The sequence below is a fragment of the Lontra canadensis genome, unplaced genomic scaffold, assembly GCF_010015895.1.
Source record: "Lontra canadensis isolate GAN:19392208 unplaced genomic scaffold, GSC_riverotter_1.0 scaffold67, whole genome shotgun sequence".
Lineage (NCBI taxonomy): Eukaryota > Metazoa > Chordata > Mammalia > Carnivora > Mustelidae > Lontra > Lontra canadensis.
In genome coordinates, this window is record NW_022631061.1 from 10358130 (window position 1) to 10489876 (window position 131747).

General features: G+C 41.0%; 1 pseudogene; it reads left to right on the forward strand.

Annotated features, from left to right (window-relative positions):
* Positions 1-13999: 13999 nt before the first annotated feature.
* On the forward strand, positions 14000-91556 carry LOC116880678 (annotated as a pseudogene).
* Positions 91557-131747: the final 40191 nt, after the last annotated feature.

Here is a 131747-nt window from a genome sequence, read left to right on the forward strand (position 1 = left end):
CAGGTGTGCAGACCTTAGGTCAGAGGTGCCTTCTTATCCCATCTGACAACACTTCTTCACTCTGGCTCCATGAGACCGGAAGTTGAACATCAGAGTCTGAGTTGGTCATGCAGCTTGTCACAGGACGTCAGCGTTCAGAGAAATCAGCAGGTATGTTGAACACAATGTCACATTCATGTCAGGATGGGAGGTAAAACTTCTCTTTAACCCCAAACCTCCTGGGCTTTTCTCTCGTCTCTAGTGGACCCACAAAGTCACACTGAAGCAGCTGTCAGCAATCTAGAGTGGGTGCCAGAGTTCCTGAGTTTCCCTGCAGGAAGAACATGGCAGGGGATTCCATTTTCTCTGTTCATTTCTGGTCTATGAAGGTATGTGGAACATCTCTTTCCTAGGCAATCACTTTGATTGGGAAGGGAAGATGCTATTTACTCTGCGTGTGTTTTTAACATAGAATTTGTTCCTTTACCTAGCAGTGTTTATTCCATTGGACCTAGGCTGTGGTGGAGTAGCCAGCATCTAGAGTTAGGTGACATTTTTGCAGTCAGAGACTTAGACGATGTCTTGTCATTTGTCAAAGGTGATGCTTCCTAATTGATTAGTTTTTTCATCCAAAGACTTACAATGAGGGCAGAAGGAAAATTCAAAATGATTCCAAGGAGACTTTGATGATTTAAAAGTGAAGCGTGACTTTCTAGTTTCATAAATGGATTATCTAGATAGTTGGATACACCGTATTATCTCTGTAGTTTCATCAGTGGTGAAGTCAGAAGGAAAGTCTTTGGGAATTCCCCTGGATAGAGGCATGTTGGTGGTTTCAACGGATTTGGAGTCAGGAACCCTGGGGTGAATTTCTGTAGCCGCTTGCCTGATCCTGGTTAAGTTATCCCACAGGTTTTCTGTTTCCTCCTCAGGAAATTGCCGGCAGGTAATGCTCTGCCTAAAGCGGAACACTCCTGCACTGTTGGTGGGCATGTGGGCTGCTGCAGCCACTCTGGAACAGAGTATGGTGGTTCTTCCAAAAGCTAAGAATTGAACAACCCTAGGATCCAGCAATTGCACTCCTAGGTATTTACCCAAAGGACACAAAAATGCACATCAGTGGGGTCCAAGCACCGTGATGTTTATAACAGCATTATCAACAATAGTGAAACTATGGAGGGAGTCCCAGTGTCCACTCACTGATGAATGGAGAAAGAAGATGTGGGAGATAGATATACAATGGAATAGGACCAGCTTCACAAAGAATGAAATCTTACCATCTGCAAGGATGTGGATGGATCTAGAGTGGATTAAGCTAAGCAAAACCTGTAAGGAAAGACAAATACCCACTAATTTCACTCCTGCGGAATTTCAGAAAGAACATGGATGAACATAGTGGGGGAGGAAGATAGATCGATGAGGAAACAGACTCAACCTTAGAGCACAAACTGAGGGTTGCTGGAGGACAGGTGTGTGTGGGGATGGGTTAATGGGTGATGGCTGTTTGGGGGGTGCTTGTTGTGATGAGCTCTGGCTATTCTATGCAGGTGAGGAATCACGAAATCCTACCCTTGAAGCAAAGGAATTAACACTGCACGGAAACTAACTGGAATTTAAGTCAATGAAGAAAAGAAAAAGACCACGTTCTGCTTCATGAAGAGTGAGGCTAAAATGGAAGGATTTTTGCTCTCCTATTCTGTAGATGATAGTTTTCAAACATGCTGTAGTAGGGTATGCTAGTTTCTAATTGCATAAGGAGTCCTCGGAAAGCTGCAATGAAAGATTCAGATCCCAGAGCATGTTCATGTTCCATTGATATGTTACTTACTGTTTGCTCAGGTAGAAAGGTAAGTGGAGAGAAATATGACAGAAGAGGAAAGGAGGTGTTAACCATTCATGAAGTAGCCTTCTCCCTCTCTTATGAAAGCCTTGGGCCAGTGTCATTTTGGAAGGAGACGGGGGGGGGCGGATCTTGGAGCTTTGAGGCAGACAGGGGAGTTCCAGGGCTGGGTGGAGCTGACAGGGGTCCCAGAGGAGAGCCTAGTGCATTCTGCAAGAGGCTGTGAGCAGAGCTGGCACCACATGTGGCTGTGTGTCCCCTGTGTGACAATTGTGACAAGTCAGGTTGGCGAGCAGATTCCTGGCTGAGGACAGGTGGGGCACAGGTGGAGAGATGGCAAAGCACCTTCTTCTGTGCCACCAGCCAGCCTCAGCCAACACACACGAGCTCTTCATCTGTCCCTGTCACTCCAGTGCAGACTTCTCCGCATTACCAGGCCAAGACATTGGTTTGTGCTTCTTCCCTTGCGTGTGGGTGAAGTTTTGAAAGTTAGATGGTGGAAATGATGGGTCACCAGAACATCTGTTCCCCTTCTGTTTCCTGCTCTCCTTTCAATCACTGAAGTGGATCAGATCTGCTGGTGGAAGGGGCAATCTGTGTGTTTTTCTTTCCTGTTTTAAACAAACAATGGGAAAACAGGCTTCTGAAACAGTCAAAGAATCCTTTGTGGGGCGTTCATGTTTTTCTCGTCTGTGAACCACTTTCTGATATTCAGAATTATTTTTGAGGGGTGCCTGGGTGGTTCAGTCATTCAGCATCTGCCTTCAGCTCAGGTCATGATCCAAGGATCCCTGGATCGAGCCATGTGTCAGGCTTCCTGCTCAGCAGGAAGCCTGCTTCTCCCTCTCCTACCCACCCCTACTTGTGTTCGCTCCTTTGCTGTGCCTCCCTCTGTCAAATAAATAAAATCTTTTAAAAACAGATTAATTTTTAAATTAAAGCCTCAGAGCTGTAACAGGGTGCGGTGCCCTCTGTGATGGGGAGAAATGGAGGAGGAGTGTGGGTTGTTTAGGAGCCTGGGGAGTGGCTCACTGTACTCACTGTGCTCCAATGGAACACAAGCCCCCCCTGTTAGCCTTCCCTGGAAGCAGGCGGGGTGGGTAGGGTGGGGGGGGGGGTGGGGATGGGGGGTGGCGGACAGGTGGCTTCTCACCTGGTGGTTCATCCTGGCCTCTGAAACCTGACCTGGTGAATGACTTGCAACTTGAACTGGGGAATTTATGAAGAAAACAGAATGAACCCTGGAGGGTGCCTGTATCCTTTGCACTCGGACAACTCCATGGAGCAAAGGAGCTCATCACCTGTGAGGTATGTCAGGATCCCTGAGGGTGTGGGCTTTGCTTCATGGGAAGGTGTTGTGTCTTCATCTTTATCTGAACCAGAGCCATGTTGTCTGGTTATGGAGATCCAGACCTTTATGTGACCATGTTATTATTATTCTTGTTATTTTGAGAAACCAGTTGAGACATTGACTTTGAGATCCAAATACCAAAAGGAAAAACACAAGGTCAACTATATATATGAGGATCGAACTTGTGGTGCCTCTCATTAGTATGGGCAATGTTGGGCTGCCCATATGAGAAAGAACAAGGAATTCTATTTGGATAGAAATATACTGTGCACACGTAGTGTTTGATTCTATCCTTTTCCTTACTTCTCTGAAGCGAAAATAGAGGGTGACTGGAGCTTGGTTTCTGGCTTGAAGGAATGGGAGATAAGAGATTTGAAAGAGCAGTGTTCATGCTGACATGGTGCTGCATGCCCAGTGAGTGAGGGTTTGAAGCTTGGACTTGGAAGCGTTGGTGTTCAGGGAGGATGTGGTCTGAGTTTCCCGCACACAGAGTGACATGGCTGGTCTGCCTCATGGGACCAGTTCCTGCTTTTTGGAGGGCACCTTGAAGGTGGCTCAAAAACCCTAGGGCTCTGGAGGAATGATCTGGAAGGAACCCCTGGGTGGACCAGTGTAGACAAACCCAGGGAATTCCAGAGCTAACGATGAACATGTTTCTGAGACTGGAGTTTGCTTCTCTGTGAGCAGCAGTGAGCTGGGGTGGAAAGCAGTCTCTGGGTCTTAGGAGTCATCATGTCAGCAGGTGTGAGCCTGGCAGGGGAGTCCAATCAGATAGCTGGGAGATTGTAAGCCATGGCGGTAGGCCTTCACTCTTGATGGACAGGCCAGCTTGCTCCAGGGACAGGGCTCTGCTCCCCGGCCAGCCCTCCTGCTGCAGATGTGATAGGGAACTTACTTCCTGTTTGGTTCTCCAGCCCTCGTCTCAGCAGGGGGCTTGGTGGGAAGCAGCCCACAGGATGCGTTATGGATTCTTGCCCAGTGTGCCCCTTGCTTCCTTGAATGAGGCTCTGCTGGTGTCCTCTGCCTGGTGTCTGTGAATTCAGCCAACAGAAGCACTTCTTCCAGAGCCACAGCCCTGAGAAATCCTCCACTTTCCTGTGCTGTGTGGAAGAAGCCAGTTTTCGTTTGGAACTGAAATCCCACCTCCTGCCATTAAGTTCCAAGTCCACACAGCACACCAGTCTCCTTGAAGCTCTGGTTCCACATGGGGCCTGACGTGCAAGACTGAGACCAGACCTGGGCGACCTGTTGCTTCTGCTGCTGCAGGTTCCTTCCTGAAAAGTGTGCAGCAAAGCCTGGTTTGTGATGACATCCCAGGAAAGGGGGACAGGTGCACCATTCTTCCCCAGCACAGGAGGTTGTGAGATGTCAATCACAGCTGGCTGGTGCAGGGAGGAGAGATGTCTGTTTCCCAGGACCTTGGCCAGAGGGAGATTTGGAGCCTGGGATGCTTCTCTGCTCAGCTTTCTCAGACGAGCACATCAGGCAATGGGAGGAAGTGTGTATGCTCACATGGGATCAAGGAAGTTGTCTGGTTTCAGATTTCATGTGCAAGTGGACTCCTCTTATGGCTCATTCCTGATGGTCTTCAGGGTGCCGTAGGGGGACCCATTGTCCCAGGCACCCTAGCTGTGCAAGAGCTCTGGTCACCTTTTCCCCTAGGGGTCTGGACTAGGAAATCAAAGGGAGTCAGTGGTGAAACCATCTGAGTAGGTCTCCATTTCTCCCTTTCCAAGAGGGACTGGTGGCTGTGATAACTCCTCTGAAAATAGAAAGCAGGAGACAGGGCTGAGATGCTGAAGGGGAGGTGGCGGTGGTGCTTGCTATTCACATAGGGGCCAGGTGGGACTTCACTAAGTAGGTGATGCTTAAGTCAAGTTTGAAAGAAGATGAGTGATCTCACATCAAGAGCCTTCTAAAGGAAAGGAAAGCATATGCAAAGGCCCTGGGGCAGAAGCATACCAGGTATGTCCAGGAGTAGCAAGAAGTCCCTGTGGCCACAGGAGACAGCTTAGAACATGATCTTAGGGAGGTGACAGTAGAGTGACAGAAAGCCATTACAGGGCCATGACCCCATGGAAGCCTGTTTCACTGCGTCATCCTGGCTACAATGTTGAGGACAGATGACACAGGGTTGAGGATGGACAAGGGAGGTCAATGATGAAGCTTTTCCAGGAACTCAGGCAAAATATGGGCTCTAATGTGAACCAGACAGGTGGCCTTGGAAGGAGGGGTCAGTGCTATTCTGGGTACCTATTGAAGATGGAGCTCACGGATTTGCCAATGGGTTCGATATTGGGAATGGGAGAAAGGAGGAACTGAGGTAACTCCTAGCTCTTGTGGGTTGTCCCAAGCAAGGCGAAGGAGGAGGTTTCTGGGTGTAGGAGGCAGTCCATGTTCCACCTGCTGAGGAAGGTGCCTTTCACAGTGGATCTACTGATATTTGTGTCTGGAAGAACTCTGAACATCTACCCCCTCAGCAACTTTCAAATACAAGTCTTCCCCACTTTTCTTGAAGTTCATGGTAAGATTCGACTTTTTGGAAAGATCTGTGTTGTGACCTAGCCATAGTAGCAGGAAGAAACCTGAAGAGGATTTCTCTCTTATGAAAAAAGTCAAGAAGTTCACATCATGTTCAGCATCTCTTTTGTGGGGAACCACTACAGAGGCAGCGTGCGCCACAACCAGCTCCTTCCTGAACACTGCTTTCTGTGTCCAGCCACCAGTACTTTGAATTGCATCTGTGAGTATCTGCTGTGCTTTATCTCCATTTATTTTGGGCATCTGTTAGGATGTTGTGCCCTGAGGCCTAAGAAGAGCCAAAGAGAGGGAACTTTTGGTGCCTGAGCATGCTCACTCACTTTTCTGTAGAAATGAGTGATAATTCCTTTTTCTGTTTACACCATTTCTGCTGTGAAAGGTTTCCTAGGAACACTGTACTTTCAAGTAGCGAGGGAGCCTATACCCCATCCTGCAGGGTTATCTTTTGTCTCCATACTGCACAGAACATTCCATGACTTGAGGATTTTATCACGCAAACTTGGCACCTTTGACGACATTTACCCTTTTACCCCCACCATCACTGGATCTGGCAACCACCAATCTGTTCTTATTATTTATGTGTTCGGTATTTTTTTCTGTGTGGAATGTCCATGAGAGCCTCTGGTGTTTGTCTTTCTGTGTCTGAGTTACTTAGCATAGGGCTCTGAAGGTCTAGGTTTCCATGTCTGATCATTGTGAATAATGCTGCAGTGAACATGGGAGTGCATCTCTCTTTTGAAGGGAGTATTTTTGTGTTCTCCAAAGAAATACTCAGTAGAGCACTGGCTGGGTCATGTGGTAGTTGTATTCATTTTTTTCCAGAACCTTCATAGCATTTGTCACAGTGGCTGCACCAATTTCCATTCCCACCAACAGTGTACAGGGTCCCCTTGTCTACACACCCTTGACCACACTTGGTGTCTGTCTCTGGAACGATTGCCGTTCCAACCGTTGTGAGATACTAGATGATGGTGGTTTTGACTTCTGTTTCCCTGACAACAATTAATGATGTTGAACAACTTTTTCTGTGTCTGTTGGCCACCTGTATGCCATCTTTGGAAAGTATCTATTCACGTATTCTCCCAGTTTTTATTCAGTTTTTGTTTGGATTTGAAGGAGTGTTTGTGTATTTTGGATATTAGCCTCTTCTCACAGATACAATGTGCAGATATTTTTTTCTCATTGAGACGATTGGTTTTTAAGGATTTGATGGTTTCTTTTGACATGCAGAAATTTCAATTTGATGTCCTTCCACTTGTTTATTTTTGCTTTTGTTGCCTTTTTTTTTTTTTTTTTTTTTTTTGGTGTCTGATGTAAAAGACTCTTCACCAAAACCAATATCGAGAAACTTACTGCCTGTGTTTTCTTCTTGGAGATTTATGGATTCAGTTCTTATGTTCAAATCATTCATCCATTCATAATAAGTGATCCATAAGAAAGTGATCCAGTCACATTCTTCTGCATTTAGTGTCCAGTTTTCTGAGTACTGTCCACTGAAGAGAAAGTCCTTTCTCCATTGTATATTTTCTGCTGCTGTGTCATAAGTTAAGACCATACATGTGTGGGTTGATTTCTGAGCTTTCTCCTTTCTTTTCTTTTCTTTCTTTCTTTCTTTGCTTCCTTCCTTCCTTTATTTCTTTCTGGTCTTACCATTTATTTGTTGGGAAAATATTTTTCCTGTCAGAATATATGCAGTGTGGACTTCATTGATGATGTTTTCATACTCTTTGTTAGGACTTTTCTCTGACATCTGTGGTTTTTTAAATGAGTAGCTGGATCTATAGCTTTCAACAGGTTGAACATCTGGGCAGAAGTACTTAAATAGTATTCTATTCTTCCATCAGATACCAGATTGTGTCTGATTGTCTTCTTTTGTGATGTTCTCAGTTGTGATGATGGATATCTATATTTCCTTTTCTGTGGTAGGTTTATTAAAGTGAACTTAATTTTTCTTAAAGGTGTGGATTCTAAATCATCCTTGTTTTATAATATATATTTATCTAAAAGAGCGTATTTAAAGAAATGTATTTATTGAAAGCAACTGTTGGAACAGGACATCAATATTATTAATTCCCATTCAGAGTTAATAATTCTGTCAGAGCTAAGTTTAAATATACCTTTAATATGTGAATGGATAAACTTTGACAGAAGTACTATGATTATCATTTTCCAAGCTTTCCATTGTGTTCCATTGACCTGTGTGTCTGTTTTTATGGCAGTACCATACTGTTTTGATGACAACAGCTTTGTAATCTAGCTTGACATTGGAGTGTGGTGACTCCAGGTCCATTAGTTGCTTGTTTCCTTGCTTGCTTGCTTTCTTATCAGTGAGATTATTTATTTCTATATTTTTACTTACTTTACGTTTGCATTCTAAATGTTTTTCTTTCACTTCCTTTTTATTATGATCATGTAATGTGTTATTTGTTTCAGGGGTACAGGATTGTGATCCTCCTGTTTTACACAACACACAGTGCTCACTACAGCACATATCCCCCCATACCCATCACCCAGCCACACCATTCTCGAACCCCCTCCCCTTTAGAAACCCTCAGTTTGTTTCCTGAGTTTAAGTATCTCTTATGCTTTGTCACCCTCTCTGGTTTTATCTTGCTTCCTTTTTTCCTCTCTTCCCCTCTGATCCTCTGTCTTGTTTCTTAAATTCCACATATCATCCATGAAATAAGTCAATCAGGGAAGGACAATGCTAGTTATCCTTCTCTGATTGACTTATACTTCTTAGCATAATACACTCTCGTTCCATCCACGTCATTGCAAATGGCAAGATTTCATTTTTGGATGGCTGCATCATATTCAATTCATTGTCCTCTCCATTCATCTGTCGATGGACATCTGAGCTTTTTGCATACTTTAGCTCTTGTGGACATTGCTACTATAGACATTGGTGAGCAGGTGCCCCTTCAGATCACTACATTTGTATCTTTGGGGTAAATACCTAGTAGTGCAATAGCAGGGATGTAGGATAGCTCTATTTTCAACTTCTTGAAGAACCTCCACACTGTTTTCCAGAGTGGCTTCACCAGCTTGCATTCCCACCAACAGCATAAAAGGGTTCTCCTTTCTCACGTCCTCTCCAATACCTGTCATTTCCTGACTTCTTCATTTTAGCCATTCTAACTGGTGTAAGGTGGTATCTCATTATGGTTTTGATTTATATTTCCCTAATGTCGAGGGATGTTGAGCACTTTTTTATGTGTCTGTTGGCCATTTGGATGTCTTCTTTGGAGAAATATCTGTTCATGTCTTTGGCCTATCTCTTGATTGGAATATTTGTTCTGTGGGTGTTGAGTTTGGTAAGTTCTTTCTAGATTTTGGATACTAGCCCTTTATCTGATATGTCATTTGAAAGTATCTTCTCTCATTCATGTTCCTTTGTTGTGCAAAATTTTCTATCTTGATGAAATCCCAATGGTTCATTTTTGCCTTTTGCCATTTTGCCCAATGGTGCATTTGTTTCCCTCACCTTTGGAGAAGAGTCTAGCAAGAAGTTGCTCTGGCTGAGATCAAAGAAGTTGCTGCCTCTGTTCTCCTCAAGGATTTGGATGAATTCCTGTCTCCCATTGAGGTCTTTCATCCATTTGGAGTCTATTTTTTGTGTATGATATAAGGAAATGGTTCAGTTTTATTCTTCTGCATGTGGCTGTCCCATGTTCCCAGCATGATTTGTCAAAGGGACTTTTTTCCCCATTGGATATTCTTTCCTGCTTTGAGGAAGATTATTTGACCCTAGAGTTGAGGGTCCATTTCTGGTTTTTCTATTCTGTTCCATTGATCTATGGGTCTGTTTTTGTGAAAGTACAATAGTGTCTTGATGATTCCAGCTTTGTCATAGAGCTTGAAGTCTGCATTTGGGTTGCTACTAGCTTTGGTTTTCTTTTCTTTCTTCTCTTTGGCTATTTCTTTCTTCTCTTTGGCTTCTTCCATGCAAATTTGGGGATTATTTATTCTAGTTCTGTGAAAAATGTGCATGGCATTTTGATAGGGATTATATTGAATCTGTGGATTGTTCTAGGTAACATATACATTTGCACAATATTTGTTCTTCCAATGCATGAGCATGGAACATTTTTCCATTTCCTTGAGTCTTCCTCCATTTCTTTCATGATGACTCTATAGTTTTCTGAGGACAGATCCTTTGCCGCTTTGGTTAGATGGAATCCTAAGTATCTTATGGTTTTGGGTGCAATTATACATGGGATGGACTCCTTAATTTCTCTTTCTTCTTCGCATTGTTGCTGTAGAAAAATGCAACTGATTTCTGTGCATTGATTTTATATCCTGCCACTTCACAAAATTCCTGGATGAGTTCTAGCAATTTTGAGGTGGAATCTTTTGGATTTTCCACAGGAAGTATTTTATTGTCTGTAAAGGGTGAAAGTTTGACTTCTTTGCTGATTTGGACGCTTTTTTGTTGTTGTCGTTATCTGATGGCTGATGCTAGGAATTCTAGTAGTATATTGAACAATAGTGATGAGAATGGCATCACTGTTGTGTTCCTGACCTGAAGGGAAAAACTCTGTTTTTCCCCATTGAGAATGATATTCTCTGTGGGTTTCTCCTAGATGGCCTTTATGATGTGAAGGTATCTAAGGTATCTCTATCCTTCCATGGTGAAGAGTTTTGATCAAGAAAGGATGCTTTCATTTGTCAAATGCTCTTTCTGCATCTATTGAGACAATCTTATGGTTCTTGTTCTTTCTTCTATTAAGGTAGTGTAGTCCTTGGATTTATTTGTTGTTGTCTAGCCAGCCTTGCAGCCCAGGAATAAATTTGATTTGGTCGTGGTGAATCACCCTTTCAATGCACTGTTAGGTCCTATTGGCAAGTATGTTGGTGAGAATTTTTGCATCCATATTCATTAGGGATAATGGTCCGTAATTCTCCTTTTGGGTAGGGTCTTTGTCTGATTTTAGGATCAAGATAATGCTGGCCTCTACCAAAGGGCTTGGAGGCTTTCCTTCCAGTTCTATTTTTTGGAAACATTTCAGAATAAGAGGGCTTGGGTGCCAGGCCTATGGCACAGAAGCCAGGAAACCCAAACTAGTGTTACCGGGTAGGCCCTAGGGACATTGGGACCTGATCTACTGCCATTGAGGTGAGCTCCTGAGAGGGCAGAGTTGACAGTGTGGGTCAGGCTGAGGGTCAGGCTCCTGGTTTGAGTCCATGGGGCCAATGAAGGTGGGGGTGGCCACAGGTGGGCATGCAGATGTCTCCTGCTCTGAATCCTTTGCAGAGTTCCAAATGGGACAGTTTCCTTCTGGGCAGAAGGCAGAGTTTTGGGGGATGGCTCAGGTGTCCCCAATATGAAGGGCATGGGGGGTCATGTCTCAGGGGACTGAAGCCAGAAAACCAAGCCTAGGGTTAGAGTTAAGGTCTGCAAGCATGGCAGGCCCATTTTGCAGATGCTGATGGGAGGACCACAGGGCTGAGTTGAGGGCGTGAGTCAGGCTGAGTTTCAGGCTCCAGGATTATTTCCAGGGGGGCTCAGAAAGTGGGGGGTGGCCTCAGGTGGGCATGAAGATTTCTCCAGGTCTGAATCCCTTGTGGATTTCTAAATGGCACGGTTTCCTTCTGGGAGGCAGGCAGAGTCCTGTGTGTCCCAGGGGTCACCAGTCCAGAGCTCTGGGGCACCAGGCCTCAGGGGAAGGAAGACTGAAAACCCACCTTAGGGTTAGGTTTATGGCTGAGGGGTGTGGCAGGCCTGATCTGCCGAGCTGAGGTGAGCTTCCTGGGGGACTGAGTTGAGGGTGGGTGTCAGGCTGAGTGACAGGATCTGGGTTTGTGGCCAGGGGAGGTGCCAACAGTGGGGGTGGCCTCAAGGGGTCATGTGAGTTTCTCCTGTTCTGAGGGTTTTGCCCAGCTCCAAATGGCACAGTTTCCTTCGTGGCAGGACCTATCTGGGGAGCTGAATTGAGGGTGGTGGTCAGGTGGCTGGTCAGCCTCCAGGTTGGTAGCCAGGGGAGGCGCCGAATGTGGGGATTGCCTCAGGGGTGCATGCAGGTTTCTCCCACTCTGGGGGTTCTGTGCAGCTCCAAACATCATGGTTTCCTCCTAGGTGTCAGGCAGAGTCCTGGGGTGTGGCTCAGGGGTCCCTGATCCGGAGGATGCTTGGGAACCAGACTTCTGGTGACAGAAGCCTGAAAACCCAACCTAGGGTTAGGTTTAGGGCCTAGGGGCATGGCAGTTCCAATCTGCTAGCGCTGACATGGGCTCCCTATGTGGCTTAGAAGAGGCCACGGGTTGTTGGTGTTCTGGGGTGATTTGTGTCTCGTGTGTGCCTGGTATTTTGAGTGCTTTGTCATGAGGTTCAGGCCATGACTGCTCAGGACCAGGGGCCAGGCCCAGGAGACTTCCCTGAGGGCAATTGCCAGAAGCGAGTTCAACGGGGGTTTCCAGAAAATTCTCATGAGCTTTCTGCCGAAATTGATATTGATTTGGGCAGAAAGCTCGTCGGAATTGGCTGACATTGTGCAGCGATTTGGGGTGCATACTAGCCTGGTGTTTGGATTGTTTTCTCACTAGGTGCGTTTTGTGACCATCTGGGCCCATGGGCTGGACCCATACGCTCCCCTGAGCCCTGCTAAGGTGAGCTCCCAGGGGCCAGAACTGAGGCTGGGGGTCAAGCTGAGCTTCAGGTTCCTGGTTTGTGGCCCCAGTGAGCGCCAAAGGTGGGGGTGGCCTCATGGGTGCATACAGGTTTCTCCCCTTCTGAAGGTTTTGCAGAGCTCCAAATGGCACAGTTTCCTCCTGGTTGGCAGGCGGAGTCCTGGGGTGTCACTCAGGGGTCCCTTTTCTGGAGGGCTTCGGTGCCAGGCCTTTGGGGACAAAAGCCTGAAAACACACACTAGGGTTAGGCTTAGGGCCTAGGAGCATGGCAGGCCCAATCTGCCAGCACTGAGGTGGGTTCCTCAGTAGGCTGAGTAGGGTGCATGAGTTGCTGGTGTTCCAGGGCAATACAGGCCATGTGCGCACCTGGAGTATAGAGCGCCTGCCTCCTCCCGAGGTTCAGACCATGAACACTTGGGACCACAGCTCAGGCCCAGGCGGCTCCCTTGAGGGTCCCCGCTGCCGGAAGCGAGGTCGCCAGTGGTTTACAGCCTATTCTCATGAGCTTTCTGCCCAAATCGATGTTGATTTGGGCAAAAAGCTCATGAGAATTGGCTGGCATTGTGTGGCAATTTGGGCCGGCATTGTGTGGCAATTCAGGCCACAAGTGTTTGGAGCGCTTTCTCACCAGGTGCGTGTTATGACCATGCAGTTCCATGCACCAGGCCCACGTGGCTCACATGAGGGCCCCGCTGAGGTGAGCTCCCCGGGGGCAGATTTGTGGGTCTGGGTCAGGCTGAGTGTCAGGCTCCAGGTTTGTGGCCGGGGGGCCACCAAATGTGGGAGGTGGCCTCAGTGAGGCATGCTGGTTTCTCCCACTCTGAGGATTTTGTGCAGCTCCAAATGGCAGTTTCCTCCTGGGTGGCAGGCAGAGTCCTGGGGTGTGGCTCAGGGGTCTCCAGTGTGAAGGGCTTGGGGGCCAGGCCTCTAGGGACAGAAGCCTAAAAACCCAACCTAGGGTTAGGTTGCCTAGGAGCATTGCAGGCCCAATCTGCCAGTGCTGAGGCTGGCTCCCCAGGGAGCTGAGTAGAGGGCGTGGGTTGCCAGCGATCTGCAGTGATTCGGGCTGCGTGCACACCTTGCGTTTGGAATGTGTTCTTGCACTGCAGCTCACTTCCTCCAGTGGCATGAGCCTGCACTGCCAAGACTTTCTGTTTCTCACAATGCAGAACACAACCGCCTCCACTGTTCTCAAGCCACACTGGCACATCTTCCACCTGCCCTCAGACTGTAACTCAGCACTGCCTCCAGTGGAGGGTATCCTCGCTGCCTTGCCTTCCCACACCTTGCACTCTGTCTATGCACTGTATCCATTGTTGGGAAGCTCCAGTGGCACGGTTTCCAGAGTCTTGCCCACTGCAGCTCAACACTGCTTCCCTTGGCGGCAAGCTGAACTGCCTCATCTTTCAGCATCTGTTGCACTGGAGCTCAACACCGCCTCCAGTGGTGGAAAGATGAATGATGACAGCTGCTTGATGGCATGGCAGTGCAGAAGTCTGTTACTAGAGACAGTGCTGATCTGCATTGGGAGAGCTGCTGGGAGACATGCCAGTGCAGCTTGCAGGCACTGAAGGCAGTGGTGATTCGCATTGCGAGACCCTGGAAGAAATGGAAATGTTGGTTCATGCCCCTGCTGGCAGTGGTCAGCTGCAGGGCAAGGGATGCCAGAAGGATTTGCAGTGCTTCTGATGGCCACCAGAGACAGTATTGAGATGCAGTATGAGACCATGGATGGCGTGGATGTGCAGCTTGTTGCCACTGAAGGCAGCACTAAGCTGCCATGGGAGATGCTGGGAGGAAGTGACAGTGAAGTATCCCACCACTGCAGGCACTGGTGAGCTGCAGTTTAGGATGCTGCAAGGAGTGACAGTGCAGTTTCCTACCACTGGAGGGAGTGTTGAGCTCCACTGTGAGATGCTGGAAAATGCTGCAATGCCCTTTCATGCCAGTGGATTTAGGGGTGAGCTGCAGTGTAAGACCCTGGAAGAAGGGGCAGTGTTGGTTCCCACCACTGGAGGCAGAGGTCAGCTGCAGTGCAAGAGACAATGGAAGGCTTTGCAGTGATTCTTATGGCCACTAGAGGCAGTGTTGAGATGCAGTGCGGGACGAGTAATTGCGAGACTGTACAGCTTGTTGCCACTGTAGGCAGTGGTGAGTTGTAGTGCGTGACTCTGGACAGAGTGGCAGTGTCGTTCTCACCACCGAAGGTATGAGATTTCAGTCTAAATCTCATGAGAACTCAGGCAGTACTTATGATATTTTTACCCAAATATTGTGAGAACTCATTCCAAATATGAGATGAGAACTTATTCCAAGCTGGAGAGATCTTATTTAAAATCTTCAGAGGAAAAAAATCTCTTGAGAACCCATTTCAAATATCATAAGAACTCAGGGACATCACGTGATACCAGTCCAAATCTCGTGAGAACTTATTCCAAAGCTCGAGAGATCTCAGTCCAAATCTCCTGAGACCTCGGGCAATTCTCATAAGAATTCTACCCAAATCTACCAATTTGGGTAGATTTCTCATAAAACTTGGGTAGAAACCTTGTGAGAAGTCATTTCAAATATGGTGAGTACTCAGACATAGCATGACCTCAGTCCAAGTCCTGTGAGACCTAGTTCAAATCTCGTGAGAACTTATTCCAGAGCTCGAGAGATATTAGCTCAAAGCGATTTGGGCAGAAAGCTCATGGGAATTTGCCAGAAACCCCTGAAAACTTGCTCCAGTGGTGGAGGCCCTCGGAGGAGCCAAATAGGCCTGGCTGGTGGTCCAGGGGGTCACAACATGAAGATAGAGAGTGTTCCAAATGCAGTGCATGCGTGCAGCCCAAATTGGCCCAGAACACCAGCCAATTCTCAGGAGCTTTGTGTCCAAATCAATACCCATTTGGGCAGAAAGCTCATGAGAGTTGGCTGGACACCCCTGGAGAACTCGATTCTGGCGGTGGGGGCCCTTATGGGGGGTCACCTGGGCCTGGCATGAGGTCTGCATGCTCGGGGCCAGCACCAAGTGAGAAAGCACTCTAAATGCAGTTGCCCACATGGCTGGAATCACTGCAAAATGCCAGCAAGCCCTGACCTCTACTCAGCCCCCTGGGGAGCCTGCCTCAGTGCTGGCAGGTTGGACCAGACATGCCCCTAGGCCCTAACCCTAACCCTAGGTTGGGTTTCTAGGCTTCTGACCCCAGAGACCTGCCCCCAAACCCTCCAGATTGGGGACTCCTGAGCCACACTGCAGGACTCCACCTGCCACCCAGGAGAAAACCATGACATTTGGAGCTGTGCAGAACCCTCAGAGCGGGAGAAACCTGCATACCCTCCTGAGGCCACCCCCAGCCTGGTGCCCGCCCCCCCAAACCCGGAGCCTCACACTCAGCCTGACTCCTGCCCTCAACTCTGCCCCCAGGGAGCTCGCCTCAGTGGGAACCCTCAGGGGAGCTTGCCCTGCCTGTGATTCAGCTCCGTCAGCCCAGACCTTGCAGGAATGCATCCTTCACCACATTCTATTCATTAGAAGAAAAGGGAAGGGAATTAGCCCCCATCTTTTGGGGGGACAACTAAGAATAAATTCATAGACATATGTTAAGACCATTATACCTCCTGAAAAATCTTTCAGTGCTTTTTATGACATTCATACCACTTTCTTCATACCATAATTCCTCAGCTCTGCTAAACTAGTGGCAGCTGAATGAACTCATGGTGACTTCTCTATGTGCATGCCTTTGTACATGTCATTTCTTTTCATCTGTAATACCCATCCTACTTGCTTACCTCTCTCATATCAATTTATCCTTCAAAATCCTCATTAGATGCCAACATTATCAAACTCTTCTTCCTGTTGCTGTACCCCCTACCACTTGCCTTTTACCAGGTAGATTTAATACAGGTACATTATTTGCCCCTCCCCAACCCCCACCTTTGTTTAACTCTTTCTCCATATCTGTAAGTTCAGGCTAGTATCTTTTACCTCTGAATCTTCATTGCTTAGCACAATTCCTGCCATCCTTGTTGCAATACCTGCTAACTAAAAGTTTATAAAATTAAGGTGTGAACCCATTGTTAGTAGTGCCTGACCCCCATAAAAGCTCATTAAAAAACAAAAACACCCAAGGGAACAAAATAAATTGGTAAGGAATTTAACGATGTCATTGGCAGTAGGTAAGTGGCAGGGGAAAGGTCTGAGAAAAATGCAGTGACTGTATATAAGAAAGAGAGGAGGAAGAGTGAGGACGATTTAGGAGTGTCTAATTAAGCTGTTGGGTAAAAAGAAAATAAGAGTGAATGAGCAGGGAGGGAGGAGAATGAGCTTAGTTCTGAAAGTGCAGGTTTTAGGATGTCTGAGTTCTTCTGCAGACTTGTCTCATAGGGCTTAGGAAAAAAGTTCTGAACGTCAGTAGAGGGGTTATACCAGAGATGGATGGGAGAGATGTTATCTGTACCACAAGTTACTTCATTCATAAACAGTGGGAAAAAATATTGTCAAGTAGGAAGAGAGCCAGAAGAGTTGTTACTTTCACTAAGGTCATGAGGGTAGAGACAAAGCTGCCATGGTTTCCTGCCCATCATTTCCTAGGTGTCGCTCACACTCTATATTCTGCCAACTCTGGGCTCTATCCTCTTGGCCATGATTCATAAAGTACTGTGGGTGAAGCATTGGCCACTCCCTGTGCTAATAACAGTGGTTTAGAGACTTTTACAATGTCTCTAAACATTCGTACACCAAGTGTACCAAGGCTCAGTTGAACTTAATTCAGAACTGTAAAGCCTCACTTAGAACTGTTGTTGATAAGTCAATCAGTAGGACTCTAAGTGCCTCTTATTGGTTACTATGGATCTAAAAATTAAAATGTCATTTCTCTTCTTGGAACATAAAAAATAAAACTATTCACCAGAAGTGATTGAAGTTAGTTTGTAAGTGATACCTTCATCAATTGGCATAAGGATAATTATGAGACAAAATTGGGCATTGTTGAAAACTTGGCTAATTTGGCCACCATCTCATGGAAACTTTGAGTCATGTATAAACCAGTTTGGGGAGAAAATTGGATTTTAGGACAACTCTTTTTTTCCTATACTTTATTTATTTATTTGACAGAGAAAGAGAGAGTGAGAAAGGGAACACAGGCAGGGGGAGTAAGAGAGGGAGAAGCAGGAAGCAGCTTCTCTGCTCAGCAGGCTTGATCCCAGTACCCTGGGATCATGACCTGAGCCAAAGGCAATCGCTAAACAACTGAGCCACCCAGGTGCTCCAACTCTATTTTTTTTTTCCCAGTCAATATATATATTTTTCCAAACCTTGTTTATTTTTTTTAAAGATTTTATTTATTTATTTGACAGAGATAGATCACAAGTAGGCAGAGAGGCAGGCAGAGAGAGGAGGAGGAAGCAGGCTCCCTACTGAGCAGAGAACCTGATGTGGGGCTCGATCCCAGGACCCCGGGATCATGACCAGAGCCGAAAGCAGAGGCTTTAACCCACTGAGCCACCCAGGCACCCCAAACCTTGTTTATTCCTAAAGCTTGGGATAATTTTAGAAAGTTTTCAGAGTCTATTTCCCTTTGGAGAACCTCTCTCTAAAAGAGATCTGGCTTCTAATCATCTTGACAACTGTAAAAGAAGTCATCCGTGTAAGCCCAAATGAGATATATCAAAGCCCCCTTGATCATTTTATGAGCCCGCTTCACTCTTTCAAAACATGGGACAAGAGGTTACTTGATCGTGTTACTTTCAGCGTGTCTTCCTCTTACCTCGTTCCAGCTCAGCAGATGGCCAGGAGGAGCAAAGTTCTCTTCTTACTTTTTGAGTGTTTCGAGTGCACACACATGGGATTTAGGCAAATAGGGTGTTTATGTTTCAGGAAGTCTCCATCTGACCTCAGGCAGCTCTGCGGTGCACATTCCTGTGAGTTACGTGTGCTGGTAAAAACATCCTGCAATTCACAAAGCCATCGCCTCTTAGTCATGAAGCCAACACACCTGTCAAGAGAGTTTTATTTTAACTTGTTAATGACACCACAAATAGAGGACAATGCTGTCATTCCAGGGGACAGTTTTGCACAGCGGGCTTCTTCCAAGGCCTGCAGAATACTGCAGCCTGGCTCTGATTCCTAATTAGAGAAGCCCCTCCACGGACCCCATAAATCAATTGTCATCTGAGAACTGTCCTCCTGTGTGAGCTGGGAAGCTCTGCATCTGTCAGCACCGAGGCCAAACCCCATGGCAATTACCGCTGCCCAAGAGTTCCTGGATACAGCTCATTACTCAGCAGATAACTATATTTTTCTCGTCGCTCTGAGATGACAAAATGGCTTAGTAGGCACTGTTCTGCCTATTGTGTTCGTAGACGTGACCTCTGGGGCTCAGGACTCTCAGTGAAGTTGGGAGAACAGCTCACAGAAGAACATGATTCGTCACTGCCCTGAATTCCCGAATTCCTTTTGAGAGGCACAGAACTGGATTTGGAGGTTTCATCTAAATGTCATCTCACTTAGCAAGGTTTGGCCAGTCTGACAGCAGGATGCTTGGTGCCCCAGGAGCAGTGTTGGGCCTGGCCTGCTGGGTGGAGACATTTAGCCCTCTTTAGAGCTCCTCCAGAAAGACCGTCAGCAAGGGACATGATATAAAGTCCACTATGTGCTGAACTGTGTCTCTTGCAAAATCCATCTGTTGAAGTCCTTAAACACCCATATGTCAGAGCATAACCATGTTTGGAGACAGGGATTTTGCAGAAGGGATTAAGTAGTGTAAATGAGATCATTAGGATGGTCCCTAGTCCAATATGATTCATGTTCTTATAAGAAGAGGAAATTAGGGGCGCCTGGATGGCTCAGTCTATTATGTGTCCGACTCTTGATTTTGGCTCAGGTCATGATCTCAGGATTATGACCAGGAGTCCTGTATCTGGCTCCCCACTGAGTGCGGAGTCTGCTTGAGATTCTGTCTGCCCCTCTCCCACCTCACCTCCGTCCCCTGAAACTGTCCCTCCCCACTCACTCGTACTCTCTTTCTGTCTCTCAAATAAATAAATAAATCTTAAAAAAAAAGAGGAAATTAGGACACAGACCTAATTAGGATACAGATGGAAAAGCATATGAAGACAGAGGTAGAAGACCGCTATCGACAAGCCAAGGAGAGAGGTCGCAGGAGACACCAACCTTGCCAGCACCTTGATCTTGGACTCCAGCCTCCAGAACTCTCAGAAAGTAAGTTTCAGTTGTTTAAGGCACCAGTTTGTGGTCCTTTGTGATGGTCACCCTAACAAATGAATACAAGCATTTTCTAAAATCTCTCATAAAAACATGTTATTTAAATAGATTGTGACTGGGGCGCCTGGGTGGCTCAGTGGATTAAGCCTCTGCCTTTGGCTCAGGTCATGATCTCAGGGTCCTGGGATCAAGTTCCGCATTGGGCTCTCTGCTTGGCAGGGAGCCTGCTTCCTCCTCTCTCTCTGCCTGCCTCTGACAACTTGTGATCTCTCTCTATCAAATAAATAAATAAAATCTTCAAAAAAAATAAAATAAATAGATTGTGACCAAGCAATGATCAGCATATTTCACTAGAGGATTTGAAAGAGACAAGAATAGAGGTTTAGGGGGGCGCCTGGGTGGCTCAGTGGGTCAAAGCCTCTGCCTTCGGCTCAGGTCATGATCTCAGGGTCCTGGGATGGAGGCCCACATTGGGCTCTCTGCTCAGCAGGGAGCCTGCTTCCCCTCCTCTCTCTGCCTGCCTCTCTGCCTACTTGTGATCTCTCTCCCTCTGTCAAATGAATAAATAAAATCTTAAAAAAAAAAAAAGAATAGAGGTTTAGGCCATGAACAAAGTTCAGCAATTTTAATTGAACTAGCTGCCCAGAAGGTTAGTAACAATTCAATATAACAGATGAGTAGATTTACTTAAGTTTACATAAAGTAGTAAAAGTAACTTTAAAAAAGAGGAATACAGTTTTAAGAATTTAGGAAAAAGTGTTTTCTAGCATTTTTTTAAAGTTAAATGACCCAAACTAATTCTTTGGGGTACTATAGGCAGGATTTTTGAAGTAAAGAGTAGGTTATGTCCTCAGGGTTCTGGTAGCTGTTTCTTAGTTCTTTCATTCTCACTCTAGATATTCGTGTTTATCTACTCTTTGCTCAGCACTGAACATGGAGAATGAACGAGACCATTCCTACCCTCTAAGAGCTCACACCCTCAGTGGGAAGGAACTTAATCCCCTCTACAACGCTATACAAAGCATTCGGGGATGTAGAGAAAGGAGCCATCAAGAAATCCACCTGAAAAAGTTAAGGAATACTTTACCAAAATGGAAAAGAAAAGAGTATCACTGCGGAGAACATTGTATGACCCAGTGAGAATTATTAAACTTTCAGCTTCTGGTGCCTCTTCTGTAAAATTGGTGGGGGGAGGGAATCATTCTGTATCAAGGTGTTAGGAAGAGTTGTTATCTTAAGAGTATCTACCAACATAATTTACACCCAATAGATTTTCATCCTTCTCTGTAATTTTGCTTCTCCTCTTTCTCCTTCTTTCTTCCCCACCCCCTCCTCCTTCTTTGCCTGATCTCATAGTCTTCCTCCTGTTTTATCCTGTATCAGGCATCATTCCAGCAAAAAGCAACCTAAGTACCTGCCAGTGCACCAGGGAATCAAGCCATTTAGGTACTTGCCCAAACTAGAGTCATGCCTTCTGTTGATTACCTAAAGTGACTTGTACCTATCGGAAAAAAAAAAAAAGGTAAAAAAAAGTAAATGATGCAGGTTCTGAACACCAATAGACCCAGCCACCAGTCAGAGGGCTATTGTTCACATCATTCAGTTTTTACTCCAAACACAGTTCCATGGTCTTGGACCCAGCATGTGCATGGTACCACATCGGTTTCAGCCCTTCACTGGTGGGATTTCCTTTTGGTTTCCAATGTCCAAGGAAGAATGTACCTCTGAATGTTTAGGATGCATATGCAAATGATCTTAGGATAAAACATTTGTTCCTGGGTGGAGAAGATACTTGGGCCCATCCTAGAACTTCTCTTGGAGTAGAAGTGGTGGGACAGGCAAAGTCTGATGAACACTTCATTACCTCTTTTAAGGCCAGAACAGCCCAGAGATCCCTCTCTGGACTTTTTTCTTTTTCAAAGCATTATTAAACAGCAAGCCAGCCTGATTTTTTGCAGTGCTTTCTCACAGGAACTTTGCGAGCATGGTCTAATCCATTGTTGCAATAAGAACTTTATCTTTTGTAAGGAAATTATTGTGTGATTTATTTCAGTACATCAGGCACTGGGCTCCACTTCCTAATCTCTCTTATTTCCCTTAAGAAGAGAAAATTTATTGCCAGTCTGGTAAATGTTAAAGGGCTTTAGGTCTGTAAAGGGAAATTTGGCTAAGGATTTCCCAGAAGATATGTGTATCAAAAATGAGACAATTTATGTTTGAAAATCTTGCTACATGATATTTCAGAATACCACCAAAATGCTCATGATGCAGAAAAAAAAAAAGAATCTTTTGGACTTTGTTATACGAGTTTTATGTTGTAATATGCTTTTCATTTTGAATGATTGCAGGGGAGGGTCCCACAATCAGAGATTGGTAAAGGTCTTAACCTGACCATGACTTGAGTCATTATCAAATAGGTAACCTCAAAGCTACCTAAAATAATAGTTTTACTTATAGAAGAAAGGGATATGCTTAAAATACACAGGGAATATGGGAAGAGCAAAGTGGCACCTTGAGACTGGCTATCTCAGGCTGGAGTTGGGTGTGAGAGAGAAAAACACAAAACAGTGGGCACGTTAGAACAGACACTTCAGAGAAAAAGATGAGAAGCTTAGCTTTAACTACCATGTGCTTTAGTGGAAGACTGCCCCAAGACTGCCCCATGGCCGCACAAAAAAAATAAATAAATCAAAAAGAACTGAATTTAGATATAAATGAATTTTTCAAGATAAGGATAGAATCATGAGCGGAAAAGATCAACAGGGGAGCACAAATATTTCCAAAATAGAGACCATCCGTGGAGAGCCCTGTCACTGGGCTCTGCTTGTATGGCCGACGCCTTGAAAGTTCTTTCACCAGCATGCAGCTCTTGACTGCTTTAAGACTGAAAACTGGAGTCCATTAATATCACCATCAGGGCTTGAAACATAAAGAAGGCTATTATTTTATAGTGCTTATCATGTATAGGCCCCCTTCCAAATACTTTATGTTAATTCATTTAATGTTACCCATGGGAGGTTATTATCAAATTGTATTATCCTATTATACAAATGTGGGTATTATGGTACAAAAAACAAAAGTCATGTCTTCCAAGACACAAGGCCAGTAAGAAACAGAATTTGTAATGAGACCCACGCAGTCTGAATTCAGAGTCCGATTGCTTAACTCCTTAGGTATCCCACCTCAGTCGGTGAAGGACATGTGTGGTCTTTGGTGATCCTGGTGGTACACCCTAGATCTTCCAGGCCAGCCTGTTTTCAAGCATTCTGCTCATCGCACCCAAATAAATTCCCGTATTCCAGATATTTTCTGTCACAGACAATAAATGTTTGTATATGTGTGTATATGAATGTGGAAGTTCCAGTCACCAAATATTTCAATTTTAAAGTCCTAGTAAAAGCTATTCTATACTTTAGATTATCTAGCTTTATGCAACTAAAGGACTTATAATTCATTGGCATGAAAAAACCCAACCTCTGTGGACCTCAGTCTCTTCATCTTTAAATTGAGAGTGTTGGACCGGATGAACACCCATTGGTCAAGATTTTATATTTTATATCTGTCACTCACATCCAGGTTCAGTCCCATTTCTGCTGAAATAGCATGTTGTAATCAGCCTTCCAGGAAAGGATTGTGAAAATTCATTCATATGCTCTATCGTCCAATGGAGCACATTCCTAGAGGTAATTGAGTCTGCTCAAATCAATGAGTCATTAACCATCTGTAACTCTCCACAGATTAATTACCAATACTATTGTTAGGACCGTAACCTGTTTTGTTTGTACCTAGAGAAATGTTTTCGTACTTTCACTCTTAATTAGGCAGCAGCTGATAGTAATTCAGGCCATACATCATACTCATTGGTCCTTCATGACTGCCATTTCCCACAGGCAACCTGATTATCCGACTCACAAAAATAGCAGAGAGCACCTAGCTTGTAACATAGCAGATGAACAATACTCAGCGAATGAGCTTTCTGTACTAAATGGGGCATGAGGTTCATTGCGCTCCCTATCACAGTCCAGAGGACTTGCAACAGAGAGGAAATAACTCATTTAAATGAACTGGAAGAGATCAAAGAAGAGCTCCAAGCCAGTCAGCCAGTTAAAACCCATTTAACACCTCCATAGAATTTAGCACCTTTCTGCTTAAAGTCCTTTGGGGGATTAAATATCCAGAGGACTGGTAGAGAGAAAGGAACCAACATTTCTGGACATTTGATACATGCCAGTCACTGTGTCCAGGCTAACGATGGTACCAATAGCAACAAACCTTTGTTACATGGGCACAGTTCCAACTGCTCTCTGCCTATCCATCCTTCTCATCCTCACATTAACCCCCAAAAGCAAGCACAGTTTTTAGCCATATGTTCTTGCTTTCAAAATTACAACCAATTTAAGAAAGAGCCAATATTACACCTGTTGTTCAGATGAGACACCGTGTTTCAGATGACTGTATAATTTGGTTGGGTTCCCACAGCAAACGGATGACTTAGTCAGAATTCACACTCCTGTCCGTCTCACTCCAAAGTTGTGTTTTTTCTTGCTTCACCATGAATCCCAATACTTTTTGAAAAGCTCTGCATTCTATCTTGTATCTGACAGTTTCTAAGTTGGAAGGGACCTTAATGATTTCAAGCTCATGCTTTCATTTTGTAGAAAAACACTGCTTCCTTCAAAGGGTTAGTTGGTCTGAAACCCAAGCCTTTGCCTTCTTGGTCTGAGTCGTCTCTACTTGTGTCACTGCTCCTCAGTAGGGCTCACACAATTCTATCACAATGATCCTTAAGTCTGAGAGCTCACCTGTGGAGTTAAAAAAAAAAAAAAAAGAAAAAAAAGAAAAAAAAAAAGAAGAAACAGACTGGTCAGCATGATCATAGACCTACTGAATCCAGGTTATCTAGTTAGCAAATGTGTGACACTGATGTTACTCTAACTTTATGCTATATTAGTATAAACTCCTAGAAAAAATGTTGGGTCACCTTATTGCTGTCAGAATTACAATGGACTTCAAGACATACCAGGACTTCAGCAGACTCAGCAAGTAGAGAACCAGGATCAAAGACTATGGCTTCTGATTTAGCAGTAGATTTGGCTATAGATTTGGCCCTTGAAAGAAGGGAAAGGAAGTTTACAGGTGCATGGTGAACTAAGGAGGTCATCTCCGGCTGTCCCAGAGGTCTTTAGGCAGTGGAGATGCTTGAAGTCAGGCAGGAGGTAACCCTGTAGCTTTGCATGACCTGGGTTAGAATGGGTCCATTACCAGAGTGGTGATCAAAGGAGGAGTCTACACTCTGGGAAGCGAGGCTGGCAAGGTAGAGAGTAGTTGGCAAGGCTTCAGTCACATAACTTAGGCTTTGGAAAAGACTCTCAGCCCCACAAAGAATTTTTAGTACTAAAAAGGAACCAAACCAGAGGCTCATTGTTGGTTTCTTCAGTAAGCATCCATTTCTTTATTTAAGTATTGATTGCCTCTTAGACCAGGCACTAGGGTAGGGAGCTTACATGTTTTAACATGGCAGTGCAGATTATTTGTTCTTTCTTGGCCATCCAGCACATTTGAACATGCTTCCCATTTTTAAAAATTCCTCCCTTATGATTCTGAGGACTCACAGAAGCTAGAGATTCTATTTTTTAGCTTCCCTGGCTAACCCAGCTGCCAGGTTACAGGTTGTGATCTACCGCCTGTCCATCAAAGACCAACCAGGGCCCCAGGCACTAGAGCTTCAAAGTGCAAGAAGACCTCATATATTGGACTTAGTCCACACCCACCTCCGAGGAATGGTGCCTGCGGATACATGGACCACCTTGATCAGAAGTGGCTGGGAGGCTATGCAAGGTTGAGTCTGTGCATGTTTAGGGCTGGTGTCTACAGCTGCCCAGGGAAGGGAGGCCTTGACCATAGTGAAGAACCCTAGATGTGGCCTATCTCATGTATCCACCCCCAATGTAGTCGTCACCATCAGTAAAATACACCCAATGACTGGAAGATGGAAAAAGGGAGAGTGAAGGGAGGCACCTTTTAATACACAAACTAGAAGCTCCACATACCACTTCCAGGCACAACCCGCTGAGCTGAACACAGTCACACCTCACTGTGAGGGTGCCCGTAAGCTTAGCCTTTAGCTGGGCAGCTATCTGTGTGTTCGTTGTGACATTGTGCTACTTAGTGAAAAATAAAATTCCAAAATTGATAAGGAACTGAGGCGTTAAAGCTGGTTTTCCAAAAACAATTTAGTTTGACAAAATTTATGGCACGCTTCTAACAAAAGTCTATAGGTTCTTACGTTTTATATCTTGTATGTTAATTATACCAGACACTGACTATTTTTTTGGTGATCAGCATCTGAACCTCATTATATTTTAGGAATCCCTTACCTCTTTTCTGATTGGATCTAAGTGAGCAAGAGGCAGCAATTTTTCTTGACATGTTAGTAAGACATTTGCATGTCCAATAGTGGGAAATAAATCTGACAAGAATTCAGGGGACTGCCACCCCAGTGAAATTTCTAGGGGACCCAGTGATGTAGAGCATGTCCAGATATCCCTTCTAAGGTAAAGGATAATTTGTTGCATCTGGCTCTTAAAAGATATTAGACCCGAATACCTGGAATCTGTGAATTTTACCTTATAAGTTCATGTTTTTGCAGTGGTAACACAATTAAGAATCCCCAGGTAAAGTCATTACCCTGAATCATTGAGGTGGGCCTTATCTGCCATTGCATGTTATTGGGGGGAGGTGGAGGGGTGTTTGACAACACACACAGAGAAGGCAGTGTGAAGACAGGGGCAGAGAGGTTGGAGTTACGTAGCTGCAAGGCAAAGAATGTCAGTAGCCACCAGATGCTGATGGCGAAGATGGGACCTAACCCCAAGAGAGGAGAGCGCGGAGCCCTGCTGACGCCTTGATTTTGGACTTTGGCCTCCATCACAGTGAAATAATAAAATCCTGTTGCTTTAGGTCACCAAGTCTGTAGTTATTAAACCACCACAGAAAACGAATACAGATTTTTATATTAGTATCTGGAAGGAACAGACACCAGCGGCTCCCTTTCCCAGTCTCCCTTATCTGGAGGGGCACAAGCACGTGCCAGTCAGACGCATTCTGGAACTTGAGTTAGGAATTTCTGATACAAAATGCTGGGACTATGGCACCTGGGTGGCTCAGTCGGTTAAGCGTCTGCCTTCGGTTCAGGTTATTGCCCTGTGGTCCTGGGATGGAGTCCCTCATTGGGCTCCCTGCTCATCGGGGAGCCGCCTTCTCCCTCTCCCTCTGCTCCTTGTCCCTGCTCATGCTCCTTCTCTCTCTCACACACAAAAATAAATAAATAAAAATACAAAAAAATTTAAAAAATCCCCCAAACCCAAAATGCTGGGACTGTAGAAAACTCTCTCCAGCAGCAATGCGAGGTACAGGAAGGTGGCTTTTCTGGAGCAGGAGTGCTTGGCCAGTGCAGTGAGGGAGATCTTGGCATCACTTTGGGCTATATTGCTTCTGTCCAGCCCGGTTCACCTGACTGTCCAGTGATTCTGTAGGCTGTTGATTTTCTTTCAATATGTCATCTTTCTGTTTATAATGAACCGAGTTGGTTCGCACAAACTAAAACCCTGACTCATACATGGCTTTGCCATTCGTGTGGGTGGTTTCCTAAAACTCTCTCTTTCTTCCTCCCTTGCTGGAGGGCTCAGTAGAGAGAAAGCAGTATGAGATAGAGCTGTCCGTATACGTATACATTTGAGTCTCTCACCTTTGAAGAAGACTTGTGAACGACATACCAAGTATGTCTTGTTGTGAGTAAGTGCATGAAAGACTGTGTTTTGGGGCACTCCAAGAAACTGTTTGTAAGTTTTTTTGATGTTTATCAAAGACGGTAGATTTGAGGCAAAAGCATAGCCATGGCTTCTCAGAAAGAGGTAGAGCCTCAGGAGGACACAGCCAATGAGGAAGAGGTATCCCATATCATTAGCCAGCCTCGGGGTTCAGATGCAGTGGCTGTGGCTGGTCCTGGCTAGATGGCCAACCCCAGGGAAGGATGGAGTGCTGTCTACAAGCTGAGCCCCAGGCTCAAGGGGAAGCTGTTCGAGGATGTGTCTATCCTGAATGTAAAAGGGAGACCCAGAGTCTCAATTTATCCTGTGGCTTTCCCTTGGCTGGCACCTTCTCAGGGACACAGCACAGTGAAGTCACAAGACAGGAGAGGTCGCAAAACAGAATCTAGAGAAAGGGAACTCATTTGTATTAGATGTTTGCCATAGGCTGGGCTTTTCATTTACAACCTAGCTTAATTCTTAAAATGGCCTAATGATGCAGGTATTGTCATTAATTTTCTGAAGCTGAGATAATATTCTGGGTGCACAAACACCTTCCTGGAGGTAAAAGGGAAAAAGGGGTTTCCATACCCAGGACTGCCCTTCTCCAAACCCACGTTCTCCTCTCTATGCCAAGCTCATCTTCTGTCTTGCGACTAAGGGACACAATGGGAGCCAGGTAACCTCACAGTTTTTAATCTAGAAAGAACCTTAGGATAAAGATTTTTTTAATCTTTAAAAATATGACCAAAAAGTTCTCTTTATTTGTCCAAGATAACATCCACCCCCGCAAGTAGAGAAAAAAATTAAGGCATGATTTCTTTGTTAAAATTTCAGTTAGTAAATAAGAATATCTAGAACATACCTGTAACCTAATAAATTAATTTAAATATCAATTGATCTATCTGTTCTAACATAGTTGGCAAAAATAACCTCCGAATATCCATAAGCATGTATCTCCAGAACAGATTCTTCTAGGTGGTAGACAAAACTATAAAGGTGGTCCCCAGGGTCTCGGTCTCCTGGTTATTTAATCAAACAATAAGGTAGTGTTGCTGTGAAGGCATTGTGCATATGTAATCAAAACACCAAGTCAGTTGATCTTAAATACGTGATTATCCACTGGCCTTGACTCAACCAAGTCAGCCCTTAAAATGCCCAGAGTTTCCTTCAGCCAGTGAGAGAAAGAAAGTCCCAGAGAGTCAAAGCATTAGAAGGACTCCCTCTGCCCTTGCTGGTTTGAAGGAACACAGCTTCTAGGAGCTGAGAGAAGCTCTGTCTAAGGTGACCACCAGCCAGGAGACGGTGACCTCAGAACCTCACCCACAAGGAACAAGATTCTCCTAACAACCTACATGAGCTTGGAAACAAATTCTTCCCAGCACTTCTAGGTTAGAGCCCAGCCTGGCCAGCACCCAGCATTGTGGGACCCCACACAGAGAACCCTGCAGAGCCCACCTGGTCTTTGCACCTGTAGGACCGTGAGCCAATAATTGGGTGTTCTTTAAGCTACTCAGTTTATGGTAATTTGTGAACCAGCAGTAGAAAACTAACACATTCTCTTAACCTCTAGATTTACACACAGGACTTCTTATCCTTCCTACAAATATTTATTGAACCCAGGCTCGTGTTTTGCCACTTAGGATAAATCCTTAAACAAAGAAGACACATCCCTGCCCTGTGGACCTTCTATTCTGTTAGAAAAGATAGCGTGACTTCCAACTCAACCCTATCTCCCTTTCCTCTTCTTTCTGTGCGCCCTTTCTCCATGGACACCATGGTGGCTTCTATTCAGATGTCAAGTCAGAAACCTTAGTGTCATCTTTTGTCTTCGTCCACCACCATGTCCAATCAGCCAACCGGTCCTATTTATTTTATTTACCTAATATCTTTCAAATATGCTCTCTTAGTTCCAAACACAGGTCCTCCCTTAGTTGAAGCCACACTTGAATCACTCAGGTTACTGCAGCACCATCTTCAGTGGCCCCCTCCAACGCTGACTTCATTCCTGACCCATGGTTTGTTCACACTGAAGCCAGAGTAATACCCTTTTAGCACAGATCTAGCCATGCTGCTCCCCAAATCCCTCTGCCTTCAACTACAACCTCGCCTTAGCCCCATGAGTTACAGGACACTAATTGAACAATCACCTTATAGTTCCTTTTCTCCTTATCTTTCCAATACCTTGTGACTTATACACACCTTCCCCTTGCAGCTACTGTACTCTCCAGCCATACTGAACCACCTGGACACCATGTCCTCTCGCCTTCCAGTGCTTTTCCCTCCACATGAGACAGATCTCCACCTCCCACCTCCAATTTTTTTTTTACCTTACTCCTTGTCCTTATTTTCACTTCTGGGAAGACTTAATGCTCTTCCACGGGCTGCCTTGTATGGTATACCTGACCCTTTTTAGTACTTACCACTCAGCGTCTGTTGAATGGATAGTTGATTGTAGTAAGCAACATTCTGAATGGTAAAATGGATTAACTCAAGCATTGCTGACAGTTGCTTTAAATCATGAGCAAAAGTGATTCGATTTGTCTCAAAACCACCCCATTTTTGAGTGTATTTGTTGTATCCATTAAATTGATCACAAGAGGCTTTCTGCGAAAAATCCTTTCTTTCCATGCTATATTCTGTATGCCTGTTCATTATAAGGCTTAGATTGAAATAAAGCTGTACTGAAGTGCTTTAAAAATATCAGTGTATGAATAATCTGTCTGAGAGAGAATTTCTGAGTCTGTTTGCAAAGCTGCCATCAATCTGTCACCTTAAAATATTTTCACTAGCTGTTCCCACATTTACCAATGTTATTGCCATAAAACACACGCAGAGATTTTGTTGAATGAATGAATGTTGATAAGCATATGAGTATGCTTATCGGAAACCTGAAGATCCACTGGGAAGAAGGGAGAACTAAAGGAATCAACGTGAAGGTGAATGGGTCTCATTAAGACTTCCAAATTGGGACCCATTGACAATACACTACAGGCAGGGATGTGGCAGAATAAGGAGATTGCAAGGAGGTGGGGTAGGGAAACACTGAGAAATGAAGAAGAAAACCAAATTTCTGCACAAGATGGGTAGATAGCAAGGACGAGAATGGCAAATTTTACTTGTCATTTTTCTGGTTATTTTACCTCCCTCACTGAAGTCATTACACTTGAGCTTTTGCAGAGAATAGGGCAAGGGAACATCAAGCAGAAGGATGGCTTACAATGTAAAACAGTCTTCTATTGACCATGTTGGCCAGAGTTCTTTGTTACAAGCAAACGATATCTACTCTGATTGATTCACAGGTAAATGAAATTTATTCAAAAGACACTGAATAGTTCAGAGAATAGCAACAAGGCTAGAGAGTGTGGCTTGGAGTTTACTTGGCCATGTATACACAACCCCCAAAACATACATCTAAGCTTGTTGCTAGCTCTGATGCAGCTTAAACACCCAATGTTGTTGGCTCTGAAACTCGGCCAGTGGCCAAAGGACACCATTATTGAGTACTTCTCCCCTGCCACCCTGCAAACTTCATGCTAATTGTTACTACTGTGTGAGACAGAACTCTTTGCTTCTCTGAATTTTTCCTTCCCAAGTTAAAGTCAAGGGCAGTTGTGTTAGATGCTAACAGCCAAAAATACTGACCAGTAACAGCCAAAACCAAACACATGAATTGATGGAATATATCAGATACATTCAACCTCGTCATAATTAGGGATTCTGTTCATCAAAAGACATCACCAAGAGATTTCAAAACAAGTCAGAAACGAAAAGAAGATGTTTACTTCATGTATATTCAACAGAGGGCCATTATTTGGAATACATAATAAATTCCTATGAATCAGTAAGAAAAAAATAGAAAAATGAGCAAACATATGAGCAAGAATTTCACAGAAACATAAAAAGCTTATAAATATGACAATATCTTTAATGTTAAATGCATTCAGTAACATGGAAATTTTAAAAAATTAGATATGATTTAGTAAAAATTAGCAAATTAGCAAAAATTAGAGTCTGACATGAGCAAGTGTTCATAAGAATATAGAAACAAAGATTTCTCACACATGTTGGTGTCAGTCTTAGTGAAAATAAATCTTTTGGAAAACAGGTTGGCATTGGCTGGTAAAATTCAACAAATACATATATTCTGAGCTAGACATTTTATTCCTAGGACTATAACACAAGGAAACTCTTCTTTATGAGGATAAAACCTAGTAAGTACATAGTCACCTTGTGATATAAATTGGACATATCCAAATGTTTATCAATAGTAGAAGAGAAAAATACTTTTGTTTATATTTATTTATTGGAATATTCTACATTAGTGAAAAAAATCAGTGAATGACCATTACACATACCATCATTCATGGCCCTCAAAAGCATGACGTTGGATAAAAGTAGTAATTCTAGAAGAAAACTTACAATATACTTCATTTATATAAAGTTAAAAAACGCAGCAATATATTGTTGAAGGATAATTAGAGTAATTAAACTGCAAAGAACAAGAGCACAGTAATTAACTAAACATCAGAACACTGATGGGAGGGTTGGTGAGGGAGGGAACTCATGAGGGCCACAGCAATGGCCGCCAAAGTACTGGCTATGTTTTCTTTTTTAAGTTGGCTAGAGATTACTTGGATATTCATTTTACTATTACTCTTTAACATATACCTACACATTTATTCATTCTTTGGAATATATCCTAAGTTTCACAATTAAAAAACATTAAGTTTTATTTAGACAATGGGAGTGGTGGTGGTGGTGGTATTGGAAAGGAGGGCTGTGGTTTTGAGCCAGTTGGTAGCTCCTCCTTATCTGAGTCCCACAGGGAGTATTTGCAGATGCCCTTGTGGAGTTGATGTGTTGGGAACAGCTTAGCTTCTCACATGCCTTTCCCTGAGAGAATACCAGTGACCTTCACAAGGGTTTACTGGCTCTTTATTGGAAGGGTTGGAGGAGGGGTAAATGAGTGGTGGGTCCACGTAGAGAGAATATGGGTTTTGTGTCCCTGGTGTGGTTTACCAGTTGTCTTGTGACACAGCTACAGTATTTATTTTCTAGGCTTTTGCCAAGAGTCCCATGAAAATGCTCCCAGATCTCCTGCCTGCCCTTTCACCCATGGATTTCTCTCATTTCCTACTCCCTGATCCTTTACTCTCTTGATCCTTACTCTCTGATTCCTTACCTTCTCCTGACTTTCATTCTCATCTTGTAAAACTCCCTTTAACTCTGTTTCCCACCTATGTCGCTATTTTGTCCACCTCTGCATTCCCACCCTCTAAAGGCAGGGTCTCTCTGATTCAACTGTCACTTCTATATTTAACACAATTTGCCACCTACGGTGTTAGATTACAGTTATATTTCTCTTCCATACAATGGCTGTTTCTCCAGGAAGAGGTGTGGGTAGTTTCTGGCTGGATGTGCCTTCTCACACCTGGGAAAAATAGGAAAATGAGTTTTAGTCTTCTGGGGGGTAGGGAGCCTAGGGGTTCCAAGAAGAAGGCTTTCCCTCAGGCTGCAGCTGTTCCTTTCCCACAGTATTCAACTCAAATGCATCTCACCACAGTGCAAATTGATTTCCTCCTAAAATTTTAATCCAGTGTGCAAAAAAAATGCATATTCTATCTGTAACATAAATTTGACACCCCCTCTTTTTTTTGCTAACCAATACTGAATACTCTGGACTTTGTACACTAATAAATGTCTGCCCTGTTTTTGCAGCGAGTTGCATCAAAAAATGCTCCCTATGAATTGACACTGGATGGTAAGAAGCAGGATAGTAAGGGGTGACTGTCATTTCAGAATTAGGTTGTCTGGGTTTGAAGGCCAGCTTTACCCTTTCCTGGTTGGCTAACCTTGGACACGTGACCTAACCACCCTGGATCAACTTTCTTCATCATATGGAAATAGCAACAGTTCTACCCCCATCAGTTAAATAAAATAGTCTATGTAAAGTACGTGGAAGACAGCCAACGTTCAATGTTAGTTATTATTATGTCAAATACAAACCACATCTGTCTAATAATAGGGTTTTCCCTTGTGAATAATGAGGTGGGTGGGTGGGGGTAGGGCATAGCAAGGCAAGGGAGAGAAAAGTCCTTGCATTAGCACTGGGTGTTTTTATCCCAAGTGGTACGTACTTTAGAAACAGCATTCATTTCTCTGGTGGGACAGATTGGTGGATGTAAAAACAGCACGGGACAATGACCAGTATAAAAATAAGAATATATCTTGGACTTCAACAGAATACTTTTTTTTTTCTTTTGAGAGAGAGAGTGTGTGCATGTCAGGGTGAGGGGGACAGTGCAAAATGGAGCAGAGAGAGAATCTTAAGCAGCTCCACACCCAGAGTGGAGTCTGAGGCGGGGCTCGAACTCACAACCCTGAGATCATGATCTGAGCCAAAGTCAAGATTCAGTCGCCCAACTAACTGAGCCAGCCAGGTACCCCCCTAAACAGAACACTTTAAAAAAAAATCAAACCTTTTACTTGCTTTTTTAAAATGTATGCCAGAAAGCCATCTGAACATGCCCGCTTTTAGAAACAAGCCTATAAATCTGTCTTCATTCTAAATTTTCCTCTGAGGAGGAGAAACATGGCAAATACATATAAATAGTTAAGGGTTTCTTTCTTTCTTTCTTTTTTTTTTTTTCCCTGTCAGATTACAAGGCTGACACTTGCTAAATTTCCAACTGGATTTGGAACACAGACTTCGGAAGAAATGTACTTTGGATTCTGTCAGCTCTCGGGACTTTAAGAGAACACTGAAAGAAAAATGTGTGTTAGATGAAAGGGCATGCCAGTGCTGGCCAGGCCAACCAACGGCTGCAGATTTGACTTTCCTCTGCCCTGCCAACATTTGGGGAAAAGGAGCTGGCTGTTCTTTCAAGCAGAAATAAACTCTAGAAGCTGACAGGAAGCTAGAGAAAGGCAAAACCTGTGTGTCTAATGAGGGAGCAGTGGGATATAATGCTCCATTCTAGAATTAGAAGACTAGACCTCCCAGCTCCTTCTAGAGCTTCAAATCTTAAAAAGATATTTTAATATATTGTTTGGAAAATAATTCTCAAGTCAGTGCTCATATGCTACAGCTCAGCAGTGATTTTATCTATCAGTAGTAGTTTGAGAATTGCAGGGTGATTTTAAGCCTATTTTATTAATAAGCAGGGATCAGTAAGGCATGACGGACACGGGTGAACACAGCTCCCAGAAAAGAATATCCACACCTTCTAGGTTTAGGAAAAGATGCACACCTTCTTCAGTATGCAGGGGAATGCAGAGTGATCTCTGCACAAACATCGGAATGGCAACAATTTAAAAGTCAAACAGTTCCAAGTATGAGCAGGAATGTGAGGCAACGGGAACTCTCATATACTGTCAGCTAGAATGTCCAAAACACAGGCACTGTGGAAAACTGACAATTCCTGCTAATGCCGACAAGGCCCAGCCTATGGCCCAACGGTTCACACCATGAGCAAGGAATATGTATGTCCACAGAAAATATGTGCATAACAATATTTGGGGCAGTTTTATACATAATAGCCTCAAACATTTGGACACAGCAAACATCCTATATGATTCCAGTGATGATAAAGTTCAGAAGAGTGGTTCTCTGTGGATGTGGGTGATGGATATAGATTGGGAAGGACACAAGGGGCACTTATGAGGTGCCGGAAAGGATCTATATCTTGATCTGCTTGGTGATTAGGGGAATATATGCATGGGTAAAAAATCATCAAATTGTATACTTTTTATTAGTTCACCAAATGTACTGTTTATCCTTCAGTAAAAAAATGCATAGATGTGAGCAAAACAAACCAAAAAGATATGGAATGGGAAGACCAGGTTGGGTATGGAAATGAAGATGGGGAGGGCCATGTGCCTTGGAACAGGCAAGGAACTGTGGGGGGGGGAGGGGAGGCTGCAGATAGTACATTGAACTAAACAAAACCACCCTGCAGTCTGCAAACAACACAGTAAACTCATTTATTTCTCTCTAGCATTTCATTCCGATTGAGGGGCAAAGTTTAGAGTTATCATCATGCAACGTTCCTTGGAAAACAGGCTCTGAGTTAGAGATTTCTGTGTAGGAGTTTTATTAGGGACTGTGCTTATAGGAACATCACTGGTAAGAAAGTGAGGGAAGCAGGACTGCACAGACAGAGGAGTTCAAGGTGATGCTATGTTACCAGACTGGGCCAGTTCTACGGGGAGCTCCTGCACTCAGAGGGTCCTTCAGCATTGTTATACATTGTGACAACGAGGCCAAGACTTTGCACCCTGCAGCAATCACTCATTAGTGTGGCTCCCCTGGCGAGGGGGCATAACCTTGGGTAAGGTACTCCCTTTGGTGGATAACAACCCCCAGAGATGGATGCAACTATGAAGCATTAGCACTCCTGGCAGCTGGAAGGACAATTGTGTTGGTCTGAAGGGTGCAAGCTGGACAATGCACCACCTTATCTATCCCTTGTGCCATTTGCCTCTTACGGTAAGATCACTCCTGCCTGGGACCAGCTTCCCTAGGATTCTGACTGGTCTCATTTCGTAGGTGAAGACTCAAGAGGAGGGTAAGTGGGATGAGCTACAAACCCCATCAGTCTAAGTGGCTTTGAGGTCACAACTGATTCTCCTCATCTCTTTTTCTACTACCCCTTCTGTAGTCTTTTCACCCACGATGAGCAGCCCTGTTGGTCTGGGTGGCTTTTTGTATGGTGTGATATTTATCTTCATCTCTGAGGAATTTGGACTCCTATTCACTGTACCTTTCTCATACTGTGATGGCTGAACTTGCCCATTTACTGTTAAAATTGGGAGGACTATTTAAAGACATGCCCTTGAGAGCAAAACTATCCTTCCTTGATGGTCTGGAACATTGGAAATACCCAGTCCCAGAGTAGGCATGTTGGTAAGCAAGGCCACTACTACGTCAATCCCCTTGGATCGTGTACCTGTGTATTATACCTTTTGAAGTACCAGCACCATATAATGGTCTTTTAACTTTATGTATAATCATCTTCCTGAAGGCTGATGCCCTATTCTTGTAGGGTTTTGGTTTCAAGTTGGTGTTTTAACTTTATCTTTAAAAGGGCATTCCATCCTTCTCATCCACTTGGCAGATCCAGGATGGTGTGGTATGCGTTGGGATCAGTGGATCTCATGTGCCCATAAACTAGGTGTCTTGGTCTGAAATGCAGATATGCATTGAGAGCGCATACTACTAGAACCATATATAGCCTTCTTCTCTGACATCATGGCTATGTTGGGCCAGAACTGGGAATGCTGATGATAGGCACTGACTGAAACCAACCAACTAAGCCATTCCATCTACTTGGTTGTCTGGTTCTTTCTTCCATGGTGGATCCTCTCACTTGGATGTTAAAACTTGGGATGCACAGTGTTGGTTCACGACCCTTTGGGGAGCTTCCTGGGTATAATCTGAAGTTGGGCCCCCACACGTGAAGGGTAGGGAGAGACCAAAGAAAGAGACAGGTCACTCCCAGTTGGGAGGTGGCAGTTTGAATAAGCAAAGGGAACTTACATACGAGGCTGTCTTGGGCAGCAAGACAAGTGGATCCCCACAACCACCCTCCAAATCTTGAAAGCTTATAAAAAATCCCTAACTGGGCTAGGTCACTTATACCACTTACCTGTTCTCAACACCACATCACTGTGGCTGAAGGCTATGTCTTTGGAGCAGCCTTTGAGAGTGGGAAAGGTAAGTGGAATCCACATTCCTAAAGTAGGGGAGGGGGTGAGGTATCTCAGAGTGCCTTGGTCCAGCTTCCAAGTCTTTGGATGACCTTCCCCAACACACAGTTCTTCACACTTCGTGCCTGCTTCCACAGGTACATCCACATGCTTTTCCCCAGGCTTCTTTCTATCTGTCTGTCTCTATCTGCTTGGCCCCTTCCAGACTCCTGAACAAAAGCCAAACCATTCACTATTTTTTAGGATTTTATTTATTTGACAGAGAGAGAAAGAGAGAGAGAGAGAGAAGGAGTGAGTGGATAAGCAAGGCGAGCAGCAGGCAGAAGGAGAGGGAGAAGCAGGTTCCCTCCTGAGCAGAGAGCCTGACGCAGGACTCAATCCCAGCACCCTGGGATCATGACCTGAGCCAAAGGCAGACACTGAACAGACTGAGCCACCCAGGCCCCCAAATCATTACACTATTGTATATATTCTTCTGTTTATATTTATGGCAGGCTACTTCTCTTTCTTCAGAAAGTAAGTGATCAGGGATACTCCCCATATATCTGGTAATTGGAAGGATTTTCCTTCACCTGTGTCTTTCAATGCGACCCAGGAGTGGCATTGTAGGAGAACAACAGTTTATTTCTTGCTTGTACTTGCACACCAAGACAACTCATTCTTAAACCAAGCTTGGCCTTTTCCTTCTCTGTCAGCTGGAGACCCACATACGCAGCAAGAGATATGAGTTGAAAGAGAGGCGCTGATATAGTAATCAGAGCCACAGGGGTCGGGGATACCTTACTTCTCTCTGGCTATGGCTCAAGTCCAGAAACTAAGCAAGGGATCAGGACGTTTTACGAGGCAGCTGCCTGCACCTCCTGATCTTTCTCCTTGGTTTCTCTTGGTCTTTTGGCTTGACCTGTATGACTGTTGGTTGGTTGTCTCTCTATCTTGTCCTTAGGGATTCCGTAATGCTTTAATCATCTCCATAGCGCTTCAGGGGTCAGTCCCCAGCTAGTTACCATTTGACCTTGACACTTACTATGACAATTCTACGCACTTATTTTTGGTTGTTAACACTATCAGCTAGTTTCCATTGTTTCAATATCTTATCATCCTCCTTACTATGAGAGATGCAACTCTGTAACCACATCTCTTACCATTAGCCTGGCCTACGAAAGACAGACACCACGGAGTTTCTCAGTGAGGCCAGTTTCCTAGGATCCTCCCACTGTACAGAGTTAGTGGGTTTTGTTTTTATATGGTATATTCTCTCTAGCTTATTACTGCTTCTCTGAGCCTTTTGAGCTTACTCCTTGCATATGAGCGTTGTCTTCTGAGGTCTCTGCCAGCGTCTTACATTCTGTCTCAGGAGAGTAGTCTTACACTGATCAACTCTCTCTTCCATAGTTTGTTATTCAGCATTCCTTGGTTCAGCACTGTCTGGATTCAGTCCCACAATCCTCTTTGAGCTTCTGTGGTCTGTGTTTGCTAACTCTTACAGCTTCTTCAGGCTATAGTCTGTTTCCTCCCTTATGAGAGTCATTACTTACCTAGCTGGGTGCACTCTACGAGACAGATGTCTCTGCATTGTCTTCAAAGGGTGCAGAGGAGTGCTTGCCTTTAATAAGAGAGAGTGGGCCACTTTTGCAGACCTGGAGAGTTCAGAATGACCTGAGGTTTCAAGGTTCTTGAGTGCATTGACCCTGATGTCCCCATTCCAAATCTCGACTTCTTCGTCCTTCCTAATCAAGGCTCTGACCTTGGCACCTCAGGCTTGCTGATGTTGAGGATTTAATAATCTCTGGAGTCCTAAAACTGATCCTTAGTTTTTTCTGTATTCTAGCAGTGGAGGATGAGCGTCTTTTTATATGCAATAAATGAGGACTTCTGACTTCTACAATTCACCTCATATTAGTGATTAATCACTCTGGTGGTTTTAAACATATCAGCAAATTTTGACATACCTACTAGACAGCCTTTGTGACTCACATCTAACACATAGAATGCTGTCAAATTGACACTGCATGACCTCTGGGGCCAAGCCATAAAAAGCAATCTGGTTTTGGGGTGCCAGGTTGTCTCAGCTGGTCAAGCATCTGATTCTTGGTTTTGGATCAGGTTGTGATCTCAGGGTTAAGCCCTGCATCAGCTCTGCACTCAGTGTGGAGTCTGCTTGGGATTCTCTCTCCCTTTGCCCACTATCCCCCCAAAAATAAATCTTTAAGAAAAAGAAAAGCAATATGGCTTTCACTTGACTCTTTTCCCCTTCTTGGAGCTTTTGTCTTGAGAATCCAGCTACCTTGCTATGAAAAAGACAAGCAGCTGCATGGAAAGGTCATGTGTAAGTGTTTTAGTCGGTAGGTAGTATCAACCACCTGAACTATGATTGAATAAGCCACTGGATAATTCCAGCCTCTAGTGTTTCAGCCACTCCATCTGATGCTAAGGGGAGGAGAGATGAGATATTTTCCCTGGGCCCTACCCAATTACAGATTTGTGAAGGAAATAGGTGTTTTCTTTGTTGCCACCAAGTTTTAGATTGGTTTGTTACAGAGCAGTAGATACAAGGACAATGACTCTCAAACTTCCATTATCTTTCTGTAGGGCACAGTGGCACTTAGTAACGGGGTCCAGCTTCCTAGTCTTTTATAATTACTTCTTCCCTTATACCTTTCAAACACTTGAGATAGGGACGCCTGGGTGGTTCAGTTAGTTAAGTGTCTGCCTTTGGCTTGGGTCATGATCCCAGGTCCTGGGATCAAGTCCCACATTGGACTCCTTGCTCAGCAGGGATCCTGCTTTTCCCTCTGCCTCTGCTGTTCCCCCTGCCTGTGCTCTCTCTCACACAAATAAGTACAATCTTAAAACAAACTAACCAACACTTGAGATAGTATACGAGCTGGCATCTTTACTTCTACTGGTATTTCTTTCCACTTCTGCATGGATGAAAGCCATAACAAACTGCACAGCTGTAACACGTAGCAAGCCAAGGGCTGCGAGGACTCCTCCACCAGTAAAGGGGTCCTCGTTGTCATCTCACCAGGGGTGAGGTAGCTCTAAAACTTTACTTTAAATTCTGCTTTCTAGGACCACTTCACTGCCTTTTGTCACAAGTTCTTGGAAATGGGTTCTGTCTGAGAAGAAAATCTGTGTACATCAAGTTGGCTGGGGATTGAACGCAGAAATAACACATAAAAATGAGGGAATCAAAATTGGGTGGAGGTAGAAGCTGAACTGTAATACAGATTCGAATTAGACTGGGCACTCAGCTGAGATCTCCATGTTTAACTGTTCCAAATTCAGGGTGCGGAGCTAGGCCTTTGACTTCGGCATTAGCACAAGCAGAGGGCATAACTTTGGGTGAAGAATCTCCCCGAAGGTAATCCCCAGAGGGATGCAGAAGTCAACCCTCTTTGAAGCTGGGGAAATGCATCCCAGAACGACTGACTCTATTTCTAGAGGAATAGGGAAGATCTGGGTGGCGCACCACAATTTCTATTACAAAGTCTGGGTAGCTCTGGGTCGAAGAAGGTAATGGGGACTGACATCACGACAATGGGAAGCTAAGGAATTTTCAGGATAGGGTGAAAGGAGGCAGTGAGGTCATGTATTCTTACATGATCAGGTCATTGCAGATCATGAGAACTCATGTAATAAATCAAAAAGAGATCAGGCAAATGTGCTTTATTTTCTGCCAGCCAGTGAATGCTCTCACACACATTTATATATAATCATTGCTTTAAATTACTCAGTCTCATTCCCTGGTAGCATATTGTTGCTCTCTGAGCATGCTCCATCATTTATTGCATCACTTTTAGAATCAGCTCTGTAAGAATCTTTCTTTTAATATCTTTACTGACTTTCCCTTAGTTCATCAACAGTCCATTAATTCCTTTTTATCCTATCACAAATGTCCTAAATATTTTCATGTTGCCTTAAAATATTTATCTTGGACCAGTTTCCAATCTTGCTTGATTCATCTCATCTTGCTTCAAGGAGAAATTTTCTTTGATGTTAATAGTAAACTGCTTTCTTGAAAGGCTACATGTGGTTATTTAAGAGGATGAGAAAGAAACTTGGTCAGATCACTCAGTCAGGCTGTCATCTTTCATTCCTTAAAACTTACCTCCAGAGAATTCTTTTAGATCTTCTAATATGGATATGTTTTCCATTTTGGAGGGGGGGCAGTTTTCTGTTTTTTTGGTTCTTTAAAAAAAAAAATGTTCTCATCATGGAATGGCACCATGGTCCCAAATAGCTGCACTAAAAATATTTATCCAAGAGAATCTTCTGCATTGTTTCTTTTTCAGTGAAAAAGCAAGTAGTAGATTCTGACTTTTGGCTATATTTGAAAAGTCTTTTTTGTTTTGTTTTGTTTTTAACACATTTCTACTCCTGCTTCAATAGCTTCTGCAAATATCACCTTCTCTTGTAAAACCTTTCTTTCTCCACGCAGAGTTAGTCATATATCTTCTGTATACTTACACTAGCTTGCTCTTTTCTTTCTTTCTTTTTTTTTTTTAAAGATTTTACTTACTTATTAGAAAGAGAGAGAGATCACAAGTAAGCAGAGAGGCAGGCAGAGAGAAAGGGGGAAGCAGGCTGCCCGCTGAGCAAAGAGCCCAATGCGGGGCTTGATCCCAGGACCCTGAGACATGACCTGAGCTGAAGGCAGAGGCTTAAGCCACTGAGCCACCAAGGCACCCTTGTTTTCTTCCTTCCTTCCTTCCTTCTTCCCTCTTTCTTTCTTTTTTCTTTCTGCAATTGCTTGTTGAAGTCTACTATATGTCATGCACTGTAGATATAAGAACATGTCCTGCTTTCTTAGACCGGTGGAAAAGAGAAAGAAATAAGCAGTGATTATAATACAGTGCTGTAACTTCTCTACTTCAAAGGAAGCAGAGGATGCTGTAGAAAGAGAATGGCACATTCAATTTGAACCAAGTCTAAAGAATGAATGAGGGTTTCCCAGCTTGGGGGATCGGCGAACTTTTTTTTTGGCAGAGAGCACTCAGTTTGATTGGAGGCAAACCACTTTAAGAGAATTACACATAGTTAGGAGAGGCTAAATCACCACACATAGAGAAGGAAGGGCTATGGAGAGGACTGGAAAGGAAGACACCATCATACTGAGTAACTTGGGAAGACTCTGAAGATTTATCTCTAAGGGAGTAATTATTTTTGTATGAAAGAGTTAAATTTAAAATTAATAACAAAGTACCTAAAGGAAAAGATTAAAATATTGGATAAGCAAGTAAAAACCAAGACAAATACTTGCAACAAATAAAATACATGAATTAATATTCTTAATATATAAGTAATGCCTACAATCAGTTCAGAAAAGCACTAGCAGAGGACACATATTAACAATTAACAAAAGAAAACCTTAATGATCTTTTGTCTATATGATGTGATAAATGGTTTACTTTTAATTTCTCTGTATCTATATTTGCTCTGATCAAATTACATCATTATATGATATAATGAAAGGTTTACTTTTAATTTTTCTGTATCTATAATTTGCTCTGATCAAATTACCTAAAATGATTAAAAATTTTTAATGTTAAAGAAGGTAATATAAGAGATCATTTTATTAAAAACTGCGGATAAATTTGGGGAGAGCTAGATGAAGGAAAGTCTGAGTCAATCCAGGCTGCTCTAACAGACACTAGGTGGCTTAACTAACAGAAATTTGTTTCTTACAACTCTTGTGCCTAGAGGTCTGAGTTCAGAATTCTAGCATGGTTGGGTTCTAGGTAAGGGCCCCCTTCCCAGTTTGCAGATGGCCACCTTCTTGCTGCATCCTCACTTGGTGGAAAGAGAGAGATTATATCTGTAGTGTCTTCCCTTATAAGGGCAGTAACCCCATTCACCATGAGGCCCCCATCCTCATGACTTAATTGCCTCCGAAAGGCCCCACCCCCTAATAACACTGGGGATTAAGGCATTAACATATAAGTCCTGGGGGGACATATAAGAATAAGCCTTTATTCCACAGCATAGAATGGGTTATGTTGTGGAGTAATGAGAGTGTAAAACAAGGCAGTAGCTATGGAGTGAAGAAGAACCAAACTCAAGAAATATTTAGAAAAAAAAAAAAGACATGGTGATTAATAATATTCAGAATAATAATATTCTGAAATTGGGCATATGGATTTGGAGTTTGGAAGAAATGTTACAGATTTTTCAGGTCTGTTGCTTCCTAATTTATTCTATAATGATCTATGTATATACAGACACATCAAAATTCTAGAATATCATTTCTAGAACTCAGACTGGGAGTTAAGTGATTAGGGAAATCACAACAGATATGATTAGTGTTTCCTGTGAGATATTCATTGATGCTACAAGACAAAAGATTTCCCTGGACAGGAAGTTTGGGTAACACTAGGTTAACAAACTTATATGGGTGTACTTATGGGATAGAGTTTGTCAGAGCCTGCACTATGTTGAAGTGCACTAATCATAGCACAGAGTACACATGATTTCCCAAGCCTCATTGACAGTGGGACCGCTTTTTTCAGAGTATTTCTGGGACAGATGTTCTGTGATAGCAACTGGAAACCACAGATTAAACATTTGCAGAAGCATTTTAAGTACAAAATATACATTGGGACTAAAAACCAGGAAAACAGACAGAAAGAAAAAGACTTGTACAGCCACTCTGGAGAACAGCATGGAGGTTCCTCAAGAAGGTAAAAATAGAGCTACCCTATGACCCAGCAATTGCACTACTAGATATTTATCCCAAGGATACAAATGTAGTAATCAGAAGGGGCACCTGTACCCCAATGTTTATAGCAGCAGTGTCTGCTATAGCCAAACTGTGGAAAGAGCTGACACGTCCATTGACGGATGAGCAGATAAAGAAGATGTGGTATGTATATACAATGGAATACTACTCAGCCATCAGAAAGGATGAAAACTTACCATTTACATCAACATGGATGAAACTGGAGGGTATTATGCTGAGTGAAATAAGTCAATCAGAGAAAGATAATTATCATATGGTTTCACTCATACGTGGAATATAAAAAACAGCCAGAGGATCATAGGGGAAGGGAGGGAAAAATGGAATGGGAACAAATCAGAGAGGGAGAAAAACCACGAGAGGCTCTTAACTATAGGAAAAAACTGAGGATTGCTAGAGGGGAGTTGGGTGAGGGGATGGGGTAACTGGGTAATGGGCATTAAGGAGGGCACATGATGTGATGGGCACTGGGTGTTACATATAACTGATGAATTACAGAACTGTACATCTGAAACTAATGATGTTCTATATGTTGTCTAATTGAATTTAAATAAAAAAATTGAAAAAAAGAAAGAAAAAGACTCAAGGAACATCTACCCTGTGTACATGGCAATAAAAAATATAAAGAAGATTTATATCAAGAAAAGCAAATTGACCAGCAATAAAACATACAAGCTTGAAAGAAGAAAAATGGTTAATAATCCTATTAGGAAAAAAGAACAGAGTGCTCTCCCCCATGGACTTGCCCTATCTGATCTCTAGAAGAAATATCCCTGTGGTAGGAGGGAATGCATCATTAGGCTATCCCATTAAACTTTGGAGTCAGCCTTTAGCAGTATTTTCTTTGTAAATTAAAATATTAGCATTCTGCTTATATTGCAGCATGAAGTATCCTACATGATTAAGTCAACCTGAGCCTGATGAACTCTGGGGAACTGAAAATTGAGTTTCTGGATTTACACAACTGAAGGTCAAGTCATAGAGCATGGTCAATACCCCAAGGTAATTCAGCTCGCTTTTTATGCCAGCACCCTCTACTCCCCACAGACTTTATTTAAGCTTCAACACTTCGGCGGCGGTGAGGTCAAGCATTTTCATTTTGATATCACCAATTTATAGAAAAGTGACAGACTCATAATTAGTGCCAGAAGAACATAGCACTTCATTTTTCATGGAAAGTTGTAACAAGAATAATTGTACTTTTGTTTTTTGAACGTTGTGATAAAGAGCCCAGTGATAGAGAAATTAAACTGTGAAGTAGATGGGTCAACAATTCCTTTCAGTCATGGTATTTCTTGGCTAGCTCCACGAAAGCTCTTATTCCTGGCTCATACCTGAGTCACGGCATGGGTTCTATATAAATAATAAAGCTTTGTTGTTGAATTTGTCTTTGACTTCCCTTCTGATATTTTGCACTTTGTCCACAGACATATGCGCCAACTGCAGGAAGAAGGAAGTTGCTTTGGCTCTCGGGTTAACCATTGCCTCAAGAATAGATGATAAATGTATCAGTTTCTGTTCATGTTGTGTTCCCTGTAATAAGAGCTGATTCATGTTTTCTAGTTTGCATTCTCCTTGTTTTCTCTGTCATGAGGGGAAATTGTGATTTGTTCTTTTCAAAATAGAACATGAATGTCTATACACTTTTAATAGGCTTATAAACAGGTGTATTCCACTTGGTAAATGTTTCTTTCTTTGACCGACTACCATTCTACCTCATCCACACTCAAGTAGCATGAGGGAAGGAGGCAGCAAGGTGGGGTAGGGAATGGGCAATGCATCAAATATTAAGAAGCTGAGGTCAAAGCATTACAGTTTATTACCGTCATGTTTCACAGAATATATGAGCCATTAAAATTCCAATACTGCACCATATTATTGTGATAAATGTTGTAATGGGAATGAGGAATGACACCACATGAATCTGTTCTAATAGCACTGGTGATAACACGAGCAAGAAAAAGGCACAAACAAAGCCCATTCCTATTACAACATTCAAATAAGAATCTGGTGCTTCTGCTCTGAAACCCAAGACTCAAGCCATATATCAAGATGGGTAAAAGTAACAACAGGATGATTAATAATGGCGCATTATAGTGGTCAGCTTGGGGGATGGGTGATGAATCATTCCAAAACCTACAACGTGATAACCATACTGAACCTGTTGTTGCTAAATTTTAAAAGTGCTTCTGACATTTCCTGTCCTCATGATCAGCAGTAGTAAGAACTATGTTTATGCTATAGCTGTTAGATTACAAGCCCAGTTCTACACGCATTAGTAGTGAAAGCTTTGTATTGCTTACCCTTCTTGCATCTCACTTTCCTGATGCGTAGAACAAGACAGAATATACCTACCTCAAAGGGTTGCTGTAAGACCAGATGAAATTTAGGTCTCCTACACCTCCACCATCTTTCTCCTCCCCAAAAGGGTTGCTGTGAAATTAAATATAGAAGATGAGGCATATCACTCAAAAAAATCAGCAGTTACCATTAGTAATAGCAGTCACGATGTGAAATAGGGCATGTTTTTACCACCTTTCCTGCTCTGTAAACAATTTCAAGACAGTTTTATATAGTTACACCTAACTCAAAGGCAAGGTTTATCCTTCACACCAACATCATCCAATGAGATGTCTTGTTTTCCTAACCTCATTTGAGAAGATGGAGTCTAAAAGTTTTCCGACATGTCTGCCAAAGATTGTCCATGTGGGATGGGTCACAGGGGTTACTGGGAAAGATTGCAGACCTCAGTTAAGGATAATTCCCAAAAGGTGACAGATAGGCAGTCTATGCTCATCCTTGGAGTTTGGTGGTCTTAAGTGGACAATAAGACCATCGTACTGCTCCACCTGCCCTTGTAATGCTGCTGGTAAGGGGGCTTCCAGCCCCGGCTTGCCCTCCTGAACACACGGTGTCTCCTTCATTTATACTTCTTTCTTCAAGCCACTGTGAAAGTCATTTAGCTTCTTGGTATGAGAAAACATCACTATTCAAGTAAACAACCACATATTTCTTTCCTTTAGATCAGAAAGTTGTTTAGTTGTGTTTTTTTCCTATCTTTTTCTTCTGTTTGTAGCCTATTTTTAGTTTTTCTCTACTGACTTGAACAGATTAGGAGGAATGGAACATTTTTAGTGGTCTCAGAGATGTGGAAACAATATCCATATTCATACTTTCAAATATGATCCCACTTTAGGAGATAAAGATTTATACCTTTAGTTCAAATCAAAAAACAAATAACAATATCCTCTTAGGAGATATTTGGTATTTTTGAAAAATTGACAACTCCTTGTAACAAGATTTTAAAAGAATGTTCTGCCCTAATTACAAGAGTAATGCATATCCATTGTTTTCTCAATTTGAATGCTTCCAAAAGTTGAACTTGATGCAAGATTGGGATGCAGTTATTAATTTGGGAAGTAGGAATGACCCCATGAGAGTAGGTGATGTAAGCCAAGGAAGGGAGGGAAGCCAAAAAAAGAATGTGTTAATCAAGCTGAAACCTCTCTAAGCGTTTTATATGGAAAGGGATCTGAACATGGGAAATAGGTGCTTACAAAATTATTAGAAGCAAGCAAAGAGTAGGCTCTAAGCGGGGCCTCCAGGAACAACTCCTAGAAAATCATCACTGAACTGGTCCACAGGTGCAGTTGCGACTTCCACGCCAATCAAGAAGATGGGAAATTTGGAAGGTACCACTAGAACTTCAGAAATACACCTTGCTAGCAGCAATCCAGGGATCATCCATTAGTAGAAGTGCAAAGTGGAACAATCCATATAGGGGAACTTGGCATATAACAACTAGGCATGCATTTCACTCATTTGGCAATGCCACTTCCAGGAATTTATTCTACAAATGCGCAGATATGAAAAGATGTATGTGTCAGGTTTTGCACCATGATGTTGTTTGGAAATAACTGAATGTCCAGCAAGAGGACTGATTTAGTAAACAGTCCACAGAATAAAAGACAATGCAGACAATGCACAAGTTTTTTTGTTTTGTTTTGTTTTGTTTTGTTGTTTTTTTAAATGAGGACATTCTCAGTACACTGATTTGGAAATCTCCAGGATACATATTTTTTTAAAAATTTTATTTTATTTTTTCAGTGTTCCAAGATTTATTGTTTATGCACCAGACCCAGTGTTCCATGCAATACATGCCCTCCTTAACGCCCACCACCAGGCTCACCCCACCCCCACTAAAACCCTCAGTTTGACTCTCAAGAGTCCACAGTCTCTCATGGTTTGTCTCCCCTCCGATTTCCCCCAACTCACTTCTCCTCTCCATCTCCCAATGTCCTCTGTGTTATTCCTTATGCTCTGCAAGTAAGTGAAACCATATGATAATTGACTCTCTCTGCTTGACTCACTTCACTCAGCATAATCTCTTCCAGTCTTGTCCAGGTTGATACAAAAGTTGGGTATTCATCCTTTCTGATGGAGACATAATACTCCATGGTGTACATGAACCATATCTTCTTTATCCATTCATCTGTTGAAGGGCATCTTGGCTCTTTCCACAGTGTGGCAACTCTGGTCATTGCTGCTATGAACATTGGGGTGCATATGGCCCTTCTTTTCACTACATCTGTATCTTTGGGGTAAATACCCAGTAGTGTAATTGCAGGGTTATAGAGTAGCTCTATTTTTAATTCCTTAAGAAATCTCCACACTGTTTTCCAAAGTGGCTGCACCAACTTGCATTCCCACCAACAGTGTAAAAGTGTTCCCCTTTCTCCACATCCTCTCCAACACTTGTTGTTTACTGTTTTGTTAATTTTGGCCATTCTAACTGGTCCAGGATATATTTTAAAAGAAAAAGTATTGCATTTAAGCAAAGTACCAGCTATGATATGTACATTTAGCTGTGCCTGAAAGCAAGACAGTACTCGAAGACTTAGGAAACAGGTGAAATGAAAATAGGATCAGGTCAACATTGAAACATCAAAGTTTTGAGCATCAAAAAGGGTAATGATAGTAATGGTAAGGATAAAAAAATCCATTAAGATGAGAATGATACTAAATTTAAAAGTGTGTATCAGGGCTTACCTGGGTGGCTCAGTCGTTAAGCATCTGCCTTTAACTCAGGTCATGATCCCAGGGTTCTGGGATCGAGCCCCGCCTCAGGCTCCCTGCTCTGCGGGAAGCCTGCTTCTCCCTCTCCCACTCCCCCTGCTTGTGCTCCCTCTCTCGCTGTCTGTCAAATAAATAAATAAAATATTTTTTTAAAAGTTTGTATACGAGAGTAAGTCCTTACTTAGAATTTCAGTTAATAAATGGAGAAGGAACGGTAGAATTAGAACACTATCATTTTGCAATCCTAATGGCAATGTGATTCAGACACAGATTATCAGTGGATAGTAAGAATTACCGGTGACAGATTGTGGGAAACAGGGTATTCACAGAGCACCAAGAGAAAAGTTTTTGGTCACAAAGGAAAGCTTTGGTGAACAAACCTCAACCAAGTTATAAAAGGTAACATTGTCAATAAAAGAAAATCTGAAATTCAGCACCCCCTGATGTGATGCAGTGGCAAGAACATAACATCACCCACGTAGTGGCCTTATTAGAAGAGTTTGTCTGAAATATACAAGAACACATGCAGACAAATCCCAAGTGTGAGATGGTTTAAAAAACTGGCATGGCTTCAAGAATGTTAATATCATGAAAGATAAATAAACAAACAAAAAAGTTGTGGGAAACTTTTCTAGATAAAAGGACATTAAAGAGGCATGAAACTTAAGTGTAATTTATAATTTCCTGAGTCAGAAAAAAGTAAACAGTTATAAAGAACATTATTAGTACAATTAAGGAAACCTGAATCTGGATTGTATATTAGATGTTATTAAATCAATATTACTTTTGCAAGGTGTAAGGATGGTATTTTGGATACTTGGAAGTTACACACTGCAGTATATAGGGGTGATGTATCATGATACATCATCTTACTTTCAAATGATTCAGCAAAACAACAACAAACAGTTCAGTAGAGAAGAAAAAGTAAAGTGGCAAAATGTTAAAATTGGGAAAATCTAGGTAAAGCGCACATTAGTGTTCATGTTGTTCATGTTGTGTTCATGTTGTGATATTCCTTTTGATTTTTTCCATTGGTTTGAAATTCTCCAACATAATGACTGAACAATACATATTTAAAATCATGACTTTTTCCCCAATAAAACAGTGGATCTGGGATGTTATCTTCATGGCAAAAATGAAGAGAAACAAAAATATTCATTTGTATAAGGAAACAATGAAAAGGTAAATTTTAAAATCTAATAAAGTGTTTTTAATAGGAAGGAGAGAAGAGGGTGGAAATAAGATTCCCAGTATATAAACTTTTTATGTTGTTTTGCTTCTTCATGTAAATGTAGTATCTATTAAAAAAGCATAACATTAAATAAAATTCAATAAAACATAGAAGAAATAACCTGGACTCCTGAGTCAGACTTTTGGGCTCAGTCCTGTTTTATTACTTCCTGGCTTGCCGTTGCTTTAGGCAGATTTTGGAGCTCCCAATGCCTGTTTTCCTATCTGTAGAGTGAAACCAATAATGATACCTGCCCATTGGAACATCAAGATTCTCAGATCATGCCTAGTATTCATCAAAGTAAGTTTCCCAAAGGAAGCAGACCCTCAAACCAGTAGGAAAAAAAATAGAAATTTTCTCCATTTGGTTTCAGTTTTTCTTTTTTAGAAAAGCTAAATTTGTTTGCCTAAAAGAAAAAAATCTAATATTTTCAGAGACCCACACTGGCTGGAGCTGCCTTATGGTATGAATTTCCTATGATCGAGGTGTGACGGAACTGGAACAGTCCTTAACAGCACAAACTCAACCCATTTGTTCCGTAGCTGGAGGCAGAGAAAGGCAGAGAATACAGGACACGTGGCTCTTTTTCCAGTACAGTGTGTTACTTGTCAAAACAGCCACTCAGGCTGAGATGAAATTCATTCACCTCGATACATATTTTTTGAATGGTTACACAGTGGGTGCCTGGACATGGTAATAAAAGAAGTCATCCTATAGAGGGAGCAGAGAATAAATAAAGACAGAAGCATAATCTAGGTACACAGTAAAGTTTTGGGTAGTGGTTAAGTGTTTTGGGGAAAGCAAAGCTAAGAAAGGAAATCGACTTCGATGGGCGGGTTGGGATTTGCCATTTTGGGTAGGATGGAAGTCTCTCTGAAGGGGTGATTTTTAAGCAAAAACCCAAATGAAAGAGGGAAGATGCCACGGGAAGGAAGTCTGTGCTACTGAGGCTCCTGGAAAAAATGATTACTGAATTTGCTTCCAATGTTGAATTATTTGAACTCTTTAGGATACAGGGCTTTAAAATGATGATGATATGATTTACTTCTCAGCAATACCAATGTTCAGTAAATCATATAAACTTTCAATTATGATCATAGCTTGGGCCCCATCTCCTCTCTAAGATGAATAAAATCCCGGGAACTCATTCATCTCCAAATATTAGGACCACTCTGGGAATGGAATATATGACTGAAAGAATTCTCAGAGAATTTCTTATCATCTCTTAAGGCATTGAAAGTGACTTTCTGGGGGTAAAGTAAATAAGAAAAGCAGAAAATTCTCTATGGGAACCATAAATATTCTGTGTGGTATTTGCTATAAGTTTAACAATTGGTCCAAACACAAATGTATGTTAAAAACAAATAAAAAATTTGATTTCACCAAAACTAAAAGCTGCTCTTCTAAGGCTCTGTTAAGAGATTGAAAAGACAAGCCACAGGCTGGGAGAAACTTTGCAAATCATGCATCTGATAAAGGCCTTAAAACACAAGAGATTAAGAAACTTCAAAACTCAGTAATAAGAAAACAAACAACCCAATAAAAAATGGGCAAACGATTTGAACAGATACTTCACCGAAAAAGTATAATGATGGCAAAGAAGCACATGAAGGATATCTTACTGTCGTTGGTCATTAGGGGAATGCAAACCAAAGCCACAGTGAGATACAACTATGCACCTATTAGAATGGCTAAAATTAGAAAGGCTAACCATTTCAAGTGTTGGCAAGATTGTGAAAGAACTAGAATTCTCATACTCTGTTGGTGAGAATGCAAAATGGTGCAACCACTTTGAAAACGTGTTTGACAATTCTGTAAAAAGCTAAACACCCACTGACCATATGATCCAGCCTTTCCATATTTAAGTATTTACCCAAGAGAATAAAAACCAATCAACTGTATATCAACAGGTGAATGGGTGAGAAAAAAACCTATGGTACATCCATACAATGGAGTCCTACTCAGCAATAAACTATTCATACATGTTAAACAGGGATAAACTTCAAAATAATCATGCTTCATAGAGGAAGCCAGACAAAAAAAAAAGAACACATAACAGTATGATCCTATTTATTTAACATTTTAGTAAATGCAAACAAATCTGTAATGTAATGCAACAGAACACAGATTTGGCTAGGGTAAGGGCTGGGTGAGTGGAAAGAGGAGCAGGAGAAAAGATCATGAGGGGCATGAGGAAAAGTTGGGGGTTAATGGGTATGTTCATTACTTTGGGGTAGTCTCACAGGTGTATACATAAATCAAAATTCATCAAATTGTATACCTTAAATATATTTAGTTTATTTATATCAATTGTACTGCAATAAGGCATATTAAAAATAAAAATACATTTTAAAAATTACTGAACAAACTAACAAAAAAATGCCACTGTCCAAAATTCGGAGTCAACAAGGATTTTTTAAATGCCCAAATGTGTTTAGTTTGCTCAAGGTGGAAGTCCTCTGGGCATTTCAGATTATGTGTTAACTGGTTAACCCAGTTGGTTAAGCCTAGTACTCAAGAGATCACTCTAACAGAGTATAAGCTTTGATAAAAGGTTAATGGTAAAAAGTGCTGTTGGGCTCCAGTGAAGAAAGGTCTGGGTCCAGATCCTGACTTTCATTTACTAGGTAGCTGCCCTTGGTCAAGTTGTTTAACTGCTCAAAGTGTCAGCTTGTCTATCTGTCATGGAAAAAAATAATAACTCGTGAGATCATTGGGAGAATAATTGAGACAAAGTGAGAGAAAAATCACTTTTTGTTGTCAGAACTCTGTTGTTACCCAGAAGCAAATCACTCCAAGGATAGTCAATAGGAACCACAACTCCCCCCTGGTCAAACTGGCCATCTGCACCCACTCAGATGCGGATTCATTCATTCAGCAGAAATGCACATGTGGCTGAACCCCTGAAGATGTGAAAGAAGGAAATCTGGTCCGAGCATCTTTAAATTCTATTTGCTCAAGAACACTTCCTTGATGTTAAGTTCCACTCCCTGCCTACCCTCCTTCTTTAACTTCTGGGATTCTTTTAGATGGCACTCTGCATCTCAGCTTCCAGACTTTGGACTGGCTCACCCATGTCTTTGGATACCTAATACAAAAATGCTTTGTGATCTTAAGATCTTTGTTCTCCCCAGGGGTTAGCCATCTTACTCACCTTTCGTCCCTCCAACAGATGGTTAATTTAGCTCCAGACCCTGCCGTCTTGGTAACACAGTTATTTGCAAACACAGGCATGCACCTTAAGACCACTGCAACATGTTAGACTGATTTATTTTTTTTAATTTTTAAATTGTTTTATTAACATATAATGTATTACTAGCCCCAGGGGTACAGGTCTGGGAATCGCCAGGTTTACACACTTCACAGCACTCACCATAGCACATGCCCTCCCCAATGTCCATAACCCCACTTGAGTTTGTTTTGGAGTAGACTGATTTATTTTTAAAGCCACTATGGAGGCAAATGATAAAATGCAAGGCAAATCTGTGACTACTATAGGAAAACTAGTATAAGTGGACGAATATTTGTGGACAAACAGTATCATAATAATATTTCAGTTATATCCAGGAATACATGCTCCCTTCTTGAGGGGAGTGCTCTTCCCTCAAACTTCCCTCAAACTCCCCTCTTCCTTTTCTTAAATTCCCAGTCTTAGGATAATTTAGTATAGAGGTTGGCAAATTTCTTCAGCAAAGAACCAAATAGGAAATTTTTAGGCTTTGCCAGCCAAGAAATAAAATCAAAGACATTAAGAAAGTATTTAGGTAACCATTTTAAATGAAACCATTTAGAAATGTAAAAGCCATTCTTAGACTGTGGGCCAGGAAGAGAGAAAGAAAGAAAATAAGAAAGTTCAAAGGAAAGCAAGAAAAGAAAAAAGGACATGCAGTGGGTTGAAATTGGCCCAGGGGCAACAGTTGGCCCATTTCTGTTTTAGTTGCATGTGAGTTTAGCTTCAGTGATTTAACACTTACGGAATCCAGTTTTAGAGTTCTTTTTCCAAATTAATTAGAACGTGACGACCTTTTGTTATATTCTGGTGAATTATTCTAGGACATGAAGGGGTTAAACCTCATAAAGATCTCACTGAATTTATTCCAGCGAAATTACTGGGAATTTGGACTCCCTCCACTGTTTCTCTTTGAAATGTTTACTACTTCAGTATTTTTGGGCTTCTTCCATAACCTACTTAACAGAAAACACATTTTCATCAGTGCCTTTCGTCTTTTCCATACTGGCATCCTTTGGATCTTAAAAAGAACTCTGCCGGGCTAAGTAATTATTTCTCGAGCAGTCAGAAATCAGCACTCCTTGTTTGTCATTACTCTGGGTGGATGTGGACCCAAATTATTAGAATTCTCTTAACATAATATTTTTACAAGAGCAAATATTTCCTTTGAGAAATGCCTTCTTGGAATCCAAACTTTTCTAGGGGAGAGACACGTTCACAGGGCAACTTAGACTTTTTACCCCTCTTTATTTTAAAGTGAGCGAGATTTCACTTGAGATCGTTTTGTGTCCATTCTTTTTCCACATTTGCATCTGGACTTCAGCAGAAATGGCAGTAGCCTGCTGAAGCCTGGGTCTGGGTAGGAGGCTACCTCAACAAACGTATCACTTTGTTTCCTTCCTTTGAATCTGCAGCCTCAGCTCCCGTTCCTCATGTTCAGTAGATGACCTCCCCTCATTTGGGAGAACTGAGGACCAATGTGGTCCGCTGAGCGTTTTCACATCTCTGACTCAAAATGTTTTGGCATCTTCACTTGTCTTTTCTTGCTTTGTTCTTCCTTCTGAAGAACGCACCTAAATCTTAGCTGCTTCTTGATCTCCTACACTGCTACTCACTTCGGGATACTACACTATTCGTGATCTATTTATTGCATTTTCCTTTTCTTCCTTTGCACCACACTTCACTCACCTTCAGTATACTCATGTCTCCCATCATTAAAAATAATAACTCTTCCAGTCCAAATACTGCCTCAAGCCACCACTCTTCCCTGCCTTCTTTTTATTACCAAGTTTCTATTTCAAACCAAGTAATCCATCCTCACTCCCTCCACTTCCTTATCACCCACTCATTTCTTGCAATTTATCATTTCTTCCTAGTCTGATGAAACTACCCTCTTAAGACCACATGTAATTTACCAGCTTAAAATTCCAGTGGTTTCCCCCCCGCTCCACACACATATGTGTACTTCGTTTTTAATTTTTCCCAACTGAAGACATCTTTCTAAAATCTATCTTAAACTAAACATTTTGGATGAGTCCCTATTAACTACTGAATTTAGTCCAGTCCCAGATGCTTAATACTTAAGGACTTACACTTAATCACGGAATGTTTTCTCTAATACTGCATGTGCTTGATGTTCCAAACAATTTGGTCTGTCCATTATTGTCTCTTGAACACTTTCAATGTCTTCCCACCTTAGCATCTCTTAAACATTCTGGCTGATGGTTCTGTGGGGAAGGACCACACCCACCAATCATGAAACCTTCTATGATCTCAGTGGAATGCCACTTTAAAGTAATTAATTTTTTTGAAGAGTCTTAAAAATACAGGAAAATACTCAGTTAAGGAGAACAATGCCAAGTACCCATCACTGAGAATTAACCAACTAATTTGTTTTCTTTTTTTTTTTTTAAGATTTTATTTATTTATTTGACAGACAGAGGTCACAAGAAGGCAGAGAGGCAGGCAGAGAGAGGAGGAAGCAGGCTCCCTGCTGAGCAGAGGGCCCGATGTGGGGCTCGATCCCAGGACTCTGGGATCATGACCTGAGCCGAAGGCAGAGGCTTTAACCCACTGAGCCACCCAGGCGCCCTTGTTTTCATTTTTTAATCCAAATTTTAAGTGAAAAGGATCAAAATGTTACAATAGGGTTAAGGCTTATTCTCTTACTTTTGCCCCTCCAGAAGCAGCTAGATCACAAATTTGGTAAATGTTTTCCCAGTCCATGCACTTAAATTTCTAAAGCACAAAAAAACTATAGTATTATTTATATATCCAAAAAACTGCTGTATCATTCATTGCTTTTAACTTAATATCTGGTAAAAAAATACAGTCCATAACTCTAAAACCTGTTTTATTCCTCTCATTTCAAGATCCTATTGTTTTGAGACTAATAAGTTTATTTTAAGTAGCCATACAGATGTATCATAATTCTAATACAAACGTATTTATATGATGTCTAAATCAAAAATCAAATTATGTCTACCATATACATGTATTACAATTTATTATTTATTTCCATATTGATGAATACCTGGTTGATTTCAATTCTTTGTTACTGCAAGTGATTTTATGGCAAACATCATCGTCTGTCTCCCTGAGTTTAAGAATTTCCCTTTGCCTATACTTAGAAATGAAAATTGCTAAAACATAAAGTGTACATACTTTCAGATTTTCCAGATAATGCCAAATTAATTTCCAAAGCAACTTTAATGACCCCTTTTTCTATCTGCTCACCAACACTTGGAATAATCAGATTTTTAAAACTGTTATTGTCACTTTATTTTTCACTTTTATTTTACAAAATAAAAGTGATCCTTTTTCATATCTTCAGTGGTTATAAGTTTTCCTTTTTGGAAAATTGTACTTTAGTAGTGCCCATCTTTTCTTATGGAGCTGTGGGCATTCTTTATACACCCTCCATACTGATTATTGTATATCTGGCAAACGTGCTCATTTCGGCGTGCTGCTTCTCTTTTAGTTTTGCTCATTGTTCCTCTTGTCGTTTAATTTTAAAAAAATTTTGGTTCTGACAAATTTCTCAATTATTTATTTTATTGATTATTACTAAATTCCTTGTTATTTTTTCCTTTTTTAATTATTTTGTTTTGTGGTCTGAGTTGTTTAAGAAATCCTTCCCGGCTCCTACTTATTCTTTAAGGATAAGTTTTAATCCTCTTTATGTGAGATTTTAATCTTCAATATATCTGAAGTTTATTTTTCTGTATAATATGAGGCAGGTCTTGATTGCATTTTATTTCCCTACATAGTACTAGAATCGTACTAGCACCATATATTGAATAGGCCATTATTTCCCCTTTTATTTGCATTATCCTCTCCCTTAAATACCAATTATCTAGGTACGTTTGGGTCTATTTCTGGGCTCACTATTCTGTTCTAATCATTTGTGTACCTATAGCTACATAATTATATGTTGTCCTAATTACTACACATTATATAGATAAACGTATGTCATATAATACATAACATATATATATTTTATATGTTAATACATCTTTGATAGTTGGTAAGAGGAGTCTCATTTTTCTTTTAAAGAACTATCTTGGCTATCACTGGACTTTTAGTCTGTATGAGTATTTGTTCAAGTCCATGGAAAACTTATTTGGAGTTTTTATTAGAATCACATTTAATTTGTCATATAAGTTGAATTATCTGTATAATATTTCATCTCTTTCATGAACTAAGTGAATTTTTCTACTTACTTAGGCCTACATTTTTTTCTGGTGGCAGGTATTAAGGAGGGCACATATTGCATGGAGCACTGGGTGTAATGCATAAACAATGAATCTTGGAACACTGAAAAAATAAAATAAAAAGTTTTTTGAAAGATGAAAAAAATAAAAAGAATAAAAAGATTTTATTTTTAAGTCATCTCTGCACCCAGTGTGGGGCTTGAACTCAGAACCTTAAGATTAAGAGTAACAGAGCCAGCTAGGCACCCCTCCTTAGGCCTACATTTACATCCTTTGGTAATATCCTGTAATTTTGTCCTCAAACAGTTCGTACATCTGGTGTTAAATTTATTCTTATTTTTGTGTAACTTATTTCTTATTACCTTTTCTTATTGTTTATTGTTAGCATATAGGGCTACTAAATTTTATGTGGTTCACTTATCAACTGACTTTCATGAAATCTTTCATTAGTTTTAAAATTTTGCAAATTCCCTTTAGTTTTCCATGTGCACAATCTTATCAGAAAAGAAAAAAAACGTCAATTTCGTCTTCTTCTTTCAAACATTACACAGTTTCTGTTTTTTCCTGGCATTAACACACTAACTAGACTCTCCTATATTGGGAATTTCTTTTCATTTTTTACTTTTTATATCTTATTTTTTTATAGTATTGGTTGATTAAAGTGTAGCTGACATCCTCCCACATAAAGCTGAATGGCAAGGATGATAGTGGACATCCTCCTCTATTCTTCATTTTATTGGGAATCTTCCTATTGTTTCATCACTAAGAATGATGTTTACTGTTTGCCCACATGATGGGCATTTGATCATCTCACATAACCACAAGAAGGGTGAGTACAGTACAATAAGATACATTGAGAGAGAGACCACATTCACATCACTTATATTTCACTATGTTATTATTGTTCTATTTTATTATTGGTTATGTTGTATTCTCTGGGTGTGCCTAATTTATAAATAAAACTATGATAGGTATGTATGTAGAGGGAAAAACACAGTGCATATAGAGTTACGTAGTATCTGTGGTTTCAGGCATCTGCTGGAGATCTTGGAGCATATCCCCTGTGGATAAAGGGGCACTGATGTATTACTTTTGCTTGAAGAATTTCATTATAACGATCCCATAGGAAAGGGAGTATTCTTATCAGATGATGTTTTTAATATCCAGCTCTGGGCTTCGTTGTAAGTCAACCTTAAAGAAAAATAAGAGATAAAAGTACGTAATAAAGCTATGTGAAATGATAGATCAGGGAAATACCCAACGGAGCTATGAATACTACCATCAGAAAAAGATCCATGAAAGGCAAAATGATTTCTAGAGTTAAAGACACCACCAATAAGCAGTAGAATGGTGGTTGCTAGGGCCTGTGGAGGGGTGGGAGAACTAGGAAGATGTTGGTCAAAAGGTACAAGCTTCTAGTTATAAGTTCTGGGGATCTAAGATTCAGCTTGGTGATTACAGTTAATAGTACCATAGTATACACTTGAAAGTTGCTAAGAGTAAATCTTTGGAATTCTCACTACACACACATATTCTGGTAATCTTTTAGCAATACATATGTGTATCAAATCATCACATTATACACCTTAAACTTACACAATGTTATATGTGAATTACATCCCATAAAACTGGGGGGAAAAGACTTGGTTTCTCTAACACTGTTACCCTAGCACATAAAACAGTCCTTGTCACTATGTTCGTGATCAGTACTTGTTGAATGATTGAATGAAGAAAGGACCCATTAATATTATCAAGAGTCTTCCGAGAATCCAAGTAAGATAAGGACTGAGATTTCTCTAATAAGAACACTGTTAGTGACTTTGGCACAAACAGTTCCTGTGGAAGAATGGGTGTTGAATCCACTTTGCAGGTGTAGTGAATAGCACAATAGTGAAGATGGGGAGTAGAGAGAACTCTTTCAGTAGCAGAAAAGAAAGAAAGAACAGTACCCAGAAGATATTGTGTGGTCATAGATTTTTGTGTTTATTTTTTAAGAGTTGAGACCCTTAACTATATTTAGGTGCTAATGGAAGAAAGCCAGAATACCGGAGAGCTAGAGAGAATGGACGGAAGGTCCAGAAATGAGAAGGGTAGTCTTTCAATAGAGTGGTCCTAAGATGGTTGGGGAATGGGTCCAGGGCACAGAGATGACAGCCTTAGACAATAGCGGGATACTTCACCCCCTCTGGGTAGAAGCAAGCCAGTTTGCAGATATGGTACAGGAAAGCTAAGGAAGTTCCTGTCTGATGATGCTTAATTTTTCTGTAAAGCAGAGAGCAAAAGCATTTGCTGGGAATTAGGGAAAATAATTAATTTCCTAGGCTGCCAGGAAGTTCTTAATTTATATTTCTATGGAACATATGTCATACCCTTAGGACTACCCCAGGAACTGTGATAATTAAGGCTTTTTAATAGGCCAACTGTAAGTGCTGATTTTCATAATTTATTTCTTAATTTATGCTGCTCTCCAGTAAGAAAATTGTCATGTTATTTGGCAAAGTTAGTCTATCCCTCTCCTCGTGACATTGATTATGATGTTCCTAAATTCTTTGCCATCAGGGATTCCTTTGATAATATTTTCCCACTAGCCTTTATGTATTTGAAAGACACTGTCTAGCAGACAAACTACATTTTTAAAGTAATAAATAGATTTCTATTTCTGATTAATTTTATGTAACATTTGTTCATAGCCAAAAAAAGTAACTGATCAGCATAAGTAATCATGTTTGATTAATCTAATTCAAATCAAAATCAAAGGAATAGGACATTTTAGTTATCCTGTGCAATCTTACTGAATATAAATGTGTGATACTTCTTGGGTTTTCTAAAATATTGAGAATAACTTTTGAATTCTTTTATTTCTTAATAGAATCATGGGGAAAGACTACTGGTATACTGTGACCACTTAAACCTTGATTTTCATTGTGGTTTAGCTTCTAATCTTAAAGGTGTCCAATATTAAAATGTTTTCTTTCCCAAGTCAGTGATGTGTAGTTCAATCACCCTTCATATATATTCTCCTTTTAGTGAGAATTTTAAGAAGCAGCAACCCTGAAAGTTAATGGTTGATTTAGTATCCTTAGCAAACCAGACCATCATTTACTAAATTACTTTGCTCCTGAAAGCGATATTTCAACAATCCTAATACCTTGAAGTAATTGAGTTTTTTAGTTTCTCTTTGAGAATAACAATGAATGATAACTTTATAATAAGGCTCCAAAGGATGATTCTATTTCAATTCTGATGTACATTATTAGGATTATGTAGAAAGAAATCTATTCATCAGTGAATATATCGTGAGCTCCTTCTTATTAGCCACATATCATTCTGGGATACAGATGTGGATATTACAATAGACACAAAACCTGCCTTTGTGTACCTTACATGAAACAAATAATAATACAAATCGCCATAGTATTATAAATTGCTTTAAGATGTAAGAAATTATAACAAATTGAAACACTGATAGAAAAGATAATGTACAATGAGAGATTATAACAGGTAAGCCCAATTTATTTACTTTTAATTTTTTATTTAAATTCAATTTAGTTAACATACACTGTATTATTCATTTCAGGGGTAGAATTTAGTGATTCATCAGTTGCATACAACACCCAGCGTTCATTCCATCAAGTGCCCTCCTTAATGCCCATCACCAGTTACCTCATCCCCCCACCCACCTGCCCTCCAGCAACCCCCAATTTGGTTCCTAGCATTAACGGTCTCTTATGGTTTGCCTCCCTCTCTGTTTCATCCTATTTTATTTCTCCTTCCCTTCCCCTATGTTCATCTGTTTTGTTTCTTAAATTCCACATATAAGTGAAATCATATAGGATTTGTCTTTCTCTGACTGGCTTATTTCACTTAACATAATACCCTCTAGTTCCATCCATGCCATTGCAAAAGGCAAGACTTCATTCTTTTTGATGGCTGAATAAAATTCTATGTATGTATATCACATCTTCTTTATCCATTCATCTGTCAATGGACATCTGGCCTCTTTCCATAGTTTGGCTATTGTGGACATTGCTGCTATAAACACTGAGGAACATGTGTCCCTTTGAAACACTGTGTTTGTATCCTTTGGATAAATACCTACTAGCGCAATTGCTGAGTCTATGGTAGTTATATTTTCAATTTTTTGAGGAACCTGTTTTCCAGAGTGGCTGCACCACTTTTCATTCCCACCAACTGTAGTAAGAGGGCTCCCTTTTCTCCGCATCCTTGCCAACATCTGTTGTTTCCTGACTTTTTGGTTTTAGCCATTCTGACCTATGTGAGGTGGTAAGAAGAGCCCAATTTCAATGAGAGATTGGAAGTCTTCTCCACGGGAGTGCCATTTTAGCAGAAGCTTTAGTGTGAGTAGATTTTAGCTGGTGATAAGACAGGAGTGGGAGGGATTTCCAGGCAGAAGAAATAGAACCCTTGAATACTGTCTGGTGGAAATGAGCTATGTTTCCCTCAGTGCCCTCACCCAGGGCACAAGAGCCAGATGGGCACTTATGGGAGCTCAGGGGACATGAAACAATTACAGTGAATATATTTCTGTAGGGGTTGTATTTCTGGACTGTAAGTACATTTGCCAAAATGATTTCAGCAAAGGGTGACTCATTTACAGTAAACATTTTCTTTTTGACAGTATCTTAAATTAAACTCTGAAGAAGAAAGTGACAAAGAAATTTAAGTGACTTGCTTGGGCCACAAAGAATGCTTCAAATCTAAATACCATATATACTGTGTATACCGTGTTACAAAAATGCAACCCATTCGCTTAAGGAAAGGTTGAGATGATAAGAATATTAAAATATAAATATTTTACTGGTAAGCCACACAGGTGACGACTTTCAAATCTTCCACAATCGGAAAGAACTAATGATTCATATTTGTCTTCATTCCCATTCCTCACCTTGAATAAAGAAATGAAATGACAGCCTTTGGTTGTCAACCTCATTCTATTTGATTGTTGCCCAAGAGAACTCTGGTGATGACATAGTTTCCTTAACATCATTTAATAAAGAAGAAGGACATGACCCTAATTATTAATGTCACGTGTCTTCAACATAAAGGTTAACTTATAAAGATCAGTGCCATAATTTGTAAAAGAAAAGCAGCACAAGTTAATGTGTGTAATACTTTCGGTGTATGGTATTTAAAAGACACTTCTCTCTTCCTACAAATCCTTATTGCCCTATACCTAATCAGTCACAGTGCACTCTTCACTTTCTAATGGAGGAGTAGTTCTTATGAGCCACAGAAATACCCCTAGTTAATGACTGGTTTGCTAAAGAGAACTTTGTAAAAGGTGTAATTGTTCTCTAATGGGATTCAGACCTATCAGTTCTCACCCCTTCATTTTAGAAAGTGGCTCTACCTCTTTTTAGACAAATAAGCTGCCAGATATATTTAAGGCTGGGAACCTAAAACCTAATAATGCACATGAAAAACCCATTAAGTTAATACTTCTTTTTTTTTTAATTTAATTTTTTTCTGTGTTCCAAGATTCATTGTTTATGCATCATACCCAGTGCTCCATGCAATATTGTCCTCCATAACACCCACCACCAGGCTCACCCAACCCCCCACCCTGCCTTCCCTCCAAAACCCTCAGTTTTTTCTCAGAGTGCACAGTCTCTCATGGTTTGTCTCCCTCTCCAATTTCCCCCAACTCACTTCTCTCCATCTCCCCATGTCCTTCGTGTTGTTTCTTACACTTCACAAGTAAGTGAAACCATAAGATACTTGACTCTCTCTGCTTGACTTATTTCACTCAGCATAATCTCCTCCAGTCCTGTCCATGTTGATACAAAAGTTGGGTATTCGTCCTTTCTGATGATTAGTACTTCTTAACCATTGCTACACAACCCAGGGAATTCATAAGGTAATTGCAAAGGATTTACAGATATAATATGTACAAAGTATATATTTCACACACAGATATGCACTATTATTTTTCAAATGTGTATAGGCCACTGTCATAAAATACATCATAACTTTAAAGCATTACTGAATTCATAATAACATTTAATTTTTCATTATTTTTTTCATTAAATTTTTTATTCATTGTTCATTATTTTTTAATTAATTTTTAAAATTAAAAAAATTATGATACTCTGGGCGCCTGGGTGGCTCAGTGTGTTAAAGCCTCTGCCTTAGGCTCAGGTCATGGTCCCGGGGTCCTGGGATTGAGGCCCGCATCGGGCTCTCTGCTCAACAGGGAGCCTGCTTCCTCCTCTCTCTCTGACTGCCTCTCTGCCTACTTGTGATCTCTCTCTCTGTCAAATAAATAAATAAAATCTTTAAAAAAATTTTTTTTCAAAAAAAAAATTATGATACTCCAAAAATTTAGAAACTATTACATGTTGAGTTGATTGATTAAAGCAGCAGTTTTTCAACTTTAAGCCGCAAATTACCATCACTTTAAAAAATTGGGCTCACACATCCCAGTTGGTGTATATTTCCTTCTAATCATTATGCACATACTGCTATGGTCCTATTTTTCTATACCATATAAAAGCTTATAAAAGAAAATTTAAAACAATCAGCTAAAAATACATATATAAATGTTAAAATTTCTTCCAGGACTCCTGAAATGTGGTAGGGAAGATCATTGGCTAGAAAGAGAGAAAGATGTTAAGGGTTGCCTGAAGAAATAAGAGGAATGAAGTTAGTATATTCTGGGAGAAACTGTACAGGTCAGTTAGACCTTGTGGAGAGGGTTTCAGGGTATTGCTGACTTATTAAATTTTCTCCTGACTCTGGCCATTAGCACAGCAAGAATCACAAAGGCACATATCCACATTGTCTCACCTGTTTTACACATTAGCACTGCTGTTTGGGAAGAATCATACACTGGAAAAGAAAAACACTCTCTGTCCTGGTGCCTCATATGAACGGACCTGTACCTGGAACAACTCTGACAGCCCGTTGTGTCCACTTGACCATAACCCTGGGGGATGGGCCTTTAATCAGCACAGCAGAGTGAACAAGGTTTTTAACTGGTTTCTATGGGGACCCACTGGAGCCTGGCACGATGTCAGAGAATGAAATTTCTGACAAGGGTGTTAAATCCAGGTCAGTTTACATTTGATTTATATATTTCCAAGTTGGGAAGTGGGGGAACTCTTTCCTTCAAAACACTCGATCGTAGGGTGGAGGGGAGATGTTCCTATTTGTAGAACACAAGAAGCTATCACTTGATAAGGTAAAGGCTGAAAGGCAAGGGGACCAGAACAAGGGGGCCCGCTGCGGAGGTTACCCAGAGTCAGCCAGGAAGATGAAAGTTTTGAGAGCTGGGTCACTGGGACAAGGGGACTCTTCTGAAGAGTCCGCCCTTGGTGGTGGCCTGGACGATGAGAAAGATTTCGGATATGAGTCAGAATGAGAGGGCTCTTCTGTTTGCCCATGCTAAAGGTCAAAAGAGTGCATGAATGAGAAGGGACACATAAGTGAGATCTCTAGGTAGCTTCTCCTGAGTGAGGAAACCACAGTGGCCAGGGTGGAGAAGAAGCTTGGGAGAACAGAAGCAGAACGGTGTTCTCATCAGCATGAAGTGTTCTCAGAATGGGGATGTGGATGCCAATCCCGCGGCAATTGTGATCATTGGTGAGGGGACACTGGGGGATACCTCTCTTCTGAGGGTCCTGGTTACTTCCAAATGCAGATGGCCTCAGGCTCAGAGTGTGATAAACTGGGTTTGGCCAGAAAAGCCAAGGTCATCTCTGCTAGAAAAATAATTTACATACCTGAAGACTAGGATTTCTGGGAAATTACCTGGGTTCTACTTCATGTACTTTTGGACACTTTTTCTTGATTTCAAAAGCCAAAGAGAAAGATGAGATTAGAGGATAGAAGGACTTACCTGGAAGTGACCTGGCATTTCACAGAGGATACTCCCTTCAATGGGAAGTGAGAAATGTCTCTGAGTGGAAGAAATGCAGGGACCATCTGACAGGTGAATCATGACAACTTTTAAGACAAAAAAACAACATATATTGAACAAAACTAGCAGTCAAAAAAATAGCTTCTAGACTCTTCTAAATTAAGTGGATGTGCATTTAAAAAAAAACATTCATTTTTATAAATCAGGGTTTAGTCTCAGTTTACAGAACTAGATTGAATGGGAATTAGAAGCTTTAAAAGCTGCTAGAAGCTGAGTCTGAAGGAGTCACCCCAAGAATAGTACCACAGAACTAGCCTGCCAAGGTAACTGCTACCACTAGCAGCATCAGGAAGACGGCGAGAATAAAGAAGGTGCAAGAGCAATCCATGACCTCAGGGCCATACCATCCTAGCCACAATCCAGTGATCAGGGACCCAACACCAGAGCCATACAGAGCCTGCTAGCTCTATCCCAGAAAAACAGAGGGAGAAGAAGCTTACAAGATGGGAGAGAAATGGGACAGAGACTCAAGGTGGGTGAGATTCATCAAGGTGAAAATGCATGGTTCCAGAAAGGATCTGCTAGAAGCATCACCTGAAGACTACATTCAGAGAGAGCAACAGCCTGATTCATCAGGGCAAGTGACCAAATGAGAGGGAAAATGATTGAGAGTAACTAAATAGAAGCTCTACCGCCCACTACAGTTCTTCTAGGAAATTGAATGACTTCACCCAGAGATGGTATTTTTCTTCATCTTAGCTGTTACTTTTGAAATTGTTAGAATGGACAGAAGCTACTAGAAAAGCGCAAATCTGACAGGCATCTGTGTTGGTGCCCACTGCAAGGCTCCAGCTCCTTTGGGAGCATCAGGGCCACTGGCTGTTAAGAATATCAGGAGTAGGTTAGTGTCACCGTAGGGATCCAGGAACCCAGCTGGGTTTACATAGGACTGGGTCTCCAGGGCTCTAGCTAGCTGTGGTAACAGGAAGAAGCGGACGAGCGCTGATGCTTTGTTCTATCACACCATCAGACTCTGGGACTGTTCAGTGACACCAATTCAACCTGGTAAGAACATCTCAAGAGGCTTATCTCCCACCCTGTGAGAGGCTCACTCCCAAACCCGTGGAGGTATAGTTAGTGCAGGCTTAGGACCAAGAAACACAATTGCTCAGGTGCACATTGTTCCTCTAAAGCCATTGTCAACATGGCTGGGGATTCCACCCCCCAAATTCTAGCTGCTTTTGGCAATCCAGAGGCTGAAGTCAGGATTAAATTCAAGAATTGTACATTGTTGCTGGATGGCTATACTCTGGATAGGTAATGGCAATTAACTAATTAATTAAAATAATAAAAAAAGGCCAACCAGTTTCTGCCATCCTGGTGAGCGGCAGAAATGAACGAAAAAAGAAACAAGTCTCACAAACAACATTTTTGTCACTTAAAAACAAAAGTTTCAAATCCAGTGTCACAGGCCACAAGAAGAGTTGCAGAAGCATGGGGGAATTGGGTATTTGGTGCCCCAGTCTTGGGACTGCCTCAGAACTTTATTATGGCAAAGGCATCCACCAAATTGCACCCTACTTTCAATAGAAAAGAGATATAGCTCCCCAGAAAACACCCAAAATGAAAGGGATGCATAAACAGCCTTCTGGGAAAGACAACAGGGGCCTGCCTACCCAGCTGGGCGCCATTGCTGCTCTCCCTTCTGGGATGACTGAGTGGGGCCAACATGACTCCTTCCCACGGGTTAGACTAACACAACCAAGAGGATTCATGGCTCCTCTGAATCCTTCTGACCTTATTCCCCATACCCTTATGTCTTCTCTGCACTTTCTTTGAGCACCTAAGATGTCTCATTAGAGTTTTAGTTTGGACTTGTGGTTATTAGTCCCCTGCTAACGGTGAAACACCTGGGGACATAATATAGGCCACCAGTGTCCAGCTCGTGGTCCAGCAGATTGGGAGGCATTGTCTGGAGGTGAGAAATGGGTACTGCTTTGAGAGGACGGTCTGCTCTGACACTAATTAGCTGGGCAACTCATCATCTTATAATCTCTCTGAGCCTCAGTTTCCTTCTGTAGAAAATGAAAAGGACGATCTTTTAGGAGGCTCTTTAATGCCAACATCCTATGACAGAAGTCTGCTTTTGAACAAAATCTGAGAGGTCAGAATGGGAGATGAAGATCAAAGATTACTGCACCAACATATCTAAAAGCACAGCAAAGAAAACGACAAGCCTGAGGTGCCCCTCTTTAGTCCTAGCAACTGGTCAAATTAATGACAGACAAATGAAGCCCATACAACACACAGGCTCAGACAATTTGAGGTGTAAATGGTCCAGTCCTTGGCTTATGCACCTCCCCCACTTTCATCACTGTGTGTAGCATTCTCTAATGATTCATTGATCCAATTCTAACCTCATTTTAAAAAGTGCTCAGCAAAAAGGCACCCATTACCTGCCGCTTTCTGTGGCCTGAGGATGCCTATTTCTGTCTCCTAAAAGAGTTAGCTGTGGGCTCCGATTACCACCCAGCCCTCTATCCCTGTCAGAGCAGAGTGAGCCCCAGCCTTGTGCGGAAAGCCTGATGGTCTTACCCTCCTGGGATTCTGCTTTAACCCTTTGAAGTACACAGGTAAGCACTTGCAGAAACCATAAATCATTCCGATAGAGAAGAATCGAACCTGCTTCCCTTGAACAAGCCTGGAGGATGCCTCTGCGTGACATTCATCACCGGCTGCCTACAGCCCACGCCTGGGGAAACAGCATCCTGCTGGCATTGCTGTGGGAATTCACCCCCGCCCCCATCCTCTCTCCCTTCCTGCACTCTCCTTACCCACCAGTCAACCCAAAACAATCATATGAAGAGGTTACCTTTTCAAAGAACTTTTCCCCCTTCTTTCTCCTTCTTCAGGTTGGCCTGCATACTGGAAGCATTCATCAATACTTAATAAAGATATTTTTATTGAGCCTTCAGCCGAGGTTCTCAAAGGACTTTGCAAGCATTAGCTCATAAATCTCTACCCAGGAACATTACTATAGGGTTGAAGATGGAAAAAACCAAGATACAAACTTGTTACAAGTATCTCAAGGTCCCCTGGTGAAAGGTGCACCAAAACATTCAAGTGCGCTCGGTGTCCTTAAGCCTTTAAGGCAAAGGGGAGAAGAGGCTCAGTGCCTGAGTCTGTAGTGCCAGCTCTTGTCCCCTCAGATGTGGCCGGATGCTGGCCTGTCCCTGCCTGCTCACCGCTCACTGTCTCTGCAAAGACAGGGCGTCCCCGGGAACCTGCCGTCTCTCCCATATTCCCCATAGACAGAGAATGGCGTCTCCAGTCATACCAGACCTTCCTTTCTGCATTCTCTAGGTCACCAATTCCTATTAATCCTATTAATCCTCCCTCAAAAATGTCTCAGAATCCATTCCCTTCCCTTGTCAGCTCTTGCTGCCTCTAGTAAATTCTTGCTTACTTTTCTCATGAGCTTTTGCGTACATTTTCTAAGTGATTTTCTACCATGTCTTCCCTCTCTGAAGCAACTTTTACTCCACCTTCTGGAGAGCCACTTCTAATAAATAAATCTGAGCATATCACACTCCTTCTTAGAAAAAGATAGAATCTTCCTGCCACCAGAGCAATAGATGGAACTGCTGAAGTGGCATCAAAAATATACACCCAAATTTTGCAGGTTTAAAAATCCCCTTCCTCTTCTCATTTTTCAGAGAGCCCATGGGTCTTAACATTATATGCGCCTGTTGTGTGATGACTTCTTGTGCTCCTTCCTCCAACACCAGACTTCTTGCCAATGGAACCTACCTCTGCTGCCTCAGCGCCACCACGCCCAGACCACTGCCTGAGACTGTTCCATCTCCCCACCTGGGCCACCAGCCATATTGCTAATCTCATCCAGACACATCACAGACACACCCAGAAATAATACTGAATCTGGGCACGTCGTAGCCCACTCAAATTGGTACATAACATAAATCATCACAGAGAGAATCCATTTCTTGGCTCTTCTCAGTTTCTAGAGGCTACTTGCCTTCCTTGGCTGGTGGCTTCTCCCTCCAACTTCAAAGTTAGCCATGGTCAGATGAGTCCTTCTCACACTGAATCACCCTACACGCTTCCTCATCCCATCTCCCTTTCTTGACTCTGACCCCTTCCCTGCCTCTCTCTTCTTTGTGATCCCGTCAGACCCACCCTGAGAACTCAAGATAATCTCTTCAACTCAAGGTCTTCAATTCAACTTCTTTCAGTCTGCGACTTTGATTCCCTTGTGCCACATAACATATTATATTCACAGATTCTGGAGATTTGGATATGGACATCGTTGGGTCTCCATTATCCTGCCTATCATAATGGGACGTGAGGAGTGGGTGATGGGGCAAGGACAGAGTAGAGCACCTTGCCCAAGCATGGCCTCTGTGCTCTGTGGAACTGAGGTCAGATCTCGGCCTTTCCACCTCCAGCCCCACAACATCCAGCAGGTCACTTCACATCCACAAGCTCGGTTCCATCGGCTGAAAACTGTAGATCAGTACACCTTAATAAAAGGACCTGAGCACAGAGACTGAAACAGAAGAATAACAATTATAGTAGCTACTATTTATGAACTCTTCCTAAGTGCTCAACAAAATTGCAGCTATTATCCTGAGGATGGTGTTGATGATGATGATGATGGTGCTGAGAGCATGAGTTGATGTTTGGTGAGTCAATATTTGAACAACAGGGACCGAAATCTAAAGATTAATACAGCCAAGGTCGGGACCCTGTGGTGGTCTTAGCAATCATCATTCCAAACTGGCCTGAGAGCATTTGCTCCGGTTAATGCCTAGAAATATTTGCTCTCTCCATTAAATTATCCATTAAATTGCATCTCACTCTACTTTCCTGTCCTTAGGGCTTCAAAGACCTTGCTAGCACCTTCCCTGACTCTTCAAGTTCACTGTCACTGGTAGCATCTCTAGATAAAGAAGTTCAAAAGCACATCCACATGAGCAGGGCTTAGGACCTGTGTTTCAGCTCTCTCCCTGTCACCTACATGGTTGAGTAGAGGTGGTAGCCTTGAAGTGATTAAAAAGAATATTCCTGTGTAAAACACGCCCTCTTCATCTTAGAAAGAACACTCCGGGAAGTAGTGCAGCTAATGGCATATTAACTTACAGAAGTGATTTAGCAACTGTCATCATATAACAAAATAATGACTTACTAGAAAAGAACATCTCAAAACTACTTAGACAAAGAAGCAACTACGTATTTAAATTGAGTGAGCATTAGATAAGAATATCAAGAAAGAGCTAAGAACACTTGCATATCTTTCTTATTTTGTTTTTGGTAACATTGAATGGGCTTCTTGTTTTAAAATTTGCCCTGTGCACTGAATTATCTGCTGTGTGCCACCCTACTCTCCCTGCCTCCTGACTCATTTAAAATACAGTGGAATTTCAAGAAAACAAAGAGGCAAACCACGGAATGGGAGAAGATATTTGCAAATGACTGTACAGACAAAAGATTGATATCTAGGATCTATAAAGAACTCCTCAAACTCAACACACACAAAACAGATAATCATATCAAAAAGTGGGCAGAAGATATGAACAGACACTTCTCCAATGAAGACATACAAATGGCTATCAGACACATGAAAAGATGTTCATCCTCACTAGCCATCAGGGAGATTCAAATTAAAACCACATTGAGATATCACCTTACACCAGTTAGAATGGCCAAAATTAGCAAGACAGGAAACAACATGTTTTGGAGAAAGGGGAACCCTCTTACACTGTTGGTGGGAATGCAAGTTGGTGCAGCCTCTTTGGAGAACAGTGTGGAGATTCCTCAAGAAATTAAAAATAGAACTTCCCTATGACCCTGCAATTGCACTACTGGGTATTTACCCCAAAGATACAGACGTAGTGAAAAGAAGGGCCATCTGTACCCCAATGTTTATAGCAGCAATGGCCACGGTCGCCAAACTGTGGAAAGAACCAAGATGCCCTTCAATGGACGAATGGATAAGGAAGACGTGGTCCATATACACTATGGAGTATTATGCCTCCTTCAGAAAGAATGAATACCCAACTTTTGTAGCAACATGGACGGGACTGGAAGAGATTATGCTGAGTGAAATAAGTCAAGCAGAGAGAGTCAATTATCATATGGTTTCACTTATTTGTGGAGCATAACAAATAGCATGGAGGACATGGGGAGTTAGGAGAAGGCAGTTGGGGGAAATTGGAAGGGGAGGTGAACAATGAGAGACTATGGACTCTGAAAAACAATCTGAAGGGTTTGAAGAGGTGGGGGGGGTGGGAGGTTGGGGGAACCAGGTGGTGGGTATTAGAGAGGGCACGGATTGCATGGAGCACTGGGTGTGGTACAAAATGAATACTGTTATGCTGAAAATAAATAAAAAAATGTTTTAAAAAAAAGAAAAAAAATACAGTGGAATTTTAAAGTCTGAGTACCTAGGGCAGAGATGATCACTGGTTGGCACTCATGCTGTCCGTCTGCTCCTTGTGCCCACCAGCCCCATGATAAGCATAACTCAACCATCAGCTGCAGAACTGTAGTCAATTCCATAGGCAGACGCTACAAATCTTGTGGGATGGTCTGCAAAGTGAAACTGAGCAGACCTCCCTGAGCCACAGTATTTCACTGATACAGGGGAAAGGTTGCTGAATCTTGCAGCTATCACCACCAAAGAGGAAAGAGCCACTCACATCTCATGGAAGCAAAACTAACAGCAAAGGCCATACAATAAACTAGAATATTCTTTTCACAAAATCTTTTTTTTGTTAGTGAAATACAGAGCCAATTAAATTATTTCACATAAGGTTAGACATCTCTTTTGCCACCCCTGTGATCTGAGTAGCTTATTTTCCAGATCTTTTCCAATGCATCTAAAGACATGCATTTATACTCAAAGAAATGTGCATTATTGTTAAACATTAGAGTCCTATAAACCAAATTGTAACTCTGAAAAGTCAAAAAAGGAAGCATATAAAACGTAAGTCACAAAATAAGATAAACAAATGACTGATAAACATTTGAAAAATAGCCAGCCTTTTAAAAATCAAAGACCTGTAAAGTAAGATAAGTTATTGTTTTTGCCATCAAATTGTCATGGGTCTGTTACACCAATATTGGCAAGGATATAGTGAGGTGGGTTCTCTAACGACACTGACAAAACTCCAAATTGCTATCATTTTTCTAAAAGGCATTCTACTATAGTCATCAATGAACTAAACAAATGTTTAGACCTCAGACCTTAGTTATTTTATTATAAAAGTTTATTAGATGTAGTTTAAAATATATACCCATAAATAGTCCTCTGATTATACAGCATACACACAGAATTTATAGTAGACTTTTTATATAAGTTATGTGATTTTAACAGGACATATAATCATTAAAAAGAAAAGCTTTTGAAGAATTTAAAGTAACATGATTAAGTGGGTAAAAAAAAAGAACATGATAAAAGTGTATATACATGGGGGCGTCTGGGTCACGCAGTCAGTTAAGCATCTGACTCTTGATTAAAGCTCAGGTCATGATTGCAGGGCCATGAGACGGACCCCCCTCCACCACGACCACTGCACTCTGTGCTAGGTCTGGAGTCTGCTTAAGATTCCATCTCTCCCTCTGGCCCTTCCTCCCCTTTAAAAAAAGGGTATATACTCCCATACTCTTTATGTAAAACACACACACACAAAACTAAAACTAAAATGATATAAAATGATAACAGTGATTATCTTCCTCGCAGTGAGATTGCTATTGATTTTTATGTTGTTCTTTGCACTTTAGCATGTTTTGCACATTCTCTACAGTGAATAGTTTTTACTCTTATAATCCAAAATATTTATGAAACTAGTTAGAGATCCTGCTACATTTGGAATAAGCAGAGATTTCTTAAATAGGATACAAAACATGCTAAACATAATATAAAAAATACTGATGCAATAGAAAACATGAAGCAAAGCTAAGAGTTTGTGTTTATAAAAATGTAATAATGAAGAAAGAATGGAACCTATGAGTGGGAAAACATATTATATATATATATATATATATCTCCAAATATAAATATTTACTTGTCCTATATTAGTCTGGGATATATTCTCTCCAGATAGAGAGATAGAGAGGTAGAGAGATTGATATAGTTAGGGACATATAGACATATCTGTTTATCTATTTATCTAGAGAGAAATTTATAGAAAACAGGAAGAAAAAGTCAAAGAATAAAATCTTCAAGGGAGTTCCAGACTGAAAGAGGCACCTCACACAAAAGGATATCCAAATAATCATATTCAAAGATGCTCACAATCTTAGGCTCCAGAAATGTAAATAAACACACCGGTGGCAGGGAGGGGCAAAATATACCCACCAGCATAGTTAAAATGAAAAAGATGAAAAATGACAAAAATGTATGTGGAGTAATTGGAACCCTCCCACACTGCTGAGGGGATTGTAAATTGACTTTGGAAAGGTGTTTGGCAGTTTCTATTAAAGATAATTGTATACACATCTATGACTCGGGGAGTCCTCTAGTTGATGGTATAGACAAGGAACATGCATAGTTACATTCACTGAAAGGCAAGTAATAGAATGTTCATGTCAGTACTGCCCCAGTGCCCATCAACACTAGAATAGAAAAAACTGTAGAATATTAACACAGAGGAAATCAGGCAGTCAGAATAAAAAAGAAACACCCACAATATGGAGGAACTTCACAAACATAATGTTGATTGAAAGAAGCCAGTCTTGAGGCACTGGGTGGCTCAGTTGGTTAAGCCTCTGCCTTCAGCTTGGGTCATGATCTCAGGGTCTTGGGATCAAGCCCCACATCAGGATCCCTGCTCAGCGGGGACTCTGCTTCTTCCTCTGCCTCTCCCCCTTCTTGTGCTCTCTCTCTCTCGCTCACGCTCTCTCTCTCTCTCTTAAGTAAATAAATAAAATCTTGAAAGAATTAAAGAAAAAAAAGAAACCAGTCTCAAAATAGTACATAGTGTCATTCCTTATGCTCCAAGTAAGCGAAATCATATGATATGGAGAGGAGAAGGGAGTTGGGGGGATTTGGAGGGGGAGACGAACCATGAGAGACTGTGGATTCTGAGAAACAAACTTAGGGTTTTGGAGGGATGGGGATGAGAGATTGGGTGAGCCTGGTGGTTGGTATTATGGAGGGCATGTATTGCATGGAGCAATGGGTGTGGTGCATAAACAATGAATTCTGGAACACTGAAAAGAAATAAAATAAAATAAAATAATTTAAAAAATAGTAAGATTAAAAAAAATAGTACATAGTGTATGATCCTATTTACATAAGTCCAAAAACAGGCACAACTAATCTATGGTGGGTGGAGTAGTGACTGGAAGGGGTCATGGGAGATTTCTTGCTGCTGTTAACATTGTTTCGAGAGCGGAGCAAGGATACTTGGGTAAGTTCACGGAGCTCCTTCATTGTTCTTATATCACAGCTCCAAACCTGGAGAGGCGACTAGTCTAGTTGCTCACATCAGCTATTCTCTGCTGGCTTGGTCTTTAACTACCACTGAGATACATTACTTGGTTTGACTTTACCTTTCTTTGTTTCTCAGGAGATGTGCAGATATATTCTGTCTGAATCTAAAGCCCTTTGAATTCAGAAGGATCCTAAGAGATGAATATATTTTCTACATGCTGATAAAATTTCGAACATGATGAAATTTTGCATTTTCTCCTTCACTTTTAGGACCGTGTATTTCTTCTGTCTGTAAAAGATTAAACAACTGAATTTGGATAGCTCTAATATTTTGCTTAACTCTGATCACTCTATGTAACACCATTCTGCTGAAGACGACCAAACCTATACCATAAATAATTTTGTTTGAAGTAAGTTTTATTAGCCAAAAAACCCCCCTGTAATGCAAAATATTTCCAAATTAAATTATTTTTATTTTTTGGAATAATATAACGTAGTGGGGTGCCAGGGTGTCTCGGTTGGTTAAGTATCTGACTCCTGGCTTATGCTCAGGTTGTGATCTCAGAGCCCAGACATCAAGCTCCACATCAGCCGCTGTGCTGAAGGTGGACCTGCTGAAGATTCTCTCTCTTCCTCTCCCTCTGCTCCTTCCTGTTGCATGCATGCTCTCTCTCTCTCAAATAAATACATATTTTTTTTTAAAAAATGATATACAGTAGTTGTGGCTCAAGCTTAAATACAGACAGAAATTCAGATCCAAGCTCTATTTTTCAAGAGTTCCATAGCTTGGGGCTTTTATCTTTCTTAGCTTTCAGCAAGATTCACATGATCAATTGGGATAATAGCATCCTTTTATTTTATATGGCTATTTTGAGAATTAAATGAATAGCATAATATTGGCCCACTGTGAAATCTTCATACATTTTAGCTATTATTATGATATTCTCATTATCGAGAACTTGGAAGATGGAGGAAAACAAAGAAAATACCCAGATAGAGCCTTGTGATCCTTTATCCAAGATGGCAGTGACCATTTTCAGGACCCCTCCTGTGTATCTGGGTTTTAGTGTGTCCCCTCCGTCTTATGGCTGTGGCCTCCACTGTGCTGTTGAGAGGTAAGCACAGGGTGGGAAGCTCTGATCAGGAAGCCCAATTTACCTCAGCTAAGGCTTAAAGTTGGATAAGTCATTCATATTCTTGGAACCCCTTCCAGCTCTGACATTCTAGTATTCTGTCTCCTCATCCATCAATAACTTTGCAGTTAAAATATCATCTTATGTTCTGTCACATTGGTTCCCTAGCATCTGCAGACTAAACAACCACTTGATGAATGAATCTCTCTGCATGATTCCAGACACCAGCCTACAACCCTTTTATGTTTATTTACCTTGGCTTCATGTCGGCACTGTCTAGATTAGTCACTCTGTAAACCTTTTATCGAGGCATTAGAAAGGGGTATATCTTAATGACTAAAAATACAAGGCTCTTTAGACCTCTCTCTCATATTTTCAAAAAGATATTTAGTACTTTTGCCTATATTTCCAAGGACTGTAACTCTCAACTATTGAACATAATAATAAATAACTATATCTTAAATTATGTTCTGTAAATAAATTTTCCTTTCTATTCCTTTATTCACTTATCTTCCTGTTACACCCCCTCTTGGTCTGCTGAATATCTGCTTCTTAGCACTTCATTAATTTTAAATAATTTCTCATGCAAATTTTTAAATTTTGGTCTTGTCACTGAATGGTGCTTCCAGGAGAATGGTAACTATGTCTTTTTTTTTTTTTTTTCATTTTCTTCAGAGCATATCGCCATACCTAACACATAGTATAGAGCTAATACATATGATCTCTTTTAATAACATTTATAGTCCCCTGTACTGAGGATACAACCACATTTATTAGACTAACCACTCATTAGCAAGCAGACACACAATATTTATACAAATGTTTTGTAAGATCAGATAACACTGAAAGTTTCATTTCAGGAAGATAGGACAACCATCAGAGGCCAAGTTCTCTGCCTTTTTGTCTGCACAGTGCAGTCAAAAACCATTCTAAACCAATGGCCAAGTAGGGGACCATTAAAGGGTAAGTCTAGGACAGCATGTTTGCATGTAGGTTAGAAACTTTGCCGCATACTTACAGGTACTTTAGCCTAGAGTAGAGAGAGGGTGGCTCTAAACTCTTGTCGCTTGAATCCACTTACCATTAAAACTTTTAATTTCATCAATGAGAGCTCTACTTGTCATCATGGTAGTAAGTCACTGGTTTTTCCTGACCCTTAGTAGGCTAGAGTATATTTCTTATAATGGAGATACGGTTTCCAAATGGCTTGTAGTAGCTTTCCCAAGAGACAGAGCTGAGGACCATTGGGCCTTAGATTGGGTGCTTTTAATGGAGAATTAGTGCACCACTCCCTGGTTTAAGCATAAATTGTCTGGCACACACATAATATCACACTGGTGAACTGAAGCATTTTAAAGTGAACTTTTAAACACTGTGAGACTCTGTCCAATATTACAAAAAAAAGAAGAAGACTTCCAAGGCTGGGTGAAGGAAGCACCTTCTAAGAAGGGGGGATAGTTTTCAGCACATTGGACCTTCCAAATGCATTTCCACCTCAGACCCTTTGCACTTACCTTCCCTCAGCCTGAAAGGTTCTTCCCATAAATGTTCTCCTGGATCTCTCCATTACTTCACTCATGCTTCTACTAAAAAAAAAAAAAGCTTCGCAGAGAAACTTTTGCTGACCAGTCAACATATAATTTCTCCCACCATTGCTCTCTGTTCTCTTAGCAATTTTCCTCTTTCTTCATAGCATTTTTCTATCTGAAATTATATTCGATAACTTTTTTTTAAACAATTTTTTTATCTCCCTTTTCAGAACAAGTTCCACAAAAAGGAAAGATTTTGTCTTGAATTCTATCCTTAGGGCCTAGAGCCATTCTTGGTACAACATTGCTCAATTGGAAGAAAGGATACATCCATACTTCTCTCTGAAAATATACATGGAGAAATGTCCAGAATGTCTGACGTTAATGATTATTTTGGAACAAGAACATTTGGAGTGAGTTTTTCTTTCTTTCTTTTTTAAGCGCTTTTTGTTTCAATCCTTGCAAAAGATGATCCTTTTCACATGCAAAAAAAAAATCGTGAATTTAAAAAAAAATCATCTCTACTGATAGGTGCAGTGTAGGAGAATAGCATTTGCACTTGGTAGAAAATCAGCAGATACATGTTCACCTCCTAATTGGCCACTTACTTCAAGCTGTTTCTTCATTTTTAAGTGGATAGGCCAACACTAGTTCAATGGAGCTAGTCCAAGATAGAATACATGCGAAAGGGTGCTCTAGCATTGTGCATGCACTATGTAGTTTTTTAAAGTCAGGCTTAGTGAGATATTTACCTTCAGGAAAATTCGCCCTTTGTAAGTTCAATGAGTTTAGCCACCACCATGATCAAGATACTATTTTTATCACTCCTAAAAGTTCCTTTATGCCCTTTATCAGCTAACTAATCATCTCTCCCCATATCCAACCCTGACAACCACTAATTTAAGATTCTGTCCCTAATTTCCAAAAGGTCATTTAAATTCAGTATGTAGCCTTTTGAAAGAGTTTGGCCTCTTTTTCTAAACGTGGTGCTTTTCCAATGCATCCGTGTTGTTGGGTAAAAATAGTAGTTTGTTCTTTTTCATGGCTGAGAAGTGTTCCATTATATTTATTAATTGTAATTTGTTTATTCATCAACCATTTAATTGGTTGTTTCTGATTTTGAATTATTACAAATAAAGCATCTATGAACCTGCTTGTATAAGTCTTGTGTGGACATCTGGTTTCATTTCTCTGGATAAATGTTTAGGAAGGAGACTGTTAGGATATTAAATACTTGTTTTAATCTGGAAAAGCTTCGTTTTGAAAATTTTGAGCTGCTTGTATTTCTTTTACTTTTTTTTTTTTTTTTAAGATTTTATTTATTTATTTGACAGAGAGAGATCACAAGTAGGCAGAGAGGCAGGCAGAGAGAGAGGGGGAAGCAGGCTCCCCACTGAGCAGAGAGCCCGATGTGGGGCTCGATCCCAGGACCCCGAGACCATGACCTGAGCCGAAGGCAGAGGCTTAACCCACTGAGCCACCCAGGCGCCCCTTTCTTTTACTTTTTTAAAGATCGTATTTATTTGAGAGAGAGAGAGAGCACACATGAGTTGGCTGGAAGGGCAGAAGGAGAAGGAGAAGACTCCCTGCTGAGCAGAGAGCCTAATGCTGGGCCTTACTCCAGGACCCGGGGGTCATGACCTGAGCCAAAGGCAGATGCTTAACCGACTGAGCCACCCAGGTTCTCCGAACTGCTTGTATTTCTTAAAGTGATGAATTAACCTTTAAGGAAATCTCTCCATTTGTTCTGAGGGGTAAAAAAGGAAAATTAAGTACCTATTTACTATTCTAGGGAAACAACTAAATGAAAGAAGGTAAATCTCCAAGCTGAGAAGTTAGAGCTATTTTTAGTAACATAAACTAGGTATATGTTTAACAGAACTAAGTAATTTCCTTAAGTGGGGGATTAGAATCCCTTAAATTATGTAGAGTTCTGTGTGTTCTCCAAAGAATATTTGTTTATAGGAATATAGAGACACAATAGAGAGAAAAGAATAAAGACACACAGACATTTTTTTTTTTTTAATATCATGTTGGAGAAAAAGACTAAAGTCATCCAAAAAGGAAAGTTTTCCTTTGTTTTTGTTTTTGTTTTAAAGATTGACCTAACCTTTGGAAAAGTACATATGTAAGACTTTTATGATGCTCAAAGAACTAAGCCACAAGCTGGGGTGGGGTTTATTCTGAAATAATAATTTTTAAAAATCAAAGTATATTTGAAAATAAATACACCTAACAAATAAAAAAAAAAACAAAAGATATTCCTACAGCCTGCATCATAAGAAGTCAATTATGAAGAGCAGTCTTTATATGAGGGTGAGAAAAAACCATGGCCCCTTCTCCATAGAGCCAAGAAGGGAGGATTTGCTGTCAACTCTGAGACATAGGAATGCTTCAATCAGTAGTAAGATGGGCTGGGCAGAAAGTGGGGAGCAGGTGGGAATAGAGCCCTGCCTCTTGAAGGCAGGCTGGCGGAGACTCTGAAGTCCATTTGGGTCTGTGGGATCTAAAAGGAGTCACTTTTAGTAGCAATTGAAAATTGTCTTTTTTTTCTTTGATAGTTTTTCTTCCTTTATCTGAACACTAACCATGTAAAACCTAGCTAAAAGATCTAATTGTGCTTCAGCTGCGCTATGGGGACTGAGAAAGGGGTTGGCCTCATGTTTGGGACACTAGGCACAAGAGAGGTCCCCTTCCCCCAAGGCCAGTATTCTTGCTGGCTGGTGACAACCGTGTTAGAAGAAATATGATATCTTGAGCGTCATGGGCATCAAAGCAAGAGTGAGGGACTTGACCAAAAGGACAGAGAGCGGGGTATGGAACCTAATCCTGATCACCCCCCAAAACAGTTACCTGGAAATGCTCAGAAGTGCTGAGGGGACATTTCGAAGGAAGATAATTTCTGGCTAGGAAAACTTGAGCATTGAGAAGAACAGTGACCTTGTAATATTTTCACATGGTGCTAAGGCCTGGAATATTTGTAGGGTGCTTATCCCAAAGCCTGCATAGTCTATATAATGAAGTCACCAAATATCTAAAAAATAGGAATTCAAATCTTGACCTCACTTCCACGCAACAAAGCTTGACTCTTAAGGAATTTAAAAATACTCCTCCTTTACCTCCCCTTCCAAATCTAAGAGATTTATGTCAAGTGAGATATTGTCCTGGATGTAAAGGAATGTTAAGATAAATTTAGGGATTTACATGGGAGAATGGGTGTGACTTCTTAAACTATTCAAACTTTAAATACAATACACTGTTATATAGTATATACTAATATATTAATGGGTTCTTACTGTGTGCCTCTTAACCCCTCCACCATAATGCCATATACGGAGTCTGGAAGTTCAATTACCTCAAACACACAGATGCATCATTAAAGGGTTAGTGAAATGATTACTCCCATGCCCTCAGATTCAGGTTTAAAATCCATTGGTGGCAACTTGGGATTCTAGGTGGTGGTTTTCAATACAGATGAGAATTTCCATGTTCTGAAATGTCTGGGTTCCCCAGGACAGCAGCCATGATTCCAGGAATGTTTTATTAGTTGGCATCCATTTCATAGGTCCTATCTGAGGATATTGGACATGGAGAGTACAGGGAATGAGGGACCCACCCTTTTTCTCCCCACTTCCTGAGATGAGGTGGCTGCCATTTCTCCTTCCCACTTTCCACTCTCCCTCCCCTCAAGCTGTGTCCAGTCCTCTCACAGGAGAGCTGGGCAGAAGAGGAGAGCATAATCATGTCAACCAAGTTCGATTTTATTTCAGATTTTATTTCACTATTTTATTCAATATATTTAAGTATAATATACTACGTTGTTGAATGCAGTATATTTTAAAATGTCTAATTCATCTTTTTGTGGTTTTAAATTGCTATAAAATATGTTTCTTTTCTGAGAGTGATGTTTAAAGGTCAGGAAGTGACTTACATTTTTATTATTTTAATGATATTTTTCATTAAACCATATGGCTCTGCTTTGTCATTAATTAGAAATTAACCAAAGAACCCATCACATTCAAGCAAGAGCTATACTCAGCAAAAATCAATATTTTAAATCCTAGCCTCCAGCTCTTTATGCAGAAAGGTCTTGGAATAGAAGCTCTCCACACTGGTAGGAAAATTAAAAAAAAAAAAAAAAGGCAAAACAGACCAGCAATAAAAGTGTTGTTGTACTTTTCAAAATCTAACTTGATAATAATTTTTCACTAAGCTGTCTCTATAATGCAGACCTCTAGAAAACTTTTAATATCTAGCAGAGACCCAGGAGGACCTAACTTAGAAATGTATTAAGTTTTTGTTGCATCTATGTAAAAAAAAAATGAATTAACAAATGCATATAGTCCAACATATAGATTTTATAGATCACAGAGACAAGATTCAGAGATGTCAAGTGCCTGCCCAAAGTCACACAGCCAGAGAGTGACTAAAATGGTACTAGAACATGTGTTATCTGGTTATCAAACCAAAATTGTTTCCTCCATTCTACAAACATTTTGGACTTGGATTTTAAAAACCTCAATTCAATTTTAAAACTTTTTTTTTTTTTTCCTAGAGACATTTTGGTTCTGTGGTGGTAAATTCTATGTGTTAAATTGGCTAGACTATGGTACCCCATTGTTTGGTCAAACAGCAGTCTAGATGTTGCTCTGAAGGTATTTTTTAGATGTGATTAAAATTTAAATCAGTAGATCTTTGGTAAAGAAAATTCCTTCCGTAATGTGAATGGGGCTCATCCAATCAGTTGAAAGTTGTTGTTTTTTTTTTTTTTTAAAGATTTTATTTATTTATTTGACAGAGAAAGAGAGAGATCACAAGTAGGCATAGAGGCAGGCAGAGAGGGGGAAACAGGCTCCCTGCTGAGCAGAGAGCCCCATGCGGGGCTGGATCCCAGGACCCTGAGATCTAGGACCTGAGATCTAAGTCCTGAGATCCCAGGACCTGAGCCAACGGCAGAGGTTTAACCCACTGAGCCACTCAGGCACCCCTCAGTTGAAAGTTTTAAGAGAAAAGATTTAAGGGCTCTCCAGAAGGAAGAAATTCTTCCTCCAGACTCCCTTCAGACTCAAGAGTGCAGCATCAAAAGTGAAATAGTCAGACAGAGAAAGATAAGTCCTATCTGAGGTCACTCATATGTGGGGCCTGAAAAAGCCAAACTTGGAAAAACAGAGAGTAGATTGAAGGTTACCAGGAATTGGGGTGGGAGAAATGACGAGATATTGGTCAAAGGGTACAAGTTCTGGCTACATGATTAACACGTTTGGGGATCTAATTTACAGCATAGTGATTATAGCTAATAATACTGTTTCATATATACCTGAATAAGGTCAAGAAGAGATCTTAAATGTTCTCACCACAAAAAAGAAATGGTAATCATGTTAAATGATAGATATGTTAACTGATGCTGTGAGCTTAACTGTTCTGCAGTATATATGTGTATCAAATTAACACACTGTTCACCTTAAACTTACACCATATAATGTACCAATTATATCTCTATAAAGCTGGGAGCAGATTTCCAGCCTGCCAGGCTGCCCTACAAATTTGGGATTTGTCAGCCCCCACAAATGCATGAACCAATTCCTTAAAATAAATGAACCTGTTCCTTAAAATATTTGCCTCTTTCTTTCTTTCTATCTATCTATCATCTATCTATCTATCTATCTATCTATCTATCTATCTATCTAGTCTTCTATGGGTTGTGTTTCTCTGAATAACTCTAATATAGTCCCCAATAAAATTTACAGATGAATAGAATTAAAAAGATGTTTGTTGTTTGATAGGTCAAGGAATGTTTTGGGCTCTGGGCAATCAGAGGACTGTAAGGGTCAACTTAGAGAGTTCTGAGGTAGAAAAGGGACCATGAGGTTGCCTCATCTTGGGCTAGATTACTACAAAATTTTGTACGTTCTGTTAGGTGTGGTTCAGAAGAATGAGATCATCCATCCAGTTGCCTAGGTGGGCAGGCCCTGCTGTCAGACCCATTTTCTCAATAGCCTCGTCTCTCAATAGACGTTCTACAGCCATCTTTTTGGAAATCGGGGCTCCCTCTTTCTTGATAAAAAGTTTTTTATACTTTTCTCTAGGAACCATCTCAGCTGGAAATTATACCTAAATATATCTGAAATCTCTCAGTGAAGATCATTATATGAGGCAGTTTGTGCAGATAAAACTTAAACTATACTTGTCCACTTTGGTTAATACAAATAAATTCCTATTTAAAGATTTTCACAGGCAAGACTATATATATATATATACGAACTAAATTTTCACAGCACTCTAAAGTAGGGATAAAATTACTATATAAGAATATATAATAATAATATAATAAAATTACTATATAAAGCACTGTAAGAGAGGGGCCTCTGAAGAATGAGGGATCCACTCCAATTCCTCATTATTATAACATAGCAACATCTCAGCTCAAGGAGAAACCTACCCATTGGCACAAACTAAGATTGTCCCCATTCAACTGGTTGTTGGGTTAGAACTCTGTGAGTTCTGTCAGCCCCCTAACAAAACTAACTTTCCCCAAGCCTCAGATTTACAGACTTTTACTCATCTCCAAGACTATGTGTCGTGAGTTCTTGAAGGAAATCTATTGTAGGTCTCCATGCCATGACCACCCCATCTCAGAAGACCACCTATGAAAGTGCCATTTTAGCCCGGCAAGCCTGGGCTAGGACTGAAAGAGGAAAATGGTAGAAAAATGATTTTCTTGAGAGAGGTAGCTTCCCCTCCTCACTACTCTGAGGACACCAGAGCGACTGCTGGCGCCTAAATCCTCATCAACAAGTTAATTTATCTCAAATCTTGAAGCAGCCAGCAGTTGGGATGACCGGGTTTACTCCCAGAGAGCAATCTTTTCCTTGGATCAGACTTCTGCTCTGATCCACAGACCTGCCACAGCTCGCAACGGTCTGCGGTGTGGTAGCTCACAGAACTTCACCAGAGTGAGAGAAAAAGGCTCTGCTCCTGCATGGAGGAAAGCTGAGAATGCACCAAGAGCTCACCATTCCTGCTGGTCTGCAATTCTCATTCTGTTTGTGCTCTGCTGACTCAAACTTGGCTCGCTCAACAGCGCATGCACAGGGCCCCAATTGGACACACACACATTTTTAGGCGTGTGTAAGTGCCAACTTCTTTTTTTTTTAAGATTTTATTTATTTACTTGACAGGGATCACAAGTAGGCAGAGAGGCAGGCAGAGAGAGAGGGAGAAGCAGGCTTCCCGCTGAGCAGAGAACCTGATGTAGGGCTCCATCCCAGGACCCTGGGACCACGACCTGAGCCGAAGGCAGAGGCTTTAACCCGCTGAGCCACCCAGGTGCCCCTAAGTGCCAACTTCTAACACCGACAGCAGATGACTCTACTTCTGTCTGGACTTTCTTCCGAAACAAAACAGTATTTATTCATGACTGCTTACTAGCTGTATCGCACCTGCCACTCAGCAGGAGAAATATAAGGGACTAGAGATCTTAGTGGTTATGCAGTAGAGAAACCAGACAGCTTACATTCTTATAGACACTCAAACAATATTAAGGTCATTTGTTACACAGGGTTGAAAATTGAGTTTTATTATTCTGGTTCATAAAACAGGGTTATGCTTTCAGGAAAATGGTCGATGGGCTGTCACCAAATAATTGCCTGACCTCTGGTACCAGCCAGGGTTCAGCTAAAGAAGCAGAGCCATTATGTGATTTATATTAAACAATTCATTGCAAAGAATTGACTCCTGCAGTTGTCAGGCGGTGAAGGAGACAAGTCTGTAGTCTGGGGCAGGCTGTTAGTGAGGCCAGGCTGGAAATCTCATCCATATGGACACACTTAAATCTGCTACCCACAGGCAGAATTTCCTCTTCAGGGGAGCTTTCACGTTGTTCCCAAATCCCTGCAACTGATTGAGCCAGGCCCACCCAGATTATCTAGAATAACCTTATTTTAAGGTCACCTGATTAGCAACCTTAATTCCATAATCTATTGGACATCTTTGGGGGCTATTTTTCTGTTGACACAACTCTCTAGTAATCTTTTTGCAGATGTTGTTGAGGGAGAGAGAGAATCTCTCCACACAGGTCAAGAAATACTACTTTCTGCTCCAGCTCCATTTCTCAAATCGTCCCCTAAAAAGTATCCACACTTGTTTTCTTTTAAGGTCCCCACTGCTGGTTATCACAGAAAACTCACTACTTTCATTGGCTGATGGCACTTAGATATGATGGAATTTGTGGGAATTTTCTCCACTCATACCTACCATGTCCCAGTGATTGCTTACAATCCCCCAAGGAAGTATTTGAAATTGTTATTCGATTTTGAAAGAAGACAACATTTAAGAAAAATGAATTGGATGTTGCTATAGGTTGTAGGAATCTATGTTGGGGTAGGAAGATGTTCGTGATATTTGTTTATTTGGACAGTGTGGGTTGTATGTTTCCATTTAGGCCTCAAAATAACAATTTGTCAAAGATAATGATTAAAGATTAAATTAGAGAACATGCATAAAAACACTTTTAAAATGTTACAATACTATTGCTACACCATTAAAAAATAAGAGTCGAATTCTAGAGCTTAAAACAACCAGAGATCATCTAATTTCATTAAAGATATAATGAACTTTTTTTTTTCTCTTTGATAATTTTTTTGATACCTCTTCTGAAAGTTCAGAGGAAAGTTTTCTCCAGAGGTTTGGACTTCCTCTCATGTTTCGTATCTCAAGACCTCAACCTCATTTTCAGGGCAGAACAACTTATATATAATTCATCTTTACATTTCTAAACCCATGAAAATAATCTTTGGTTTCCAAAGAGTAGTAACACAAAGTAAACATTGTATGTTATTTTTAACATCCATGTTCTTCAATGTTCCTGCAAAAGGTTATGTCTTATCTTTTGGTTTAAGAAAGAGTTGGGGCATCACTGTGGCTTTTCTGGGTCCCATTTCAGAACTCCCCTTTATCCATCAGTTTTCGTAAGGTATTTACTATTGCTCCTGCTATCTTCCTGACCCTTCAACACTGTGTTTGGCAGTGGCCTTCAAATGGCCTTATAGATTTCTGCTGAGCGAGGGAGCTAGAGTCATGCCTGTCCCCTTTGTGGGCAGAAGGACCCTTTTCAAGGCAGTAAGCCTCTTCTTCTTTTTTTATTTAACTAACTTTGTATGTCCAGGACTATAAGACACAGAAGAGAAACCCAGGAAAATCAACATATTGCTTCCTCTTAACTCCCCTACTTGGTCATGCCAATCCCTATTAAAGACCCTCTGTGACTCCCATTTCCCTCAGGTTAAACCCCACACTCGTTGGACAGCCCGGCAAAGACTCAGATGCTCTGGCCCCTGCTATACACTCCACTGTCGTCGTCATCACCTTCTTCTTCTTTTATAAGACTTATTTGTTTATTTTAGAGAGAGAGAGGGAGGGAGGGAGAGCACAAGCAGTAGGGGCAGAGGCTGAGGAAGAGAGAATCTCAAGCAGAGTTCCCACTGAGCATGGGACACAGGGCTCAATCTCACAACCCATAAGACCATGACCTGAGCTGAAATCTCAAGTGAGACGTTTAACCCGCTGAGCCACCCAGGTGCCCCATCCATTGTCTCCTTCATGCTTGCTCCTCACCTCAACCCTGCCTTGAGCTATAGTCCCAGAGTCCCACAGCTAAGCCTCTCCATCCTGCTTCTCGGCCTTTGCATATCAGACCTGAACGCCTATGTACCTTCTCTCCTGATGGATCACCTTGGAAAACTGCCACTTGTCTTTCAAATGCCAGCTTAAATATCTCCTCATTCAGGATGGCTTCCCTGACCAGTCGCAAACCGGGTCAGCTTCATCACCCATGTGATCCCGCTGCCCTGTGTTCACCCCTTATCCCACCCTTCGCAAGGTGTATGGATCCTTCTGGTTTCATTCTCAGTCTTCCCCAGAAAGACCGTCGATCTTTCCATCCTCAGTGCCCAGCACAATGAAGGCCCTGAGTGCATACTGGGAAATAAATGAGTGAATGAAGAACTGAAAGAAGGAACCTGATAGCCTCTCCCTCACCCAGACCTGAGCACAGGTGTCCACTCAGTTGTCCAGCTCCATCCACCTCTCTTCTCCCTCTGAGGAATGCGTGGGTATCCTCAGGTCACTGCACATGCTTGGTATCCAAGAACAGTGCTTCCGGAGCGGGGGTGGGGAGGGTCTGCATTTTATGTGCACCTGATCTTGCCTTGGAAATTTTGATATTAACTGTGACTCATAAGAGATGTTGAGCACATGATGTGCAGAATTTGGCCCCACCCCACATGGAGGCCTGATCGAAGTCTGGGCAGCAGATAGGGTGTGAGACGTGACTGTCACCATCTACTGTCCTATGTAATCCATTTACGTAGTGCTTTTAATAAGCTTGTATTAGGAGAGGACAAAATCAGAATGTGTAAGAAATGTTTTGAAGAATTGGAAGAATGTTTTGAAGAAACATTCAAGAGCATCTTAGAAATATTTTCTTTTGCGCAAGATTCTGGCAAGAATTGACATTTTTGGACATAGAATTGCAGCTCTGAGGAGCATTGTCCTGAAAGTAGTCTTTTTCTTCTCTTCCAAAACACTACTGGTCGTTAGTAGTTTACCCCATCAATCACGCTCAGCCTGCCTGGTGGTGTGTCTAGTGAGACTCATGGGAAAGACATTCTTCCTTCCCTTTTTTTTCATTCTTCCCTCATGGGGTAGAAGAGCGGGAAACAGGGGAGGAGAAAATAGATTTGCTTTAGTGATTAATGTGCGAAAAAATCAATCTCGCCCTCACCTAATCTGACAGTTGACTTTCTCATCAGGAGCACTGATTCCTGGTGTAAATACAGGTGATTGTTTACAGCTTTTGTTCTTGATTTTGGCGTGCAGGTCACAGGAGAGTCCAAATAACAATCCCAGCCAGGGAACTGGCTTTTTAAAGATGACACAAGTTTCCTCGCTCACCATTCAACCCTTTTAAGTTAGAAAATTTAATCTTCCTGTTTTATTTCTTCATTATTCATATACCTGCTCATGGAGGGGACTTTAGTTCCTTTATGTTTTTTAAAAAATTGTTTACTGGGTGCCTACTCTATCAGACTGTACGGGGGGATAGTGAGAAAGTATGCTGGTTACTGTGGGCATGCTGTACTTCCGGAAAGATATGTCTATTACATCATAACCCTAATAATTGTAAAATTACAGCTGTTGTAAATACTACAAAAGAGAAATACACAGCCCTATCAGATATATACCTATAAACCCTATATATACCAATAAACCCTATAGCAAATAAACCCTATTAGTAGTTTCTGATAGCAAGTACCAAAAGATATCTTAACATCAATGAACAATAACCATTTCTTCAGCCCTATAGCTCAGTGAGGATCAGTGGATCTGAGATGGGCTTAGGGGTAGCTCCATTCACAAAGCTTTCCTGCTCCTCATGGACCCAGCAGACAGCCCAGGAGGTTCTTCCCATGGCAAGGGCAGAGGCGTGAGAAGACAAAACTAAAGGTGCATGAGATTTTCAAAATTCTTTCCTGTTACCTGCTTTCATGCCATTGACCAAAGGAAACTAATAGCAAACCCAACATTAATGGATGGGGAGCGATATTCCTCTCTTAGAAGTGGGGAGGGATATACCTCTGAATAATAACCCAGCTTACTGCATTGGCTCATGGAGAGTACTTTGTGGATGATTTGAGTAAGAATGAACTAAGTGAGGCAGAAAAGGAACAATTTGACTGGAAGCTCTATGGTGCTAGGGAATGTGGCGGGTTGGAGCTATTGAAAGAAGGTCAGGGAGATTGGAGCTCAGAGGATGAGTGGCAACATGGAGCAAACTGCATCCAGAGAGATAAAGAGGGGCCAGACCATCGAGGGACTGGTAGTCTGTGCTAAGAACGTTGAATTTTTATCTCGAAGGTTTAATAGTCAGCCTTGAAAAGGTATTTGTACATCATGGTATTCTCTCTGCCCCCGCTTCCTTTTCTTCTTTATGAATTTGGAGCAAAAAATACAAATGTAAAATTAAATGATATGGATATGGTTTTCTTTTTTTTTTTTTTAAGATTTTATTTATTTATTTGACAGAGAGAGATCACAAGTAGGCAGAGAGGCAGGCAGAGAGAGAGAGAGGGGAGGAAGAAGGCTCCCTGCTGAGCAGAGAGCCCAATGTGGGACTCGATCCCAGGACCCTGAGATCATGACCTGAGCTGTAGACAGAGGCTTAACCCACTGAGCCACCCAGGCGCCCTGGATATGGTTTTCAATATACACTTTTCAAAAGTAATAGCAAGCCAGGAATTCCTTTAGGGTTTTTTTTTTTTCCATTTTGAATAGTTTGTTCTGTTTTATACTCCTTCATAAACCTAAGGTAATACACATGGTTAAATTTAAGCAGAAAATTGATGTTACAAAGTATCTTTTTAAAATGGTCTCGCAAAATAAATAAAATAAAATATAATAGTCTGGCAATAGCATCTGAAATTGCATCACAACTTATATTAATGTGGAATCTTTGTGCATTTTGCTCAAATTGTAAAGGTGTTTACCTGATAGCATAAGTAGTAAATCTGGACACTCTTCTGTTGCTTATCCATATTTCAACTATGCATATTTGGTAAGTGGACTGAAGTCTTGGCATATGTCTTCTCCTGTCTTATTTTCTCTTTCTAGAATATTCTAATATCCACTCAAAGATACAGTTTTAAAATTTCTTGGCAAAGAGTATTTTCATAATGTGAATATAACTAGGGTGATCGTATAGTTTTGATCCAATCCAGGATAATTTTGAGAGTGAGAGCAAGACCCATTAAGAGTAACATATAAACCGGAGCCCCGCCTCTTCCTCTTGGTCCCATATTGAACTCGAGTTGGAAGAGGCAAGTCCAGTCTCAAAATGAAGGTAAAACGCTGCCCAGTCACCCCCAACCTGACTCCAGCCATCACTGCCACTGCCAGGAGAAGGAAGGCCATGATCCAAAGGAACCAGAGCAGTTGAGAAAACTGTTTTTTGGTGGTTTGAGTTTTGAAACTATAGGTGATAGTTTAAGAGAACATTTTGAAAAATGGGGTACACTTACAGATTGTGTGGTGATGAGAGACCCCCAATCAAAACATTCCAAGGGTTTTGGTTTTGTGACTTACTCTGGTGTTGGAGAGGTGGATACAGCAATGCGTGCCCGACCACACAAGGTTGATAGGCATGTAGCAGAACCAAAGAGAGCAGTTTCTAGAGAGGATTCTGTAAAGCCTGGTGCCCACCTAATAGTGAAGAAAATTTTTGTTGGTGGTATTAAAGAAGATACAGAATAATATAATTTGAGAGTCTGCTTTGAAAAGTATAGCAAGATTGAAACCATAGAAATTATAGAAGACAGGCAGAGTGGAAAAAAAGGGAGGATTTGCCTTTTTAACTTTTGATGACCATGATACAGTTGATAAAGTTGTTGTTCAGAAACACCACATTATTAACGGGCATACTTGTGAAGTGAAAAGGGCCCTTTTTAAACAAGAAAGGCAGTCTGCTGGATCACAGAGAGGTCGTGGAGGTGGGTCTGGCAACTTCATGGATCGTGGAGGAAACTTTTGAGGTGGTGGTAACTTTGGCCATGGTGGAAGCTTTGGTGGAAGAGGAGGCTATAGTGGTGAGGTGGTGCCAGCAGAGGTAGTTACAGGGGAGGTGATGGTGTATATAATGGATTTGGAGGTGAAAAGTGGCAACTATGGTGGTGGTCCTGGTTATAGGAGTAGAGGAGGCTACGGTGGTGGTGGACCAGGATATGGGAACCAAGGAGGTGGATATGGAGGTGGTGGTGGAGGATATGATGGTTACAGTGAAGAAGGAAATTTTGGAGGTGGGAACTATAATGGTTTTGGAAATTATAGTGGACAATAGCAATCCAATTATGGACCCATGAAGGGGGGCAGTTTTGGTGGAAGAAGCTCGGGCAGTCCCTATGGTGCTGGTTATGGATCTGGTGGTAGATGTGGTGGATATAGTAGCAGAAGGTTCTAAAAAAGTTTCAGAATAAAAGGGCTACAGTTCTTAGCAGGAGAGAGAGCAAGGAGTTGTTAGGAAAGCTGCAAGTTACTTTGAGACAATCGTCCCAAATGCATTAGAGGAACTGTAAAAATCTGCCACAGAAGGAACAATGATCCATAGTCAGAAAAGTTAACTGCAGCTTAAACAGGAACCTTCTTGTTCAGGACTGTCATAGTCACAGTTTGCAGAAAACACAGCAATTGGTTAATGCAATGTAGTGTCAATCAGATGTACATTCCTGAGGTCTTTTATCTGTTGTAGCTTTTTCTTTTTCTTTTTCTTTTCATTACATCAGGCATATTGCCCTGTAAATTGTGGTAGTGGTACCAGGAATAAAAAATTCAGAAATTTTTAACTTTTCAATATTTGTGTAGTTCAGTTTTTCTACATTTTAGTACAGAAACTTTAACAGAATGCAGTTTTGAAGGTGTTTCCTTGTGAGTTAACAAGTAAAGAAGATCATTGTTAATTACTATTTTGTATGGATTTTGCTAAAGTTAACCGTAAAGAAACACCTGCTGACTTGCAGTTTAAGGGGAATCTATTCTCCGCATTTCCAAACCATAAAATGAATGGGCTCTGACACGTGGAGAGAATAGATATTTGTATGTTTGCAATGTGTGTTTTAGATAAATAAAATTGGGTGTTTAAATTAGCATATTTGTGAATTTAATAGCATTAAGATTTACTTCAAATGAAAAAAATCTCAGAATTGAAAAAAAAATAACATATAAACCAAGACTGTCCTGGGCAAACTGGACTCTACTTACCCTAAATATATCCAGATAGAATTAAGCCCATTAAGACAAAATGGGGGGCACCTGGGTGGCTCAGTAGATTAAGCCTCTGCCTTCAGCTCAGGTCATGATCTCAGGGTCCTGGGCTCGGGCTCTCTGCTCAGTGGGGAGCCTGCTCCACTCCCCACCCCCGCTTGCCTCTGCCTACTTGGGATCTCTGTCTGTCAAATAAATAAATAAAATCTTAAAAAAAAAAAAGACAAAATGTGGTTCTTCTTTCCTGTATGGTTAGGAAGAGGATTACCAGTAGAGGGTCTTATGCATGATACCTGGAGGTGTGTTTAACTTGGGAATTACAAAAGCTAATGAAGAATTGTTTTCTAATGACTGGAAGGATAAAGCATATCTTCTGTGGAGAACTGTGTGTTCAGAGAAGGGAACTGGCTTTTATGTCCGATAGAGCTGTGTTTGCCCCTCAGTGTGCACTGAGGACACTCTATGACCGTTTTGTTCCTCAGTTTCATCTTCAGTGATGCATAGACTTGTGAGAATCCGATGAGATGATACCTAACACAGAGTGAACATTCAACAAAGGTTATTACGTGTGGTAAACTAAAAAGGATATATAATGGATTATGGAACCAATTTCTACTTCCTTGTTATTAAGAAACTGGTGATAACCCTTAAGTAAGGTGTCCAAGAGACAATTTCCAGTATGGCCCCCTGCATGCCCCAATTTCCTTTTCCCCTGAGCTGTCTGTTTGCGGACATCTGCTGCTTGCTCCAGAGGCCTTATTACTCATTTTGGAGAGTGCCCGTTTTTTGTACTGCAGATGCTTCAAGCAGACACTGCTCACTGAATCTTCATGAACTGCCATCTTGAGAGGACTCTTCTTCCCTTGGCATGCTCTGTGGCATGCTGGGTCTCACAAAACCTGTGGATGGGCACAGCCATTCTCTCTGAAGAGATCAGAATTGGACAGAAGGTGGAAATGTAAAATCTCCAAGCCTATTTTAGGGATAAGAGATTTTAAACTTAGAGCAAAATCTGAGAGTGGGTCTTGCCCACAGGTCCTCAACATTTCCTTATAACAAGATAAATATGCTCTAGTGATAATAGCTCAGAGATAGTGTGGCTTAATCATTTCCTGCTTCTGTCTTTAGGACTAAATTTCACCAACACTTCATGTAGTTAGCTAGTCAATGTTCAAGGTGCTATCTCATACCCAGATGGCTACCAGGATTTCAGCCAGATTTCTGTTGCTCTTTCTGGATAGCAATATTCCAAATGTATTCAAGAGAGCACTTGCACAATGTACCCACTTTCAAGGTCAGATGGGGCTGGGAAATGCTGTGCGCTATGGCTCCTTCTTAGAGATCCATAACTCATTAGCATATTAAACACTGGTGTGTCCTACAGTAAAGACATCAGTTTAATGTTGACTCAGCATAACACAAACTTATTTGACTGTGGCGCCCTTCAGTCATTAACAACTATTAATAATCATGGTGCTAGGAAGGAACATCCATAGAAAATGCTGCTCCATAAAATATAGTTCTATTCTTATTCATCTCAGATATTTCTTTAAAAATATCTGCTTTTGCAGGCACCATGCAGTGGTGATCGGTTTTCATGCTCTTGGTAGGCACATATGATCAATAAATTCAGCTCCTAAGCAGTTTCCGTGATTATGTGATAAATCTGATGCACATGCAAATTGTCCTGGAGTCTGTGCAGTATTAGACCTACTGGAAAGGAAATCAAGCTGTGGGTGCAAAATTAAGTACTTTAATAAACTACAGAAACAGAATGGATATCACAATTCATCTATTATGCCATCATTTCTAAGCAACTGATAAGCAGGGAATAATCTGGTGTTAAAAATGATAAATCCTGGGTGGCTCAGTGGGTTAAGCCTCTGCCTTCGGCTCAGGTCATGATCGCAGTGTCCTGGGATCAAGGCCCACATTGGGCTCTCTGCTCGGCAGGGAGCCTGCTTCCCCCTCTCTTCCTGCCTCTCTGCCTACTTGTGATCTCTGTCAAATAAATAAATAAATAAATAAATAAATAAATGAATCTTTAAAAAAAAAATGATAAATCCAGTACACTGATTTCTGATCTAAGAGTCTAAAACTCTGAGGGGTTTGGACTAGCCAGTCAGGTGGGGTTGAGGTGGTCAAATCCTCACTTTAGCTTGTTCAGAAACTTAACTTCATGCATTTCTCTATGTGTAATTTAATTCTAAGGGATTGATCCAGATACATAACTCATAGGGGTGCCTAGGTGACTTAGTCAGTTAAACATCTGTCTTCGGCTTCGGTTATGTTCCCAGAGTCCTGGGATCCAACCCTGCATCCGGCTTCTTGCTCAGTGGGGATCCTACTTTTCCCTCTGCCTGCTGTTCTAATTGCTTGTTCTCTCTTCCTCTCTCTCTCAAATAAGTAAAATCTTAAAAAAAATCAACCCAGATATGTAACTCCCAGAGTCATAAATCTGAATATAACTTTATTTATTCATAATTGGGTGCAGGTCTCTATGCATTACTTCTTTAAATTCCCTGTGCCCATTCACAGTCTGACTCCCTGGGTCTTAGTGAAGACAGCTGCCTCTGGCTCCTGGGAGAGTGAATTTCTTTTCCATAAAAGTTGGATACCCAAGAGGGTCCGTGGTCGCCCCTGTGTCATCCTGACTCTGGAAACTTATCTGAGTGGACAATCCATCAATGAAACCAATCCATCACTGAATCATTGCCTCTCCCACAAGACTCATCGTCCTCACATACATGGAGTCCCTCTCAACCTTCTGGCAGGCTTACATAGACCCAGCTGTATATGTCTGATTTCACAGCACAGAAGCAGCTTAAGTTCTCACCCAAGGACCCTGTGTAAACTATTACAGAGATTTATATCCACGAATACTCAGCTAGTGATGACCATTAATTGTGGCACTGATAACATTTGGAAAAGCACTTGGAGGTTCCAGGGCAGTAGGATCGTGTTCTGTTTCTTCCTCAGAAGCAGTTAATTATACAGATATTCACATGCGGGATTGTCAATTTTCTACATACATGCAAAATAGCACGTGTGACATAGCTTTGAAAGTAAGTTTTCTGTTCAGTTGCTGTGCTGCAGGATAAAGATGAATTGAGCCACTTACACCTGTCTTCGCTAATGGCTTTCATCTTCTGAGTCTTTTCATCTTCTTCTTATCTCTTCCTTCCACTCTGTACATTTCGAATATGAAATTATGTGGTTCCAAAGAAGTTCCTAGCATAGACTGTGTGACTATGTGATAGTGATTGCTATTCCTATCTTTCCAGAAGACATATTAAGCATCCCCATGCTGGTGTCTTTGTTTATAGAGCAACAAGGAACAGGAGAGCAGAGTGCTGAAATGAGCCTCCAAGCCAGTCCCTCTGCTTCCCATTTCCATTTTGAAATGCAACAGACCTACTTGAGTATCCCCTTCACCATGAGCAAACACTTCCATGTATGTCGCGGGGGTTGATCGCCCACTTGAGGTCAACGATCAAAGTGTTATTTACTCAGTACACTTAAAAAAAAAAGATTTTATTTATTTATTTGAGAGAGAGAAAGCATGAGAGAGGGGGAGGGTCAGAGAGCAAAGCAGACTAACTGCTGAGCAGGGAGTCAGATGCAGGATTCCATCCTGGGACTCCAGGATCATGACCTGAGCTGAAGGCAGATGCTTTACTGACTGAACTACCCAGAGGCCCCAACTGCAAATTGTTAATCATTCAGGCATAATTTGGAAAGGTAACCAGAATGAGCAGCCAAATATAATGCAAGGGACACTAGTCAGGAGACAGGGAGACCCAATTTTATCACTGGGTTCTTACATTTCTTACATTTCCAGTTAGTCAAAATTACTGAATACCCTCTCTCTGGTACACAGGGGTAAGCATACACAAGAAAAAAAACACAGATCACACCTGTATAGTTTTTCTTTAAAAGTGTATTGGTTTAGGATCCTTTCAGCCACTTCTAACTAGAATAAGTATGGTGTTCTTGAAGTATCCAATTACTGTAATTGCAACAGAGGTATTTTATAAAGTGGGAGTATACAGTTCTGATATTCTTCTCCTAGGGGAGAAGGGTTGTTGTTGACTTTTTGTATCCAAAGTAAAACGTACTGACACTTTTTTTCTGTTATATTCTATACACTTTACACACATTTATTCTTTGGTCATGTTTTGCAAAGGTATGAAAGGATAGGCTGTTGCAACTGATTTGACAGATGAGTGGAGGCCCACATATAGTAGGTGATGAATAAACAGTTATTTGGTAGAAAAACTCACAGGTAACTTGACAGTATGAATTGCTAGAAAGGTCATGGAACAGTAGGAACTTGCATTCACTGTTAATGGAATGCAACAGCTCACTTTGGAAGTCCGTTTGGCAATTTATTATAAAGCTAAACAGTCTTACCATTTAATTCAGTGCTCATGCTCCTAGGTATTTATTCAATGGATTTGACAATTTATGTCCACACAAAAACCTGCATGTGAACGTTTATAGCAGCTGCATTTAAATTGCCAGAGCCTGGAAGTAACAAGGAAGTCCTTGATTGGGTAAATGGATAGATTGTGGTAATTCATACAATATGATATTTTTCAGTGATAAAAATATAAGCTATCAAACCAAAAAACACATGGATGAATCTTAAATGCATATTGCCAAGTGAAATAAGCTCATCCAAAAAGGCCATATACTATGTGATTCCAAATATGTGACTTTCTGGAAAAGGCCAAATTAGAGATAGTATAAAAATCAGTGATTACAAGATATATGGCAGGAGGGAAAGAGGATTGAATGGGTGAAATACAGATGATTTTTAGGGTGGCAGAATACTGTATGATACTGTAATGATGGATATATGACATTATGCATTTGTCAAAACCTACAGAACTTCACAGCAAAAGAAAGAAAAAATTAATGCATAAAATTGTAAAAAATCATTAAGGAGGGCTGGGATTCCAAGATGAAATACAGAAAGTGACAAAATTATCTAAGTGCATTGCAAATGTTTGAAACAAGCTCACTTAAGAAAGTGGTGTAAAAGGATCTGACCAAGGTAACTTTGAAAAAAAGAAGAGTCTGTAAGAATAAAGACAAAAGAACTATACATTAAGTGCTAGATTCCAGTTGATAAAGTTGTTTCCCACAAGGTTATGGTTTAACAATCATGATATACTATGTATGTGCATTTGAAATCAACAATTAAATAAATGGATGGCCATTGGTGGGAATCCCTTTTCTAACTGTTGAAGCAAGAGGTCAGATATATGCAAAAGGAAATGCCTAGAATGATCTGTGTAGTAACAGATTTGAGGGAAAGACATTATAAATAAAATAGCATGGGATGAAAATAAATATCTATGAGTCTACATTGACGTAAAGAAATGATTGAATAAATAAATGAGAATAATAATAAATAAATAAAAGAATAGACACATCCCCCAGGCAGAATAATTTCAAATAATTTATGTAGATATTTTGTCCTCAAGGAGGCAGAACATAACTTCCCACTGCTTAAGTAAGTGAATTTCTTCCAAGAGTATGGAAAGGAGAATAAAATACCAATTTTATATTTCAGGAACCTGACAAACACTACCTCAGTCTGGAAACTAAGGTCCACATCAACAGTGGTGAGTCATGTTGGCAGTATGTATCCTTCATATGGTGTGACATGAATGGCTCTTTACCTCTGTGGTTTTCCTCTCTAAAACCCATAGACACAGTATAACCACGAAGAAAACTTCAGAAAAATCCCACTTCAGAAGCATTCTACAAAGTACCTTACTGGTACTCCTAAAATCTGTCACGATCATCAAAAATAAGGGGAGTATGACAAACTGTCATGGCCAAGAGGAACCTAAAGAAATATGACAACAATTCTAATGTGACATCCTAGATGGGATCCTAGAGAAAAAAAGTAAATGACGTAAAAACTAAAGAAATCTGAAAAAAGTATGGACTTTAGTTAATAATAATATGTTCATATAGGCTCACTGTGGCAAATATGCCATACTAAGATAAGGTACTAATAAGGGAACCTAGGTGTGGGGTATATGGGAACTCTCTGTGCCATCTTCAGAATTTTTCTGTAAATCTAAAACTGTTATAAAATAAAAAGTTTGTATTTAAAATACATCTGGATTTGATCTGGTGCTATATGCAGAAAAAAAGCACTAGGTCCTTGAGTGTTCTTTAAGTAGGAAATTGAAATAAGGGGTGTTTCTTTCAAAATGAACATGAGTAGAAATGATGGAAATATTCTTATGGCTGGCCGGAGGAATGATATATACTGAAAGAAACATGAGCACATATAGACTTGGAAACCAAATTAAAACATTGTATGAAATAAGCAACATAGCAGAGGGAAGGGAGGAAGACCACTGCACATCCCCCAGAGTGCCATGTCCACAGCTGCTGCATGGGCTCTGAGACATCCCAAGCATTGTCACTGAAGCAAATGACAGATCATCTCAATTACTTTGGCAAAACCCAAAGGGCCCAGATTAGCAATTTTTTTTTAAGTTAAGTTTATCCACCCAGATTCTTGTCATTAATCTCAGAAAAAAACTTGGAAAACATTAATTGTCTCATGAAAATTAGAATAGCCAATTCTGATTAGCAGAGATTTGATAAATCTCTCTCTCTCCCCCAGTTTCTGTAACTTTAAGAGAAAGAAAAAGCAGAAAACAACAGTGTCTCAGATTGCTATAAAAATTATAGCCCTACTTAGAGCAGAACCACGTGTCACCACGTGGATGTATGTTGTATTATTAATGCCCACCTCTTTTCAGTGCCTCATCCGGGCCACGGAAGGGATGGGTTATCACTGTAAATCACATCATCACATTGTCCTGCTCCTGGGTCTCGCCCTCAGGCACACTGTACTCAAACCTGGAATCCCAATCAGAGCCTTTCTGCTACATTTAAGTCAGTTTGAAAGAACTCTATTTAACCGTACAAGTTCATTAATAAATATGCAATCATGAAGACTAATCCATTGGTGAATTCAGTTCAGTTCAGCAAACAGAAACCATCAAGGTATTTATTGAGAGGTCATGGTAAGCCACTGAATAGTACTTCAACCCAGTCTGTATTGGCAATGTTTCACGCAACATCCTCTGTCAGAGGCTAGAAAGACAGTGAGAGTCCTGGAGATAGGGTAGCAGAAACTCTGGATCTGCCACTAACTTAGCCCATTTGGATCTCAGAATCTTCATATGTAAAATAAGAGTGTTGGTCTAGAAGAACTATCAGTGCTTCACAAACCTCACTACCTCAAATGAACTTGAACATTAATCCCCAGTGTTCTAGAACTTGTTGCCAGAGAGACCTCTCAGAAAGTGGAGAAAGTGGGGCACCTGGGTGGCTCAGTGGGTTAAAGCCTCTGCCTTCAGCTCAGGTTGTGATCCCATGGTCCCAGGATCAAGACCCGCATTGGACTCTCTGTTCGGTGGGGAGCCTGCTTCCCCTCTCTCTCTGCCTGCCTCTCTGCCTACTTGTGATCTCTCTCTGTCAAATAAATAAATAAAATCTTTAAAAAAAGAATCTACCAATTTAAAAAAAAAAGGAAGTAGATAAAGTCTTTGAATTCTTGGGCTTTATCTGAAAATTTCATGTACCATATATACTTCTCATAGTATGTGTTCATATTTTTAGTATAAGAATGTTTTTAATCCGTTACTGTAAAATCACTGTCACTGTTATTTGCCGTTTTCCTTCTACAGGAAAGAATAAAATTCATGTTCATGGAAGGTCCATGCCACATTTATGGTGTAGCTCTTCAGATTCTCATGGTATTCCTACTCCAATTTATGAATCAGCAAGACCAAGGTCTCCTGTACCTCCTAATTTCCTGTCTCCATAAAAAGTTTCGATGCTTTATTACATCCTGAAACCATAGTGTATTCAGACTTGCAAATGACACTGTGCCAAAAGATAGGAGAAGCTGTCTCACACTCTACCATCAGAGGAAGGGCTTGGTCCGAGTCTCATCAGCCTCTAAGCCCCTCCCCCTTTGAAAGCAAACCAATGGAACTTTTTAATCAGGATTCAGCCAGGGACATTACCAGTTTGTAGGTTTAAATGGAGTTGACCAATTTGTTTGAATCAGGTACAAGTTTGAATATTTAGTGGTTATTGAAGGGTTGGAAAGCTAAAGAGCATGATTTATTTGGTCAAAATATCCCGTACAATCTTATTTAAACACAAATGAAAATTTCAGGACTTGTTATTCCAATTCAAACAATAGAAAAAGTGTATCAATAAATAAAAGTTCAGAAGTTGTGAGGGTGCTTCCCATAGAGACTAGACTATTGTGCTGACATCTCTTGGCCCTTTGAGGGGGTAGTAATGATAAAACAATAATCATAGCTTTTTGTAAGCATTTTAATTTGTTTGGCAGATTTATCTCCTCTAAACCTCACAGCAATCAAAAGTCATAACTTAGGGGTGCCTGGGTAGTTCAGTGGGTTAACCTGCTGCCTTCAGCTCAGGTCATGATCTCAGGGTCCTGGGATAGAGCCCCACATCGGGCTCTCTGCTCAGCGGGGAGCCTGCTTCCCCTCCTCTCTCTGCCTGCCTCTCCCTACTTGTGATCTCTCTCTCTCTCTGTCAAATAAATAAATAAAATCTTTTTTTAAAAAAAGTCATAACATAGATTGGACTGTCTTTCTTTTTTGTATTGATTTGTAGGAGGTCTTTATATATTTAGGATAAGAGTCCTTGGAGGGGTATGTGTTTTGCAAGTGTGTTTTTCTGGTTTTTACCTTGTCTACTCATTGTCTTACGGGATCCATTCTCTTAATGCTCTTTTGATAAACTGAAGTTCTTAATGTTAATGTAGTCTAATTGGCCTGTTCTTTCTTTTACGATTGCTGCCTTTTCCTGTTCTTTTAAAGAAATCCTTGTGTAACCTAAATTCATAAGACTATTCTATTTCTAGATCCATCTTCCAAAAGCCTGGCTGTTTTCACATTTACCTCATTGATGTCTCTGGCCCATGTTGAAGTTTTGTGTATGCTGTGAGATGCTGTCAATATTCATTTCTTTCTATATGGACATCCAATTGATCCAGCACCCTTTACCGAAGACATGATCTTTTTCTCCATTAAATTCAATGAAACTTTAGTAATAAATCAGGTGACTGTGTATGTGTGTATATATGTATGGACTCCTCTTTCTGTTCTGCTATTTGTCTATCCTTATGTCAATACCACAAGTCTTATAGTAGATAATATAGTATATGATTTCTAGTATATAGATTTCTAGTAATTTTTTTAAAAAAATTTTTTAAAGATTTAAAAAAAAAATTTTAAAGATTTTATTTATTTATTTGACAGTGAGAGATCACAAGTAGGAAGAGAGGCAGGCAGAGAGAGAAAAGGAAGCAGGCTGAGCAGAGAGCCTGATGTGGAACTCAATCCCAGGACCCTGAGATCATGACCTGGGCTGAAGGCAGAGGCTTAACCCACTGAGCCACCCAGATGCCCCAGTAATTCTTGATATCTGAAGTTTTCTTTTCCTTTCTTCAATATTGTATTCCTGATTCTGGGTCCTTTGTTTTTCTAAAAACACTTGGTAATCAGACTGTCAGTTCTATAGAAGAGATTATTGGGTTTGTCATTAGGATTGCATTAAATCTATGGGTCAATTTGGGAAGAATTGACCCCTTAGCAGTATGGAGACTTTCAGCCACTGATCGTGGTATATTCTCTACATTTATTTATATTTTCTCCCTTTCTCTCTTTATTTCTTTCATGGTATAGTCTTACATTTACCTATATAGTTTCTTGAATTATAGTTTTCCACACAGAGGTCTTCCACATCTTTAGTTAGATTTATTCTAGGTATCTGATATTTTCTGAGATTTTTAATTTCTCTTCCATAATTTATTTTACCATCCCCATTATTTTAAAGCATTCAACCTGTTCCAAAATTTTCATTTTGTGGTTAATGCAGTGAGGAGCATTTTATAACTGCGGGGTTGTAGAGAGGATATTTTTATGTTTCTGCACAGTTGGAGTTTTCTGTATAAATTTTACTAAAAGTTGGGATTTTAGCTAAAAGCAAGCCTTGGAGGAATTATGAATGATTGAATAGTGGGAAAATTCTAGAGACATTTTCCTTCTGAGGTTTGTCTGTGCATTTCAAGGGAGGCTGAGAGCTGGGACAGTGGAAACATCCCTGGATACTGGCTTATCTTCTCCTGGAAAAATTTGTTTTCACCCTGCAAAATCAGGGTGAGAACCCAGAATTCTTCCCATTGCGGTGTCCAAGGAGACTCTCTCAGAAGGGAAGGAGAGACAGCCATCCCTCCTAATCAAGTCCCAGACTATTTTGTTTGGGGTTCTTCACCTACAACCCCTTCATGTATAGGTTGTATCTGGTTCTCATCCCATCACTCCAGAGGTAAGAATGGAGGCACAGTTGACCCCTGTAGCTGTTATTTGCTGTAAGTAAATAATAATAATCTGTTCTGTTCCCAAAACCTTGCTTATGCATTCAGGATGATATTTATACATATGAATATTTAAAAGCTAATAATAGTTTCTTTCCCCTTGAGAACAAATTGTCTGGTTTTGATTGCCATAGTGTATTCCTTGGCATCTAGAACTGTCCTTAACATTTGGTAGAAACTCAATAAATATTGGTCGCATGATGTATTAGTTATCTACTGGTGAACAAAGTACCCCCAAATTCAAGATATTAAAACAATAAACCCTTAATATTTCATGGTTTCTGTGGGTCCAGAATCCAGGAGCAGCTTCGCTGGATGGTTTGGGCTCAGATTCTCTCACGAAGAGAGAATATCTCTTGGGCTGTGCTGACTGTCCTGGAGGATGTGCTTCCAGATTCACTTGTTTGGCTCTTGACCAAGTGTTTCAGATCCTTGCCATGTTGGCCCCTCCATAGGGTTATTCACGACAAGGAAGCTGGCTCTTCCAAGAAAAAGGAATGAGAAGGAGAGAGAGAGAGAGACAGGGATGCGGCAACGGGGCTACACTGCCTTTTATGATTTAGTTTCAGAGTGAAACTCCCTCACTTCTGCTTTATTCGATTTTTTAGAAGCTGACTAAGGTCTGCTCACATTCAGCAGAAGGAGATTACATGATCACATAAAGGCTTTCACAGTACATGCATTGTATGTGTCTGTGTGTCTGTGTGTGGTGTGTGTGTGTGTGTGTGTGTTGGCACAAGTATGGAAGCATGAATATAAGGTGACTTCTGCTTTTCATGGACGTCATGTGCACAGTTCACGTGTTAGTACTTCTTGTGAACCACTCTTCATATTTTAAACAAGAAGGCAATGCTGTCAACAAGTTTCATTTCCTACCGCTGAATCACAACTCTGCTGGTTCCATTCTTGAATGGTGAACATTTGCAAAGGCTGTAAGGAATCCAAGAATTTTTCAAAAGAAAAAGAGAAATGGAAAAATTTAGCAGCACTGTGCCCACATAGAGCACTCTAAAGTCCAGGGCTGGACCACAATCTTTACTAGATGCACAGGAAAATTGGTGTGTAAAACAGAATGGATGTCTTCCCTCAAGGAAAGTAAGGTCTTATAGGGGAAGTTTGCCGTAAATGAAAAAATCCTGCATGTAGACATGGAAAGTCAAATAACTATAAATGGTACACAAGGTGTTCTCATCAGAATGCAGAGCTCCGAATGTTACTACAGTTCCTCAAAAGACATAGAAATGATATATGAACGCATAGGAATATGTGAGCATGCAGGCCCATGTTGTGTAGTGTTGGGGCCAGGAAAGTCATATGGAACCCATGGATTCACTAAGAGGATCTGGGGTCTGGTTTACGCCTCTGTTACTTCTTTAGTTGCATCTTAACAGTGTGAATAGAAATGCCAGAACCGGAAACTAAATCAGATTTTGGATGGGCCTGGTACAAGATTGGCATGATAGTGAATTTGGGATTAAATTGGGATTAGAAGACTTAGAAATGTTTTTTGTACTCCATCAACATAGACTTCCCAGTACATAGGCAATCATAAAGTCATTGTGAAGGAAGTTCACAATAAAATCACTTTTTAAAAAAGATTTTATTTATTTATTTGACAGACAGAGATCACAAGTGGGCAGAGAGGCAGGCGGGGGTGAGGTGGGAAGCAGGCTCCCTGCTGAGCAGGGAGCCCGATGTGGGGCTTGATCCCAGGACCCTGAGATCATGATATGAGTTGAAGGCAGAGGCTTAACCCACTGAGCCACTCAGGCACCTAAAATCACTTTTTAAAAAAGATTTATTTATTTATAAGAGAGAGAGAGAGAGCGCATGAGCAGGGAGGAGGAGTAGAGAGAGGAAGAAGCAGACTCCCTGATGAACTTGCTTTCCCTCCTTCGGGAAGACATAGCTTTGGAAATTCTTCCCCATCATCTCCTTTTTAGTTAAAATATAGTTGATCTTGTGAGGCAAGCCCACTTGGCATAGTCTCTATCCACAACTCACTGAGGAGAGGGACCACTTTGGTTTGAGCACGAGGTCAAACCTTTTTTCCAGGTGGCCCATACCCAATGACTCATCAAGGTGGATGTATGAAGGCTTGGCCATTTCAGCCCAACTCAAAATAATTCTGATGGATGGTTTTATGGCAGAGCTCCCCATGGGACTGTCTGAGGTTCATGTGGAGCATCCTGCAGCTTGTCATCTCCTTCTGCCCAACCAGTTCTCTTCCCCTACTTTTATTGGTGTTGATGCCAAGGGTACCCCCCTTTTTAAAAATATTTTATTTATTTATTTATTTGAGAGAGAGAGAGAGCATGAATGAGCACGAGCTAGGGGTAGAGGTAAAAGGAGGGCCAGAGTTCCTGCTGAACAGGGAGCCAGATGTGGGGCTTGATCCCAGGGCTCTGGGATCATGACCTGAGTGGAAGGCAGATACTTAACCAGTTGAGCCACCCAGGCGCCCCAAGGGGACTTCGTAATAAACAATTCTGTTCACCTAACTCTCTGCTCCCCAGAGAGCCCACCCTGCCAGAGCAGCCCTCTGCATTAGCTTGTATCCTTATAATCCTTACTTGTTTCAAATTTGCAAGGGTATGCTTACCCAGTTCTGTTCCTATAAAGGTGTGGTCTCAGAACAACTAAACCCATATGTATGTGTTTGGGTAAAAATGTGTATCACTTAATTTGCTAATTAAAATGTGTAAAATATATACTTAGTAAAATTTAAATCATAAATTGTAGTTCTTAGACGATCCTATAGCTTGAGCATGGAGACCATGGTGACGAGCCCAGCTGGCCTGCCCCAGACACAGCCATGGAGGCTCACCTGTAAACTCACCCCCAAGCATTGCTATGTACCACTCTATCTTAAATCCAGGTTTCTGTTTGATTAAAAACATACTTAACATTAATAATTTCATCACTTATCAAAGAGTAAAGCAATAAAGTGACACTGTATTACTCTATGTGCATTTCCCAAGAAGAGTAGATCAAACAATGAAATCATAGGCTTTCATCTCCATTTTGTTTAAGAAGACTGTGTGTACCCTCTGAATGCAAAGGCACAGTCAAGTCCTCCACTTTATGAGTCTTCAAAACTAACTGGGCCTTTGCTTAGCCCGTACACATTTATTATTAACTCATTATGAAATTGTATTTTCCATTATGTCACAAGGCTGAATGAGGCAATCCCTTTCCATCTGGGCCCACTAAAAACTTGATAAACAAATTTATTAAGACAAACTGGCAGGGGTGAATTGTTCTTTACAGTAATTGGCTCTGATGCCAGTTCTGTTTCAAGTCATTGCCCCTTTAGGATAGAGTGTGTTATAAAACTCTGCATTTACTCAAGAGTGTTTAGAACGGGGCCTCGCACGGAGAGCATGACTCAATACGATATTACATTCTACAAAATTGGTTCAGCGGCAAAACTTTTGGCAACAGTACCTTTTGTTTTGTTTTGTCTTTTTACAAACTGAAGTATAATTGACATTTAAGATTGTATTAATTTCACCCGTACAGTGTAATTATACACACACACACACTGTGAAATGATCCCCACAATGTCTAGTGTCTAGTTAACATCTGTCACCATACATAGTTACAAATAAATGTTTTTTTGCATAATGAGAACTCTTAAGATCTACTCTTGGTAAATTTCAAATAGCAATATAGTATTATTAATTACAGATACCATGCTATCCATTACATACCCATGATTTATAAATATACCTGTTTTGAGAAGTATTTTTATTATGGGGTGCCTGGATGGCTCAGTTGGTTACATGTCTCAGGTCATGTTCCTGGGTCCTGGGATTAAGCCCCATGGGCCAGCTCTCTGCTCAGCGGGATCTGAGATATTCAGAAGGGATTTTTAACATTATAACGAGGCATAGGTAACTGTTGGTCTCTTCTAGCACTTTCTGGTTCACCTGCACAGGCCTCTTCCTCCAGTGTTTCTTTTTTTGTTCTAGAAGTTCAGTAGTTTGCTTCCGAGAATTAAGACTGATGGTTAAGCAGAAGCTTCTGCTAGAAATTTCCTGAGTTCAGGGAAATTCCTGAGTTCAGGGGGTCACACCAGTGACGCTTGTGCAAGGGGTCTGTCTGTAGCCGGCCCAGTCAATCCCTGAAGAGCCCACAGGGCAAGACTGTCAGCCAGCAGTGCATCCAACAGGTGGAGGAAAGGCCCTTCTTGGGTCCTTTTTCATCCTGGCATCTGTCTACCAGTGACAGGAGACAGATACCCCTACAGAGCTTGTAATCCCATGAGGACAAGCTCGCAGAGTCAGTGGGCCAGACCCCTGCACTTCCAGCTGGTAATGCAAACTCCAAAAATGATCTCACATCCACAGACTTCTCTTCTCTTGAGGAACAAAACACAACCTGATGAAAGTTCAAACATGTGCAACAAACAAAATTTGGTGGCGTGCCATGTAATTAGCAAATCTGAGGCAAATATGGTGTAACCACATGTCGTATAAGCAATGACTCATGCACAGAAAGCAAAACAGAGATTTATTTTTGCCTCCCCTACCCCTTTGAATGGTACTAAATATTCTTCCTGTGCTCCAACCTGAAAACTTTGGCAGGCTTATCACTTTTCCTCAGTCTCAAATAAAACAGAGTCCATTGCCATTGCAAGTGTCACTCCACAACAGTAATGAAATATCCAGTCCGAGATTGCCTGAAGTCCTCTCCCTGCTTCTTCCTTCCGGAAGCCTGACTGGTGGGCGGAGGCATATGCTGGCTCTGTACTTCCTGGTCATGTCTGATGATTAAAGATCAGCTCTCATCTTGTAGGGATCTCCCAAAGGTTTCTAACACTCCCTGGCAGGCCCCTCTTATTTGAAGTTTCCTTGATCCATCAGTTTCTGGCTGGTTTGGTTTTATCAAGTTCTCCTCATAGCTCCAGGAACAAGGTCATTGTCTCTTCCCTGCATGGCTCACAAACTGGGACGGCAGCCTCGTCCCAAGGGAGCCACGTCCTCATCATGTCTACCACTTAAGCCGTGAGGACTCTTTTACCCTCTAGGGGCCCAGTGATAGAGATGAAGCCTAAGTCTGTAGTCGGTTTTTGTTTTCTCAGGCAAGAATCAGGCCTTGGGCCTCTGAGGTCACTACCAAGGAGAATACTTTTTTTTTTTTTAAGATTTTATTTATTTACTTATTTGACAGAGAGAGAGAGAGAGCAGGAACACAAGCAGGGGGAGTGGGAGAGGGAAAGCACGCTTCCCACTGAGCAGGGAGCCCAATGTGGGGCTTGATCCCGGGACCCTGGGATCATGACCTGAGCCAAAGGCAGACACTTAATGACTGAGCCACCCAGACACCCCCAAAATAGAATACATTTCAAAGGTCTTGAAGGGGTTTTCCCAAAGCTTTCCTCGCTAGACTTGGAGCTGGCTGCAATGGCTGGTGGCAGCATGACAAGGCTTCGGTTTCCTCCAAAGACTTCTCTTGACCAGTCTCCTCACAAGATGCTCTCACAGACCCTTGTGACATCTCAGGTCTGGCTGGGAGAGTGAAGAGCTGTAGCAATGGTTCTTGAAACTATTTCCTTTATGTATCTAAGTACGGGGAGAAATCCGGCTTATGCTGACTTTGTAATCAGATATCTACCCCATCATGTTTCAGTGTCCCCTTAAGTAGGCAGAGCCCTGGTAACATCCTTTCCTACACTATCGGGGGCCAAGCTGCCAACAAAGCCTGGTGGTGAGGGGCGGCTGCTGGATGGGCTGAGAGCCTGCGGGCCGATCCAGCCACACACAGAGTTCTTCCTCTGCAGACTCCTTGCTGAGTGTATATGGATCTTGGCTTCCATTGAAGCCAAATATTCTATAAGGAATAATCCAGTTCAAATTATCCTAAATTTTCAGGGTGGTTCAGTTGGTTAAGCGTCTGCCTTCAGCTCGGGTCACGATCTCAGGGCTCTGGAATCAAGCCCTGTGTTGGGCAGTCTGCTTCTCCCTGTCTTTCCTCTTGACTCTCTCTCTCTCTCTCTCAAGTAAATAAATTAAAAATAAATAAGGTGAATCTACTTTCAGGGCAAAGTTAAAAATAAATAAATAAATTGTCAGAGAAACTTTTTTTTATTTGGAATTATTATTTTGTATAAGATTTATACAGCTCGGAGAGCTTATTGACCATCTGGTTACACATCTTTGTTTTATAAATGAGGATATGAGCCTCTCAAGAGGTTTCGCATAGTCATTTGTTTATTCAACGATATTACGTTGTCTCTTTTTTTTGCCAGGTATTACCAAAATGCTTATGCTGTAATAGCTAATAAGTCAACCCTTGCCCTTTGTGGAATTTATTTTCTGGTGAAGTCACATAAAGAGGTTATTACAATACATTGCCCTCAGAAAGTTCTTGTTTGAACAAAGCCTTAGAGCCTGGGTTCCTTACTAACACAGGGTCAGATTGCAGGGATGACTAGGAATGCATTTTAGAACTGACTTTAAGGGTGAGGCCTTTGAAACTCGGGGCTCAGTGTTCACGCAGAGTTCCAGGTACTAATCTCAACTGTAGTCTCTGTGTAAATTGGCTTTTAAATGTGACTTATGTGAAAGAATTATAATCTTTGCAGGATGATTTACAATTATTGAGAACCAGCATAATTTAACTTTAAAATTAAAGCATCTTTTGATAAACGTGTTTTTTAGTGTTTTTTTTTTTTAATCCAAACAGGGTATATCAGCTTAAAAAATTCCTGATGACTTTTGACCTTTAGAAATATCTACAGCAGGATGTTGGATTTACAGACTACTATCCACCTTCCCCTTTGCAAATAAAAAGAGCTAGGTAAATGTTAGCGGGGAATCATTTCTGAACATTGGGCACTTTGCAAAAAAAAAAAAAAAAACTGTACATGCAAATAAAGGTTACCTTTTGGAAACTTCAAAGTGAGGCCCCCAAATGGAGGCTAATTAATTCTTTCTTGGTTAGTGTTGGGTCGGTGGCTCCGGGAATGCAGGAGGAACAATAGAAATGACCACCAGGGCTGCCATCTTCCAGCAAACCCCCCTCTTCCTCAACCCTTGACTCTCCCGCCAAAAGGATGTATGCCCAGGTAACCCGATACCTATGCAGGAAACAGAAGTATCAGGACCGCCCACCCCATACCCTCCGATCACCAAATACCCTACCATATATGGATGTGAGCCCCTGCCCTGCCTTGGCCGGATAAAAGACCCCCGCCCCAGTGCAACTTTCCCAACTCCGCTTTCCAGAGTCGGGGAACCTCGCCCGAGGGTGCCCACCTCCTCCCAGCGTGACTTTCCTGGCTCCCCTTCTCCTGAGCCCTGAAACTTCACCGGAAAATGCCTTTAATAAATCTTGCCTTGTGCCTACCTCGCCTGGTGTCGTGTTTATCTCGCCTATAAAACCTTACAGTTAGCAATTTTGATAACTTTTAGCATCAAACTGGAAAATTTTTCTATGTGTCTTTGATTTCCCATTGAGAGAACTTCACCTTTGTTCCAGGACCTAAAATCATCTCAGCTGAATGCCATATTCCAGCCAGCATCACAGAGAAAACTCTGTGATATTAGAAGAAAAAAAAAAAAAGAAGTACTAGTAAAGATGAAGTGGTTACCTGTGATTGTGAAAATATTTTCTATTTAAGATATATTTTGAACTTTTTGGAAAAAACAAATCTTACCAAATATCAGCCAAATGCCCATCATGGCCTATGGCATCTAGGAAGGATTTTGTTATAAAGGCTTCCATTTCCCTTGGTGTTGTTAATATTAATTGCAAGTCAGTTTAGTAAAGTGCCAGTCATGATCATGTGTGAGACGAATATGTGTAAATAACACTTTATAAATACTCTGTGAAAACGTGATATTTTCCAGAGGCAGTAATTCTTACTAAGTCTATTATTTTTTGTGTGTGAGTAAAAACATTTTCAAAGTCTTTGAAAGATAAATTTTTTAACTTCAGCAGATTCATTAGAGATGGCAGTCTCTCCTCAGGATGGAGAGGTGAGAGTAGGATGAGGCAAAGGAATGAGGGAAGCCATTTTCGGTTAATGGTATCTCTTTGAGGGGATTGTTCGTGACACAGCTGACTGTTTTCTATGCCACTACTGCCAAATGGTAAAACCCTTGTGTGCTCTCTGTTTCCAATTTAACTAGGTCCCCCTTTAAAAAATTCTTAAAGGAATTAGGTAGAAGGATGTTGAACCCAGAGTAGTTGTCAGGTGAAACCAAGGGTCAATTTGGTATGAATGGCTGAAGATGAACATAAAAATACAAAGGAAGTCCATTGTGTAGATAGAGTAATTAACATGTAGCCAATGGCATTAATAGAGCCCCTGAGCTGCACGGAAGGTCCTGTACAGGGAGCTGAGCAGAGCCCACAGGCTCAGGGCTGCAGAGAAGGGCGGTCAGCGTGGTTCTCATGCCTCCCATGATTCACATGTCACCCAAGTCTGCAGAGTCGGCAGTTCTGAGACACAAAAACCTCAACTTACCTCTGCTGATCTTAGCAGTAAAAAATCCTTACTTATTTATAAGTACACTTTGCCCTTCCATTTTCATTGGAGGTTTTCAAATAGTTTTCAGGGGAAAGAGGACTGGTTAATTCTACTTTACATGATTGGGTCAAGGTCTTACCAAAAGCCATCATCTTTTCTTGCACATTTCCAAGTGAAATTTTTCTGCAAGACAGATATATGTTGGCAAGGATTTTTCTTTAATGAGAACACTCAGAATGAGCACACAGAATTTGTTCCTTGCTTTTTCCCTGTGGAAGTTATGGTCATTCAGTAAGACAAGTATAAATACTATACAGTTATGTCAACTGAGCTCTGTCTAAAAATGCAGTTTTTCATTTATTTCCTGAATTGGATGTTTAATAAAATAGAGTATCCTGGGTGGGTTCTACCCAACATATACTGAATTCATGAATTGGTTGGTACTTCCTCTTTTTCAAGACACTTATTTCAGCTAACCAGCAAGGGAAACACTACATGTATATATGCAAAATAAACACTACATGTATATATGCTCTTTTAAACACATTGTTTCAGTGACGGCAACAGTCTGAAACATATCCATATATTTGGAGATGTGCTCCAGAATGTGTGACTTTCTTTCTGCACTTTGATCGATAGGTGCTCCTGATCTAAAGGGAATGGTCTAGGTCTGCACAAGCCCAGGGACAGGCACTGGGGGTCAGGGAAGCAGGGGGCAGTGGAGGAGTTTCAACAGAAGTTTCTTGACAATGACAAGAAGGTGGTATTAAAAACCGGATTTGGAGCCACCAAAATGTCTGGCCTCCTCTATTAATGAGAGACGATTATCACAGATAATAATATTTAGTGATATTTTGGTTTAAAAATCTATTTAAAACCTATTTAACTATTCATAAAATAGCTGAGAAATGTGATGAAGTAATGGAAATAATAATATATCATTGTTATATATTTTATTATTAATAATTTATGAAAATGGATGAATATGTCACCTCAAATAAAAATATGTCAGCTGCAGACACAGAGTTTCATTATTCACATTTGGGTGAGTCAAGGTTTAAAAATAGAAGGCCACAGAAACAAAGAGAAAAGAAGACTTTTATCACCCTCTAAATTTAGGGCTTTGGATGATAAGGGCTCTATGTGTCACAACACAAGGCAAGTTCACCTCTAAAGTGCTAAAGTTAAATCGCCATTTATTTGAAGTCTCTGAGATACTGTGTTTCATTTTTATTCTGTTTTATTTGATCTACTTCCTGGGAGTAAGCGCAGTCCTACAAGGGAAAATATGAAAGCTGCCTCTGTACTATGATATGAAAACGGTGAACAGCCCTGCCTGGAAAAAGTGATCCTAACCACCAAGTTTAAGGGCAGACATCTGTACCATTGCATTAGCTATGGTGAACCAAGGAAACTCCACTTTAAAACATGTAGATAACATCTGACCAGGGGCTTTGTGTCTTCTCTCACTAGCACCTTGGGAGAAATTATTTTTTGGAGTTAAGAAAGTGGTTTCTCAGTGGTGGGTTGGGAACAGGAAGAAAGATGAAGGAGACTGAGGCAAGCCCCCTACCCAATGGAGAAACACCACTGTGGCCAGCCAGATTCCTTTAATATTTGCTAGGATCAGGCCTGCAGAGAAAAAAACTGCTTTGGGGGTTGTTGTTGTTGTTGTTGTTGTTTTTAAAAATTTTATTTATTTATTTGACAGAGAGAGACAGCCAAGAGAGGGAACACAAGCAGAGGGAGTGGGATAGGGGAGAAGCAGGCTCCCTGACTCAGGGCTCAAACCCAGGACACTGGGATCATGACCTGAGCTGAAGACAGACACTAAACTACTGAGCCACCCAGGTGCCCCCTAAAAAACTGGGTTTTGAAAGTTTCTCTTCTGATCCAGATCTATCCTCAGCTGCCCAGACAAAAGATGAAGGCCGGGGAAAAGAACAAAAATAGAAGTGGGAAGATGCATAGACGAACCACGATGTTGAATCTTCATGATGCTGCAAACCAGAAATTGTGTGAGAACCTTCTGGAAGCTGCCATTTCTCTCTAATTTTGGAAAGGAAGAGGAGAACAGTTTGGGAGTAACCCGAGTATTTTCTCCTTTAAGAATGATGTAGCAGTTGCCAACTCTCAGATATTTCTGAAAAAATAACGATGCTCATTTGCCTGACAACCAACAAAGCAAGGTTGACTGTTCCAGCATGAAGATCCCACACTGCTTTAGGTATATTACCGTTCCTACATTCTTTTTCAATTTTATTTCACATGGTTTAAGCACAAACGCAGTTGAACATATTGTTGGTCATTTAGAGCTCTCCATTTTTCTGACTCCTCATCAGATGGCAGGGTTAATGAATTTTTACAAAACAACTGCTTTATACAGGAGAAAGATCTCTGAACTTGGAACCACAAGAGGTAGGCTTGGGTGATTTTCACTAATTTGCTTTGTAACTTTTCATAATTCATATAAGCTGAGTCATCCAGTTTTCTGGGGAAAATCAGACAATAAATATGCAAGTATTTCATGAATTGTAAAGGACTAAATAGTGTTCTTTTAATCAACATCCAGGTTTTTATTTATTTATTTTTTAATCAGCTTTATGCTGGACCTGGCGTTGGGCCGAACATTTAATAAGTTAATTACATGTTATAAAAGTTGGGCTCAGGGTTTTGGAGGGGAGGAGGGTGCGGGGTTGGGTGAGCCTGGTGGTGGGTATTATGGAGGGCACGTATTGCATGGAACACTGGGTGTGGTGCATAAACAATGAATCTTGGAACACTGAAAAAAAATTTAATTTAAAAAAATTAATTAATTAAAAATTAAAGGTGGGCTCTCGCTAGTTATAATGTAGCCTCCAATAGGAAAGGGAAAGTCAGTCATTGATTCTATCTTTAACCTACACTCCTTCCTGGAGTGTGGGACAACATTGGGAACACTGCTCATCCAAGCCAGTTGTACAAGAATAATAGCAATCCGCACTTTCAAAAAATTAATTATTTAGAATGGAAAATTGCAAGACATTAAATCATTTGTTGGTGTTTTTGAAGGGACTCTATTTCTCCATGCCCTATTCTGGAGAAATGGAACAAAAAAAGGTAAGGCAGATGGGAAATCAAAATATCACTTTTAAGACTGAAATGAAGTTTGGAGAACATAGTTTAGTTGGAGAGCCTGATGTGTATGTTAGCTGAACCTGGAATTAGAAACACTTACCCACCCAGTCAGAAGAGTAGTTCAGTGAGGTAGCCCTCATATATATGACCAACTCAATTCAAACTTTACCAATGGAGCAAACTACTACACCACTGCCACCTTGGGGTGAAATGAATAAAAGGCAGAGAGGCCAGGAGTTACACTTAATTGTGGTCCCTTCACAGAAGGGAAACATCAAGAGCAGTGAAAAAGTATTCTTCATCGCATTTCTCACTTTGATCTCTTATCTCTTTGGGCTTACCTCTCAAGCTCCCATGGGGAGGGGACCAGCAATCTTTCAGGACATTTCTATTCTCATCTTTAGGCCATCTTTCCAATAACAAACACTGCTACTCCAATAATAAAACTTATAGGCATACCTCTGCAACAATCCAATAACACTGATGTAGTAGAGTGAACAGGAATTTGTTTTCTCACAGTCATGGAAGCTGAAAGTCTGAGATCAATATTAGCAGGGTTGGTGTCTATCTTTGACTTGCAGATGGCCTCCATCTTTGCATGGCTTTCCTTCTGTACCTGTCTGTGTTCTAATCTCTTCTTTTCATAAGGACACCAGTCAGATGGATTAGGGCTTGCCCTAATAACCTCATCAAAGTAATAACTTTTTTAAAAAAGATTTTATTTATTTATTCATGAGAGACAGAGAGAGAGGCAGAGCCAGAAGGAAAAGCAGGCTGCCCGCTGAGCAGGGAGCCTGATGTGGGGTTGATTCCAGGATACTAGGATCATGACCCGAGCCGAAGGCAGACACTTAACCATCTAGGCCACCCAGGCACCCACAGTAATAACTTTTTAAAGGCTCTGTCTCCAAATACAGTCACATTTGGAGATACCAGGAGTTAGGGCTTCATCATGTGAATTTTGGGATGGGCATAATTCAACCCATAACAACAGAGATACTCTGGATTTTAATATAACGCTTCTTTTAATTTCAAATTTCCAAAGAGAATTAAATGCCAAATCCCACCGCAGATTACAGTCCAAAATTAAATTATCGTGCCCTGTGGACTTAGAAGTTTAAAATCCAGAATTCTTGTTAAAACAAAACCAAGGACTATGCTCGTCCAGGCCTTATTCCGCTCATTCCCAGCGTTTGGAATTCTGGAGTCTCAGTAGAATTGGGGCTTATTCAGCTGGTGCAGCCTGAGCTTTCTCCACATAGAATGTGGGCAGTCTCTTCAGGGCTTTGGAAATTCCAAGATCAAGATTCTCATATCCTTCATTTTCTTTTCATAGAGTCCAAGAGTGACTAGGATATGTGATTTTACCAGGTCCTACACCCACCACACTTGGAAAACAAGCCAAAGCACAGCCCCTAAAGCAGAAAACGATTATGTTTCCAGGCTTAATACTTAGTATTGTCTAAGGCCATAGCCGACACTCAATGGTGCCTGAGAGATAGGGAAAAAGCAAAGGCATCTTTGTTTCAGCTTTGTTAGGATGCCAGTCAATGCCAGTGTTGTGGAGTCCACAAACTGCAAAGCCAATAAATGGGGGGAAATCTCCCAGCGAAAGGCTGAACTTGGCATAATGAATGCGGCCTCCATGGCGCCTATACCTCAGTCCATCCGCAGACTCATACAGAGCCTTTGCCAAGGCTCCCTTTGTTTAAGACCCAGTGAGGACCTCAATAAAAACTTGCACTTGCCTGTAGACAAAGTCACCACAAACTGTAGTTAACAGTCAAATGGCAAAATACAATGAAGCCTAAAGCTAAGCTTCTTCTGGGTGAAGAAGTTAAATGCCAGCCCTATAGAGACCACTACACTCCACCAACTTCTGAACTTCCTGCCCATGCCTTCAAGGCCACAAGCGCAAAGCTACCTATTGTGGCACTACCAAAACCTCACCGTGGATAGACTTTTCCCCACAAATTCCTTTAAAAAATAACTCCCTCACCATTGATCTATTCCATACCATTCCCCAATAGTTTGGTACCTTTCTATTTAGAACTTACAGAAAAGTTACAAGAATAATACAAGGAACTCTCATTGAGTGTGTGTCTCTATTACATATGAAATACATACTAATGGTAAATACATACATATAGCACTGATATCTATGTGCACATAGCATACACATACACATATCGGATTCACCAGTTGTGTTTATTTTGCCCCATTGATGTCATAATTCTCTGTTTATGTGTCTGTAGGTATATGTATTTATTCTTATCTAAACCAATTTAGAGTAAGGGGAAACATCCTATCTTTTTACTGATAAAAACAGTTATTAAGTCAAGAAATCTAACATTGATAAAATTATATTATCTAGTTCAAGTCTATATTCAACTTCTATCAATTGCCCCTTTATACTTTTTATTCCCTTGGCTCAGAATTAAATTCCAGGTCACAAATGTCTCTTTAACATCTCTTACTCTGAAAGAGTTCATTGACTTTTCACTGTCTCTTTTATTTTAATGCCTTTGAAGAGTGCCAACAAGTTATTTTGCAGAGTGGCTCTTAGTTGGGATTTGTCTGATGTTTCCTATGATGAGATCCAGATTTTTAACAGGATCATTTTAACCCTTAAAATTATGCTGTAGTCCTTATCAGGGTATTTTATTAGAAGGCACATGATCATGATATTGGAAGCTAGTTTCTTCTAGTATTGATATTAAGTTTGATAACTTGCTTAAGATAGCAATCAATAGGTTTATCTTGTAGAATTACTGTTTTCCCCTTTGAATCAGTAAGTTGCAAGATACTCTGTGACTATGTATATTAATTATGAAACTTCCACTCACTAGTTTTTGCACCTATTGAAGATTTTCTATTTTTCTTTCCATTTTCTTACTACTTTTCTTAGTTGGCATTTGATTGCAAGAAAGAGTTTTTTCCTTCTCTGCATTTATTTATTTATATCTATATGAACTCATGAATATTTATTTTAGTCAATGGCTTATAATTCATTTCTGTCATTATTTATGTTGATGATCAAATTGTCCCAGATTGGGCCAGCATAAGCTTCTTCAAACTCACTTCTATGTCCTTTTGACATAAATCTGAACACTCCCTTATTTTTGGTGTAATAAGATGTTCTAGCTTCATTTTATACTGATTCTGCCCCAGCTCTGGAATCAGCCATTTTGCCAAGAAGATCGGGTCCCTTTTAATGGAAAATAGTATAGAAAAAGCAAGATCTGGGCACAAGTTATGCTCATTCCGATTGATATTTCATTGTTTTTGACACTTTAATCTGACAGATCTAAGTAATATTATGTTGTATGAAAGACGTTTCATTTTTTATATGATCACACATATCTATCTATCTATCTGACATCTGTCATATCTATCTACCTATCTTAAACATCATTAGTTCATATTGATCTAATTCTGATCCAACAACACAGGATGTGAGAAACCTGGCTCCCATTATCCTTGAGATGTTTACTCACTGGCCTAAACCCAGAATACCCAGAAGGCAATTTCAGAATTACGAACCCATATAACTGTGAAAAACAAAACTACTAACTAGAGGTTATATGTGTTTATAGTGTTTTTAGATAAAATCCACACTAAAATGAACAAATCAGTCTTTTGTTTTTGTATTCTAACTTTTGTTACCCAAATTAAAACAGTTTTTTTTCTAAGGGTATCAACTAATGATATCCCTCGTTTCTGCCCCAAGTCTGAGTAAATTGAGAAACAGAGAGTAGGGCAGATGGAAAGTCAAAATGAGGAAGTAGATTAGTGACTGAGTAAATGGGTTTGAGTAACGAAGACCAGAAGTCACCTGACCAGTGCCCTCCTGGGTCAGTCTTGATGGCTATCTCACAACCTTAGAGAGAACCTGTTCCAGGCTGAGCAGAGAAGAAAGCCTGCTCCCCAATGTCATTTTATCCCCAAGGGAAGAAGAGCTGAATTGGACTAGATTTAGATATACCAACTGAAAAATCCCTCAGGTCTACCCTCCATCTTAATTTGGGGTGAGTAAAGGGGCAGAGGGAGACTGGAAATTATATTATATGAACTTCCTTCACAGAAACATTGAACACTAGGGGAAAAAAGTGCTCCCTCCCTCAACATTTTAATGTTGTATTTATATTGGAATTTTATACATTTGATTAAAAAAATACAGTGGGAATCCATGCTGTTTGCAATAAGTAGTACAATATAATTACAACACTTTATAAAGGCAAAGATGATCATCGCCACTTCCTTATGCATTATAACCTTTTCTCAGATGACCGAACCCATTAACCTTCCAATATGCATATGGTTCCAATCATTCTGTTTTTCCTTTTCCTAAAATGTTTTCCTTATTTTGTTACTAATGCTTCCCCCATCCCTAGGCAACAAATGCAGTCTCCTTGATTTTCTTGCAAGAAACAACAACACTTACTAACTCAGTTTCTGTAGGTCAGAAATCCAGGCAGAATTTAACTGGGTCCCCAGCATCAAGAACTCTCACAAACCCCAATCAAGGCATTAGTCGGGGCTGCTGCCATCTCAGCCCAAGTGGAGAAGGATCTACTTGCAAGCTCACTCAAGTAGTTGATAGGAAGATTTCAAGTCTTTTCAGGTTCTACCCTAGCTGTCGTCTAGAGTCCTCCCACCTCGGTTTCTTGCTGCCTGGGCTTCTCCACAGGGCAGCTTCCTGCTTACAGCAGTTTACTTCATCAGAGCAGGCAAGCAAGAAAAACCAGGGAGAGTAAGAGAGTGCTAGCAAGACAGAAATCACCGTCTTTTGCAACATAATCTTGGCAGGGACAGCCCATTATTTTTGCCACATTCTTCTTATTTATTCAAAGCAAGTCTGTAAGGCCAGCCTACACTCAAGAGGAGAAGATTGCACAAGATGTAAATTCCAGAAGCAGGGATCATCAGAGGCACCTCTGTGGTCCCTTTACTACTCACCTCTAAAATATTGCTGTATGGTGGTAACTAATACCAGACATCCTTGACTGGGCTCTTGACTTTAGCACTTGGCCATTCAGAAAAATCTGTGTTCTTTTTCATGAATGGTGTTCTATCAATTTCCATATAACTTAGAGCTTTTAAATCAAGAATACCTACTCTGTTTCATGGAATAAACTTCCCGCATCTATTTGTGTAATTATAAACCTTTCATTTTAATTAATTGAATTAGGTTGACAGATGTTTTGGCAATAAAAATGAGCTTTGCATTCTTAGAATATAGCCTAAGTGCCCTGGTGTTTTGATACACTGTTGCATTTTATTTGCCAGTATTTTATCTATATTTGCTCACCTGTATTTAGTACAGAGGGTTGTCCATAGATTTCTTTTATGTACCATCATTATGAAATTATGATATTAAACCTGGGCTGGATTTATGAAAGAAACTACTGACTTTTCCATCTTTTTCTGGGGTCAGAAATAGTCTAACAAATGATAGGATCACCTGGGTTTTTTTAATGGTTAGATAAAATTCAGCTGTGAGCCCATCTGGTGCCAGCACCTTTTTAATGAAAGTTCTTCAATCACCTTTTCAATCTCTTTTACGGTAATTGGTTTAATCACTTTTTTATTTCTTGATTTAATTTGGATATTTTGTATTTTGTCATGAAATCTTTTATTTCTTCTACATTTTTTAAATTTGTTGCCTTGGAGTTGCAGGTATTGTTTGATAATTCTTATCCATCCAAATTATCATATCTTATTTGTTTCTCTATATATTCTAGAGTGTTTTTTCCTCCTAATATACCCATATTAAGTAGGCATCTAGCTGGAGTCCTCTGGGGAGTAGAGTAGGGGAAAAATATATACACACATACCCAGGAGCCTAAATGTGTTAACAAATCAACTGCAACAGCCCAGGCCCATGGCATCTAATTCTGGGCACTTGGGGGACCCTGGCAATTACTGAATGAATGAATCATCTCGTGCCTGTTCCATTAGTCAGCCCAGGCTGCCGTGTAGAATGGGGGGGGCTTAAACAATGGGAATTCATTTCTCACAGTTCTGGATGCTGGGAAGTCCAAGATCAAAGTTCTGGCTAATTCAGTTACCTGGAGAGAGCTTGCTTCCTGGCTTGCACGTGGCCATCTTCTTGCTATGTCCTCACATCGCAGAGAGAAGGCAAGCTCTCTGGTGTGTCTCCCATCATGCAGTTTCCACTGTCATGACCTCATGGAAACCTAATTTCCACCCAAAGGCCCCACTCCAAAAACCACTACATTGGGGTTAGGGCTTCAATATGTGAATTTTAGGGGACACAATTCTGTCCACAGTAATATTGTTACTATAGTAATATCAACTACTCATGTTGTGGGTTTAATCGTGTTCCCCAAATGATGTGTTCAAGTCCTGACCCCTGATACCTGTGGGTGTGACTCTACTTGGAAATAGAATCTTTGCAGATGTAATTAAAGTAAAATGAGGTCATAGGAAATCAAGATGGGCTCCAATCCAATGCCTGGTGACTTTATAAGAAAAAGGAGATTTCGACACAGACACAGGGAGAGAACACCACATGATCACAGATGCGGAGACCGGAGTAATGCATCCACAAGCCAAGTAACACCAAGACAGTGTGTAACTGTCAGGGCTGGGAGAGAGGCACAGAGTACACGTTCCTTCAGAGTCTCTTTAAGAAAGCAACTCTGCAAATACCTGGATGTGGGGCTTGTAGCCTCCAGAACTGTGAGACAATAAATTTGTGCTGTTTTAAATCACACATTTTGTGGTACTTTGTTGTGGCAGTCCTAGGAAATAAATACCCCTGCTGTCCTTGATTCTGGCTGTTTTACCAGTATTTATTAAACATTCAGCTTAATTTGGACTGAAAAACCCTCCTTAAATATCACTCACACTATGTCACTTCTTTGTTCAAAGAACTGATCAATGAAGAGGCCTCTGGGTGGCTCAGTCGTCTGAGCACCTGACTGTTGGTTTCAGCTCACATCATGATCTCATGTGCCGTAGGATGGAGTCCCACGCTGGGCTCCATGCTCAACGGGGAGTCGGCTTGGAAATTCTCTCTCTCAGCAATTCCCCCCACTTGCTCTCTCTCACTTTCTCTCTAAAATAAATAAATAAATCTCTTTTGAAAAATTGATCAATGATAGACTATTTTCTCCAGTTATCACTAAACTCTGTTTATCTTATTTTCAACTTCCAAAACAATTACATACTTTGTTCATGTTTTTCTCTCTTTCAACCAGTTGAACTCTTTATTGCCCAGAAACACACCACATTCTCTTCTGCATTCCTGGTTTGTTCCTTTCATGTGTCTCCACCATCCTTCAGTGTCAATCTCACACTTTATTTAAGGTTGAGATCAAAATGCAAATCAAGCTTTGCATTCATTATGCCAACATTTCTTATCTCTCTCTCCTATTAGTTCATAGAAAAGTTGGAATCTCTATCACGAAATTCTGCTCCTTATGACAAATCAATTGTTCTATCTGCGCTTATCGTGATGATTACCCTTATAGGGGAACACAATTTCGTACTTGTGAAACTCTCTCAGGCCCAGAGCAGTGATAAGATATGCAAGAAAGACTTTCTAATTAATTTGCACCCACTACATGCATACTAATTGTGCCCACCGCATGCATAATAAACCCTGCATTTAAACATACGTGCATAAATCCTGGCCAAAAATTATACTGTTCTGACCTACTCCGTTAATGGTGTGTCTGACCTGAAGTTTTTCCCACTTTCAGAAAACTAAGAGGAAAGGAAGCTTCATTTATTCAAAATGCAAAATAGGATCTAGGGCATGAGTATGATCTAACAGGTCATTTTGCAAATGATCTGCTTGAAGAAACAGTGCTTTTTTCCATAATTCAGCACAATAATTCATTATAGTCAGAAAGCATGATAAGGAAACAGAATTTCTCTTCTGTCATTGACAAGAGTCATTTATTGGTCACTTTTGTCCCAAGAGCCACCTCCTAGAAGATTTGAACTATCTTCCTGTCCCAGTCTTGGTCTTTGACAATAGTTACTCATTATCTAGAAGAGTGATTAGTGTCTAGACTTTCCCTCTCCACTGACAGTCCAATTACTGGCAGCCTCAAGAGATCCCCAAGTGCCTGCCTATCTTGGTCTGTTATGGTTGCTCTAACAGAAATACAGAGACTGTGTAGCTTCAACAGCAAAAATTTATTTCCCACAGTTCTAGGGGTTGGGAAGTCCAAGATCAAGGTGCTGGCAGCTTTGATTCTTGGTGAGGGTCCTATTTCTGGTTTACAGATAGAGGCCTTCTCCCTGTATCCTCACATAACAGAGACAGAGATCACTTCTCTCATGTCTCTTCTTTAAAGGGCACCAATGTCATATGAAGGCTCTACTCTCATGACTTCATTACCTCCTAGAGGCCCCACCTCCTAAAACCATCCCAATGGGATTAGGGCTTCACTAAGTGAATTTGGTGTTGGGGGGCGTGTTGGAGGAACACAAACATTTGGTCCATAGCACTGCTCTCATTTAAGTTAACTGTATATGCCACTACCACCTTGCTACTGATTCATCTCCTAGTGTTCTTGCCTTTGTTCACACTCCCTAGCCACATGGGCAGCTTGCTGTTCCTCAGACAAGCCCAAGAACACACAAAGTTCTTTCTGCATGGAATGTTCTCTCTCTAGATAGCCTCATGTTTCCTTACCTCATCCAGCAGGTCTCTCCTCTGATGTCACTCCCTCTGTTTAAAATATAGTACAGTGGGGCGCCTGGGTGGCTCAGTTGTTAAGCATCTGCCTTCAGCTCAGGTCATGACCCCAGAGTACTGGGATCTAGCCCCACATCTGCCTCCCTGCTCAGTGGGAAGCCTGCTTCTCCCTGTCCCACTCCCCCTGCTTGCATCCCTCTCTCACAGTGTCTCTCTCTGTCAAATAGTAAATAAAATCTTTAAAAAATAAATAAATAAAATAAAATATAGTACAGTAGTAGAAAGTTTGAGATAGAGTAAGGCCAACAGACCAAGAGACAACCGCCATTGAGAGGATAGTTTGGCACTCACAGTCACCAAGAGGAGGCAGTGTGCCAGATCACTTGGGGCCACAAGGGGAACCCTGCGGTCAGTCAGGAGACAGGGCAGGGAGGCAGGGTTGGCAGCGGGCAAGAGCCTACACTGTTTCCACGAAGAGACAGGATAAATAGGCTTAGGATTGGCTAGTTTAAATAACTTCACTAGATTGTGCTCCAAAAGGTCTTGTTTCAACTGGCTGTGGTGGGATTAGAACCTGGATGGTAGCCCAGAGTATAAGAGCCTACAAAGGAAGTGGCTGAGGGGTGGGCTCTGGATTGGTTGGTTTAAACTTGAAACACATGTTCATGGAAGAGCTGTTTACTCTCCATAAGAATTGGCTAACCCTGGAAGAGGTGGTAAATACAGGGTCAGGAAAACCCTAGATATCAAAGAATACAGAAAATAAAAGAAATGGTTAATACAGTTTTTGAGAGGCCTTCCCTGGCATCCTAAGAAAGCACCTCACCATCTGTCTCCACTTCCTTATCCTCTGTGTGTCTTCACAGCACGTTACAGAATGTATCTGAGAGATATTTGTTGTATGTCTTCCTCACACTAGAATATAAATTCCATCAGAATTTATATGCAGTAAGGGTACTACTGTAACCCCAGCACATGAAATGTGCTTAAATCTGTTCTCTGCCCACAGTCCATGCTCAAAAAATACTTGTTGCCTAAATACATGAATACTATATAAATGGTTACAATGTAGCTTGGGATATAATTTTCAGTGACTGCATCACATGTGGATTCTGTATCACCAATAATTACATGGATGTAAAGAAAAAATGTGTTTGATGATTGGCTCACCCAGGACCATATATGTGAGAAAGTATACATAAAACATTTGAATAAAGTTTTTCAGGAAATATAAGAATGGAAAAGCAGTATTTCTAAATAAAACAAAATTATGATATATATTATATAATTACCTGTGTTGATAATATATATTAAGCATTATTTAATATGTAATTGTATACATGTCATTAAGTTAACACATTAAAATCTGCAAGCTGAAATTTAACAGTTTCATCTACATCTCCCAAAATGTGTATATTCAAGTTGGTCAAAAGCATTATCCTTGAGAGAATTACCTTATATCGGAGATTGCTTTACATTTAGGCATATAAAGTATGCTTTGAGTCTACTTAATTCAGGATTCTGTTCATGTCAAGGCATTGTTTTAAAAAAAAAAAAAAAGGTTTGCTAGAAAGACATTAAAAAGAAGAGAGCAAATTAATGTCCAGAGTAAATTAATGTCAATCATGTAGACACAACAGGCATATAACCAAGCCTACACAAGGAAAAGATCGGTTCCCTTCATGCACCGAAGACATGGCAGAGGGCAACAGAAGCAAAAATCACTAAAAGGAATGAGCTGGAGCCTCTAAGAAGAGAATTAACTTCCCTTCGCTACCAACTGTGCTTTGTCCTGAAAGCCCTAGAGGGAGAAAAAGAAGAAACCAGAATTTTGAGACTTGGTGAAGAGTGATGGCATAATTGGAGAAACTGAGGAAAGGAAAAAGGGTCGGGGTGGGGTGTCTGAGATCTGGTTTGTATATTTTAAGTAGGAAGTCATTGTAGAACATCCAAGAGGTCCTGAGAAAGGAGTTGAGCTAAACCAGAGGTTCTCAGACACGGGTGCAAATTAGAATTACCTGCAGAACTTCTAGTTCTCATGCTCTCTTCCTCCTCTCCAGAAATTCTGATTCCGTTGCTCTAGGGTGAGCCCAGGGCCTTGTCCTGGATGGAGAGAGAGGTCATTTTCAGGCAATTTACATGGAGTAATCTTTCCTAGCTGAAGGCGCTGTGATTGGCTGAAAAGAACAATGAGAGAGGCTCATGGCTGGGTTTACATCTCTGCTCTGGCACTTCCTGGATGTCAGAACCTTCAACAAGTTCATCGACCTTCCTGAGACTCACTTACCTTTTTCATATAATATAGAGAACATCGTCTATCTGTAAGACTCATGTGAGAAGATTGAGGTCAGCTGACTTACTATATCTACTCAAATGATTCTGTTCTCCCTTCTCTTTTTCTATATAGAAGTCTTGAAAAATGATATTTTTAAAGCCATTCGGATAGTTGCTGATTTGTAGTATGTACTTTCCTTAAAAACGGTTATTGACTATGTTCTGTGCTGATCAAGTTGCATATTCTATTTACTGGGTACTGTAGAGGTAGTAATAGTGCTGATCAATAGAGCTTGTGATAGAGGACACACACTTAAACTTCTAAGATGGACAGTAATTGCCTGCATAAAACAGTGGAAAATGTTTCCTCACCATGCCTAAAAATCCAGATGGACCATGGAACTTATATTTAAAATGTGTGTGTATAATCTACACTTGTATCAAACACGGAGCTCATACATATCTCTGTGGTCTTCATCTATATCGATGAAGACTCATGTGTCCTTCATTTCCTTATCAAATCTTCATTTCCTTTTATATATCATAGAACTCAGAATCTTCCATCTTTCAAGTTATGCAGACTCTTTGACAGGAGGAATTATGTCTGAACAAAGAAATAGAGTCCGTGAGTCTCCGTAATAACAAACAAACAAAACACCCAATGAACTGAGCCAGAAAGAAAAATCTATGGAGACCTTTAAGGTAATTTGTGCTAATGATGTAGTTTGCAAAGCTAACTGAATTAAACATTTAATCTGCATGTTCTCATTTGGAAATGTTTCTATTGATACTGCTCCCTTGGCAAACACCCATTTTCTCTCAATAGTTAGAATTTATCAACTACAGCACCAAGAAAGAGAGCCAAATATATGTGGCCATCCAAGATGCTTTCTTATTGTTATTGAACATTAAATAATCTTCAAAATTAGAGGATAGCACCCAGTAATTGCTATAGTCTGAATGTTTATGCCCTCCCAAAATTTGTACCTTGAAATCCTCATGCCCAACATGATGGTATTGGGAGGGAGGTCCTTGGGAGGTGATAGGTCATAATGGTGAGCACTCACAAATAGGATTAGTTTATAGGCTGCCTGGTCTACGGTATTTTGTCAGAGCAACCCAAACAGACTGAGACATGATAGTCATAATCATTATTATTGTGGCTTTCAAACTTGACCTCCAGCTCTTCATGTTGTTTTCCCCGTCTTGAGTCCAAAGAAGCAGAACTAGAGAGACAAAGATTCATATAAAACTGATCTACTAAGTGAATGAATATTGGGAAGTACTTCCTTATGGGTCTCCCATATTTCTACTTGTTTTATCAGCACTGGAACTGGTTGGCTCTGTTCTGAACTATCTTTTCAAGGTTACTTAGGTAACAAAGAGCCTTACAAGCTAGAGATAATGTCTTCCTCCTAAGCAAAAGATAAGTTTATTGTATAGCATAACAAAGATAACGTTTCCTCCTGGGACAAAGGTCAGATACGTTTGCTTCTTTGCCAGCATAAGATTGAAGTTGCCTAAACTCAAGGCTTCTCTCCTATAATGCACCCTACTGTGTGTCACCAGCTCTCTGGACATCACCTTAAGGGAATTAGAGTATGGGGAACCAATGTTAAAATGGAGACACTCAATCTTCTATTTTTGCTTTTTATCATAAACTGTCCTTTGTCACTGACACAACAGTCTCCTATCTTCTTCCAGCATCCTGAACGGTAGCAGGTGGCCTGGCTAGCTTGCAAGGAGGGTAAAATCTCAGACCTCTCACAGTTCTTGACAGTTTTAGCGAGAAGGATGGGGTGCTGATAGGGATGTGATTTCCAAAAGAGGAAGAATGAGAATTTCTTGAGTCAATTAACAAAATTTGAAGGAAGTCCATGAGAACCTGTAGTGAATATTATAGTCAAATTATAGTCAAATTGTGTGCTCAACCAAGCAAGAAGTGGTCCTTAATTGTATTGCCTATTAATGAGGATGAATTGGGAAAGTGGTTGCAGGTCAGCTATTGGGAAGTAGTTTCAACACAGCTGTCAGAACGGTGCCTTGATTACTGCAAATGTCCCTCCAGGTGGAGGGGCTTCCTTACCAATCTAGAGGTCAGCCTCACCTCCAGCCCATTGTAACAACCAGTATAAAGGTGGGTGGCAGAAATTTTTACACTCTACAGACAACAGCTATGAAGATGTATATGGTGAAATGAGAAGAAATTCCAAGGGCAGACACCAAGTGAATTGTTAATATGTGGGCTGCTAAACTTGACACATGAGAATACGACAGGTAGCATGGCTGAAATGGGAAATGGGGGGGGCATCTTGTGACTCAGCAATTCCTGCTGTTCCTGCCAATATTCGAGCTATTCAGAGATAAGAAGTCATAAATTCTTTTGCAGTAGGTCTTGGCTGCGATAAGGGAACACTGACCCTCCTGGGGAGAGTTCTCTGATTTAAAAAAAACAACAACAAAAGAACAGGGGCACCTGGGTGGCTCAGTCGTTAACCAGCTGCCTTTGGCTCAGGTCATGATTCTAGGGTCCTGGGATGGAGACCTGCATCGGGCTCCCTGCTCCACCAGAAACCTGCTTCTCCCTCTCCCACGCCCCCTGCTTGTGCTCCCTCTCTTGCTGTGTCTCTCTCTGTCAAATAAATAAATAAAATCTTAAAAACAACAACAACAAAAACAGCAACAACAAAGCTCTCACAGGAAACTACAGACATGGCATTGGCTAGTAATTGAGCTCCTACCACTCAGGAGTGGGTTTAGACTGCTGATGAATGTAACTTTCTGGTGTATAAGAGACTGACATGAAGAATTCTAGATAAATTTTGTGATCAGCCCTCTTTCCCCAAAAAGCTTCCTTAGCCTTATGTTAAAAGCAGGTGAAAAGGTAAGAGATGTTATGGAGGCAGCAAGAAGTCAATGCCTTGAATTAAGGCTGAGCCCTTTCAAATGTTGCCACTGCATGAGTCAAGCCCAAGTCTCAGCAAGCAGGTATGAACTCTGCAGCCCCAACTGAGAAACAACATGGCTGTAGCTGTTCAATCCAGGGACCGCAGAGCCGAAATAGATGGCATCCATAGTGATGAGATTGCTGACTGATACAGGGCTTTATGTGGGCTGAAAACATTGGGGCTTCATCTGGTTAAGACTTGTTCATCCCCTGTGCTGGCTGAAACCAAAAGTGAACCTACCTGGCTTACAGGTGCACAGCTGCTCACTCCTCTCCCACCCCAATCCCTTCTTTCCCTGTATTCCAAACTTGGCTGCTCTAAGGATGTCTTAGGGTAACCAAAAGCCCTATGTACATGTGTGAGTATGTAGGGAATGTCAGCAAGGGAAAGGTCTGAAAGACTTATGGCTCTGTAGGATGCAGACACCCAAGTCACCATTCTACCTGATCTCTTGGTGAGGGAGGACTCCTGGATTCATCTAATGAATGGGGTTTGGGCAGAGTTCACAGTGGGGAGCCTTATGGGAGGAGTCCTTTGGGCTGATTTACTGCACTATTGTCCTGACTGAATGTATACTCAGCATTCGGACTTGCCATGCTTATACCATGAATGCTTACTAGGACCAGAGCAGATTCTCCAAGTGAGGTGAACTGTATGCAGGGTTATAGTGCCTTTGGGACCTCACAGCTTTAGTGAGTCCTTTGAGCTACAAATCTTCAGCTAGTGGTTTTGATGATTTGAGTATCTGGTAAAGGAACGTAGTCTCCACTAGGAGATGCCCCATAGGGTTTTGGACCTGTTACCTCCCTGATACAACTGATAGGTGTCCCTCTTTTGAAAAGCTATCAGCTTGCCATTGGGATCTTGTCAAAACTGCATGCCTAACCCATGGAGGTCTTGTGATTCTCAGCCTAGTGTTCTTATTTTGGGTAGGACAACTCACTTTCAAGTGAAAATGAAGTGTGAAACCAGCTTGACACCAGGCAATCTGTTTAAAGTAAGGACTTGGCTCAGTTATTCCAACTGAGCTAGAAACCCTAAGGGTTACCAGCCTGCCAGGAGGCCACCTTGGAGACACTATCACCAGCAATCTGAAAAAACACCTTCTTTCCCGGGGTGCCGTCTGTGCCCTCAGGACTATACTTCCCCTGGAAGGTAGATAGGAACGTCCCTCCCTCCCTCCAAAACCTGGTGATTTAAGAGCTCTTTAAATGTTCAAGGCAACATCACAAATGGATCATACAGTCCTCAGAAAATGAAAGATGTCTTTCTAAAACGAGACTACCCTTTGTTATGGGGGAGGGTGGGGCTCAGTGGGAAAATGGAGTCTTTATTTTTGTGGACCCTGAAGGAGTTATCCCTGCAATAGGAACCATCTAGTTAGAAAGGACAGTACACACTCTGTCCCTGACTGCAGTTGAAGTGATCAATGACATCACGTTGGTATTTGAAGGCATTCAGATGGGTCCCAACTAACTGGCCAGAGCTCTCAGGGGTAGGGTAGAAGAATCGCTCTAGACCTCCTCCTGGGGGCGGAGGCAGAGTCCATGCAGTTGCTCGTCTATCCTGGGTATCAGAATGAATGCCTCAGGCAAAGTGAAAGGGTCACTATGGAAATGAAGGAGAGAACTCTTGACTTTCTGAGGTGGAAGCCCATAGTTTATGAGATTTATTCAGCTGATTGAGACTGAGACTCGGGGTGCAGTCGAAATCAATATTGCAGGTTGGCTTACTCTGGAGTTCTATTAGCCTTAGCCCGTAAGAAGCCAGTTGAACAGTTTGTCACCTACCTCTGTAAGTCAGGCTAGTCAAAGTCAACGCCAAAGTGGTGTAACGGTGGGTGACTTTTTTCAGACACCAAGAAGATGTAGAATTAGTAGTAGGATACTGCTGAATGACAATCTTCTCAGGTCTGCCATGTTTCTTTATGTTCTGTGGTCAGAGGAATTGGCTGCCTGTGTTCTGGATTACCTTGTCAAGGATGTTTGCATGGCAAACCGCTTTGGAAGATAGAGATAGTAAAGCCTGTGCACAAAGGATGGGTTTGCTCACTTCCTGCTATAAAAGGTTCAACATCCCTAAACTCGGGGAATTTCTCCTGTGATGAGACTCAATGTCATCATTTGGTCCTCCGGGTACAGCGACTGGGAACCCATGCCACAAAGATGACTCTGGCTCCTACCTTGCTATGTGTAAGAAATTACCCCTTGTCTCTGATACAGACACTCTTCTTCCAACATCGATGAAACTGTGGCAGGCTAACATTGTCTCTGGCCCATCTCCAGCCCTCCCCAGTTCCTTACAGTGCTCTCAGGAGAAACCTGCTAGGGAAGAAGAGCAGCCCGATAGGGAAGAAAGAGTAGCTAAGCAACGCAGTGGCTTCAAAGGAAGTCAGTGCTAATCCTCATCAAATGGAGAAACACGAGAGTTTAAATTAAACCTCAAGTGCATCCTACTAGAGGTGAGAGGGGGTGTTTTTGTATCCCCCACACCTCAGTCTTGTCATTGGCTTCTGGACCCTCCCTTGGGTGACAGTGGAAGACGGTGTACCACCCAGGCGCCTCCTACCAAGGAAGTTCTGGACACACAAAAACAATTCTCCAGAGATTACTGGAGTCTGGATTAGCAGCAGCCTCCACTGCAGCCTACAAATAGGGCCCCTCGGGCACCCCCCAAATATGCCACACCTGTATTCATTAAATGCCTCCATTATGGCTAGTAGTGTTCTACGGAGGGTAGATGTCAGACCAAAACTGCAATGAAAGGAAGCAATTCTGGGTGAGTATCTTGGTGTGAGACAAGACCAAGTCAAGGGAAAACAGCGCTGGCTCCAAAGGTGGCCAGCAGCCCCTACGAAGACAGTCATGTTGGCCAAAGGGGAGAACTAGAGAAGTTTGAGGAATTTTTTTCCTGCCTGTACTTTATCTTCTTTCCACCTTTAAAACTTAGCCCCTGCAAACCACCGAAGAGAAAATGTGGCCTTTCTAGAAGTTTGGAAAAAGCCTTGGAAATAATGTTAAAAAATTTTTTTTTTCTGACTACATCAAATACTAATAAATTGTTAGGGTGAACTGGAATGTCATTCCTGCAGTGCTGTTTTATTGTGTTAGATAGAACTTTCAAAGTAAAAATAAAAGAAAAAGAAAGACATAAAATAAAAGACAGAAAAAGATAAATAGACATTCAGAGGAAAGGTTTTGTTTTTTGGTGTTTTTTATAGTTTCAGAGCGATTCTGGGCTTCCCCTCTCCTAAATGAATAAATCACACCCCCATAAAAATAGCATCACTGGAGAACGGCAGCCACACATGCCAAGTACTGCATACCCCAGTCCAAATAACTCTTGTCCTGCAGGAGGCTGCTCTCCCATCACACTCGTACCTCATAGTTCAACTTCAGCGATTCCAGGGAAGAAAAATGACAATGTCCACTGCAAAT